Source organism: Panthera tigris, chromosome A2 (assembly GCF_018350195.1).
Source record: "Panthera tigris isolate Pti1 chromosome A2, P.tigris_Pti1_mat1.1, whole genome shotgun sequence".
In the NCBI taxonomy this organism is placed as follows: Eukaryota; Metazoa; Chordata; class Mammalia; order Carnivora; family Felidae; genus Panthera; species Panthera tigris.
The window spans coordinates 60,601,071-60,710,752 of NC_056661.1; the positions used below are offsets into that span (position 1 = coordinate 60,601,071).

A 109,682-nucleotide genomic window follows, 5' to 3' on the forward strand; every position below is an offset into this window, starting at 1 on the left:
TGTGAGCTCCAGCACCCCCCCGCCCCGCATTGGGCTCCATGCTGACAGGGAGGAGCCTGCTTGGGATTCTCTCTCTCTTTCCCCTTCTCTCTCTCTCTGCTCCTCTCCTACTTGTGTTCCCCCCCTCCTCTAAAATATAGAAAAATGAAAATAAACACTTGTGGCAAACGCTAGTTGCAATTTCACAGCATCTTAGGTCAGGGGGATATAATTTTCCTGATTACTAAGCAGTTATTAATCTACTTTGGATCCTGCATCCTTTTGAAAGTCTGTTGAACTCTTTCCCCAGAAAAAAAAGCACACACATAATTATCTGGAATTCAGTGATTAAATCTTTGGACAATGGAAAGACCCAACAAGGTTAAGAATCTTTGCTTAGTAGGAGCCACTAGGGATAACTTTCATTTCAGATTTCAGGAAGAGCTTGAATCAATTTTTAAGGGAAATGGTTGATATTCAAAAATTCTAAGCAAGGTTTCCAATGCCTGAACTTTGGACCCATGATGATCCTGACTGATATTCTTACTGTGCTGGAGAAGCTACTGGCTAGTTCCCCAGCTTTACGGGAAGAAAGTAAGAAGAGGTTTTAGTATTTCCAGGTGAACCAACCCCGTACAATTTGTGTTAATGATCCTGAAGAGATGAGTTTCTAGAGCCTGAAGGTTAGAGGTTCTGAGTTTCAGAAGGGAAAAGGTTTTCCTAAATTTATAATGATATATATTTTTTAATGTTTTTATTTATTTTTAAGAGAGAGAGAGCAAGTGGGGGAGGGGCAGAGAAAGAGGGAGACACAGAACTCGAAGCAGGCTCCAGGTTCCAAGCTGTCAGCACAGACCTCAACAGGGGGGGGCCTGAACTCATGAACCTTGAGACCATGACCTGAGCTGAAGTGGGACGTTTAACCGACTGAGCCCCCCAAGCGCCCCGGTTTTCCTAAATTTATTAGCAAGAGGTCAGGTTTTCAGCTTCCATCTGGTGCGTCCAGAGCCAGGCTCCCAGGACCCAGGCACAGCACTGAACATCAGGGGAGCAGCAGGCTGGGCGTCCTGGAAGTACAGAAAAGGGCTTTGGGAAAGCGGTCCGGTCCAGAGGGCGCCCCCTTGTGGAGTCTGGCAAAGGAGAACAGGGAACACACGGAGGACCAGGAGCTCCTGGTCACCACTGGGGGCCCAGTTCTTCCCCAAAGTCACAACTTATGGAGGGGAGGAAGCCCCAGGGCCTAAGCAGCAGACCCCCAGAGCTGGTGAGGGAGCGGGGCTGGGTTCCAGGGATCCTGAGGTGCCCCGGCCTCAGGGAGGGCCAAGCCGGCAAGGATCAGGCTGAAGCATCCATGGTGGAGGGGCTCAAGGTGACGTCGGGGAGGGAGCCTGGCCCACAGACAGGAATCGAGATGAAGGGCGGACCCCAGGGTCCGGCTTGGGTCAGCCTGGCAGCTGCAGGCATCCCGTCAGGTCAGCCCCTCTCCCCACCCACGTGTGTGGGGCGGGGCTTCACTGCTCTAGGCCTCCCTTCGTAGCCTAGAAAGTGGGACCTTGATGGCCACACCCAGCGTGGCTGTGAAGACTTTTATTTCTGTGCTCCTGGTAATAGCCTGAGGGCAGACCTCTGTGTAAAGACAGGGGACAGCAGGGCAGCTGTAGGACACTTCTCTCAGGTGTCCCCTCCCCCCCCCCCCCATTGCAGATGCTCTGTGTGCAACCTCCTTAGACACCATGATCCTCTTTGAGGAAACAGAGGAACCTGCCTGTCACTATCACATGCACGTTCATTCACTCCACTCTTTTAACAAACATTTATTAAGCGCCTACAGTGCACAGGGCCCTGTGCCAGGCCCTGGGGGTACAGAGTCGGGTCACACACAGCCCCATCCCCAAGGAGCTCACAGTCTGGGGCGGGGCAGACACGGCTGCAGGAGGTGGAGGGAGCCAGGGGGGACTCTCCATGGGGGTCAGTTGGGACCAGCAGGTCATGGAGGAAGGGCCTGCCTCCACTTCGTCAGGGAGGCGTCCAGCAACCCCCCCTCCTCACCCCCCCCATACCGGCTGGGCTGCAGGGGTACTACCCCCCACCCCAGGGACGAAGGAGAGGGAGCAGAGCACAGGGGCCTGGAAAGGAGCTGCACACAAACTCTTGCTGTGTGTCCACACCCTGCCCCAGGGCCCCTTGGCTCCCGAGAGCATCTCTGAGCAGGTCTGTGCGGTCACCTCCTTCTCAACACTGTTTAGGGAACCCCAGCCCCCTCCCCCCAGGCTCTTGCCCTTCTCCCTTCTCATGGGGTCAGGTGCCGGGCACAGCCCCCACAGGCACACCACCTTCAGAACAGGCCCCCTCCTAACACTCAGAGCCGCCTCACCAGCTCAATGAGCTGCTGGATGTTTTTGTTCTGGTTGGACAGGCCGTTCCTGATGTTTTCCAGCAGACACCTCTTTAACTCAAAAATGGCCTCGCTGTACCCCAAGCTCACTGCAGCCATGGGAGGCACCCCATGCCACAGGCCAGGGATGTGCCAAACATGCTGCTTCTCAGGGTCGCAAAAGGCCAGGTCGGCCAGCGTCCGGATGCCGTCGCCCTGCTTCTCCATCTGTGCGCTGGCTCTGCTCACATCGCCGGGGGGATCCAGGAGCGGCCTTCTGTCCCGAGGCCTGGGGCCGGGGGCACACGCATCCTGGAGGTTCTGGTACACAAACTGATAGTTGGGCACATGCCCCGTTTTCTCCAACCTCAGAAACGCATGCAGAACAGCTGGTGGTATGTCCCTCGTCTCGGCCAGGCTCACCACGGTGACGTTGCTCAGCCCCATGAGCAGAGTGGCCAGGGAGGCCTCCAGCTCGAACCTCTCCCCGGCTGCGGTCAGGGCCCCGCCTATCAAGCCCCCGGAGTCTATCACCAGGATGTGGTCGCAGCCCAGATCCTGGCTGAAGCTCTCAGCCACGGTGACCAGCTGCATGAAGGCCCCTCGAGGGCCACAGCCCCGCCCAGTGGCAAAGCGCAGCCCAAACATGGTGTTGAGAAGCGTGGACTTCCCAGTGCCCGGCACACCCAGTGCCGACAGGACCACCAGGCGCGACCTCCTCTCCAGGCGAACGTGCAGCTCCTTCAGGAGCCCCGTGACCCAGCGCAGGGGGGTACTCAGCGTGCTGCCGTCGATCAGCTCCAAGGGCAGCCCCTTCAACAGCAGCTCCAGGGCCAGGCCCGGGAAGTGGGCAAACCGCCTCTGGCAGGCCGGCAGCTTCCCCGCCTCCACCAGGCAGCTTTCTGCCTCGTAAAACTGTCCCATCTCCCGCAGGAAGTGCTCTACACCCAGGGGCTCGGGCCAGAGTAGCTCCCCGAAGTCCACCATGCCACAGTGCTTGGGTCTCAGGCTAAGAATGGTCTCAGGAGGCTGCCGCGGCCTTGGCTGGGCCACGCGGGCCAGTCCCCACTCCATCCACCTCAGGAAGTACTGCTTCTCAGCCAGTGAGGCACTGCTGATGCCTGCGATGAACTCCTGCAGCCCCCAGGCGGGGTCCTGGCGGTTCTGCTGTGCACGAAGTTCTAGCAGCCGGTGCCCCAGCTCTGCCCTGCCCTTGTCAGGAGGGTCCCCCGCCCTCTGGGCCTGGCACAGCTCCTTCTCCACCTGGGCTGCCTTCCGCCACGGGTCCCCCTGCAGCCACAGCTCGTCCCTGCGGTAGGCGTCACAGTCCTTGATCCTCCTGGTGATGCGCTCCATGCGCTGCTTTGCCCGCTGACACTCATCACAGTCCTCGTCCACCCTCAGTCCCAGCTTACGGGCCGCGTGCGCCATCTCCTCCACAGACAACCTCCTGCAGGGGGACCGGGCCACGTGCGCCACGATGGAGCGGACCCTGCGCACGAAGCCCGCGCTGTCGGTGCTGCTGACCTTCACCAGCACATGTGAGTGGTCCATCTTCAGCACCGGGATGAGCTTGTTCAGGAACCTGAGGTTTGTGTTCCGCTTCCCACGGTAGGGGCTCAGGATGAAATAGTACTTGGTGGCCGAGCCCCTCAGGGAGTAGAGCAGCTTGTAGTCCTTCCTGCTGATGTTGTCGGTCAGGATGAACACGGCGGACGAGATCTCGGTCAAGAGCTTGAACTGCAGCCAGTGAGACCCGATGTCGCCCCGCAGGTTCAGAAAGGCCACGGGCTCTGGGAACACGTCCAGGTCCTCCCTGCCGCTGGGGAGGAACCAGGAGACTTCCACCAGCCCATCTGCGATCTCCCGGGGGTTGGTGCCCACGCTCAGGTCTCGATGCCAGAAGCAGTCCCGTGGCCGGTGGCTGGGGCTGAGCACAGCGTTGAGCAGCTGTGACTTGGAGTTGCTGCTGACCTCCATGCGCACGAAGGCGAAGGTGGGAGCCCGGGATAGCACCGCGCTGTCCTCTCGGAGGCCGCCCACGCCCCGCGGGGGCTGCGCCCACCACGTCCGAACCACGGCCCTCAGGGCCCACAGCAGAAATGTGTGGTAGTGGTTCTCCGAGTCAGGCAAGACGAGAGGGAGTGCAAACTGGCACAGGGACATTTTCAGCACAATTTCCTGCTGCAGGAAACCATCTGAGGAGAGCAGAAGGGCACAGAGAAGGTCCAAGGGGTTCACAGGCGTGTCAGGCGTCGGCAGCTCTGAGAAGGAATAGATGTCCACGGAGATGTCATCAGCCGCGTCCCAGTAGATAATCTCCTCTTCCATCTGGCTCTCCTTCTCCATGGGCCTGGCGTCCAGGGGCACATCCAGCACCATGGTGGTGTTCCTGGCCTCAGCGTTGAGGGCCTGCAGCTTCCTGAGGAAATTCCAGGGCAGGTCTTTGGGGGCCTGAGGGGCCCAGTTTCTCATGCTGTCGCTGCTGATCTGCAGGGCATCCTGGAGGCTGAGCTTCTGGGCCTGGTAGGTCTCCAGCCCCAGCAGCGACAGCATCTCCTGCAGCCTGCTCCTCTCCGCTGTGGGGGGGTGGGGGGAGAAGACATCAGTGCTCACCCCACGCATCAGGGGCCCCGGTTACAGGTGGGATGGGGGACGGCCTCCCAAGGCCTGCCTGAGATCAAACTCACACCACCCCCAGACCCAAACACCGCCAGACACGTTGGACATTAGAGAGAAGACACCCAGGGGCCACATTTAAGAACTGGGAGAGTCCAGTCTACACGTCTGGTTTCTCCTGAAACCCATAACACCCAGCCACACTGGGGCCCCAATTGAACCGTGTAGAGTGCACAGCCATGCACCCACACATGGGACGCAGGACCCCTTCTCTGACCACACCCCACCCCTGCCAAGTGACCCCGTGGACTTTCCCCACACTCTGGGCCAGCAGTGGGGTCCCTGCACACTGTCACCAGGAATTTCCCACAGGCAACACAATCACTGAGTCACTCGGATTTTCCAGGTTACATTCTTTTCTTTTTACAAACAACTTGGAGAATTTTTAAAGGGAAAAGGAAATTATCACTAGATAGAGAGTCACAGAAATCATAGCTAGCAACCAGTTTTGTGACTCTGAAGCCAATAATGTGGTTTTAATGTTACGGGGGTAAAATATTTGGTAGAGATTACCAGAAGTCTGCACTTACTTGTCCAGATCCCCAAATACCACCCAACACAGTATGAACTCTTAGCAAGCACTACATTCAGCACAGTAACTCCTCGAAAGGTTTCACCCACTGCCCCTGTTCTTGGGCGTGGCATCTGGCCAATTTCCATACTGCATAGGATTAGTATGCTGTCATGGTCCAATAAACGAACAATTAAAAAATGCAAATCCTACTGAGCTGCAGGCTTTTTTCCACTCCTTTCTCAAAAGAGAAAGCCTATGAAGTTACCCACATGTTCATATAAACCCTGAGAGGAGGCACAGCCCTGGTCCGGGGCCCTCCTGGGTGACCAGCAGGACTCAGCCCTGGGACACAGGTGTCTCCTCCCCTGCAGGGGCCGCCTCTCTTCAGAACCTGCCCTGCATTGGGAGGGGGTGGGGGTGCAATGTGGCTGCAGTAACACAGGGCTGGTGAACTTGCTGCAGAAACAAAAGAGATGCATGGGGTCACACAGGAATAGAAAAGGTGCTGCTCAGGTCTCTTGAGTTTTGCCTGAATGAAACCAGGGACGTGGTTTTTCTTACCCAGACATGGAACAACGGTTTTTGTCTTTTAAGTAGCATGGTGGTGATGGGCAATGGGAAAAAGCCAGAACAAGAAACGTCACAGGCATCCATGCCTAGTGTGTGGCCCTTGGTGGGAGTGTCACAGAAACCACTGGAACAGCCAGAGGCCGCCCCCCCGGATCCCACTGCACTTTAGAACCACTGTTGGAGCAGGGGGTGCCTGGGGGGAGGGGGTCAGTCAGTTGAGGGTCTGACTTCGGCTTGGGTCATGATCTTGCGGTTCATGGGTTCGAGCCCCGCATCAGGCTCTGTGCTGACAGCTCGGAGCCTGGATCCTGCTTCGGATTCTGTGTCTCCCTCTCCCTCTGCCCCTCCCCTGCTCATGCTCTGACTCTGTCTCAAAAATAAATAAACATTAAAAAAAAAATTTAGAACCACTGTGGGGACTCGTCACAAGTAAGGTTCCTGCACTTGCAGCTTCCCCTGCCAAGATGCTAGTGTCCATCACTGTCCCGGTTAGTGGTGGCACTGAGGGCTAAGGGGCTAGCAGAGACTCTGACACAGGAGCTGTCCTCCCTCAACAGGACAGGGGTGAGAGCGGAGAAAACACGTACCTGTTGGGAAGTCACTGTCCTGAGCCTCATTTGTACCGTCTAAAAAAGCAAAGGAAAATGAGGTGTCAATCAAATCAGCACCTTAGACTGACACAAATTAATTTAGGCTAAACCCAGAACCTGCCTTCTTCTCACTAAGACAGCAAGTTCTCCCCAGTGTTCACAATGTAAAATCCCGGTGAGTTCTCAGTCTACCCACCCGCTCCCTTTCCCCAGACTGGTCCACCCCAAACCCTGCTGTCTCCTCCCGCACGAGACTCACAGTCATCTGCTTCCATTTCTCTCCATTCCAGATCTGGAAGAAAACACACACATGAGGACTTTCATCAGCAAGTTAGGACCTTTCTACCAAAAAGTCTCAGTGAGAATGTGGGGGCTCTTGTTTATTATTAGTGCTTTTAACTTCAGTTTTTCCTGTGTACATTTTTTTCCAGCCCCAAATATGACACAAAGTAGTAACAGCTACATATGAAACACTGATTTGCTCTAGAACATGTATCTTAAAGAATTTACTTCAAGTTTCCAAAAATAAAATATAAATAAGTTCATGAAACTTATAGATTAATCTTTGATGTTAGAAACTATTTAAAACATAAGTCAATGCAAATTCCTTGGCTCAATTTCAAGATGACCTCCTACAGACATCATTTTTATTCTATCATAGAGCTTTTGAAATCCCTGGAAATGAGGCACCTCTCCTGGGGAAGGGCCATGACTTCCACGTCCACAGTTATCTGCCCAAACTCTAGCATCAGGGTATGTCCATTGACACTAACACTTTACTACAGGGTGTATTTCAGTTAGTGCCATTCAGATGTACGAAGACCTCAAAACCCTACAGCCCTGACTGCAAACGTGGGACAGTGGGAGCAAGACTTCAGTGTGTACTTTTTTATTGTTCTGGCTTTTGATCCAAGTAAAAGTACCATCTAATCCAAAATTAAAATTATATTTTTTAAAGATTATGAATCAAGAAAAGATTCTGATATTTTCAGATTAACTCCTCTCATGATTTCCATATCAGGAGGCAGATAAACATGACCTTTCAAACAGTCTTCTTTGATGGCATTTCTGGAAACACATGTGAAGAGCAGGGAAGAGAAACAGGAAAGTGGTTGGAGAAATCACGAGAGCATGGAGGACAGATGAGTCACACACATCAAACCACTGTGTTGAGCCATCAAAAGATCAGTTTATTCAAAGTGGAGAAAAAACATCAGAAGGATTTTTTCCAAAGAATCCAAAATGCCCTCCAAGAAAATATGAGTTATAGGAGATGACGGGACAGAGAGGAGCCCGGGCCTGGCTCCAGGTAGCTCTGAGAGCAGTTGTGAGCAGGAATCACAGGGTAAACCTCAGACTCACAGAAGCCAGGACCTCCTTTTGGTAGGGATGGGACACAGCTCTGATGCGCACAGGGCAGATTACAGGTGGGTGACGTCAAGGAGGCACAAAGTGGCCAAAGGGTGAGCCTATCAAACTGCAGGAACCACCGTGGGGCAGGGGACCCTAGACGTCCGTAGGCCAAGATCGCTGGGAGCCCAGATAAGCACCAGTCAGCAGCAGACGTGGGGGCCGGCAAGGGCTTGCTCCTGGGGGGGCCAAGCTCTTCACTATAGTTCCTGCTGGACAGGCCCAGGCTCCGACCCCCGGGGGTGCCAGGCTGACAGGGACAGAGTGCTGGCCGGGTGCTCCCACTGAAATGATAGGTCAGTGGGGGGATTAGAACGACTCTCACCCACGAAACTGAATTACTTTTCCCCAGTTATTACGGCACCCAGTACTCACTCCACAGAGCTTTCACCGTGTTTTGGAGTGCTTGCTACTGGACAGTCTGTGGACATCGAAGACACCGCTTCACACCTTGGGGCTATTAGTGTATATGAAGGAGAATGAAGTTGAACTCCCACCTCACACCCTGTACAAAGATGAACTCTATAAGACCTAAATATAAGAGTGAAAAGGAGTAAATCTTTGTAACCTTGGATCTGCCAATGGATCCTTAGCTGTCATGCCCAAAGCACAGGCAACAACAGAAAAAAAAACAGACAGGACTGCATGAAGATAAAAATTTCATGTGCATCAAAGAGCACTGTGAACAAAGTGGAAAAACAACCTACAGAATAGGGGAAAACACGTGCAAATCATACGCGATTCGGGTCCAGTTTCTAGGATACATAAACGACTCTTGCAAATTCAAACAAAGAAGAAAAAACCCCATTCAAAGGATGGGGTGCCTGGGTGCCTCAGTTGGTTAAACGTCCGACTCTTGGGGCACCTGGGTGGCTCAGTTGGTTAAGCATCCGACTTCAGCTCAGGTCATGATCTCACAGTTTGTGAGTTCGAGCCCCATATCGGGCTCTGTGCTGACAGCTTGGAGCCTGGACCCTGCTTCAGATTCTGTGTCTCCCTCTCTCCCTGCCCCTCCCCCACTTGTGCTCTGTCTCTGTCTACCAAAAATAAATAAATGTAAAAAAATTAAAAAAAAAAAAGTTCGACTCTTGACTTTGGCTCAGGTCATGATCACATGGTTCGAGTTCGAGCCCCGCATGGCGCTCTGCACTGTCAGTGTGGAGCCTGCGTGGGATTCTCCCTCTCCCTCTCTGCCCCTCCCCTGCTCTCAAAATAATTTCTCCTTTCTTATTGTGTTAAAATATATATAACATGGGGCACCTGGGTGGCTCATCCGGTTGAGCGTCAGACTTCAGCTCAGGCCATGATCTCATGGTTCATGAGTTCAAGCCCCACATCCATCTCTCTGCTGTCAGCACAGGGCCTGCTTCAGATCCTCTGTTCCCCTCTCTCTGCCCCTCCCTAGCTCATGCTCTCCTTCTCAAAAATAATTTTAAAAACATTTTTAAAAAAATACACATAACAGGGGCACCTAGGTGGCTCAGTTGGTTAAGCATCTGATTTTGGCTCAGGTTGTGATCTCACGGTTCTTGGGTTTGAGCCCTGCATTGGGCTCTGTGCTGACAGCTCAGAGCTGGAGACTGCTTTGAATTGCGTGTCTTCCTCTCTCTCTGCCCCTACCTCCACTCATTCTTGCTCTCTCTCAAAAATAAACATTAAAAAAATACACATAACAGAAAATTTACTACCTTGCACATTTGTGGGTGTACAACTGAGTGGTGTTGAATCAGTTCATTCACTGTTGTGCAGCCATCTACCACCAGCACTGTGAATACGGAGTCCTAATCCTACTAGATAGTAACTCCCATTCTCCCCGACCCAGTCCCTGTAAACCAGTTCTGGGCTCTGCGACTCTGCGTGCCTCACATACACAGAATCACACAGCATTTGTCTTTTTGTGACTGGCTTATTTCATTTGGCATGATGTCCTCATGGTCCATCCATGCTAAAGCATATGGTGGGATTTTCTTCCTTTTTAAGGCTGAATCACATTCCATTGTGCAGATGGACCACATTTGGGAAATCTCTTCAGGAGGTGATGGACACTTGGGTCACCTTCATGTTTTAGCTGTCGTGATGACGCTATTGACACAGGTGTATAAAGATCTCCTGCAGACCTTGCTTTCGATTCTTTGGGCCCCGCCCAGAAATGGAACTGCTAGGCCATATGGCATTTCTATATTTATTTTTTTTGCAGAAGCTCCACCCAGTTTTCCCCAGCAGCCACACCATTCACACTCCCACGTCCATTTCTGATTTTAGTGATAGGAGTCTTTTCTCCTTTTTTCTTAGTCAATGTAGCTAAAAGTTTGTCAGTGTTGTTGCTCTTATCCAAGAATTCATTTCTGGTTTCATTAATTTTCTGCACCATTTTTCTAATCTCTGTTTTACTGATCCCTGCTACAATCTTTAGTATTTTCTTCCTCCTGCTAGCTGCGGGTTTCACTTGTTCTTCTTTTTCTAGTTCCTTAAGTTGTAAAATTATGTTGTTGATTTGAGGTATTTCTTATTTCTTTAAATTTTTTTAATGTTTATTTTTTTGAGCGAGCGAGCATGCATGCATGAGTTGGGGAGGGGCAGAGAGAGAGGAAGACACAGAATCCGAAGCAGGCTACAGGCTCCAAGCTGTTAGCACAGAACCCAACACAGGGCTCAAACCCTCGAACCACGAGATCATGACCTGAGCCAAAGTCAGACACTTAACTGACTGAACCACCCAGGCGCTCCAGATGTTTGTTTTCTTTTAAGTTTATTTATTTTGAGAGAGACAGAGACAGAGTGAGTGGCGGAGGGGCAGACAGAGGGAGACAGAATCCCAAGCACGCTCTGCACTGTCAGCACAGAGCTCGACATAAGGCTCAAACTCATGAGCCCTGAGATCAAGACCTGAGCTGAAACCAAGAGTTGGACACTTAACCGACTAAGCCACCCAGGAGCCCCACACGTTTCTTATTTTTAATGTAAGTTCTTATAGCTCTAAATTTTCCCTCTTAATGCTGTTTTTGCTGCATCCTACATGTTTGGGTGTTTTGTGTTTTTGCTTTCATTTGTCTCTAAGTATTTTCTAACTTTCTTGAGATTTCTACCTTGAAACCCTGGTTGAAAGTGTGTTTAGTGTCCACAATTTTTACAATTATTCAGTTTTAGGTTTTATTGGTTTCTAACTACATCCCATCGTGCTCACTTTATGATATCTATTTTGTAAAATCTCTGTAGACTTGACTTGTGAATGTACACTTTAGAAGAACATGTGTGTCATGTTGCTGGGTTAAGTGTTCTCTATGTTTGTTAGATGTGGACAGTTTACTGTGCTCTTTAAATCCTCTATTTCTTTTCTTGTCTTCTGTCTGGTTGTTCTATCTATTATTGTGAGTGGGGTATTAATGTTCCCAGCTCATACTGTAGAGCTATTTCTCCTTTCTATCAGTTCTTGTTTCAAATATTTTGATGGGCTGTCATTAGGTGTGTACATGTTTATAATTATTGTATCTTCTTGCTGTATTGAGTCTTCTATTAACATACAATGCCCTTGTTTGTCTCTTGCAACCTTTTTTATGTGGAATCTATTTTGTCTGATATTAGTATAGCCACTCCTACTATCCACTGGTTATTATCCGCATGGAATACCTTTCTTCATCCTGTCACTTTCAACTTCTTTTTATCTTTGGATCTCAAGTGAGTCTCCTGTAGACAGCATATAGTTGGGCCAATCTCTGTCTTTTCATTGGAGAGTTTAATGCCTTTATATTTAAAGTAACCACTGATAAGGAGGCACTTACTTCTGTCATTTTGCTCTTTGTTTTCTATATGACCTATATACGTCCAAAAACTTTGCCCCTTTACATTCTACCCCCACCTCTTTTGGTTGTTGATATCACAAAAGCACATCTTTATACACTGAATGTCCCAGAACATAAACTACTAATTCTTTCAAATGCATTAGTCTCATAAGTTATGCAGGAAATAAGATTTGGAGTTAAAAACCAAAGTTATAGTAATATTACTATTACATTTTTTTTAAATGTATTAGTCTTATATCATATAGAAAATAAGAAGTAAGCTACAAACCATTGTTAGAATTGTTACATTAGCTATTATAATTGCCCATGTATTTACCTTTATTTAGATCTTTACATCTCAATGCATCAATAATACAGTCACTGTTTAGTGTCCTTTCTTTTCACCTGTAAAATTCCCTGGCACATTTCCTGTAGGGCAGGTGTAAGGTCACCAACTCCCTCAGCTTCTCTTTACCTGGGAATATCTGTTTCTCCTTCACTTTTTTTAAAAGTAGGCTTCATGTCCAGCAAGAGCCCCATATGGGGCTTGAACTCATGACCTTGAGATTAAGACCTGAGCTGAGATCAAGAGTTAGAAGTTTAACTGAATGAGCCACCCAGGCATCCCTCTCCTTCACTTTTGAAGGACAGATTTGCTGGGTATAGGATTCTTAGCTCATAGTTTTTTTTGTTTGCTTAGCACTTTATTTTTATTTTTTTTAGCACTTTAAATATATATTCCCACTGTCTTCTGGCTTCCAAAGTTTCTGATAAGGAATCTAGAGATGATCTTGGAGGATCTTGTGTATGTGATGATCTGCCTCTCTGCTGCTGCCTTCAAGACTCACTCCTTCTCTTGTTGAAGTTTAATTGTAACGTGTCTCGGTGTGGGTCTCTTAAAATTCATCTTACCTGGACTTTGTTGAGTTTCTTGGATTTTATATGCAGGTCTTTTTAGGAAGTTCTCAGCCATTATTTCTTCAAATATTCTCTCTGCCCCTCTCTCTCTCTCCCCACTCCTTCTGGGAGGCCCACAATGAGTACCTACTGATGTTGTCCTATGGGCATCTTAGGTTCTGTATGCTTTTCTTCAATCTTTCTGTCTCTGGTCCTCAGCTTCCATAAGTTCCATTGTCCTATCTTTAAGTTCACGGATTCTTTCTTCCATCTGCCTCCATCTGCCTCTGAATTCCACAAGTGAAGTTTTCATTCTGGTTACTGTTCTTTTCAGCTCCAGAATTTCTTTTAGTTTCTTATTCTAGCTCTTTATTGATATTACTGTTTAGTTCACATATCATGTTCTTGACTTTTTCCACATTTTCCTTCAGATTTCTGAGCATCTTCAGGATCATTGTCTTAAAGTCTTCGCCTAATACATCTGCCCTCAATCTTTTCAGTGCCCGCTTTTGTTCAATTTGTTTTTCTTTGAATGGGTCATATTTCCCTGTTTATTTGTGTGCCTTGTGATTGCTTTATTGAACACTGGACATTTGAATCTAATAATGTGGTAACTCTGGAAATCAGATACCCCCACCTTCCCCAGGGTTTGCTGCTCTTTGTTATTATTTGTTGGGTTGTGTAGGTGAGCTCTGTGCTTAGGAGCAAACTGAGGTGTGAAATTTAGGCCCTCTGAAGTGTTTTCTGAAATCTTCTTTGGGAATGCCCACCCACTATCTAATTTCCCCACATATGCAATTGCTTTTGAATGTTCTAGTGTCTAATGTCTGGCTCCCAGAAGGGGAAAGGGCAAAAAATTAATGGGGAGGAAGGGTGCTGGTCTTGAAATCCCCTGGAAGTCACTTCAGCTGGAGGGGGAGGGGCTTGCAACAATAAGGAAGGGGCAGCAACACCAACGGCCACCCTGTGTCTGCACCTCTGTGATCAGAAGCAGTAAGCAGCAGAGCGGAGATCCCCAGTATTTGGGCAGGGTTCTTTCTGCCCACTCCAGCTGGTTCCCGCCAGCCGTGTGCAAGCTGCTGCAGGACTGTGTGCACAGCAGCCTGCATCTGTCTAGGAATGGGAGGCAGGGAGCTGCTATTGTGCTGAGAGATGTAGCTTTTACCAAACTAACTACAGATTTACTACCCAAGCCTCCCCCTGGAAGTGGCAAATCTCCACCTGACTCCAGAGTTACAAAGCAGTTAATGGCCAGATCCACCAGTACAAGTGCTGCACAGGTTGGGAGACAGATTCCTGGCGTTTCCTATTCTGCCACCTTCCCAGAATGAGAAGAGTTTAAAGAGTTTTCTTAAATTTCTTTTAAAGAATGAGCTAAAGGGGCACCCGGGTGACTCAGTCGGTTGAGCATCTGACTCTTGATTTCGGCTCGGGTCATGATCTTACAGTTTGTGAGTTCGAGCCCCGTATTGGGCTCTGTGCTGACAGGATGGAGCCCGCTTGGGATTCTCTCTCTCCCTCTCTCTCTGCGCCTCCCCTTTTCTCTTTTTCTCTCTTAAAATAAACATTTTTTACAAAAATAAATTTAAAAAATAAGGAATGAGCTATGAAGTAATTAACACCCTCAGATGGAAATGAGGTAAATAAACTCTGTAAGAGGATTATATATAAAACGAATCCATGCTTTTAAAAATCGGGAGTGTGAGTATCCCTGGAAGAGGCAGGGTGGGAGGGGACTACTGGGAAACTGACGTGTTTGGCTTCTTTGTCTGGATGCTGCTTAAGATAGGTCTGTTCATGTGTGTGAAAATTTCTCCAGTTACACACTGGGAATGTGGGCACTTCTTCGGGTGTACATCACACTTCAATACAACTTCCCTCTTAATCCTATAGGTTGAAGAGTTTGCTTTTAAGTCTTATTAATGAAACAGGCTGAAGAGGAAATCACATACCTCAAGAAGAAAATTTTTTAAAATAATTACTAGAGGCTTATTCATTGGAGAGATAATAAAGATGGGACGTAGGAAGGTAGCAGAGTGTCTCTGAGCGTTGGTTTCCTCAATGAAACAAAGGACCAATAATGACTAACCACCTGGCTCACAACAGGCATCCAGTGAGGGGATTCCCTCCCCCAATCACCCCATGCTGCCTCCTAGTCTCTCTAGAGCAACTCTCATTCTGACAGAAATCCCTGTGGTCAAGGAAATGTTCTAAGTCTGCATGTCCCACAAGCACCTGAAATATACCTGGTGTGACCAAGGTACACGTTGTGTGCCTAATGGCTACTGTACCGAACAGCACATTCTAGATCTTGAGAAGGTGTAAGGCTTTGGCCAATTTCTACTTGATCCCAACTTTGCTGTGAGGCTTGACCTGGCCTTTACTTCTCCCAGTGCCTACCTTCTAGAACAGAAGCTCCATGGATCGTGGGCCACTGCATTCACTACTATTTACTATATCCACAGTGCCTACTCCAGTGCCCGCACATGGTAAGTGCTCAACAAATATTTGTTTGGATGAATAAAATAAAACAGAATTTGATTAATCCAGACTTCTTTACATATTTTTGTGGGGTTATCTTTGCATACCACTCTGATATCCAATAGGACATATTTATTTCAAGAAGCACTGAATTAGCAATAGATCCAACATGGATTTCTAAGAGAAAAGGTGTCTGATGTGTGGCCACCATACCTCAAAGGTGAAGTCACGAGAGGCAGTCCCAGACCCAGCCCGTGTGAACCACAGCCAGGAAGACCACGGATCGGTCTGCTTGGGACAGTTCTGCTTTATCCCTGTTGTCCCAACACAACACTCAGAAGTGCCCAGGTCACAAAGTAGACAGTCCCCCAAAGCCAAGATTCAGGGTGGCAGGGACAACATGCTTGAATTGGACGATACGTTCCCGGAAAACTGTGGGATAATCACCTGTTGGAAACTGAACCCTACTTTGAATATATGAAGTTAAAAGGCCCTTGAATGGAATCTTTTCATAAAAGGAAAAACAAAAGCCTTAGGCTTATTTATTTCTGAGGCCTGTGCGCCCCTGCCCAGGACGCCACCAGAACCAGCTTCCAAGCGGGTGCCGGCCCCCGTTACCTGCAATGGCCACTGCGGTCCGTCTCTCAGATGCTTTTATTTCTGGGGCCACTTCTCCCAAATCTGAGCGTCTGAAACAATTCCAAAGGAAAACTGTAATGAAAATAATGAAGTAATACCACAACTTGATTCTACCTGTCCAGTTGGCTGCACGTCAGAACCTCTTGGGGGGACTTGAAAACTACAAATCCTGGCCGCGCCCCAGCTCACGGAAACCAGACCTGGGGGCTGGGCCCGGGCAGCACTGTTTCAAAGAGCTCCCTCGGTGATTCCAACGTGCAGCCACCACAGAGAAGCCCTGGCCGAGAAAAACCAGCCCTCTCTGCAACCGCAGGCCAGAGCACACATCGTCATTCAAAAAGACAGAAAAATATACATACCCTTTGACCAGTAATTCCACTTCTAGCCTAAGGAAATAATTAAGATTTAGTTACAAAGATGTTGATGTCAGCTTTACATATAATAGTGAAAAACTGGATGCCTTTTAAAATCAAAGTCTGATTACAGAGAAGTATGGTACAGTCTTATTCTGTACTCATTAGAAAATACTGTATGGATCGCACCTTGTGGACACAGAGACGTTGGACGATGTTACAGAATGACGTTAATGATATATTCATTAGCAGGAGGAAAAGTCAAGTTACAGAACAATATGTATAGTATGATGTTTCAATAAAATTGTATTTGTGTATTTCCCTACAGGTGTACATAAGGAGATCTAGAAGGATATTCATCAAGAGTAACAGTGTGGGCAGACAGGGGTGGTCCTGAATTATTTTAAGTAGGTTTGGTAAGTGCAGTCCATTTAAGAATGAACTATTTTAAATATATTATAAAATTGAGTAAATGTGCCGATTTTGTCAGGAGCCAGGGGTTCCACTGGTGAAGAAGGGACACACAAATATGGAAAGAAGAAGCTAGAACAAGAACTTCCAGGGGCACACGGGAACCAGTGAGGCCAGCGCAACGGCACGATTTCTACACGCGAGCGTGTGGGTACGCGTTTGCATCTATACGCATTCTCTCTCCTAGCTCCGTCCACCAAAAGGGCCAAAGATACTCTAGGGGGGCAGTGAGCACAACAACCCCCTTCCGTGCCATTCCACACTAAAAGACAACAGGTCTCCTTGGAGGGATGGCCGGGAAAGAACAAGAGAAGTCTGAGCATCTTCAGAAAACAAGGAAGTGCTCAAAAAAATGCTGGTAGGTCACAGAACATAGGTGCCAGCTTGAAGAGGCTCCCACGGCCAAGTCTGGGACAATCTGAGTGTGAGCATAATAAATACAGTAACTAATGAAAAACCATTGAAAAGCAGGACTGAATGAGTCCGTGTAGGTATACATAAACAAACTGGGGGAGGGAGGAGGGCTCTTGCTCACAACTATCCAATGAGTCAAGTGCTGCAGCTACAGTAGTATCATTCTGTGACCATCTCAATCTCAATGAAGACTGGTTCAGGCCAGGGGCACCTGGGGGGCTCAGTCGGTGAGCGTCCAACTTCGGCTCAGGTCATGATCTCAGGGTTTGTGAGTTTGAGACCCATTTCGGGCTCTGGGCTGACAGCTCAGAGCCTGCTTGGGATTCTCGCTCTCCCTTGCTCTCTGCCCCTCCCTTGAGTGCACACGTGCTATTTCTCTCGCGCGCTCTCTCTGTTTCTCTCAAAATGTCTCCCCACAGACTGCTTCTTAGGGGTCAGGGAGAAAAAAAAAAAACCTAGTAATTACAACGATGCACACTTGGGCAATACCTGACTGGGTGATCAAATCAGTGACAACATGACAGATGGCCACTGTGTGCCCCAGCCATCGCACCCTGAGAAAGAACACGTCACCAGGCAGTGTTCCGGCTAAGAATGAAAAGTCCTGGTCTAATTGCGGGGGCAAATCCAAAAGAGAAAGTCACCTGGAGGGGAGGACTATGTTATCCCAAAGTCACAAAGGACAAAACAAAGGTGGAGGAAACGTTCCAGATTCAGGGTGCTGGAGAGATGTGAAAACAAAATGCAGGACCTGACCCCACACTAGATCCTGAACTGGAGGGAGAGACTTTGGGGTCAACTGACAGAATTGAAATGTGGGCACTATGCGTGTTGAAAGCATGGATGTTGATGACTGAACCACAGCTGTAAGAGAGTATCTCTGCTCTCAGGAAACCCCAAAGGATCTGGTGAGAAAACAGGATGCTGCATGTAGCTGACTCTCTAGTGCGTAAGAAAGATTACGCATGAGTGTACTCGTGTGTGTACATAAACACACATGCAGCGAGAGCCAGAGCATGAGAAATGAAAATGGTAAGTGAGCTAAAATATTAAAAACAGAAAACTCTGGATAAAGGGCCTTTCACTTTTATCATTTATCTCTAGGTACAAGTTATTTTAATAAAAAATGTCAAAGTTTATTTTGTTCTATTTACATTCTTTAAGTGAAAGAAGCATGTATTGATTTAATAAAACCAAAAGAACTTAAAAATGATGCAATGAGAGGGGTCTGGGCCAGAATAAGATGTGCAGGTGCCCCAGGGAGACCAGACTGCTGTGTCTTCCAGGAGCATGCGGACACTCAACTCCATGTAAGGGACCCTCAGACCATCCAGCCCCCGCTAATTCCCCAGCAAACAAGTCACACCCGCAGTCCGGAAGGAGACTCCACGCCGGGTCTCTGGACGTCTCATCCTCTGCCTGCTGTGAGGAGAGTCCTGGAAACACAACTGTACAGCACAGACCGCTAAGCTCCGCCCCCGATGCTGATAAAAAAATGAGAGTTTTCATTGCTTTTGTAGTAAGAAAAAAAGTAACCTTAAAAATAGACAACAGGACGGGTATAAACTGGCTCCCAGAGTAGAAGCAGGCATGGCCTGGCCGCACACACACGTCTGAGGTCCAGGCTGGGAGAGGGGAGGACCAAAGGACAGGTGTTTACAGTCGGGGGCTCCTCCCACCCACACACGGGCTCCTGGGACAAGAGCTGAACCTCAACCCTTTCCTTCCAACACAAGAAAGCAGGCAACAAAAGTGATATTATCACAGGGATTCTGTCCTGTATTCCTGTCCACAAACTGCACATCTGTATTGTGAACGGAACACAGGGCCCAGCCTGGCAAGGGATCAGAAGCTTGGCTCCGCCTGGCACTTTTTACCTTTCGATCTACTTTCAACGCTTTCACAGCCTCAATTGTGTTCAAAGTCCTTTGCTGAAGCTGTCACCCCTGTGCAACTACATTTGGAGACGAGGTCTGTGCAGAGTGTGATTCTGTGATTTAAAAGAATTTATTTGGTTCATCTCCATTCCTGGCACACAGCTCCTAAAAACCCTTGGGATTTTCTTTGTGAGGTGTAAAGGTGCCTCTTATAATGTTAACGAGTGAGTTTGGGAAAGCACCTGAGGATGGGGGCAGGTGGCCTGGGGACCTAACCACGTGGTTACAGGATTGGAACTTTAAGTTCGGGGACAGGAGGGGCTGGAGGTTGGATCAATCACCAGTGGCCAATGAGTTCATCACTCATGCCTGTGTAATGAAGCCTCCAGAAAACCCAGAAAGGACGGGGTTGTGAGGGCCTCCAGGTTGGTGAGCACGAGATCTGAGAGGGCAGGGAGACTCCGTGCCCCTCCCCACACACCTGGCTGGTGCAGATCCTCCTCTGGCTATTCCCGAATCACTCCTTTTGTAACAAATGGGTAATTAGTAAGTAACACGTTTCCCTGAGTTCTGTGAGTCACTGCAGCAATTAACTGACCCCAAAGAGGGGTCATGGGAACCGGACTCACCCCTAGTCAGCCAGAAGCATAGGAGGCAGCCTGGATTCTCACTGCTGGCATCCTAGGCAGGAGGTGTTCATGGGAGCCCCGAGCTGTAGCCCATGTCACAAGCACAGCAGCGGCCCGGGCCTGCACCCCGTTAGAGCTGCACACTTCTCGGGCAGCGGTCTTCAATGCCCAGAATAAATGGTCGAAACCTGGTGAGCAGGGCTAATTCCTAGCAACAAACCCCACTCCTTCACCAGGTGGTGACAGTAAAGCAAGATGGCACAGAAAACCATCCCAAGCAGGATATGAGAGAAATACAGGTGCATTTGCTTACTGTAATGCAGCCAGCAGCCTACTATCAATTGCTTTGGATAATAAAGAATCTGCTCAATTTTTGCTGTTTTATGCTGACAACTTGTAAGACCCGCCAGTCGCCCTCCTGCCCCACACCTGGGCCAGCTGACAAGTAAGCCTAGGGACTTCTTCCTTGGCCCTGGAGGAGGGGTGGGGGGCCCTCCTCCCACTACCACCCCCGAAACAAAATAAACTTCGAAGCCAGTTGTTCTGCCTAGGAAGCCTCACTAAATTAGTAATAAACCTTTATAAACCAACCTGGTGTGTGTTTAGGGTTGAAATGTGTCCCCCCCAAGGGGCACCTGGGTGGCTCAGTTGGTTAAGCGACCGACTTCGGCTCAGGCCATGATCTCATGGTTGGTGAGTTCGAGCCCCATGTCGGGCTCTGTGCTGACAGCTTGGAGCCTGGAGCCTGCTTTGGATTCTATGTCTCCCTCTCTCTCTGCCCCTCCCCTGCTCACGCTCTGTTTCTGTCTCTCAATAATAAATAAACGTTAAAAAATTTTTTTTAATAAAAAAAAGAAATGTGTCCCCCAAAAAGGTATGTTCAAGCCCTAACCCCAGTACTGAGTGTGGTATTATTTAGAAATAGGGTCTTTGCAGATATAATTAGTTAAATTAAGACCAGATCATACTGGGTAGGGTGGGTCCTCTTATTAGGAAAGTGTGGTTGGTCCACAGTGAGGAAAACGTGGGCAGGGGAGGCAGAGACCGCAGTGCTGTGTCTACAATCCACAGATCACCAGCAGCCACCAGAAGCCAGGGGACAGGGAGGCACCAACCGGGCCCACACCCTCATCCCAGACTCCTGGTGTCTGGAATGGTGGCGGAATACGCTTCTCTCTTCTTTGTGGCCCCTGTGACAGCATCCCCAGCAGAGTTCATAGAGCACGAGTGTGGCTCCTGATGGCTGGATGCAGCGTTCTCCCCAGTGCGTCCCTTCTCTGCTACTTGCAAGGACACCAGTCATTGGAGGACGGCCCACCGAGCCCAGCATGACCTCATTTTAACTAATCACAGCTGCCAGGAGCCTATTTCCAAAAAATGGTCACATTCACAGGCATGAGGGGTTAGACCTCAACACACGTTTTGGAGGTGACACGATTCAACCTCTAACAACATGCAAGCCACAGGAGAGGCCATCCCAGCTCCACAGGGACCACCCACATTGAAGTGTTCAACTCTCATCATGTGCAGGGGCATGACTGGCTGAGAAAACAGAGGAGCTGGGTCTGTGGCAGCGCCTAGGGGCGGGGACGCAAGCAGATGCGGGATATCACAGCACACCCCCTCAGCAGCCCCCCTCCCGGGGCCATAATCATCGCACCCCCAAGCGGAGCAGGAACGGGGCTGCGTGCAATGAGGCTGTGTCCTGGGTTCACTGAGCGAGAGGAAGTGACTCTGAGCCCTCCGAGAGCTCACACAGGAGCCGTGTCACACCCCACAAGACACACAGGCTGACCTCTGAGCCAAGGCTGGCCGTCCCCGCCCCGCACAGCTCATCAGGGTGCTGTGAGGGTCCGGGGAGGTTTACATGTGGGAAGCAAGTTCATATAAGGCAGTGAATGTTCTCCTGGACTTACCCTCACATTTACTCCCTGCCAGGGACTTCCCTAGGAGTTTCGGATCATTCTGTGAAGGACACAGACATCCTTGCTCTCAGCTGGGGGAGATGGACAAGTAATAACTTTTAAGTAGAAGGCACACTGGAAGATGCCCTGAGGCCTGGGCTGGGGCTGCTGTGGGTAAAAGGGGGTGGGGACTCCCAGAGTGGGGGGAGGGGCACAGGAGAGCTCAGGCAGGGCAGGGGGGCCCCAGAGGAGGGGGGGCACAGGAGAGCTCAGGCAGGGCAGGAGGCCCAGGATGAGCAGGAGGGCAGGGTGAGCAAAAGGAGGCAGCAGGACAGGTGAGGCTGAGCTCTTCAGGCCACAGACAAGATCCACTTTTATTCCAGGGGAGGAGGGAGGGGGGAAGGGCTGAGTGTAGGTGGCACGCCTGTCCAGTGACAAAGGTCAAACCTGGGTGGTGGCAGCACCAGAGACACTGACACAGGGCTGGACTCAAAGTCTCTGTGAAGGGTTCAGCAGATGAGGCAGAACGTGTGAGACAGTGCAGGCAGCAGACAGCCGGACTGACAGCTGCCCGCATCTCAAGAGACCAGTGTAAAGAAACTATTTGTGCATCCCCAGCTTCCCAAATTCTCTCACTGGGGCGGCAGTTTTCCAGATCTACTTGCAAATAAAAGAATCAAAACCCACGGCCAACACCCTGTAGGCAAGCAGGTTAGAAACGTACATTTACAACGTCAACGAGAGGAGTGAAGAATCCACACAGCAAACAGGCAGTATCTGTATGAGAACTTTCAGATCCCAAAGACCATAAAAGACTTGAACAAATGAAGAGGTGTATCCTATTTGAGAAAGGAAGGCTTAACATGATTTTCTAAGTCAATGCTCCTTGAGTTAACCTGTCTGTGCATCTAGGCTGAAAAACAGATAAGCTGATTCTATGGAGAAATATTTGTACAATATCAGGAAAATTCTGAAAAAGAACAGCAATGAAAGAGACAAAACCTGCCGGAGAGTAGGACACAGGACCAGCCACCAGAAATGAAAGCTGCAGGCCCGGCTCATGAGCAGACAGGCCGCTGGGTGGCAGGAGGCCCAGGGGCAGGCCCCAAACCCACAGGGAATCTGGTCCCTGACCCTGGGAGCTCACAGTGTCTGGGGGCTAAAAACAACGTGGAAAAGGTAACGGCAAACCCTGGCCGCTCCCTTCACCAAAGTATCAACTAGACCTAAGATTTAAATTGGAAAAGGAGGGGCGCCTGGGTGGCGCAGTCGGTTAAGCGTCCGACTTCAGCCAGGTCACGATCTCGCGGTCCGTGAGTTCGAGCCCCGCGTCAGGCTCTGGGCTGATGGCTCGGAGCCTGGAGCCTGTTTCCGATTCTGTGTCTCCCTCTCTCTCTGCCCCTCCCCCGTTCATGCTCTGTCTCTCTCTGTCCCAAAAATAAATAAAAAACGTTGAAAAAAAAATTTAAAAAAAAAATAAATAAATAAATAAATTGGAAAAGGAAACAAAAAGTGCACTCAAAGGAAATATTAAAGACTTAAAAATCAGAGCCGGGAAGGCTTCATAAAGTCACAAGGCAAACGACAACAGAAGTCTTTGTAACACAAATGGCAAAAGGCTGGTTTTCTCCATGTACAAAAAGCTACAAATCCACAAGAAAAAGCCAAGACTTCAAAGAGAAAAGTGAGACAGGACATCTCCAAAATGCACATCAGGTTTAAAACAAAACAAGGAGGACCCAGAGCCCGGCTGTGCCCTGGAGTCGGGGGGTAAGGATGCCTCCTGGGTGGGACCTGGGCACCATGCCTGCATTTCCACAAAAGTCCTTTCACACCTTTTGAGATTTGTACCGTGTGTGCATTACTTGTTGTGAGATATAAGGCAGCTAATGGGGCGCCTGGGTGGCTCAGTCAGTTAAGCGTCCGACTCTTGATTTTGGCTCAGGTCGTGATCTCTCAATTCGTGGGATAGAGCCCTGTGTCAGGTTCTGCCAGTGTGGAGCCTGCCTGGGCTCTCTTTCTACCTCTCCCCTGCTCATGCTCTTTCTCAAAATAAAGAAATAAACTTTAAAAATTTTTTTAAAAAAGAACACTCACTGACTGGAAAGCCCCTGACACTCGTGGTCCTGGGTAGGATGCCCTTCCCTAAGCTGGACAGAGGCCGGCAGCACAGCCATCCTGCTCTATCAAGCGTGGCCCCCCACCACGGCTAGGTAAGCTTTGCTGAGCTGCTCTGCACAGCCAGGGACGCTTTGCCTACAACGGCCCCTCGTCGCTCTCCCTTCTTCTCCAGTCGGGGACACCCTGAGGGCTGGTGTGGCTCCTTGGGGAATGGGCAGGGGGAGGGGGTGGCAAAGTCTGCAGCCCGCTGGTAAGACCGCATCCCTTCCCCAGGAACGACAGCAGCCACTGAGCGGGCAAAGAGCTCCTCACAGACTTCTCCTGGAGCAGACACACACCTTGCCTGAGTTCCTCAGTGTCTCCACCCCACAGTGTGTTTGTGGGTCCTCTCCTCCCCCCTGGTGTGAAGAGCCCATCTGGACCAGGCCAGGCTCTGGCAGGAAAGCTGAACCCGTCCCAGAAGGCGAAGCCCCAGATCCCTTCCTTCCCCACAAAATGATGGTGTTAGGAGAGGATCTTCCTGGATAGGAATGATAAACAGTTAAAATAAAGTCTCAGATACTTTTAAATGTCTGGTGCATGATGGGGGGTCACCTACCCCAGCAGACTTGCTCACCTCCTGCTCTTCTGTTCGGGGACAGGCCTCACTGTGTTACATCTCACTTACGGGGTGTACATGGCTAGAACCCAATGTCAACAATGGGATCAAAGCCACTGGGACTATTTCTGAGGGAACACAAGCAGTCAGGTAGGAAGTTTCTATCTTTAAAGACCCAGTGAGTGAATATGCCATTAGCTTCCTAGTTCTTTTTTTTTTTTAACTTTTTTTTAATGATTTTATTATTTATTTTTGAGAGAGAGAGAGAGAGAGAGAGCATGAGCAGGGGAGGGGCAGAGAAAGAGGGAGACATGGAATCCAAAGCAGGCTCCAGCCTCTGAGCCAACGTGGGGCTCAACATCATGAACTGTGAGATCACGACCTGAGCTGAAGTCGGACACTTAATTGAGTCCCCCAGGCGCCCCAGCTTCCTAGTTCTTAACTCAGTAATTCCATCAGACAAGCAAAACTTTTAAAGTCTGATGTCATGTGTTGGGAGGTGCAGAGAGGGAAGGTGGTGTGGCCCCTTGTGAGGACACTTCAGTAGTTTCAGGCCCCCTGACCACAACACCCAGTTCTTTGAACCTACTCTAGAAAAACACTTGTGCATGTCCGGGGGAGATGTGATGTGTGGCATCATCTTACAGAGAAAACTGGAAACCTCCTTAACTATGTAACATGACCATGTCACATGATATGATATAAATGTCAAGATTTAGGTAGATCTGATCCTGGTTCTGACATGTTGGCTGAGGACAGCAAGCTGCAAAATAGCATGAGAGCATTTAAGTAAAAACAGAACAAATACATGCTCTGAAAAGTAAACTGTGTTATGTGTATTTTACCACAATAAAAAAAAAAATGGGGCGGGGGCGGACAGAGCAAAGAACAAACATAATGTGTAAATGCACAGGAAAATGTCAGAATAGTTGCCTAGTTAAGACACAGGGGCAGGGGGTGGGGGGCAGGGAACGACACTCCAGGTGTATCTGGAAGTCTGTCTCTCTGATAAGAACAGCCTAATTAAAAATACACAAGGGGCGCCTGGGTGGCTCAGTTGGTACAGGCCATGATCTCGCAGTCTGTGAGTTCGAGCCCCACGTCGGGCTCTGTGCTGACAGCTCGGAGCCCAGAGGCTTGCTTCAGATTCTGTGTCTCCCTCTCTCTCTTTCTGCCCCTCCCCCACTCACACTCTGTGTCTCTCTCTCTCTCTCTCAAAAAATAAATAAATATTAAAAAATTTAAAAAAAAAAAGATTCTTGGGGCGCCTGGGTGGCTCAGTCAGTTAAGCGTCCGACTTCGGCTCAGGTCATGATCTCGCAGTCTGTGAGTTCAAGCCCAACGTCGGGCTCTGTGCTGACAGCTCAGAGCCTAGAGCTTGCTTCAGATTCTGTGTCTCCCTCTCTCTCTGCCCCTCCCCCGCTCATGCTCTGTCTCTCTCTGTCAAAAATAAATAAGCATTAAAAAAAAATACACCAAAAATTTAAAAGTGGTAGTTTATGGAAATTTGGATCACATTTGATTTTGATTTTGTTTTATATTTTTGTTTAAATTATCTGCAATTAACAATCTAAAATGTAAATATATTTGCCCATGTAATCCAGGTTTGCTGTCCCTCCAAGTGAGTGTAGATGAGTGGCTATAAGGCTCCTGAGGTAAGAGCCCCTTCAAGATGGGCTGTGGACAACAAAGGCTACAGACCCTGGTCCCACCAACATACTCGCTGACTCCCGACACTGCACAGGAACCCTGAAAGTCCACCAATGAATCATGGACCCCAGGTTAAGAACTTCTGATTTAGACAACATTTAAAACCACAGAAATAGGGGTGCCTGGGTGGCTCAATCGGTTAAGCATCTGACTCTCCACAACAGCTCAGGTCATGATCTCACAGTTTGTGGGATCGAGCCCCGTGTTGGGCTCTGTGCTGACAGGGTGGAGCCTGCTTGGGATTCTCTGTCTCCCTCTCTCTCTGCCCCCCACCCCAGTCATGTTCTCTTTCTCTCTCAAAAATAAACTTAAAAAAAAAAAAAAAAAAAAAAAAACCACCACAGAAACGCCACAATCTGGCAGAGAACACATTGGGATTAGCAGAAATGGACTACAGACTCCCCGGCCCCCGGGAGTCCTGACGGCAAAGGCACAGGCAGAGCACAGAAGACTAGCCATGGGGCAGCAAGGAGTGAAGGCCGGCAGGATGGAGCTGACGGTAGCAGGGTGAGGAGCTCCGTGTGTTCCGGCCCCACCACGCTGCTGTCACATGGACTCCCCCTCAGTGAGCGGTGGGCAGCAAGCCCACAAACGAGGCCAGGCCCACAGTCTGGCCAGGCACCCTGGTCTCTGCATAGCTCTAAACTCATGGGGCTGGGGGTCACCTCAGATGTATCCTTCCCTGTGATGCCCGCTTTCTCACCATTTCCTTCTGCAAAATGCCCAGCCTATCAGTAAGGGTCTCTTCCTTCTCTCCCAGCTCTCTTGCAGAGATTCACTTAGGAGAGAAGATGGGATTCAGAGGTGCCTCCATGAACAGCCCAGGAGAAATCACAGATCCCTTCCCATCCCTGCCCTGATGCCCTGGACTAGTTTCCACAGTACCGAGTCCAGCAGGCTGGACATCTGCTGGTCAGCTGACTGAGACAGGCGAGAAAGTCCCAGGAAGTCAGGTCTTCCTGGCTGGACTCTGCCCTACCAGTGAAACCTGCAAAGTAGACACCCAGCGGTTATATCTGGAAGTATGGACTGTCCCCAAATGCGTACATGCCACAATGAGTGACAGTTCTCTCTACAAAATAAAATAAAGCAAAATTAAAGTTTTGTGACCTCAGCTCTGCAATGAGTACATGTCAGAAAACTACAGTTTAGTACTAACTGCAGACTCACGGGGACACCCACTATGGTACAATATCAAATCTAAACTAATGCCACCTGCTACGGGGACACCACTTAGGTAGGGCCTGCTGGCTCTGAGAGGGCTTACCAGGCCACCATAAACTCCACCTCTGACCCAGGTCTAAAAGGAGTGTGCTGGGACACCAAATGGGCCATCACATTTGGAAGACCAGACAGCAGCCGCACCACAGGCTCAGACATCACCCTGCCTCGCCTGCTCCCAACAAGAGGGGCCAGAACATGGTGGGACCTTGAACCCGCTGGAATCAGTCTGGCCTTCTGAGGGATGGGCCAGTGTTTATTCTACTTATGAACTCAGAGTCCTGGGCACTTTATGACCAGAGCTCCCCAGACCTAGAAAGCCTGCAGGTAGATGGAAAAGACCCACCACTTGGTTATCACAAACCCCCTGCTCCGTGGAGGCTGAGGACAGAGCCAGCCCCACCTGTAAGAGGCCTGACACCCACCGTCTCTACCCCACTGGAGCTGCTACCACAGCCACCAGGTCTAAGACCCTCTGAATGTAGACAGTAGTCAAAAAAAGAATTTTACCAACTAAAGCAATGACCTTGAGGCTAAATTTCCTCCTCTGTGAACTGAGGTATTGGATTAACTGTCATTCCCAGCTTTCATGACCACTTATATTATGGAAGCAAAAACTAATTACAGTTCATTGCTGAGGTTTTATTTCACAAGTAAGGAATTTTTTCAAAAATTACGAACTCTGTGTGTCACCATCTTTTCCTCAAGAAAGAACATTTTAGCACCCAGGCGGTGGAAAGCGGTGATGTCAGAACAGGGGCTGTCACCCTATCGGGGCCCGCGGCCCTGGCCTGACCCGAGTCCCGACCCGAAGCCCCAGCCGGCCGGGCAGAGGCCTCCCCTACCCCCGGGACCCCCCCCCCAACGGGGACCCTCGGGGACCCTCGGGCTGCGCCCCGCGGGGTGGGGGGAGGGCCCGGCATCCGCTCCCGGAGAGCAAGTGGAAAACAGCTGCGCAGGGCAGGGCGGGGGCGCCGGCCGACCGGGCTCCGGGCCCTCGGGGCCCAGCGGCTCCCGGAGTCCGGGCCGCGCCCCCGCCCTGCTCCCAGCCCCCCGCCCGGCCGCCCCCGGCCCGCGCCCCCGCGCCCGCCCCCCCCGCCGCCCGGCCGCGCCCGCCCAAGGTCTGCTGGAGGCCCGCGGGGCCCGACGGGCGGGGGTCCGGGCTGGGGGCTGCGGGCCAGGGGCAGTGAAGGCGGCCCGCGCCCGCACCTGCACCCGGACGCCCCCACCCCGCGGCCCGCAGCCCCCTCCCCAGCGCGGCCTGAGCGCCTCACTCACCCGGGCGACGCCATCAGCGCGGCGAGGTCTCGGCGCTGCCGCCGCCTCCGCTTCCTCCGCGCCGAGCGCCTCCGCCGGGGAGGGGCCTCGCGCCGGCCACGGCCGCCCGCCCGGGCCGCTCCGGACGGCAGGGGTGCGGGGAGGGGGCCCGGGCCGCTCGGGGACGGGTCCGGGGTGGTGGTGGGGCGCTCGGGAAGGGAGCCCAGGGCGCTCGGGGAGGGGGTCCCGGGCGATGGGGGGCGCTCGGGGAGCGGTCCCGGGGCGGCGGGGAGGGGGCCCGGGGTGGTGGTGGGGCGCTCGGGAGGGAGCCCAGGGCGGCGGGGAGGGGGCCCGGGGTGGTGGTGGGGAGGGAGCCCAGGGCGCTTGGGGAGGGGGTCCGGGGCGATGGGGGGCGCTCGGGGAGCGGTCCCGGGGCGGCGGGGGCGATCCGGGAGGAGGCGCGGGGCAGCAGAGGGAGGCGCTCGGGGAGGGGGCCCGGGACAGTGGATCGGGGCGCTTGGGAAGGAACGCAGGGGGTCGTTGGAAGGGCGCCTGGGAGCGGTGGGGTTCGCCGAGCTTTTGGAGGTGTTGGGAGAGAGCCCAGTATCGTCTCCCAGCGGCCTTGGGCGGGGGTGGGGGCGACACAGCACCGGCTTGGACCCGGAGCAGGGGGCGACCGCGGCGGCCCACCTGCCCGGGTGCCCGCGGGACAGGACTCTCGGACGGGTGCCTAGGTTGCCAAACCAACCGAACACCTGTCCCGGGGCCATGAAGCTGCAGCGGGACTGGGTGAAGTGGACACCTCCCTGCGATCTGAGTTTAGTTTCTGTAAGGAAAGCGTTTCTTTAGCCCAGGAGAGCAAGGCGTTGTTACTACTATTAAACAAGTGGTAACTTTGCTATTTCTTACTTGACTAAGTGCTGTCTTGCATGAGTTGCTGGCCTCTCTGAGCCAGTTATCCCGTGTAAAATGTGTATAAAAGTACACTGTTCATCTCTAAGGACCGTGGACACTTTTATTATTCTTTACGTTGTGTTATTAAGCGATAATGAGTCTGGGGTTCCCACAGTGCGTTTCACAGGCACCATCTGTGAGTGCTTGGGCCTCAGTTGCTGTTTCAGCAAAATGAGTTTTCAAAAATAAATGAGCTCTTGTAAGTGAAAACGCCTGACAAAAAGCTCTGGAAAATATAAACCACTGTTGATCACATTTCTGTGTTATATTAGGTATTATTGATAATCAATATTTTGTTTTTACTGCTAATAAGAATGAGAGATAGCAAAGCAATGACTGAAAACCTTGCCTCTGGAGCCAGAATATCTGGGTTGAAATCTGAGAGCCACCAATTACCAACTCTGGAAACATGGGCAAGATAGAATCTTCTCAGGGCCATAGTTTACTCATTTGAAAAATCGGGTAGAAATAGGTGCCTTTCTCTGAGGGTTGAATGAGTTAATATTTGTACAGTGACTAATACATTGGCTGGTGCATGGTCTCTTCCCCTTCCTGAAAATCCGTATACCGTTGTGAGGATCCGTGTTCCCTTCGGTAAAATGGAAGCTCACAGAATTGCTGCCCTAAGTTCAGAAGGTAATTAGTGCTCTGTAAAGGGAGTTAAGTAAATCCACAGGGGCTTCGAGACCCCAAATTGGAAGAAATCTCAGAGGACCGGGGTTAGGAAGAGTTTGGGAGCAAGCAACTGTTAAATGGCGTAGTTCAAGGCAGTAATGATTGCTACTAGAGTGAGGGAGGTCAGATAATTTTTTTAAATAAACTTAGTTAAATTTAAAATATATTTTTAAAAAATAAAAAAAAATAAAATATATTTTATGGGGCACCAGGGTGGCTCAGTCAGTTAAGCATCCAACTCTGGATTTTGGCCCAGGCCATGATCTCATGGTAGTGAGACAGAGCCCACATCTCATTGGGCTCTGTGCTGGGTATGGAGCTTGCTTAAGATTCTCTCTCTCCCTCTCTCTCTCTACCCCTCCCTCACCTCAAAAATAAATACATAAATACATAAATAATACTTTAAAGTAATAACTATATACAAGGTCTCTGATATATTATTCATCCTTAACATAAGTTTTAGTGTGTGTGCCATTTCACTGCCTGGTGGATGATTCTGTTCTAACCAGCCCATACTGTTGGACATAAATACTGCTGCAGTATTCATTATTATAAGGAATATGGACAATAAATATCCTCATAGCCAAAACTCCCCAACCATGATTATTTCATCCAGTAATCATCCATGATTATTTCCTTAAGCCAAGTTTCTAGGAGCTGTATTTCTAGGTCAGATGATATTAGTATTTTAAGTCTTTTCAGATAAATATATAATATACATATATACATACAAGCAAACACATACATATATACCAATACACATGTATATACACTCACAAATATATACACACATGAAAACACATATACGTGCCAATAACATGTATATATGCACTTACATATATACACATACATATATACATATGGACAACACATATACATACACTTACATGTTTAAACATTCCTATACACAAACCTACAGATTACTCTCCCAGCATAGTCACCAACACCGGTAATAGTGCCAGTTTCCCAAAACTCACTCTGTAAATTTCACAATTTCTTTTATTGCCAGTGTGATAGGTTAAAAAAACAGTATTTTGGCAAAATGGCTCACTAGGAAGTTCCCGGTTCTCATATCCCCACAGAAACGTGAAGAAAACCACCTGAAACTCTCTGAACTAATTATGTAGAGGCTCTGAACACCCAAGATTTACAGCAACCAAGCAAACACTCAAGCAAGAAAAGGCCATATTTAAAATTGCAGGAAAGTTCAGTGGCATTTTTAATTGCATTGTCTCACCCTTCCCCCACAGTAGCAGTGGCCTTGGCCTTCAACAGGTAGTATCCAGTTTCCCAGTCCCCACAGATTCATTGCCTTCAACAGGCCTTATTCGCAAACTACCTTAGAACAAACGGTAAAGGGAGTCCTTCCGACTGAAATGGCAGGGCACTATGGGCAAGAGACAACCCTAAAACCTGAAACTATAAAACTCTTGGAAGAAAACCTAGGGAAAAAGCTAAATACTGCACTCTGCAATGAATTCTTGGATAAAACACCAAAAGCACAGGCAACAATAGCAAAAAATAGACAAATGAGATTATATCAAACTGAAAAACAAATGCACAGCAAAGGAAACAATCAGCAAAACGAAAAGGCAACCTATGGAATGGAAGAAATTATTTGCAAACCACAAATCCCATATGAGGTTAATATTCAAAATATAGAAGAACTCCTACAACTCAATAATAATTTTTTAAAAACTGATTTAGGAGTGCCTGGGTGGCTCAGTCGGTTAATCTTCTGACTTTGGCTCAGGTCATGATCTCAGGGTTCATGGGTTCAAGCCCCGCATTGGGCTCTCTGCTGTCAGCACAGCGCTTGCTTCAGATCCTTTGTCCCCCCACCCTCAGAAATAAATGAATAAACTTAAGGAAGACTGATTTTAAAATGGGCAAAGGACCTCTAGACATTTCTCAAAAGAAGACGTACAAATGGCCAACAGGTATATAAAAGGTGTTCAACATAACCTCATCAGGGAAATGCAAATGAAAACCACAATAAGATATCACCTCACACCTGTTAGAATGGCCATTGTCAAAAAAACAAAACATGTGTTGGTAAGGATGTTGAGAAACAGGGTACCTTGTACACTGTTGGTGGGAATGCAAACTGGTGCAGCCACTGTGGAAAACAGTATAGAGGTTCCTCAAAAACCTAAACATAGAAATACCATATGATCCGGGGCACCCAGGTGGCTTAGTGGTTGGGCATCCAACTCTTGATTTTGGCTCAGGTGATGACTCCAGAGTTGTGGGATCAAGCCCCGTGTTAGGCTCTGCACTGAGCATGGAGTTGATTAGGATTCTCATTCTCTCTCTCTCTCTCTCTCTCTCTCTCTCTCTCTCTCTCTCTCCCTTCCCCACCCCTCTCCCCCAATCACAGGCTCTCTCTCTCAAATAAAAAGAAAAAAGAAAAGAAAAATTAAAAGAAAACAATACCATATGATCCAAAATCACACATCTGAGTATATATCCAAAAGTACTGAAGATCTCAAAGAGATATCTATACTCCAATATTCACTGCAGCATTATTCATAATAATCAAGATATGGAAACAACCTAATTGTCTATCAAGGAATCAATGGATAAAGAAAAATGTGGTGTATAAATACAATAGAATATCAGTGAGCCTTTAAAACATAGAAAATCCTGACATTTGCAATGACATGGATGTACCTGAAGAACATTACGCTAAGTGAAATAGACCAAAGGACAAATACTGCATGATCCCACTTTTAAGAGGAATCTAAAATAGTAAATTTAAAACCACAACATAGAATAGTGGTTGCCAGGGCTGGGAGGAGGGAAAAACGGAGAGGTGTTGGTTAGTCAAAGTTACGTAAAATGAGTAAGTTTTGGAGATCTAATGTACAATATAGGGTCTATATTAACACTCAATGGTATACTTAAAATATGCTAAGAAGGTAGATCTTCTGTTAAGTGCCATTAACCACATACACACAAGCATATATATATATATATATATATATATATATATATATATATACACATATATATATATATATATATATATATGTAAAATAAATAAATAAATAAACATAAATACTAACAATACATATAGGGAATGAGAGGAAAGCTTTTGGAGGTGATGGATAGGTTTATGGCCTTCATTGTGATGTTTTCACAGGGATATTATGATCTCCAAGCTTATCAAAGTGTATACATTATGTATGTACAGCTTTTTGAATTTCAGTCATACTCAATAAAGAGATTGAGAAAAGTCCATTGCACTTCTACTCACTAACAATGAGCAATATGAAAAAGAAATTAAGGAATCAATTCTATTTTCATTAGCATCAAAAAGAAAAAATCTTTAGAAATACATTTACTCAGGGGTGCCTGGGTGGCTAAGTCGGTTGAGTGTCTGACTTCGGCTCAGGTCATGATCCCACCGTTAGTGGGTTTGAGTCCCGCGTCGGGCTCTGTGCTGACAGCTCAGAGCCTGGAGTCTGCTTTGCGTTCTGTGTCTCTCTCTCTGTCCCTCCTCTACTCAAGCTCTCTGTCACTCTCTCAAAATAAATAAATAAACATTGAAAAAATTAAAAAAAAAAAAAAGAAATACATTTACTCAAAATGACAAAAAATGTGACACTGGAAACTACAAAACAATGTTGAAAATACTAATGCAGATATAAATAAGTGGAAAGATATCCCATGTTCACAGATTGGAAATCTTAATACTGTTAAGATGTCAATGTTACCCAAAGCAATTTACAGATTCAATGGAGTTCCAATCAAAATCTCAAAACATTTGTTTACAGAATAGAAGAAGTCATCCTAAAATTTATACAGACTCTCAAGAACACTGAATAACAAAAACACTCTTAAAAATGAAGAACAAAGTTGGAGGACTCATACATCCAAATTTCAAAACTAGCTATAAAACTTAGTAATCAAAATAGTGTAGTACATAAACACAGACATATAGGCCAATGGAATAGAAAAATGAGCCCAGAAATAAATTCTCACATACATGGTCCAACATATTTTTGACTCAAGTGCTAAGACCATTCAATGTGGAAAGGACAGTTTTTCAACAAGAATGAAGTTGGACCCACAGCTTACATCATACACAAAAATTACTCAAAATTGGTCAAAGACCCAAACATGCAAGTTAAAACAATAAAACTCTTGGAAAAACCATAGGAGAAAAGCTTCATGACACTGATTCTTTTGGATCTGACACCAAAAGCATAGGCAACAAAAGAAAAAACTTGATCAATTAGACTTCTTCAAAGTTTAAAAATTTTTGTGTATCAAAGGACATTACCAAAAGAGTGAAGACAACCCACAGAATGGGAGAAGATATTTGCAAATCATATATTTGATAATGGACTCATATCTAAAATACATAAGAAACCCTACAACTCAACCACAAAAAAAAAAAAAAAAAAAAAAAAAAAAAACCAAACAACCCAATTAGAAAATGGGCAAAGGGCTTGAATAGACATTTCTCCAAGGAAGATATACTCACAGCAAATGAGCACATGAAAATATGCTCAACATCATTAGTCATTAAAGAAATGCATTAAAGTATGTGTGATACCACTTCCCACATACTAAAATGACTACCACCAATCAAAAGAAAATATCAAGTGTCAATAGGATGTGGAGAAACTGGGACCCTAGTACAGTGTTGGTGGGAATGTAAGATGGTTTGATCACTGTAGAAAACAGTTTGGCAGTTGCTAAAAATGCGAAACACAGAAATACCATGTGATCCAACAATTATGCTTCTGGGGTATATGTCCCAAAGAAGTGAAAGCAGGAACTCAAACAGATACTTGTACACCAAGGTTCAAAGTAGCAGGTATTCACCATAGCGAGAAGGTGGAAACAACCCAAATGCCCATCAACATCTAAATGGATAAACAAAATATGGTATAAACATAAAATGGAGTATTATTCATTCACAAGAAATGGTGGAATTTTGATTCATACTACAACACGGATGAAACTTGAAAACACACTATGTGAAATAAGCCAGACACAAAAGGATATTGTGGGACTCCACTTATGTGAGGAACCCAGAGCAGGCAAACTAACAGACACAGAAAGTGAATTAGCAGTCACCAGGGTCCAGAGGTGGGAGAATGGGGAGTTACTGCTTAGTAGTTACAGAGTCTCTGTGGAATGATAGTTTTAGAAAAACTGATGTCGTGGTTGTACAACATTGGGAATGTAATGAATGCCACAGAACTGTACACTTAGAATTATTACAATGGTAAATTTTATGTTGTATATATTTTGCCAAAACAAAAAAAAATTGAAGAGAATCTATTTAGACATCTCAGAAATTTAAAAAGTATATTGTTGAAATAAAAGGTCTGAAAGAGTGGATTTTAATTATCAGAAAATGCAAGCTATATACCTAATCAGAGCTAATCCTAAAACCAGTTAAAAGCACTGAAAATTTATTTTAATATCAGAATTATCTAATGAGTTGGTAAGAAAGCTGGGCATTCTCTGGTCAGGTCCCAGAAGCAAAGAGGTGAGCCTAGAGAATGACAGCAGCTTCCTTCTGGGGACCTTCACCACACCAGAGAACCTGCATTCGAGATTTCACAGCTTCCAGCATTTGAGGAACAGAAACCAGCCCTCAGGACCCATCCAAGGTAGGGGCTGTAAAAGAGTAGCCTCTGTCTCTAAGGCTAGGATTCCAAAGGGTCGTACCCATTGAAAGAGAAATAACTGGCCTCCACCCCTGAGGAGAGTGTCTCCAATTTGGTTTGGAAGAGGATTCCCTCTGAGGATATGAAAACCATGAGTAGCCCTTTCATGGCTGTGCAGCCTGAACTCCTACCACCTGGGTAACCTGAAAATTAGAAGGAACTTTAGAGTGATCCTGGGTTGGGAGTGCTTCTAGAGCCTGGCAGATGCCAACACAAATCCCCTCTGAAAGAATCCACATTTATTCGGGGCATCAGAGAATTTATGAAATAAGATTCCAAGAAAAATCAAATTCCAAAGAAAAATTCCAAATAAAATTTTGGTAGTCAAAAATAACACAAACAGAAACACGGCACCATGAATGAGAAAACAAAAACAAAAAACAAAGTCAAACAGACCTTTAAGAATTTCAGATAAATGGAATTATTAGAAACAGACTTTACCATAACTATGTTTAACATTTTGAAATAGACAAAAGATAACCTTGAAATATATCCAAAAAGGATGAGATTTGAAAAACAATCAAAATTTAAATATAATAGAATTGAAATTACAAGTGTAACAGATGGGTTTAATAGCAAATTAGACACACTGAAATTAGTGAAATGGAAAATAGTACTGAAAAGGTTATCAGTAATGGAGAACCAGTCAAAGTGAAGGAAAAGATGAAAAAGGGCTAAGAAACACACAAGATAATGTCAGAAGGTCTAACATATGTATAATTATGGACCCAGACAGGAGAACAGAGAAAATGGAGAAGCAATATCTGAAAAGACAGTTACTAAGAATTTTCCAGAACTGATGAAAGATACTGCCTCACAGCTTCAAAGGGCTAGACAAATCTCAAGTGGGACAAATAAAAAGAAATCCACACCAGGTTCTATAAGAATGAAATGCGTAAGACAAGAGACTGTACTTTAGGTGAGAGGAAATTAGCAGATGGATCTGGGCTTCAAGAAGTAATAAAGAGCACAGAAAATAGTAATTAAAACAAACATTGGCCTTAAAAACAATACTAATGTATTGTGGGTTAAATTTTAAAATGTTTAAAGCAAGAGTTGGAGGCAAAGTAATGGTCTCTCACATACTGATCCCCATACCCTAGGAATATTTCGTGTCACATGGCAAAGGAAAATTAAGAGTGCAGATGGAATTAAGGATGGTCATCAACTGACTTTAATGTGGAGCACCTATCTGGATTGGGGGAAGGGACAATGCCATTACCAGGGTCCAGGAAGGTCGATGAGGAGATGCAAGGACTGCTTGGTCGGCTGTCGCTGGATCTGAAGAATGAGCAAGGGGTCACGAGACAAGATCGACAGGCACTGGGAAAGGAAAGGAAACAGAGTTCTCACCAGGGGCCTCTGGCAAGGAACACAGCCTTGTCAGCACCTCTAAGCTACAGAACTGTAAGATGATGAATTGGTGCTATACCAAGCCACTAAGCTGGTGATAATTTGTTACAGAGCAATAGAAAACTAATAGAGAGTTACAATACATGTCCACAATAGCTTCAGAGTTGGAAAATAGAGTTAAAGTATTTTAAGAGTCTTTATCGAGGGTGTAAGTGGTGTGAAACTAGCTGGAAGCAGCTTCTTACAAGTCACTTCTGCACCTCTCTTTCCAAGTGCACATTCACTGAAGGTAGCCTGAAATCAGATGGAAGTATTTACATAACAGAAATAGGCAAGTGTTACAAATTGAACTTTTATTTACTAAATGTGTTACTTTTTAAGAGAAAGAGCATTTGGAATTCTTGGAGTAACAATGAAAGTACTATACCCTAACTTGGCTTCCAAAGTATTTGGGGAGAGGGGTTAACAGTGGGAGAGGAGAAAAAAACACCAAATATATACAAAAGAGGATAAGAAGAAACATGAAACTGGTAGTTCAAGAAAAAGTACAAAACAAGAGGATAGTTATAAATTGAAACATATCAGTAATTACAATCATGTAAATATGCTAAATGTTCAAGTTAAAAGACAGTTTGTCATGCTGGTATTAAGGAGACACTTCTCAAGCATAAGTATACTGAGAGGTTGAAAGTCAAAGGATACAAAAGATATTTAGGTAAATTCTAACCAAAAGAAAGTTTCTATACCTACACTAATACCAGACAAAAGAGATTTCAAGGCAAAAATCACTACAAAGGATAAAGAGGAAAACTTCATAAAGATTAAATGTTATTTCACCTGGCAGATAAAGCAATTTTACATTTGCATGTGCCTCATAATATAACCTTAAATACATAAAACATAAACATTGATAAAATGACGAAGAGTATTTAAAGAAATTCAACTGAGTACATTTTAAAGGTCTTATTGTTTTACTCAGTGATTCGTGAATTGGGCAGCATCCCATGCAGCAGATGGAAAGAAACTCTGAAGAGCTGGACACAATGAAAGACTTTGACAGGCAGAAGGAGCAAGGACAAGGAAGTGGACTGGTTCTAGCAAGGTCACTGCCCTTTAGGGGATGGCAAGGGTGTAGCAGGCAGATGACTTCACTAGTGCTGACCAGGTGGTTCCTGATTGACGAGTCTAAGTCTCAATCTGGTGATGTGGAGTTTAGCACAAGTGACTCCATTTTGGGCCTGTTGTCTTGTTTTTAACAAAGGAAATAGACTAATCTAACATCATGATGGGAGATTTTAGCATCATTCAGAAACACACACACAATCAATTAAGCACATGGGATATACAAACATAAATCTGACTTAAGGGACATTTTTGATGTATGGAAAAGTCACAATGATTGTACAAAATTCCCCTATCCTCTACACCCACTATAGCCAAATGTTAACATCTTATATAACCACAGTTCAATTATCAAAAGTAAGAAATTAACATTATTGCAATGTCACCAAATAAACTACAGACCTCACTCAGATTTCACCAGCTATCCCACTAATGGTTTTTTTGGTCCCAGAATCCAATCCAGGGCTCCACTCCAATTTAGCTGTCATGTTTCCTTATTCTCTCCTAATTTGTGACAGATCCTGTCTTTCCTTGTCTTTTATGACCTTGACACTTTTGAAGAGTACAGGTCAGGTATTTTGAAGGTATTTGAAGGTCAGGTCCTTCATTTTGGGTTTGTTTGATGTTATCTCATAAGTAGACTAGGGTCGAGATGGCGGCGTAGGAGGACGCTGGCCTCACCGCACATCCTGCTGATCACTTAGATTCCACCTACACCTGCCTATATAACCCAGAAAACCGCCAGAGGATTAGCAGAACGGAGTCTCCAGAGCCAAGCGCAGACAAGAGGCCCACGGAAGAGGGTAGGAAGGGCGGCGAGGCGGTGCGCGCTCCACGGACTGGCGGGAGGGAGCCGGGGCGGAGGGGCGGCTCGCCGGCCAAGCAGAGCCCCCGAGTCTGGCTGGCAAAAGCGGAGGGGCCTGACGGACTGTGTTCCGACAGCAAGGGCGACTTAGCGTCTGGGAGGTCATAAGTTAACAGCTCTGCTCAGAAAGCGGGAAGGCTGGAGGACAAAGGGAGGGAGAGCTGCTGAGCCCCCAGACGACAGAGCTCAGTTTGGTGAGGAACAAAGGCGCTCGCCAGCGCCATCTCCCCCGCCCATCCCCCAGCCAAAATCCCAAAGGGAACCAGTTCCTGCCAGGGAACTTGCTCGCTCCAAGCAAAGACCCAACTCTGTGCTTCTGCGGAGCCAAACCTCCGGCAGCGGATCTGACTCCCTCCCGCTGCCACAGGGCCCCTCCTGAAGTGGATCACCTAAGGAGACACGAGCTAAGCCTGCCCCTCCTGCCCCCGTGCACCTCGCCTACCCACCCCAGCTAATACACCAGATCCCCAGCACCACAAGCCTGGCACTGTGCAAGTAGCCCAGACGGGCCACGCCACCCCACAGTGAATCCCACCCCTAGGAGAGGGGAAGAGAAGGCACACACCAGTCTGACTGTGGCCCCAGCGGTGGGCTGGGGGCAGACATCAGGTCGGACTGCGGCCCCGCCCACCAACTCCAGTTACACACCACAGCACAGGGGAAGTGCCCTGCAGGTCCTCACCACTCCAGGGACTATCCAAAATGACCAAACGGAAGAATTTCCCTCAGAAGAATCTCCAGGAAATAACAACAGCTAATGAACTGATCAAAAAGGATTTAAATAATATAACAGAAAGTGAATTTAGAATAATAGTCATAAAATTAATCACTGGGCTTGAAAACAGTATAGAGGACAGCAGAGAATCTCTTGCTACAGAGATCAAGGGACTAAGGAACAGTCACGAGGAGCTGAAAAGCGCTTTAAACGAAATGCAAAACAAAATGGAAATGACGACAGCTCGGATTGAAGAGGCAGAGGAGAGAATAGGTGAACTAGAAGATAAAGTTATGGAAAAAGAGGAAGCTGAGAGAAAGAGAGATAAAAAAATCCAGGAGTATGAGGGAAAAATTAGAGAACTAAGTGATACACTAAAAAGAAATAATATACGCATAATTGGTATCCCAGAGGAGGAAGAGAGAGGGAAAGGTGCTGAAGGGGTACTTGAAGAAATTATAGCTGAGAACTTCCCTGAACTGGGGAAGGAAAAAGGCATTGAAATCCAAGAGGCACAGAGAACTCCCTTCAGACGTAACTTGAATCGATCTTCTGCACGACATATCATAGTGAAACTGGCAAAATACAAGGATAAAGAGAAAATTCTGAAAGCAGCAAGGGATAAACGTGCCCTCACATATAAAGGGAGACCTATAAGACTCGTGACTGATCTCTCTTTTGAAACTTGGCAGGCCAGAAAGGATTGGCACGATATCTTCAGTGTGCTAAACAGAAAAAATATGCAGCCGAGAATCCTTTATCCAGCAAGTCTGTCATTTAGAATAGAAGGAGAGATAAAGGTCTTCCCAAACAAACAAAAACTGAAGGAATTTGTCACCACTAAACCAGCCCTACAAGAGATCCTAAGGGGGATCCTGTGAGACAAAGTACCAGAGACATCACTACAAGCATAAAACATACAGACATCACAATGACTCTAAACCTGTATCTTTCTATAATAAGTAGACTAGGGTCATAGATTTTGGAGAACTATACTACAGAAATGTTTTCCAAATTGTTCTGGTTGTGGCCAATGGGAACTTTTTCAGGTTGGCTTCTGTGTCTTTCTTTGTGCCCCCATCCTTTTCTCTTTTTACCTAGCACTTCCTTACTGTCTGCCACCAAAGAAACTCCAGAATTAGCTTGTATTCTCCTTGCCTCAGCCCTGGAACCAAGCACTTCTCCAAGTGGCCCTGGACCCTTGGACTCAAGAATTGTATTTAGAAACCAAGATCTGGGAGCTAGGTGTGCTCATCACTATCAGTGTGTCATTGTTTTTAGGCCCTCAGCTGACAGATCAGGAAAACCTGTGTATATATACCAAGTCATATCTACACATATCTATTGATCTACCTACAAATATATGAGTGTGTGTGTGTGTATGTATATGTGTGTGTGTGTGTGTGTATGTATGTGTGTGTGTTCAGCAGAAAATAAGAAATGTTGGCAAGAATGTGGAGAAACTGGGACCTTTGTGCATTGGTGGTGGCATTGTAAAATGGTGGTCATTGTGGAAAAAGTATGGTGGTCCTCAAAATGTTAAACATAAAGGGGCACCTGGGTGGTTCAGTCAGTTAGGCGTCTGACTTCGGTTCAGGTCATGATCTCACAGGTTGTGGGTTTGAATACCACATCAGGCTCTGTGCTGAAGCTCAGAGTCTAGAGCCTGCTTTGGATTCTGTGTCTCCCTCTCTCTCTGCCCCTCCCCTGCTCACATTCTGTCTCTCTCTCAAAAATAAACATTAAAAAAATTTTTTTCAAAGTTAAACATACAATTAACATTTGATCCAGCAATTTCTTTTCTGGGTATATAACTAAAATAATTGAAAAGATGGACTCCAACAGATATCTGTTCATCAGTGTTCATAAAAACATTATTCACAATAGCCAAAAGGTGGAAACAACCCAAATGACCACTGATGGATAAACAAAAGTGGTATATACATATGATAAAATATCGAAAAAAGGAATGTAATCCCTTGAAAAAAGGAATGTAATTCTGAAATATACTAAAATAAGGATGTTCCTTAAAGACATTATGCTAAGTGAAATAAGCCAAACAAAAAAAGTCTGGTATTAGTGTACAACTATGGTATGAGTCCACTTATATAAGGATACTTGAATACAAATACAGAAAGTAGAACAGAGGTTACCAGGGCTGTGGGGAGGAAGAATGGGGAGTTACTGTTTAATGGGTTCAGAGTTTCAGTTTAGGATGACAAAAAAAGTTCTGGAAATAGTTAACGATGTTGGTTGCATATCAGTGTGAATGTACTTAATCCCACTGAACTGTACACTTAAAAATGGTACCATGCTATTGGGGAAACCCAGTGTGGAAAGCAGATTGTGACAAATGAACCTAATTGTATTATAAATATATAGCATACCACATTTGGAAAGGGTGGGAATGAAGGAACTAAAACCTACATAACTTTGGAAAAGTGTTTTTTCACTGGATACTATAAGGCTAATGACAAAAAGAATGATACATAAACAGACTGGTTAGTAAATGTTTCATACATCCTGTAACCCACAGGATATGGGGTTAGCAATTCTGAAATTATGAGTATAACAAATATGAAAATATAGATAATGAGAGTATGTTTCCCAACATCAGGGAAAGAAGTTACAGATACACAAAGGAAGAATGCTACCCTGTGGTGCTAGATGAGATTCTGACGTACCAGTATGAACTCTATATGCAATTTTAAAATTGTTGGTAGGGTCACCTGGGTGACCTTGTCAGTTAAGCATCCAAATTCAGCTAAGGTCATGATCTCACAGCTCGTGGGTCAGAGCCCCACATCGGGCTCTGTGCTGACAGCTCAGAGCCTGAACCCTGCTTTGGATTCTGTGTCTCCCTCTATGTCCCTCCCCCGCTCATGCTGTGTCTCTGTCTCTCTCAAAAAAATTTTTTTAATTGTTAGCAAAATATAATAACATAAAGGTTCTCATTTTAAAATGTGTTCATTGTGGTATATAGTTTTATGAGTTCTGAAAAAAGATTAGAGTTGTATGTTCACCACAGTCCACTCAAAAATTTCCTTTGCAGTTTGTAGTCAGCCTCTTCTCCTAATCCCCAACCCATGGCAACCACTGATCTTTATACTATTCCTCTGGGTTGGCCCTTTCCAGTATGTCATATATATGGACTCATATAATTTATATCCCTTTGGGTCTGGCTTCTTTCATTCAGAATATTTATTTTTAGGTAGTGATAAAAAAATCATAAAGATGAAATGTTAACTTCACCAGGAAAATATAACAATTTCTAATTTGCATGTGACTAATAGCATTGTCTCAAAATATATAAAACAAACACTAATAATGAAAATAAATAACAATCAGTAAAAATACATCATCCTGCTACTTTGCTGAATTCATTTATTAGTTAACAGTTTGTAGCATCGTTAGGATGCTATCATCTGCCAACAGAGATCATTTTACTTTTTCCTGCCACTTTGGATGCCTTTTATTTCTTTTTCTTGCTTAATTGCTCTGGCTAGAACTTCTAGTACGATGTTGTAGAGAAGTAGTGAAAACATCCTTGCCGTATTACTGACCTTAAAGGAAAAGTTTTCAGTCTTTCCCCATTGAGTGTTACATCTGCTGTGTTTTTCATTTATGGCTTTTATTACATGGAAGTAGTTTCCTTCTATTCCTAATTTGTCGTGTTTATCATAAAAGGATGTTGAATTTGACAGATGATTTCTCTGCACCAAATGAGATGATCATGTGTTTTTCCCCTTCATTTTATTGATGTGGTGCATGATATTGATTGATTTGCATAATTTGAACCATCTTTGCATACCAGGGATAAATCCCACTTGGTCATAATGTAAAATCCTCTTAAAATGCTGCTGAATTATTCACTAGTATTTTGTTGACGATTTTTGCATCAATGTTCATAAGGGACATTAGTCTGTAGTTTTCTTTGCTTGCAGTCTTTGTCTGGCTTTGGCCAAGGAGTTATGCTAGCCTCATAGAATGAGCTACAAAATGTTCTCTTCAATATTTTGGAAATGTTTGAAAAGGCATTCTTCTTTAAATGTTTGGTAAAATTCACCAGTGAAGCTCTCAGGACCAGTGCTTTTCTTTGTTGGGAGATTTTTTAAATTGCTGATTCCATCTCCTTACAAATAATAGGTCTACTCAGACTATCTATTTCTTCATGACTTAGTCTTGGTAGGTTTTTGTTTCTAGAAATTTGTCCATTTCATCTAGATTATCCAATGTGTCAGCATAAGTTGTTCAAGGTACTTCCTTATAAACATTTTTTTTAGTTCTCTAGAATTAATAGTAATGTCCCCACTTTCACTTCTGATTTTAGTAATTGGAGACTTTTCTCTAAGTCATCTAGCTAAAGGTTTGTCAGTTTTTGTTGATCTTTTCAAAGAACCACCTTTTGGTCTCATTTGATTTTCTGTACCATTTTTTCTACTTTCTATTTCATTGTTCTCTGGTATAATCTTTATTCTTTCCTTTTGCTAGCTGTGGCTTCAGTGTATTCTTTTTCTAGTTCAAGTTGTAAAGTTTGGTTGTTGTTTTAGAACTTTCTTGTTTCTAATGTAGACATTTATACCAATGAATTTCCCCCTTAGCACCACTTCCAATGCATCTCATGAGTTCTGTTGTGTCTTTCTTTTCATTTGTCTCTAAGTATTTTCAAATTTCCCTTATGATTTCTTCTTTGATCTGTTGGTTGTTTACAATTGTGTTGTTTAGTGTCCAAAATTTTGTGTATTTTAGTTTTTTACTGACTTCTAACTTTACCCATTGTGGTCAGAGAAGACACTTTGTATTATAACTATCTTTTAAAATCTATTGAGTTAATTTGTGACCCTCCATATGGTCCATCCTGGAAAATCTCCCATGTACACTTGAGAAGAATGTGTATGCTGTTATGGGTAGGTAGAGTACCCTATATGTATAGAGTCTGCTAGAACTAGTTGATTTATTGTATTGCTTAAGTCCTTATTTCCTTAAGTTCTGTCTGGTTGTTCTACTACTTTGAGTGGGGTACTAAAGTCTCCAACTATTATTGCAAAACTATTTCTTCCTTCAATTTTGTCACTTTTTGGTTCATATATTTTTATGGTCTGCCATTAGGTGCATAAATGTTTATAATTACAATTCCTTCTTGCTGTTAAAACATTTGTTAACATACATCTTTGTCTCTCGTAAGCTTTTTTGACTTAAAGTCTATTTCATCTGAATTTTGTATAGTGTTTTGTGCTCTCTTTCGGTTACTTATTTGCCTGGAATATCTTTCTCCATCATTTCACTTTCAAGAAGTCTGTATCTTTCAATCTCAAGTGAGTCTCATGTAGACAGACATATGGTTGAATCATGTGTTCTCGTCCATTCTTGCAATCTGTGTTTTAATTGGAGAGTTTAATCCATTTACATTTTTTAAAACTATTTCTGAGAGAGAAAGAGAGTGTGAGCAGGAGAAGAACAGACAGAGAGGGAAACACAGAATCCAAAGCAGGCTCCAGGCTCTGAGCTGTCAGCACAGAGCCCAACACAGGGTTTGAACTCACAAACCATGAGATCATGACCTGAGCCAAAGTCGTATGCTTAACCGACTGAGCCACCCAGGTGCCTCTCCATTCACATTTTTAAAGGTTTGTTTATATTTATTTTAAGAGAGAGAGAGAGAGAGAGAACACAAGAAGGGAAGGGGCAGAGAGAGAGAGGGAGAGACTCCTAAGCAAGCTCCCCCTTGTCAGTGCAGAGCCCAACAGAGGGCTCGATCTCACAAACCATGAGATCATGACCTGAACAGACATCAAGAGTCAGATGTTTAAATGACTGAGTCACCCAGATACCCCAGAATCCATTTACATTTAAAGTAACTACTGGGATGCCTGGGTGCCTCAGTTGGTTAAGTGTCTGACTTCAGCTTAGGTCATGATCTCACGGTTCATGGGTTCATGCCCTGTATAGGGCTCTGTGCTGACAGCTAAGAGTCTGGAGCCTGCTTCAAATTTTGTGTCTCCCTCTCTCTCTCTGCTCCTCCTCCACTCATGCTCTGTCTCTCTCAAAAATAAATATTAAAAAAAAATAATTACTGATATGGAGGGACTTACTTCTATCATTGTGCTATTTGTTTTCTATATGCCCTATTGCTTTTTTGTCCCTCATTTCCCACAGCCCTGTCTTCTTTTGTATTTAGTTGATTTTTTGTAGCAAAATGTTTAAGCTCCTTCTTACTTTCCTTTTGTATATATTCTATAGCTAGTTTCTTTGTGGTTGCCATGGGGACTCACACTTAATATCCTAAAGCTGTCAAACTCTAATTTGAATTTATAGCACCTTAACTTCAATAATACACAAAAAAAAGCTGCTCCTTCACACTGTCCCTAAACTTTTTGGTTGTTGATGTCACAAAACCACATCTTTATACATTGTATGCTCCAAAACATAAGTTAGTATATTAAATGCATTAGTCTCCTAAATTATGTACAAAATAAGATTTGGAGTTACAAAGCAAAGTTACAGTAATAATTACATTAGCATTTTTTATTTAAATGCATTAGTATCATAAATTCCATAAAAAAGAAAAAGCACAGTTACAAGCTATTACAATAATCCTAGCTTTTATAACTGTTCATGTGTTTATTTTTACTGAGATCTTTATTTCTCCTCATGGCTTCAGGCTAATGTCCAGTGTCCTTTCATTTTGCAGGGTTCCCTTAAGCATTTCTTGCAGAGCAGGTCTAGTGGTCACAAACTCCCTCAGCTTTTATCAAGTAATGTCTTGATTTCTTCCTCACTTCTGAAGGACAGTTTTGCTGGATATAGAGTTGTCGGTTGAGAGATTCTTTTTCTTTGAGCACTTAGAATGCATCTGCCCACTGTCTTCTAGCTTCCGAAGTTTTTATAAAAAAAAAAAAAAAAGATTTGCAAATCTCTGAGGATCACTTGTATGAGACAATTGTCTTCTCTCGCTGCTTTCAAGATTTGCCCTTTTTCTTTGGCTTTTGAAAGTTTGATTATAATGTGGGGTGTGTTTTTTTTGCCATTTGGGTTTTTTAGTTCTCTTTTCAAATACTGTACAGAAGGCAAAAAATAAGTATGCCTTCTCATCCACCAGACAAGGTTAGTCCCCCCCTCCCCTAGGGGACTTTATCACTCCCCCTTCATACACACACACCCTGGTTCTACTCCAAAACCTTACCCATGCCTCCCATCCATTTATACCCTTACTGTCCCTGTCTTCCACAGTGATGAGGCCCCAGAAATAGGGTACAGGATGGGAGGAGATATAGCAGGGGAGCCCCTGAACTGTTGAATCTGGGTGGGTCAAGGAGCACCCTGCACCACCAGGTGGAGAATGGGGGTGTTCAGAGAGATCGGGGCATTGGAGGATAAAGGCACATCCAGTCTGATGGGGAAGGAGAGAGGCTTCCTCTCATCCTGGGAATAGGGTGGACAAGAGGGGGAGGTTACACATCCCTCCACAAGCTCCTGGAGGTTGAGGGAGGACCCAAGGAGTGGATCTTTTTGAGCTCATCTTACTTGAAGTTTGTTGAGCTTCTTGGATGTTTCTATTCATGTCCTTTTTCAAATTTGGGAAATTCTCAGTCATCATTTCATCAAATATTCTCTCTGCCCCTTTCTCACTCTTCTTCTTTGAGACTCCCACAATGCCTATGTTGGTGCTTTTGATGGTTTCCCATAGACATTCAGGCTGTGTTTGCTATTTTTCATCTTTTTCTGTTCCTGAGCCTCAATAATTTCCATTGTCCTACCTTAAAGTACTGATTTATGTTCTGCCAGCTCAAATCTGCCTTTGACTCCTTGTGATTTACTTTAGTTATTGTACCGTTCAGCTAAAGAATTTCATTTTAGTTTCTTTCTGGATTTTCCATCTCTTAATGAATACTTGCATTTTGTTCTCACATTGTTTTCTTGACTTTTAGTGTCTTTTTTTAATTTTTTAAAATGTTTATTTTTGAAAGAGACAGTGTATGAGTGGGGGAGGGGCAGAGAGAGATGGAAACACAGAATCTGAAGCAGGCTCCAGGCTCTGAGGTGTCAGCACAGAGCCCAACATGAGACTCAAACTCATGGAGTGCGAGATCATGATCTGAGCTGAAGTCAGACACTTAACCAACTGAACCACCCAGGCGCCCCATTGACTTTTAGTATCTTTACCACCAAGTCTTTGCCTAATATATCTCCCAATGTATTTTTCAGGGACAGATTCTGTTGTATTTTTTTCCTTTGAATGAGACATATTTTCCTGTCTCTTTGACTTGTGATATTTTGTTGAACACTAGACATTTCAATCTAATAATGTGATAACTCTGAAAATTAGATTCTTCCCCTTCCCTCAGGGTTTGCTGTTGTTACTTGTCTTTTTGATTGTTATAGCATTTCTGTGCTGAGAATCAGCCTGAGATGTAGATTTAACTCTTCTCATCTCTTTTCCTTGGACATGCATAATTACTTTCTAATTTTTCCTGTATATGCAGGAGTGTTTGAATACCTTAGCCTTTAACATCTGGTTCTGACTCCCCATCTCCCCCCGACACAGAAAAGAAAAAATTAAGGGACAAAAGGGGGGAAAGGGCACTGGCCCTTTAAATATATTGTAACACACTTGAGCCAGATGGGGGAGGTGCAATAGCAATGGCTCCCTGCCTCTCTGAACCTCTATGATCAGAAGCAGCAGCGATCAGAGGAAAGATCCCTGATATTCAGAGGACAGAGTCCTTCTTGCCTGCTTGGCTCCCACAAGCTGTGTGCAAGCTGATCCAGCAACACGGCTGTCTGTCAAGTGGCTGGGGGTTGGGATGTGTAGCTACTATCATGCTAAGAACAGAAATAAAGTAAAATGTACCATCCAAGCCTTTCCCTAAAAGTTGCAAGCCTTCAACAGACTCGAGTTCCAAAATAGTTATATCAGATGATGCTGCAAGTACAATTGTTGTCGAAGGAGGGAAACAGATTCCTGAGGCTTCTGACCCCATCTTCCTAGAATCCTTCTTATTTGTTTTTTTCTATTCCATGTGTTGTTCATCTCTGATCTCCATTACTTTCTTTCTGCTAGCTTTGGGTTTAATTTCTTCACCACTTCTGAAGGACAGTTTGGCAGACACGGTATTCTTGGCTGACATCTTTTTTTCCCTTTCACTACTTTGAATATGCTAGCCCACTGACTTCTGGCCTACAAAGTTTCAAATGAGGAATCTGGTGATAGTCTTATTGAAGATCCTTCTTATGTGATGATTTGCTTCTCTCTTGCTGATTTCAAGATTCTGTTTTAGTTGCCAACAATTTATGTGTCTCTGTGTGGGTCTCCTTGAATTCGTCTTATTTGAAGTTTAAGTTCTTGGATGTTTATATTCTTTCTTGGACGTTTATATGTCTTTCTTCAAATTTGGTAAATTTTCGGGCATTATTTCTCCAAGTAATCTCTCTGACCCTCTCTCTCTTCTGGGACTTCTACAATGCATGGTAAACCTCTAGGTGTCCCACAGGTCCCTTTGGCTTTGTTCATTTTTCTTCAATCTTTATTCTTTCCTTTCCTCAGACTTGATCATTTCAATTATCTTACCTTCTGGTTCACTGATTCTTTCTTCTGCCTGCTCAAATCTGCAGTTCTTCTCCTTAGCGCCAGAATTTCTTTGTGGTTTTACTAATATTTCCATTTTGCTCATACATCATTTTCTCGACTCTCTCCATTGTCCTCCTTTAGTTTTTCGAGCATCTTTAACACAGTTGTTTTAAAGTCTTTCTCTAGATTTGCCAGCTAGCCTTTCTCACTGGACATTTTCTACTGTAATTGTTTTTTTCTTTGAATGGGCCATACTTTCCTCTTTCCTTGTGTGTCTTGTGACTGTTTTTTCCCTGAAAACCTCATGCTTGAATCTAATAATGTATGAAGCCTGGAAATCAGATTCTTCCTTTTCTATCTCCCCAGGATTTTCTTTGGGGTTTTGGGGGGTTGTTTTTTGCTTTAGTTTTATTGTTGTAGGCTCTCTGTGCCTGAGATCAGCCTGAGGTCTTCTTAAGATCAGACTTAAGGTCTTCTCAGGTCTTTCTGAGCCTGAACTTTTCCCTAGGCATGCACAAAGACTTTCTAAATTCCCCTGTATGTGTGGTCACTTTTGCCATTTAAGGACCTCGTCCTTAAATGTCTGGCTCCCAAAATGAGGAAAAGAGATAAAGGTGGGGGGAAAGGTGCCACCTCTTTAAATCTCCTGGAAGTCACTTCCGCTGTAGGGCAAGGGGCTTGAAACAATGGGAGGGAACATGCAGCAATGGCTGCCCGCTCCTGTGTCTGTACTTCCATGATAAGAAGCAGCAAGCACAAAACAGATCCTGATATTTGAAGGACAGGGCCCATATTGCCCACCCTGGCTCACCTAGATGTAAGCTGCTCCTGGAACAAATGCATGACTGTCACTGAGTGGAAGATGGGTGGTGGGTATCCATTGGTGAAACTGACCAAAATTAACTGCACTCTCCCATTCAAGCCTTCTTCAGGAAGTTACAAGTCTTTGAATAAACTACAGAGTTCAAACATAATTAAGTCAAGCACATTCTGCCAGGACAATTGTCTAAGTAGGAAGACAGATTTCTGGTGCTTTCTACTCTGTCATCCTTTCCAAATCCCATAACTCTTTTTATACATTGAATTCCACTTATTAATGTTTCACTGAGGATTTCTGCATCTGTATTCCTGAGATATATTAACTTGTAGTTTTCCTTTTTTGGATGGTCTTTGTATGGTTTGGGCATAATACTGGCCTCATAAAATGTTAGAAAATCTCTCCTTTATTGTTTTCTGGAAAATAATGTGTAGAATTTGTTCTGTAGATGTTTGGTGGAATTCTTTACTGAAAATCTCTGATTCTTTTGTTGGATGTTTTTAAATTAAAAATTCAATTTAAGATTTACAGAACTATACAAATTATCTTTTATATTAGATGACTTTTGAGAAATTAGTCCATTTAAGTTGTCAAATCTATATATGTATAGTTCTATACCCTTATTATACTTTTGATGTCTGTAAGGCCTATAGTGCTAGCCCATTTCATTCCTGATATTGGTAATTCGTGTCATCCTTTTTTGTCTTATCAAAGGTTTGTCAATTTTTTCTAAGAACCATCTTTTATTTTCTCCACTGTTTTTCTCTTTTCAATTTGGTTTCTCCTCTTATTGTTTCCTTCCTTCTGCACCTCTACGTTTATCTTGCTCTTCTTTTTATAGGATAAATTGAAAGGTTAAATTATTTTCTTGAGACTTTCCCTCTTTTCTAATGTTAAGAATTCGGTGCTATAAAATTTCCTGTTAGCACTACGTTAGCTACATCCCACATATTTTGGTATGTTTTACTTTCATTTTCATTTAGTTCAATATGTTGTTTTTATTATCCTTTGAGACTTCTCCTTTAACCCATAGATTTAGCAAAATTGTTTAGTTTCCAACTGTTCCAAGATTTTCCTGTTACCTTTGTTACTGATTTCTAGTTTGATTCCATTGTGGCAAGAACACACACAGTAGGATTTCAATTGTTTTTAATACGGTGAAGCTTGTTTTATGACCCTATTGTGGTAAATGGCTTATCTTGGTAAACTGTCCATGAGAACTTGAAAAGAATGCCTATTCTGCTGTTGCTGTTGCTGGGGGGGGGGGGGGTTAACCCTGTTGATTGAGTTATTACATATCCTGGATGATTTTCTGGGTATTTTAATCAATTGTTGGAAGAGGGGTGTTGAGGTCTCCAATATAATCATGATTTGTTTATTTCTCCTCTCAGGTCTATTTTTGCTTTACATATTTTGTAGCTCTGTTGTTTAATGCATACAAATTTAGGATTGCCATGTCTTGATAGCCTGACCCTTTTCATCATATGAAAAACTCCTCTCTGTCCCTGTAATTTTCTTAGCTCTAGAGTCTACCTGATGTTAATACTACTGCCTTCTTTTGATTACAGTCTGTATTGCATACCTTCTTCCATCTTTTTAATTTCAACCTACCTATATCATTACTTTTGAACTGAGTTTTCTTATGGGGAGTATATATTTTTAACCACTCTGCCCCTTTCTTTTAATTGGTGTATCCTGACATTTACATTTAAGGCAATTATTGATATGCTAGGACTTCAGTGGGTTTTTTTTTTTTTCATTTTGTTTCGTTTCTTTCCTGTTCATTTGTCTGTTTTCTTTTTCCAGCTTACTTGTGCCTTTTGTTAGAATTCCATTTCATCAATACTGCTTTTGAACTTATCTCTTTGAACAGACCCTTAGCAGTTGCTCTAGGTTTTATGTTACACATACATAACTTTTCACAGCACTCTGGTGTCAACATTTTACCAGTTCAAGTGAAATGTAAAAACATTATAATCCTTTAAGTTCCTTTACCCTCTGTCATTTATAATACAGTTGTCCTAAAGACTCCCCCTGCAAGCTTTGAGATCCATATCAGACATTACCATTTTTGCTTCAACTATCAAATATATTTTATAAAACTCAACAAAAGAAAAATTCCATTGTATTAACTTACATATTTACTCATTCTATTGTTCTATATCCCTTCTTGATGTTTCAAGATTCCTTCATTTATCATTTCCTTTCCAACTCAAGAAACTCCTTTAGCCTTTTTTTTTTTTTTTTATAGATAGATTCCCCTGGTGACAAATCCTTACTTTTCTCTCATCAGAGAATGTCTTGATTTCCACTTTATTCCAGAAGGATATTTTCACTAGAGAGACAATTCTGAGTTACAGTTCTTTGTTTTTAGCACTTGCCAATGCCATGCCATTTCCTTCTGGCCTCTGGTTTGTGGTAAGAATTCCGCTGTAATTTCGATTGGTTTTCACATACTATTTCTTTTTTTCAAGATACTTTGTCTTTAATTTTCAGAATTTTGACTGGACATATTTTGGCATGGTCTTTCTTGGGGTGTATCCCATTGGGCTTAACTCAGTTTCTTGAATCTGTAAGTTTACGTCTTTTGCAAACTTTGGGAGTTTTTCAGCCATTATTTATCCAAATACTTTTTCAGCTCCAAATTCTTTCTCATCTTCCTTGGGGACTCAGATGCAATGAAATGTTAGATCATTTGTTATACTACCACAGGTCCTTGAGGCTCTATTTACTTTTTTTCCCAATCTTTTTTTTTCACTGTTGCTCCCTGTTGGATTAATTTCTATTGTTTTATCTTTAATTTCACTGATCCTTTCCTCTATCATCTCCACTCTGCTGTTGAGTTCATCTAGTGAGTTTATTATTTCCTTTATTGTATTTTTCAGTTCTAAAATTTCCATTTGCTTCCTCTTTATATTTTGTATTTCTTTGCTAAGACTTTCTGGTTTTTTGCTTCAAGCATTTTCCTAATTGTTCATCAAAGCATTTTTATGATGCCTTCTTGAAAATCTGAGGGGCACCTGGGTGGCTCAGTTGGTTAAACGTCCGACTTCAGCTCAGGTCATGATCTCATGGTTTGTGAGCTTGAGCCCCGTGTCAGGCTCTGTGCTGACAGCTCAGAGCCTGGAGTCTGCTTTGGGTTCTGTGGATTCTGTGTCTCCCCCTCTCTGTGCCCTTCCCATGCTCATGCTCTGTCTCTCTCAATAATAAATAAACATTAAAAAAAATTTTTTTTAATCTGTCAGATAATTCTCATCTCTGTGTCATTTCTGGTTTGGAATCTGATAACTGTCTTACCTTACTCATTGAGACAGTCTTGGTCTGATGAATGATTCTCAAATGTACCCTGGACATTTTGAGTATCGTGTTATGAGACTCTGGATCTTATTTAAATCTTTTTTTTTTTTCAGGCCTCCTGTGACATCACACAAACACAAGAATGAAGACCCCACCTTATTACAGCCACGTGAAGATGAAAGTCCACCACCCTGGCTGCAAAGGTGGTCAATTTTATGTGTCAACTTGACTAGGCTACAAAATGCCCAGGTAGCTGGTTAAAAATTATTTCTGAATTCATCTGTCAGGGTGTTCCCAGAAGAGATTAGTCTTTGAATTGGTAGACTGAATAAAGCAGATGGTCCTCTCCAATGTGGATGGTTATATCCAATCTGTTGAGGGCCTGAACAGAACAAAAAAGTGGAGGAAAGTTAAATTGGCTCTCTGCCTAAATGTTTGAACTAAGAAATCAATCTTCTGTACTTAGTGCTCCTGGTTCTCAGGCCTTCGGACACAGATGGAATCCACACCATCAGTTCTCCAGGTCTCAGACCTTCAAACTGCACCAACAGCTTCCCTGAGTGTCCGGTTTGGACAGAGCCAATCATGGGATTTCCATAATCCCATGAGCTAATATCTTATAATAAATCTATCTCCCTTTCCTCACCACCCCGCCCCCGTTTCTCTAGAGAACACTAATACAGAGGGTGAGGAATGCCTTGTAACTGTTCTCCATGTCTCCTTCACAGACACTGTGAGAGAGAAAAGGTCTCATCACTGGGTGGGCATGATAATCCCAGTTCCTCTGGGCCTTCTCTGACACCACCCCAGCAAGGGAGGAGGACTGCCCCTTTACAACATGGCTATCATCAAACTCTAGGCTGATAGGGATGGGGCGCCATTTTGTTCCACGGTGTTTGACTTTAGTAAAGCAGTCATTGCCTATAGGTTTTCTGTCTTGCTAAATTGCCCCTTTCCTGGTCCTTTGGTGAAAGAGAGGAGGCTACTTTTGGGGATTCCCCCCCTCACCGCTCCCATTGGTATTCCCTGGTTGCTGGCTTCTCCAGCACCCAATCCAGGATATATTAAGCAAAAAGAGAACTGTCATGTCATTTTCAGATCTTAAGATCCCTTCCCAAGTCTGCCATCTTCTCTCCACACTTCAGAGTTTGCTTATGTTTTGATAAAGCCCAATTTATTGATTTTTTTTCTTTTATAACTCATGCTTATGTTATAGTTAAAATATCTTTGTTGAACCCCAGGTCACAAAGATTTTTTCATGTTTTTTTCTAGAAGTTTTATAGTTCTAACTTAATTTAACAATTAGGTCTATGACTCATTTTTATTTACTTGTAGCATATAACATGAGGTAAAGTTGCGGTTATTTTTTTATATGGCTGTCTAATTGTTCCAAAGCCATTCTCCACTGAATTGCTTTGGCACCTGTCTTAGTCCATTGGGATTGCTGTAACAGAAAAACATAGACTGGGGGGCTTTTTATAAACAACAGAAATATATTTCTCACAGTTCTAGAAGCTGAGAATTCCAAAATCAAGGCACGAGCAGATTCAGTATCTGATAGGGTCCTCTTTCTAGTTTATAGATGGCTGTCTGCTGTGTCCTCACATGACAGAAGGGACTAGGGAACTCTCTAGGGTCTCTTTTTTACAAGGGTATTAATGCCATTCATGAGGGTTCTGCTCTCATGAGCTAATCATTTGGAAAGTGCCCCACCTTCTAATACAAGGTTAGGATTTAACATATGACATTTAGGGGGACACATTCAGTCTATAGCTGCACCTTTTTTAAAATCAATATGTGGGTTTATTTATGTACTCTTTCATTTTCATATTTCATTTTCCATTCTTTGTTTCAAGACAACTTGGCTATCTTTATGCCAACACACCTTTTCATTACATAACTTTATATCTTGTAATCATATAGCCTGAGTACTGCCCATTCTGAATCCTCAGCATATCCACATAAATGTCAGAATCCGTTTGTAAATTTCTACCAAAACAAAAAAGCCTGCTGGGATTTTGATTTGGATTGCACCGAATATATGAATTCAGGAAGAACTGATATCTTAACAACATTGACTCTTCCAATCCATGAACACTATGTCTTGCCATTACTTTGATCTTTAATTGCTCTGAGCAACGTTTGGTAGTTTTCAGTGTAAAGGTCTTCCAAATATTTTCTCAAGTTTATTCAGAAGCATTCCATATTTTTCATAGTACTGTATGTGGCATTAAAATGTTTTCTCAATTTCTGATTGTTAGCACATAGAAATACAATTGATGATCTTGCATCTGTAACAGCTAAAGTATTAATAGTTCCAGAAGCTTTCTGTCATCTCCCTCAGATTTTCTGTGTACACAAGCATGTCATCTGTGAATAAAAACATTTTTACTTCTTCCCTTGTCATTATTTCTTTTCCTTGCCTTATAATAACAGCTAGAAAATCCAGTATGCTAGATAGTAGTAAGGTTATGGGGTGATCTGGTGGGGTACTGGCCTCAGGGCCTTAGTATTTCACTAGGTGTGGCTGGAAGGCCTCCCTTAGTTCCTCGGCATAGGGGCCTGTCCATAGAGCAGCTCACAATATGGCAGCTGACCTCCATCAGAGCAAGGGAGTGACAGAGTAAGGAAGCAAGAGAGGTTGCCCAAGATGGAAGCCAGTCTTTTTCTTACCTTAATCTCAGAAATGACATCCCATCACATTTTCTATTAATTAGAAACATCACTAAATATAGCCCACACTCAAGGAGAGGAGATTACGTAAGGGCCTGAATACCAGGAAGTGGGACTTGCTGGGGGACATCTTAGAGGCTCCCTACAACAAGCTCTCAATGGCCATATCGAGGACAATCTTAGCAACATAATAGATAATGACACTAATCGATTAAAAACTATACAATAAATAGCCATGAGTCCGTGCATATCAACAAAGTAACTGAATAAATAAATAAAAATTGGGGAGAAAAGGGGTACCTGGCTGTCTCAGTCAGTGGAACACATGACTCTAGATCTCAGGGTCGTGAGTTCAAGCCCCACATTGGACGTAGAAATTACTTTAAAAAAAAAAAAGTGTTAAATAAATAAATAATAAAAATGGGGGAGAAAAGACAGCTCCTCCTTACAGTAGAATTCTAATTAATAAATGTAGGAAGAGAACTAGAAATAGGTAAACACCACAGTAATAATTGCTATAGACAATAACGTAACCTAAAGATAGTGAATGAAAGTGTGCTACATAAACTTTTACGTTTCTCAACAAGCTACTTGTTAATTTAAAAAGAAATTTAACTTTACAGTTAAAAGAGAAATCTGACAAATATGTACATAACAAAGTGATCAGACTTAATTAGTAATAAAACGTATCAATGTCATGTACCCTCTGATATGATGCATTGAGAAGAACACATCACTTCCGTAATAGTTTCGCCAAAAATGCAAAGTCTTAATCTCATCAAACAGAAAATCCAAACTGAAGGACACTCTACAAAATAACTTTCCCATACTCTTCAAAAATGACAAGGTCATCAAAGACAAAAAAAAAAAAAAAAAAAAGACTAGAATTTCTGCAGGAGGCTAAGAGCTAGGATAAACAAATACAACATGGCATCCGAAACCATGTCCTGGACCAGAAAACAGACAGTAATTGGACAAGTAATGAAATTTGAATGAAATCTGTAAATTAGCTAATAGTATTGTATAGACGTTAATCTTCTGGACTAGCCAACTTTATTAGTTATATAATATGCTATTATTTTATTCACCCAGAGGAAGCTGGATGGACATACAAGAACTGTGTATTGTGGTTCTTATTATACTTTCAACAGCTTCACAGACATATAATTTACACACATTCCCCCGTCCCTCAACCCTAGGCAATCACTAACCTACTTTCTGTCTCTAGAGAGCTGCCTATTCTGGACAGTTGACATAAGTGGCATCACACAGTATGTAGCCTCTTGTGAATGGCCTCTTTCATTTACCATGTTTCCAAGGTTCATCCATTGTCATGTCTTGAATTGTGACCCCTCCAAAAGATGTTGAAGTCCTAACCCCCAGTCCCTGTGAATGTGATTTATTTGAAAACTGGGTCTCTGCAGTTGTCAAGATATAAGGTCATTAGGCTGGGCCCTAAACGAATGGACTCCACATAAAAAGGAGAAATTTGGACACAGACGGAAATCCACACAGAAGGAAGACAATGTGAAGACACAGGGAGAACACCATCTACAGGCTAAGAATGCCTGAGGCTACCAGAAGCTAGATGAGAGGCAGGGTGGAGGTTCTCCCTCGCAGCCCTAAGAAGGAAACAACCCTGCCAATACCTGGATTTTAAACTTGTAGCCTCCAGGGGTGCCTGGGTGGCTCAGTCGGTTGAGTGTCTGACTTTGACACAGGTCATGATCTCATGGCTCGTGGGTTTAAGCCCTGTGTTGGGTTCTGTGCTGACAGCTCAGAGCCTGGAGAGGCTTTGGATTCTGTGTCTCCCTCTCTCTCTCTGTTTGCCCCTTCCCCACTCCCACTCCAACTCAAAAATAAACATTAAACTTCTAGCCTCCAAAACCATGAGACAATAAATTTCTGTTCAGCCACCCAGTGTGGAGTACTTTGTTACCGCAATCTAATATATCCACACTGTAGCATATATCAGTACTTCATGCCTTTCTATTGCCAAACATATTCCACTGAGTGGATATATCATATTTGGTTTATCCCTTCAACATTTGGGCTGTTTTGGCCTTTTGGCTAGTGTGAGTAGTGCTACTATAAACACTGACACACAAATTTCTATGTGGACACACTTTAATTCCTCTTGGGTATATACCTAAGAATGGAAATGCTAGGTCATATAATTCTATGTTTAACTCCTTAAGGAACTGCCAAACTGTTTCCAAAGCAGCAGCACCAGCTTATGTTCCCGCCATGGTGAGGGTTCCAACTTCTCCACACGCTCCCCAACATGCCATCGATCTGCATTTCTCTAATGACTCAGGATACTGAGTTTGTCTGCTCTACGTGCTTATTGGCCATTCCTTCATCTTTTTTGAGGAAATGTGTATTCAAATCCTTTACCCAGTTTTTAATTAGTTTGCCTTTTAAGTTTATTTATTTATTTTGAGAGAGAGAGCGTGCGCAAGGGAGGGGCAGAGAGAGGGAGAAAGAGGATCCCAAGCAGGCTCCACGCTGACAGTGCAGAGCACAACGTGGGACTGACAGTGCAGAGCACAATGTGGGGCTCGAACTCACAAACGCAACCATGATATCATAACCTGAGCCCAAATCAAGAGTCAGCCTGTTAACGAATGAGCACCGAGGTGCCCCTGGTTTGTCCTTTTTATTGAGTTGTGAGAGTTCTTATATATTCTGAATACCAGGCCCTTATCAAATATACGATCTGCAAGTATTTTCTCCCATTCTGTGCGTTGTCTTTTTGCTTCCTGATGGTGCTATTCACAACACAAAAGTTTTAAGTTTTTATAAAGTCCAATTTACCAATTTTATATCTTTTACTACATTCACAACACTTCTGTACATATAAAATTATATGGAAGATGGTGTACAAAATACACAATGATCAAAATAAAAAACTACATAGGAGCACATGGGTGGCTCAGTCGGTTAAGCAACAAACCTCGGCTCAGGTTATGATCTCACAGCTCATGAGTTCCATCCCTGAGTGGGAGTCTGTGCTGACAGCTCAGAGCCTGGTGCCTGCTTCAGATTCTGTGCCTCTCTCTCTCTCTGCCCCTCTGCTCATGCTCCGTCTCTCTCAAAAATAAATAATCATTTTTTAAAAAAAACAATAAAAAAATAAAAAATAAAAAACTACATATAAAAATTTATGTAAAACGTTTAAAATACTCTGCACTAAATTCCTAACAGGAGCTGCAAAAGAATTTTTTTTTATTTGCTATTCAACACAATTCTGTTTCTTTTCTTCTTTCCTGTTATACAACTGATGCAAATCCTCTATGGAAATTTCAGAATTAACATTAGCAAACGCACCATCCAGAGATAACCATCATTGTCACTGAGGTTTCTATTCGTACACAAATACATAAGTATTATGAAAACCTAGGGTCTGGACTTGAAGTGTGTGATGGAAGAGAGGGCTGCGCGCATCTCCGTGGCAGGTGCCTCCCACAGGGCGTCCGCGGGCGTCGGTACTTACAGGCCGCAGTCCAGAGCACTGCTGAGAACCACGGCCCGGGGGCGAGCCCAGCAGGCGAACAGAGAGCACGGCCACCCCGGCGAGCGCCCCTCTCGCCGCCGGCCGTCCCGGGTGTCAGGACCCCGGCGGACGGGTGGCCACAGGCCTCATAGCCTCTCCCCACCTCGCCAGGCGGCGAGGAGCGTCCCGCTCGGCAGTGCCGGCCCCACAATGCACCGCGGCGCGCACGCGCAGGCCGTCCAAAACGAAGAGCCTAGCACCCGCCAGGCCGTCAGGCGGGATCGCAGCCGCGCGGCCTTAAAAGGGCACCGAGCGGCGCGGGCATCACGTGGAGCTTGGGTCGCGTGGGGCGGTGCCTGAGGGGCGGCGGGGCGGGGCGGGGCGGGGCGGGGCCTGAGGAAGGGGCCTCTCGCCCGCGGCCCTTGCTGCGACCTTGCGGAACCTGCATCGCTGTCCTCAGGTCGCCTGGTGGCGAGTCCCCTGAGCAAGGAGGGCTTGCCCTTGTAGGGGTGTCTGGGGGGCTGGCCGAGGAGTCGAGATTGGAGCCGGATCCGTAGGATAAGTAGGGATTCTGCAGGTGGAGAAAAGGGACACAGACGCCCTCGGCCACCGGGAGCCCGCACGGCGTGGCTTGAAGCGGGAAGGGAGTGGCTTGGCGGGACTGGCCTTAGAGGCAGTGCTGGGATAACTTTTTTCTCCTGCAGGTAACTGGGAGTCCCTGTAGGCATTCAGTAGATTAGAATCTGGAACGTGTACAACAATAGAAAGAAAAAGTATTTCCGATTTCGCTACCTTACCATTTGTTGACAGTCTAGCACATCTGCTACCAGTCTTTACCATACTTTTTTAAAAAATAACTGTAGGGGCACTTGGGTGGCCCAGTCCATTAAGGGTCCGACTTCTGCTTGGGGCATGATCTCCGGTTAGTGGGTTCAAGCCCCGCACTGGCCTCTGTGTTCACAGCTCAGAGCCTGGAATTTGCTGCAGATTCTGTCTTCCTCTCTGCCTCTCCCCACTGATTTGTTCTCTCTCTCTCTCTCTCTCTCTTTCTCTCTCTCTCTGGCTCTCTCAAAAATAAGCTTTTTAAAAAATAAGTCATTGTAGCATATTTTGTATTCCACTTTTTCTCATAGCCTTTAAAGTGACCATTTTCCATGTTGTGAAATAGTATTCATGACCAATTTTAAAGGTTAACATTCCAGTAACTTATTTTACCATTACCTATAGTAATGGGTGGGTTACCTATAGTAACCCACCCCCGGGGGTGGGATAGGGCATGAGGTCACTTCCAGTGGGACCTCAGGCAAGGCACCAATCATTCCCAGCCTCTGTGTCCCACGTTTATATAGAAAGTTAAATGAGATGATACACTTTTAGCAAGTACTTGGCACACACCAAGCACTCAAAGTGACTTAACTGCCACTGATATTCTGAATTCTTCATAAACTAAATAATGCTTTGACAGGCATCTTGTGCACTGACCTTAGGTTTCATTGCTAGATATGTAATTACACAGTCTCTAAGGGTATGACTCATTTTTTGTAAATAGTTCTCCAAAAAGGAATGTTTTTGGCAAATTATTCTCTAAAAGGGGTCATCTGCCTTCCTAGGACTGACTTGGAGGCAGGTGAATGATATGCTGAGATCTGTGTGATAAAAAAACACTGGTGGTTGCATTGTGGGCTGGAGTAAGAGGGGCTTAGAGTGAAAGCCCCCCAAAGACTTGGCTCCAGTTACTGAGTAGGGAGCAGACACCAAGGCCAGGGCAGGGCTTGGATGGCATGGCAGAGATGGAGTGGACTGGACTTGAGGACGAGTGTGATGGAAGAGAGGGAGGCCCCAGATGGGCCCCTGGGTGGATGGTGTGTCCTTGCCTAAGTGTGAAGATAGAAATCTTGAGGGCAGGGAACAGGATGGGCGAGATGAGCAGTGTGATCTGACCCTACAGGTTGGAACTTGGAGGCTGATATGATCTGTAAGAGGGGAACCGGTAGGAACAAGTTTGGGGCATGAGGATGAGGTGGCAACCACAGACACAGGTGACTGAAGTCATAAGGTGAGGGAGAACTTCCTTGAAAGGAATCACTGAAAGAAGGAACCAGACCTGGCCTTATAGGGATGTGACCCGTACAGGGGTCACAGGGCCCTTATGATGAAGGGTCCTGCCCTTGGTTTAATGGTCTGCAGTCACCAGCTTGAAATTCTTAATAATTATTGAACAAGAGACCCTGCGTTTTCATTTCACATATTACGTAGCAAGTCATGGGAGAAACAACACAGCTGTGGGAAAGACTAACTTGAAAAGGGTGAATTTACCTCTCGTGAGGGACCAAACTGAACAGGAGCTCTTCAGGAAGAAGGGGAGTGGACACCAGCAGCACTATGAAGCCAGGGTCAAGAGAGGGGCCTCTACTGGCTGCCCCCTCACCTCCCAACCCACAGCCTTTGCCAACCAACGTCATCCCTTTTTTAGAAACTTCTAAATATTTGTAGATGATGTTTCACTTTATTGGAAAAATATTACTTCAGTTATTTTATGTGCAAACAAGAACGCCCATTTTAAAAATCTGAGTATGTGTCCATGTAATATTTCTAAATGTCTTTAATAGGGACAGTGATTTATGTGGCAGAATTAGGTTTATGTTTATAGGACAATTGATAGTTAATGACAATATTTTTTGCTTTCTAAAGCGATACATGTCCTTTAGAGAAAATTTAGAAAATTCCCCAAAATGCAGTTTTTTAAAAAGTCATCTATAGCCCCATGAGGTATCTGTGATTAACATTTTGATGGATTCCATTCGAGTCTCTTTGCCATGCACGTTTCTGATTGTTGTAGTCACATGGTACACCGAATTTTATATTCTGCCCATTCCTCTCTTTTTTCCTTAATGTCATGACCTTTTCTCCTGTTACTCTGTAGTATTTAGAAACTGTAATTTTCAATGACTGCATAATACTTGATTTATCTTTTCCAAAAAGTTTCGTTAACTTTTTTCTGATTGAATTGTTCTTTGGAGAACTTGCACAATCAGGGAAGTATAGATAACACCATATTTCATCTCTTCTACAGTGAGTGTTTTTTCACACTTTCACATCCCTGAAATTGCGATGCTTTTTAAAACTGCTGTCAGCCAGGCAGCAGTAGTGACTTAATTGTCACCATCTGTATGCGTGAGCTGGTCATGGCAGTGACTACTGAGGCAAATTCATGGTTGGTGTATTGAGTTTAATTGCTTTAAAAATGTCTTCAAAAAGATACTGTGATTTAGTACTAGAAAGAAAAGCTTTTGTAAACATAGGCACAGAAACAGACGAGTAGGGAATACATTTTGTGTTAGTGGAACAGATATTTGTTGTTGGAGGAAGGATTGCAATCACCTGTTTCTACGCCAACCAAATGCTCCACAGGCCCCAGAAAGAAAGGTATCACCAACCCTCAGGTCAGGGAGGCTGGGTCCTCTGTGTTTGCTGAGGTTTGCACAGAGAGGTTGTGTATCACAGGGCTTTGCAGAATGGGTCTCGATGGCATGGAAGGAAACTTGGGAAAGAATAATGAAGGACTCTGTAAAAATTTCCACATGGCATTGCCTGGAAGGCACAGAGGATGATTGACAGAACATCCATGACCCAGGGTGAGCTTTAGACTCAATGGATACAACCGATTTATTTATTTCCCTTCTTGTTCCTTTTTTTTTTCTTATTCTGCATACGCAAAGTGATACTTGATCTTAAAAATAATATTAACAACCTATGCCCAAGAGCTTAAAAGTTGTTCTTTCAAAAAATAATTTTAAAATAAAATTAAAAGTAGGGCGCCCAGGTAGCTCAATTGGTTAAGCTTCCAACTGTTGATTTCAGCTCAGGTCATGATCTCACGGTGGTGAGATCAAGCCCCATGCTGGGTATGGAGCCTGCTAAGATTCTCTCTCCCTCTGCCCCTACCCTGCTCACCCTAAAAAATATATATATATATATATATATATATATATATACACATATATATACATATATATGTACATATACATATGTATACATATGTATATGTACATATATATGTATATATATGTGTATATATATATATATATATATATAAAATTTTTTGAGAGAGAGAGAGAGACAGCACGAGCGGGAGAGCGGCAGAGAGAGGGGGAGAAACAGGATCTGAGGTAGGCTCCAGGTTGTGAACTGTCAGCACAGAGTCCGACGTGGGGCTCCAACTCATGACCTGCGAGATTGTGACCTCAGCCGAAGTCGGACGCTTAAGGGAGTCACCCAGGCGCCCCAAATTAAATTAAATTAAATGTCTCATGTATAAAGAGAGCGCTCAATCTTAATTGCCATGTGCCTTCTTTCTTAGTTATACACAAAATAAAATTCTATCTTAATTGGATGGCATCTTGGGTTCGATGAAACAGTAAAAGAATTGAGTGCGTCCAAATGTTTGCCCGACTATTTTTCCCGGGTGATACTCTTGTGCTTTTAGCCTTTCCCGGTTTCAGGACTCATGTTTATCATCTTTGTTATGTATAACAATCATTACTATACAGTCATAACCTGTGGAGTCCTTTACAATTAATCAAATGTTTTATTTACATATGTATTGAATAAGTAGTAAGTTCCCATGGTTCAAAACTCAAAAGGTACAAAAAGATCTGCAGAGAAAGCCTCACATCTGCTCCTGTCCCCAGCCTTCCGCTTCTCGCTGGGGCCACCAGTGCTACCGGTTTCTTCCTCTGGTACCAGATACCTTCTACACACTCCTCACCTTTGTTCACAGTGCGTCCTGTACGCGCTGTCTTCCCGGATTCCATGCTGGGGACACTTGTGCATGCTATACACACTACAAAACATATAACCATCCGAAAGTGCTGGCCACTTGGCCAGCCAGTGTTAGAATTACAACTTAACAGATAATTATACCGAGGCCCAAGGAGGTCACAGTGATCTTCCCAGTGGTAGAGCTGGGACTCAGACCTGGGTCTTCCAACCGCATTAGATAAGCACAGAAATGCGACACATGGGGACTAGTTTCTTTCAAATCACACCGTTCTTTGAAATGTCAGTTAGCATTCGAAACTCCTCAGTATTGGTTGGAGTCTATCAATGGAGACCACTCCTGGCCTTTCAGGAATGGTTAAGTCTTAGTATCCACTCTCCACAACGCCAAAGAGGGAGGTGCATTCTCTGGACAGGGAACAGCCCATGCTGTTCAGAAACCCCTGGAGTCAGGGGGAAACAGCCGGGACCGCCAGCTTTCCCTGCCCCCACGGCTCTCATGGTCTCCCCAGGACTTGCCCTAACAGACCTTCCATCAAGGAGCCAACCTGCCCCTGGGAGCACAAGTGAGCAGGAAAGAAACTGCCCTGTGAAAAGTGTCTGGGGCCACACTGCACTTCTGAGTGTGTCCACGGGTCCCCTTGCATGACCTTAGTTCCCCACGTTCACTGCTGCCGTGACAACTCTGCTTACTGAGCACAGGTACCCCGTTTAGACACGTTACTTATTACAACTGGCCAGTGGAATTCTGGTGGGTGTTTGAAAACCAGCCCTCTGGTGTGAGACGTGGCCCCAAGTTGTCATGCGTGCTGGCTTCCACGGTGCAAATAATCTCACCGTGGCCAACCATATTTGGTGGGGACTGGGAGAAGTACAGGATAGCTAGGGAGGTGGGGGGTCACTACAATGCTCAGCATGCTCAGACACGTTAGGTGGCATCAGGAGGGTCTTTGAGGATGAGCTGTTTCAGGCTGAATTCGGGTCAGGAAGAATGTCAGCCATGTACGTGCATGAGCCCTGCACCCTGGGTTTACCATACCCTGAGAATGACCCCCGTGTCCTTAGTCACCCCCAGAGCCCCAGGATGTGCCACACCCTTGTGGTGGGGAGGGCAGTAGGGGAGGTAGAGAGGTGGCACGCAGGAGCCCTGCCCTTAGGTTAGGACTCTCTGTAACCTTGGACAAGTTACTGGAATGTTCCAAGTTCCCTTTCCTTACGACTGAGCAGGGCTCCTGAGACTGAGCAGCTGAGGTGCATGGAGCGTGGTGTTCAGCAGAGCAGGGCAAAAAGGCCCTAGAGCGGTGAAGTCTGGCGCTGCTAGGCCAGTAGGTGGGCAGAGTGAACCCTTCCGTGACTACTGGGACGTCACACAGTACAACTCAGGTTGTTCACAGAGCCTGCTTGGGATTCTCTCTCTCTCTTTCTCTCTCTCAAAAGTAAATAAATAAACATTTAAAAATAAATACATAAAGTGTATTTATTTAACACTTACTATGAGATTTTTAGACATACCAAAAATTATTTTGTTCATTGCCTCCTTTGACTACAAATCTTAGTGTCATGGCACCAGATCTCCTTACAGTCATGAGGACAAATGCCCACATTTACCTGACCCCCAGGAGGCAGCCATGCCTGCTCCATGGCTGCCGACGGTGGCACTGACTCACGCCAGTGGCCGGGCTCCAAAGCTGTGCCCTGGAGTCCATGTGCCAGAAAGCCTGGAACCATCCCAAGTGATCTCTGTGCATCTCCCCCATCCCCATGCACCCACGCAGTAGAACAGGAGAGAGCGAGGGAGGAGGCCTGTGGCATTTTCATCTCCCATGGCAGACGGTTATATGGAGCCGCCAGGAACCCCCAGCCCAGCACTCACCTCCTCTGTGTGACCGTCTTTGCTCAAGGCGGTCTGTTCCCCTCACTCGTATCAGCCACAAGTGTTTGAGAAGTGGCAGCATCCCCTCTGCATCAGGTCTGCTCTCCGCTCTGCACTGGAAGGAGGTGAGCACCGTGGGTGAGGCTGTCACCCCTTCTGCCTTTTCATCACCATGAGCCACACAGGAGCCTCGGCCTCGCCTCTCACGAGAGAGGGTGGTGGGCAGAGAAGCAGTCAAGTTCTGTGATCAAAGGCCAGAACGGGGCTTTGCAGACCCGCGGAGTTGGGAAGGAAGCCTCCAGACCTTGGACCTGGAGATCAAGGTGACCACAGGGGGCTACTTTGCTCCAGCAGCTCCCAAGTTATAGCACAGTTTCACTGCTGAAGCACTCCAGTGAGATTACTGAGTTTAGCCACACCACCACTTCCTGAGCAAAGCAGGCAGCAGTCGGAGCCTGGTCGGAGTCGTTGTGGGGGTCCCCAGGGGGGGGTCCCTCTGTTACCACAAGGCTACCTTTTGGATTCCATGGCCCTATTTCCTGCCTCACCATGGTGAGAATTGTCTTTTAAATGTTTCTCTTTGTTATCCCTTTGTTCTCTGCTTAAGCCAAATGACAAATCTTAATAGAGGAGAAGAATGCCATTGTCACCATACCTCCTGGGAAGCTTCTCAGCATGGCTCTGCCACTTCAGACAGTGGCCACCTTGTACCTCGCAGTAAGTTCACATTTCAGAGACCAATCAGAAGCTCAGAGAGGGAGAATCTAGGTTCAGGTTGGTGTTGAGACCACGGGTGCCATGTTCAAGCACAACAGCTTAAGACCCAGGAAACTGGTGACCTTTCTGAGTCCAGTCAGTTTCCCGAGCCTGCTCTCTCTGCTGGAGAAATGGAGCAGAGAGAGTGAAGGCAACGCTCTCAGGTCCACAGTGTAAGTTATCATTCACCCTTTGCAAGCCTGAGTTGTGCTCTATACCTGCCAGGCTGCTTGGACAGGGGCCCACAGTCTCTCTGGCACGTCCCCTGGACTCTCTCCCCCTGGGGAACTTGTCTGCTTATCATGCCTTCCAGGGCTCCAGTCAGCCTCAAGAACAGGCTTCTTAGGCCAAAACCTTATTTTAAGACTCACCATGGTGCACTGTTGTCCAAATGCTATGTTTCCAAGGTGAGTCCCAGGCCAGCAACTGGGGAACAGATCCAAAAACCCACCTTTGGGGGGATGTGCTGTTCTTCCCTGTGGACCAGACAGATCAGGAAGCTGCATGATCTTAAGCAACCAATCTACCACGAATGGAAGTCTATTAACTCTGGCCAGAAGCGTCTGCGTTTAGGGGGTGGTGCCGAGATCCTGGCCCTTTGTCAAGCTCCAGGAAGACCCAGCAGTTCTAAGACTATGGCACAAGTCCAGATTTTCTGACAGGGGATTAAAACGCTGGGACACAAATGTCCAACAGGCCTAGCCGCTGACCCTGAGCACTACATCAACGCGTGGGACGCCACGCCACCTCACTTCAAGTGCTCAGGGTTGGGCAGATTTCTGCAATTAGAGAGCAAGTGTCTTTAAGGGCCAGAAAGGCAGTTGGGGAACTGCTCTGCAGAGCTCTCTGCTTGAGGTCTGTAGCGGGTACCCAGTGGGAGGTGGTGCTGAGAAAGAGCCTGGAGGTCACCATGGACTCTCACCCACCCACCCCCATCCTGTGCCTCTGTTCTTCCACTGGCCCTTCTCATTGTGCCACCTGCTTCCTCCCCAGCAGCGCTGGGTGAGTGTTGGACCTGGATTAGATGGTCCTCTGACAAATGGAGGATGTGACTGCCATTCCCCACAACAGCAGCCCAGAGCTGTGTGCTGGCTGCTGGTGAAGGAGGAAATACCTACTGTTCCCCCTGGCCAGTCCGCTGGCCTCATCAGCCCCCACTCTGGTTTTTCCCTGTTGACAGATTTTATTACTAACAAAACCAGACAGCTATGGAGAATCTGTAAAAATCCTCTATCAGACCAAATAGCAGCTTCTTGATTTCTTTAAAAAATGTCTCCTTCTGGGGCACCTGGATGGTTCAGTCGGTTAAGTATCTGACTCTTGGTTTCAGCTCAGGTCATGACCTCACGGTTTGTGAGATGGAGCCCCGTGTCGGGCTGTCTCTCTCTCTCAAAATAAATAGTAAACATTAAAATTTTGTTCAAAAAAAATCACCCGATCACACAAGATCACACTGCTCTCCATAAAGCCTGCCAGGGATTCCATTACACCTAGAATAAAGTGCCAAGCCCTTCCCTGACCCACAGGGTCCTCCGGGTCCCAGTTTCCACCCTCATGCTCCATCCTCAGCCCATCATTAGGCTGGATCCCGCCTCGCAGCTCCAACACATCTTGCTCCCTCTGCCTGGAGCACTTCTTCCCAGACTTGCCACAGCTGTGCTCCCCATCCCATATCCAGGCCTTTCCTGGCTTGTCAAGTGGAAATAGGCTCCCATACCCTAGAGCAGAAAAACAGAATCCTGGTGCCCCCAACTTTCCACACCAGGGAACACTCCTTAATAATCTTCTCTCGTGGAGCCCATGTCTTCCTGCTTTTCCGTTCAGTGTAGATGCACCTGGTTAGCACACTGAGCGGATCTACTTCCAGAACAAAGAGACCTGCCTCTTTTCAGGCTAGTAGGTTCTCTCCAAGTTGACCAAAATGTTGAAAAGTGCTCCCAGACCTCTTAAGGGTCCAAGGACCCTATGTGGGGCTTACCAGCTAGGTGAGTGAAGAAACTGGGAACTAGGACATGTTTAAATAGAGAATATTCCCAGAGAAAGAAGAAAAAAGATGCATTGGGGCCAAAAGAAAGAAGGCAGGATAGTCAGACTGAGGGCTGAACTTCCCTGAACATGGAGGGCGACAGCCTGGGATGGAGCAGAAAGTCACCTGAGGGGGTGTGACGGAAAAACAAGGGCAGTGGAGACGTTACTGAAGAAAAGAAGACTTAGAAATTGAGAGAGTTGGGAGACCCCCGAGGCCTCCCCGTTGCTAGAGCTCGGTTTTCTGATGCAAACACAGCAGTGAAGTCAAAGTGGAGAAATGGGGAAAGCTGCACCTTGCATCAGAGAAGACCCAGGAAAGACTGGGGGGGGGGGGGGGGGGGGAGGGGGGGGGAGGTTGCCTCTCTGCCCATGAGATGCCAGAACTTCTGCCTGTAAGGCAAGCAGCAATGACAGAATGTACGGAAGTAAAAGCGGACATAACCGATGAACAAGGTTTGTGTCCAAATAAAGTTCACGAGCCTTTATCTACACAATCAGACCCCAACACCTTAAGATTTCAGTAGCTGATTCGGCAGCAAGTCCTGACCCGAACTGCCACGAAGCTATTTAGTCTTTCGCTGGCCGGCTTGGGTGACGTTTCACAGAATGGGTGCGGAATAGGAGCGCGCTGGGATACTGCTCAGGACCCTGCGGAAGGGCTTCCCGAGCGCACAGGACACGCGTGGTGCTGCTGCTCCGAAACCTGAGAGGCTGCCATGCACCTGCGCAGGGCCGTGGGGTGGCCCCGGGGCCCGTCTGTGCAGGGAGGCCAGCGGGGTTCTCTCTGTACCCGGTCCTTAACCAACAAGAGGACAAAGTGCAGGCGAGGTGGAGGCGGCTCAGCAGCACCTCGAGTTTACTCGTGCACGCATCGATGCGTTCACGCTTCACCCATTCACAGACCGAGCCCACGGGAAAGGTGAGCCCAAGATTCTGAAAACAGGGCACTGACTGCAACAAGAGAGGAGAGAAATGCACGGTCCTCCGTGAGCGCAGCTATGGGGGCCCGGCATGGGCTCCTCCGCCACTCTGCCACACAAAGGACACGCCCTCTATCTTCTCTGCCAGCCACACCTTCTCCCGTCGGCCCCGCCCGCAGTGCTTCCGCTTCCGGCCTAGGGGCGGGGCTTCCTGTGGTGGGGGCGGGGCTTCCGGCCGCGAAGACGCTGCCGCTTCCAGGCCGCCGGAGTGGGCGGGGCCCGGAAGCGGCGGCGGCGGCGGTGGCGGCGGCGGCGGCGCGGGGACCGAAAGGGCCGGCCATGGCTGCGAACCTGAGCCGGAACGGGCCGGCGCTGCAAGACGCCTACGTGCGGGTGGTCACCGAGAAGTCCCCGACTGACTGGTGGGCGCCGGGAGGGAGCGGGCCGGGCGGGGGGCAGGAGGCCAGGGGCCACGGGTGCGCTGGGGCTCCCGGTTCAGCCACACCTGCGCCGCTCCCTGTGAGGTGCCGTCCGCACCGTCGTCACCCGCCGTCCCGCCAGCCCCGCCGTGCGTGGGGGGCCCGCGCCGCCCCAGCTCCCCCCCTCCGCCGGCCTCCATGTTGGCTTCGGCGCCGGGCTGCGGCGGACGGCCGTCCCCACACAAAGGGGATCTCCGCAGCCGTCGGAGGGAGCGTCTCCCCAGCTCTCACTGCAGGGACGAGGCCCTGGGCGGCCGGAAGCCCGTCTGGGAATGGGAGCCATCCCAGGAGGTCAGGCGTTCGGGTCCCCCGGGCTCTGTGAGTGTGGATTTCAGAACCTCCCTTTCTCCGAGAATAGTCCTTCCCGTGCTTGAGCCGCGCGGACACGAATGAAACTGCCGGCCACCAGTCTGGAAGGAGACCCCTCCTCATCCGTCCACCTCCTCGTGACAGCTTCCAGTGGGCCGTCAGTGTCCAGTACCCCTCATGCAGTTGCTGGGGTTTTACGGTACCGGCAGCCTTTGTCCGAGGGCTCTGGGGCAGCCTTGGGCGGCAGACCGGGAGTACCGCGCGGTCATTCCCCATCACTTTCCCCTTTGCCTGAACCGTTTTCGCTGACCAGTTTTGAGCACTTCCGGTACTAAGGAAATATGCTGAGTGTGATGAACTAAGGTGACCGGCTTTGGGGAGCCTTTGCTCCTGGCGGGGGCAGGGCCCCCTGGGACAGGCTGCAGCGACAGGCTGGTCTGTCTGCGCCGCCCCGGTGCTGCTTCCCCATCTCTGCTCTTCCTGGTGCCCAACACAGAGCGCTTTCCTACCGTGGGCTGTTGTGGCACGGGGAACATTCTAATCTTTCCTCCAGCCCTCAGCCTTGTCGGGGAGAGCTTGGGAACACAAGCTGCCTGGGTCAGCAGAGGCTCTCGGGCAGAGTTGACGTGGGCTCCCTGCCCGGGGCTCGTGCACACTTTTGCAGGGGAGCCAAGCAGCTCCTCTGTTTGCAGCACATCTAATTAGTGAGGAAGGGTGTCTGCTAACCGTGGGATTTCTCTGCCTTCGCGGCTTCATTATGCTTAGGAAGTTCACCCGCAAATCATGTACTTCTTTTTAAGCCTAAGAGTTTCTAGATGTCAGCCCCCACCCCACCTCTCTCCTACTCCCAGAGAGCCCTTAGCCCTCTGCTGTGACTCCAGACCCTGCTGACAGTATTGCCAAGTGTCCCCTTTGACATCTACATGAGGCCACCTGACTCTAGACCCCGGAACCATCTTTGCCCCTCTCCAGTCCTGCTCAGCTAGGGTCTTGCTATCTTGTGTGCTCTTAAGGACGTGCTATAGCCCTTGATGACTTACCTAAGGGACTCCTGGGCCTCCCTCTGGCTTCCTTCCAGGTCTCTCTTCATTCTCAGTTTACACCGGTTTGGGGATGATGTCCCACAGCCCAGTTGGCAGTTCAGGCCTCCTATGCTCCCAGCTTTTCCTTAGGCTTCTCAGAGCTGTCTGCCACCACCCTGCTCTGAAACTTCCCCTCCCCACCTCTCTGTCCCTGAGGAGGGTGCTAAGCCTCTTTCCCCTCACCATGTGACCAGCCAGCCTCTGCTCCCACTGCCACAGCCATTAAGTATCTCAACAGGTACATGTGGTAGACCCCACTCAGCTGAAAAAATACCTAGATTGTGTTACTTCTGTGCATAAACTTGAGCGGCTTCCTGTTTCATGTGAAATAAAGCCCAGACCCCTTACCTCGGCCAGCAGGCCCTGTGCAGCTAGCTCCTGAGCCCTCCTGCCACCCCTCCCCCTTACCATACTGGGGCCACACCTGTTTGCCACCGCTCTGGTCTTCTTTCTCTTCCTCAAACATGTGAGCTGGTTCCTCCTTAGAGCCCTTGCTCTTGCCGCTTCTCCTTTCTACCACCCTCATCATCCCTGGGGGTCTCCCCAGACTTCTCAGCATGGAGAGACCTTCCTCAACTCCCCAGTCCCTGATGCACTCACATTTTCTGTCTCTTGGGTGACTGTCTCCAGACACATGGTTTTTCTTGTCACCTTTCTCTTCACCAGGAGGAATAGGGCCTGTCTGTCCCTGGTGCAGGGCTACCATGTGTGCTCAGTGCTTGGGTGAGACTGGACTGGGAAGGGCACAGAGTGCTATGGAGGGTATCAGCAAGAAGAGGCAGGTCACGAAAGGTTTCACATGCAGAGTGGGTGGCATTGGGCTGGGACCCGAAGCTGGGTGGGGTAGGGGGCAGGCATGTCAGCTCCCAATCTTGGATCTTTTTCTTGCTTCCCCAGGTTGTTCTCCTAGATGGAGTCATGTTTGTTGACCTCTTGTACCCATATCACTGCCTGACAGTACATTCTTGACAGTGTGTTTCTTTCTTGTCTCCCATTAGAAGGTGACTTCCATGCTCATGGAAGGGCCTCTTTGGATGTATCCGAAGCTTTGTGCCCATCACCACAAGCAGCAGGTTCTCAGTACATGTGTCAGAAGGGATGGTTTGAGTTACAAGGTGCTCAGCACACCACAGTCCTTGTGCTGTGCACAGACCAGCATACCGCTTTTCCGTGGTGATTTGAAAAAAGGATGGAAGTCAGTTGAATGTGGGAATGAGCCTCTGATGGGAACATTCAAGAAGGTGGCTTGGGCTGGAGCCCAGGGTATAGGGGGGGTCAAGTTGGAGGGCAGGCAGCAGGCATGGAGCTTGGCTCTTACTAGCTGCTGGGTCACTTCTTGGGAGAGCTGCACTGAGCAGAAGTCTCTGCTCCCCGCAGTGTGTCCGGTGTCCCTGTCTTTTGCAGTCAGGGCTTGGTGGCTTCAAACATCCAAGCTTCTTCCAGGAAGAGGGCTGGCCAGGACTCCGGTCACCAGAATCTGGATGTCCCCCTCCTCCCACATCCTTTCCATTTGTCTGTGTGTTCCATTTAGTGTCTCTCTCCTAGGAGGGGTGTCCCCCACGCCAGCCAGACCTTCTGGGTCTGGGTTTCTTTCTTCTGACTTCCTCAGGCTGGGCAGCTCTGCCTGGTGCCTTAGCAAGGCCTTGGGGAAGCTGAGTGGAGGCTGATTTGCTTCCTTGTGGACTCTTTACCCCAAAGTCCCTGTCTGGCCAGCCACAGCAGAGCTGTGCTCAGAGCGGGGGAGATAGTGCACAAGACCAGATTTTGCCTCTGACTTGCTGTCTGCTGGGTCAGCATTCCTACCCCAGGTTCCACCAACCTGGAGCTGAGCTCCTGCAGAGTTGGTGTTGATGATTGAGCTCCGTGCGGACTGTGGAGAAGCCACCTGTTCCAGAACGTTCTCCTTGGGTAACCTTTGTTCTGGTCATGGGACTTTTTATGCCCCACATATAATAAAATCTGCTATATTTTCTCAACGCCTCTGGGGCTCGTTTATAAAAACAAATTTTTCCCACAGTTCTTGTGAATAATTAGTCTTACAGAAAAAGATAGGTGTGGTCTATGGTCACCTGTGGAGAGTTAAGGCTCCTCCGAAAAAAGAATTTGCTTGACTTCATGGTGAGTCATGGCCCATGTGGTTTCTGGGTTTTCCAGAAGAGTCCAAAGCCCAGAGAGATCTGCTCCAGAAACTCCAGGCTTTCAGAAGGCGGAGCAGATAAGCACAAGGTGTTGGGCGGCATTCCGAAATGCCTCATGTGCTTCTCCTTGGGGGGCTTTGGGTTAAGGAATATGCAGGTATCTTTTATCTTCTCAAATTCACAAACCTGATAGACAAGTGAGTATTTCACACATGAATGTGTGGACAGTTGCCATAAAACTTTCCAGTTTAGGGGCATCTCCAATGGCTTAGTTGGCAGAGTGTAAAACTCTTGATCTCTGGGTTGTGAATTCCACCCCCACATTGGGCATAGAGCTTCCTTAAAATCTAATCAGACGGTGCCTAGGTGGCTCAGTCAGTTAAACATCCGACTCTTGGTTTCAGCTCAGGTCATGATTTCACGGTTCATGGGTTTGAGCACCACGTCCAGCCCTGTGCTGACAGTGCAGAGCCTGGTTGGGATTCTCTCTCTTCCTCTCTCTCTGCCCCTCCACCCCACATCTCTCTCAATCTCAAAATAAATAAAAATTTTTAAAAAGTCAAACAAATTTTCCAGCATAGGGACGCTTGGCTGGCTTAGTCGGTAGAGTGTGTGACTCTTGATCTCTGGGTCATGAGTTCAAGTCCCACATTGGGCATAGAGCTTCCTTAAAATCAAGTCAGACAAACAAACTTTACAGCTTAGTTTCCCTCACAGTAGACATAGGCTCCCCTTCATAAGTTTGTCTCTCAGGATAAGTCCCTGTGGGTGAGAACTAAGAAGGCCATGGCTCTGGGCCAGCCTGGGGCCTGTGTTACCATCATGCTGAGCTCTGGTGGGTGTGGCAAGGGCAGATGGCACCCAGCGCACTGGCTACAGAGCTCACCTGTGTTTTGTTTCAGGGCTCTCTTTACCTATGAGGGTAACAGCAATGACATCCGTGTGGCTGGCACTGGAGGTGAGTATAACCAAGTGAGGGGGCGAGGAGGCTGGTGGGGGAGGAGGGTGGGAGGAGGGGAGAGAGTGGTAGCCATCAGGGTCCCCAGCCCACACCACAGTAGCATCACCGTTGGGGAGCTGGACACAGCTTTGTTACTCAGCAAATGTTCACCAGTGCATTCTCCACTTGCCATACAAGTGCTTCTGGTGACCTGTTCTAGAAAGCCCCTCCCTTGTGAGGGCTGCTCCCTGACCTTTAGAAGGACCGCTGCTGGCCATGCTGTCACGCGCACTGTGATGCCTCAGGTGGTGGAGAAGTGCAGGGTTCAGTAGCCTGCATTTCCTACCACCGCCCCCACTGGTACTCACAGGGCTCTGCTGTGCGCACTCCAAGTAGGGGCTCAGGGCTGTCCCAGGTCTCTGTGGCCCTATAGCTAAAGTACCCGACCCAGCTCCTCACTAGCTGATAAGGACCACAGCCTCAGTGTCAGGAGAATGGCTGAGGATGGCTCACTCCTGTGCCCTCATCACCCATCCCCTTACCTTCACTTGGAGGATCTAAGAACTGAGCCTGAGCGTGACTGCAGGACGTTCCCACCTGCTTGGGACCCTCTTGGTGGCCTGGGGGTCTGAGCAGACTCATGGGTAGGGCAGGTGACTCCCAGCAGGCCTATTCCAGGGCCCTCAGTAGGTCCAGGCAACAGTAAAATTGTTGCAGAGACCCTCCATTTGGAAGCCTGATGCCCAGTTTGTAACAAAAATGACGATTTTACTTACAGAATTACCCATGGGTTTTATAGGAATGGTTTTTAGACTGGCGTATGTTAAAACTCACCTGGGGTTCTCGGGGCACCTGGGTGGCTCAGTTGGTTGAGTGTCCAACTTCAGCTCAGGTCATGATCTCACAGCTCGTGGGTTTAAGCCCTGCATGAGCTCGCCACTGTCGGCGCAGAGCCTGCCCGGGATCTTCTGTCCCCCTCTAAGCTGCTTCCCTACTTCCACTCTCTCTCTCAAAAATAAATCTTTAAAAAAAAAAAAAAAAAAAAAAAAAATCACCTGGGGTCCTTGTCACAAATGCAGATCCTGGGTCCCACCCAGCTCCTGTGAGTTAGCTCAGTGAGGACAGGCACAGGAATCCAATTCTGATGTAGGCGACACTGAGAACCCCTGGTTTAGAGCCATTTTGGGTTTGGTCTCCTGGCGGACAGTGTGCCAGGGCGGGCAGCAGGTGTGGGGCCCCTCACTTCCCTGTGACCTGCTGCAGAGGGAGGCCTGGAGGAGATGGTGGAGGAACTCAACAGCGGGAAGGTGATGTACGGCTTCTGCAGGGTGAAAGACCCCAACTCCGGCCTGCCCAAATTTGTCCTCATCAACTGGGTATGTGGAACTGGCGGGCTTTCGGTTCTCATCCAGGTGCGACCCGGAAGAACTCCCTTTCCTTCTCCTCCTCTGCTATTCATGATTGGAGCAGAGAAGGATTTGACTTCAGGGCAGCTTGGAGGTGGTGAAGGAACACACTAGTAGATTAAGTCATTGTGGCCCAAAGGATAATGGGGGCCTGGCTAGCGTAGAATTCCCAGTGCCTCCCCCCCAAGCCCAGGATTATTCCTACAAAATGGAGTACAAACAATAGCAGGACCCCCTTGCCTGTGTCCCCTTCAGAGTAGTCATCCTGAGGGAGCAGGGGGCCTGGAGAAGGCTCTGAGAACACAGGACTGGTGGGTGGGACTAGAAAATTCTGAGCCAACCCCCTGCCCATGGAAGCTGGTGGTCATCCTGCCACAAGAACCTCCTTGATTTGGAGGTATGGGCCTTGCCTTATCCTCTGCTTTAGGGTCCCAGCTCTGTCTTTGCTGGGACACACAGGGATGCTGCTGAGCCCTCAGGGAGGGATTGGTGAGTCATGCTGGGTGTGTTGTGTTGCAGACAGGCGAGGGTGTGAACGACGTACGGAAGGGAGCATGCGCCAACCACGTCAGCACTATGGCCAGCTTTCTGAAGGTGAGGGCTGCTCCCTGAGGGCCTCACAGAGTTTGCCAGGCCCCCAGGCTCCTGGGTGTGCATGAGCAGGAGTTGCAGCCAGAGCTGGAAGTGTGTCCCACGCCCCAGTACTCTGTCTGGACTTGAGGGTGTGACCCGAGGCTGCCGTGCTCTTGCTCAGCAGGTGTGTGGGAGGCCACACTGCCTGGCTTTAGTGGGGAGGAAGGGTGAATGACTGTCCTTTCTGAGCTCAGGAGGAACAGGCTGGAGCTGGTCCTGGGGCAGGGCAGGGCCTTGGGTTCCCCTAGTTTGTCAGTGTGGTCAGGATCTGGAGGAGAACAGTTGTGTATGCCCAACCGCCTCAGCACGCACATTCCCTTTGATGGCTCCTCTCCAGCCTGTCCCCGCACGTATTTATGTCCATCCTTGAAGCGGAACCTCCTTCAGTGCCAGAAGCATTTGTTGTTTGCTTGTCAGGTAACTTTTTGCATTTCTTGGTTACCGGCAAAGAGACTCAGGACTTTGATTTCTGGTTCTGCCAGTGCTTCTCCAGATATGCCTCGCTTTCTTTTCTAGGAGCTGAAAGAAAGAGAGGATCCCAAGCTTATTAGGTGTTTACTAACAGTGAGTGAGGTCATGGATCTGACTTCTCAAGAAGTCGGTGGCTTGCTTTTTGTAGAAAATGAGTTTCCAGATTCTTTTTAAAGTTTGTTTTTGCTCATGAGAAAGGAGCTCTTTAACACCTGGGCCTGCAGCAGAGAGCATGCCGCACACATAACAAGCCGTAGGCAGTGCCGCAGAGGGCAAAGACCTCGTGCCCGCACTGGACAAGTACAAGTTTGCCTCAAGGTGGTTTGTGGGACATGAGCAGAGTGTGCCTAGGTGCCCAGCAGGGTCCCCTGTCCTTGAGCCTGGGTGGCAGTTGTCTGAGCTGTGCAGACTGCGGTGTGCGTCCTGTCCTCTCCTGGAGCTGCACCTCCTGACTGCTCTCCTGCTGCAGGGGGCCCATGTGACCATCAATGCTAGGGCCGAGGAGGACGTGGAGCCTGAGTGCATCATGCAGAAGGTGGCCAGAGCCTCCGGTGCCAACTATGCCTTCCACAGGGAGAGCGGCCGTTTCCAGGACACGGGCCCCCAGGCCCCCGTGGTGAGTGCTGCCTGGGCGGGCAGCAGGGCAGGGGCAGGTCAGGAGTGTGCAGTTACCCTGTCCCACCTGGCTGCACCCGCCCTGGGTGGTTTATCCCTCACAGGGCTGGGCTCCTGGCTACCTGGCTTCCAGCCCCGGAGCCAGATGAAGGTGCAGATGGCCGACAGAAGTGGGAGCTGCCCCCCCTGGTGGGGCAGGTGCTAGTGGGCATGAGGAGCAGCCCTCCACCCTGTCTGATCCCACCAGCTGTTTGGAGCCTCTCTGCAGGGACACCCTCGAGGCCACAGCACCGGTGTGTCCTGCACAGCCCTGGGTGGGGGGCACTGTGGAGGAATGTAAGGCAGTGGATGGGCAGACACCTGCTGGCCTGTAGTCCTAATGCCAGGTGGGGGGGATCCAGTCCCCTGATGCACAGCCGGAGTCTGTGGAGATTCTCGGGCACCACCCAGTGCAGTCAGCTATCTGTGTCTGGTGGACCAGCCTCCTAGAAATGGCCAGAGGCCGGTCTCAGAACCTCCTTGGCCTCCATCCACAGGGGTCTGGTGCAGCCAGAGACCTCCTCAGTGTTGCCTGGAGTTGAGAGCTTCCTTGCCTGGTGGTTTCCTAGGGCCATTGGGCTGTCTTGGTTCTGGTCTCCTTGAGAGGGCCAGGGCCGCCGCCCCTGCCCTGCCAGGCACCATCCTGAAGGTTGTTGCTCATGTTCTGTGGGAGGTCCAGTGGGGAACCCTCTGTCCTCTGCAGGGCTCCGTGTACCAGAAGACCAATGCCATGTCTGAGATCAAAAAGGTTGGCAAAGACAGCTTCTGGGCCAAAGCAGAGGTGAGTGCCCTTCGCAGAGATTAAGTGTGCCTTCCTCTCTGTCCCTTGGTTTTTCTCACAGTGAACCCCTGGGACACATGTTCCTGTTCGCGCCCGTTCATAGGCTGTCAGACTGGGCTGAGGGAGTTAAGTGACAGGGCCCGAGGGCACTCACCTGCACCCCTGCACGCAGGCCACAGGCCCCCGACGCCCCAGGCGGCACTCGCAAGAACGCCAGGGTGGACTCGGATAGGGGGCAGGTCCCCCTGCGGCACGGGGGCTGAGTGGGCCACGGGCACTGTTCTCCCCGCAGAAGGAGGAGGAGAACCGCAAGCGAGAGGAGAAGCGGCGGGCAGAGGAGGAGCGGCAGCAGCTGGAGCAGGAGCGCCGGGAACGGGAGCTGCGTGAGGCCGCCCGCAGGGAACAGCGCTATCGGGAGGAGCAGGGCAGCGAGGCTGCGCCCCAGAGGTGAGGGCCCAGAGGGCGGGCAGAGGGAGGGTCCTAAGCAGGCAGCCGGGCTGCAGCTCCTCCCTGTGCCCCTCCCAGCAGGACATGTGAGCAGCCAGAAGTGGTTTTGGGGAGCAGACAGGAGCAGGTGAGACTTGTCTGTCCAGTGATGCGGGGGTCTCCGGGAGGGTCCCGTGGCCGGCTGGGCAGAGTGGAGCCTGGAGCGCGTGTGGGTGTGTCTCGGTGGTGGTGGAAATGAGCTCAAAAGGCAGAAGTTGTTGTCCAAGACGAGGCCTGGGAGCCCCTCCCAAAGCACCTGGGCCCACGCTCACTGCCAGGTGCTCGCACCCTTCCCCCCTCCCCCCACCCCCCAGGACCCTGGCAGTCCACAGCCAGCACATCCACGGGACATTTTCAGACAGAAGGAGAGGGCCCTGTCTACCACATCCATCTCCAGCCCCCAGCCAGGTAAGCCTACCCTCTGGGCCTAGCCCTGAGGTAGAGGCCGGCCGAGGGGTCCTGGGGTCCCAGTACAGGGTTCCCTGAGGTGACAGATGTGTCAAAGTATGACAGACACACATGAGCAGGGAGAGCCCGTGCTCATGAGAGTGGCTTCTGAGAGGGGAGCCTGGGCCTCAGGGGTCCCTTCCCTGCCCTCAGCCTCGTCCCGCAGAGACCTGGAAGGGCAGGGCCACGTGTGGCTTCAGAGGGGAGACCCTCCAGCCTGGCCCTGTAAACTTGTAGTGCAGCTCGCACATTGGCTCAGAGCTGGCCCCAGGAGCCTCTGTCACCTGCTCTCTGGCCCCCAGGGAAACAGGACTGCTCTGTGCGTGTGCATGTGTGTGTGCGCACCGTGGTGTTTCTGTAGCTGCTCTATGTCCCCATTCACTCTGTGTGACAGCCACTGTTCCAGGACAGGTCCACCAGCACAGGGCCCAGAAACGGTGGAGACTGCCTGTTCTTCCCATTTGTCAGCTCTCATGCGTGTGCCTTTGGTCTGCAGGCAAACTGCGGAGCCCCTTCCTGCAGAAGCAGCTTACCCAGCCAGAGACCCACCTCAGCAGAGAGCCCGCCCAGGCCACCTCAGGGCCCAGGCCAGGCAAGGCGCTTAGCCACCCCGTGGGAGGCTGGGCATGTGGGCACGGTAGGGACAAGGAGGTGTCCTCCGCTCCCTGGGCTCAGAGCGGGCTGCGCCCTCCTGTGCAGGTCTCTGTGAGGAGCCGGCGCCCAGCACGCCGCCGTGCCCGGTGCAGGTAGAAGAGGAGGAAGCTGTGTACGAGGAGCCCCCAGAGCAGGAGACCCTCTATGAGGAGCCCCCGATGGTGGGTCCCTTGAGTGGGGCGGGGCGTGGCTGTGAGAGGGCCTAGAAACACCCTCCTCAGCCATACCACTCGTGGGATGCCTAACTTTGTGATGGTTCACTACGTGCGGATTATCTTGTTTCGTCTCGGAGCAGCCCTGTGTGAGGAATTGTCTGGCACACTTTGCCGTGTGGGAGGCCCTGCGTTGGGGAGCATCGTTGGGGTGGTGGGGTGGTGGGGCGGCGGCAGCCCCCGTCCTCTGTGTGCGAGCCGGTAACTAGGACCCCAGGTTCCTCTTCTCTCCATCCGCGGGCAGGTGCAGCAGCAAGATGCCGGCTCTGAGCACGTGGACCACTACCCAGGGCTGAGTGGGAAGGGGCTCTGTGCCCGGGCCCTGTACGACTACCAGGCAGGTAATGTGCTCAGACCACAGGGCCCCACGTCAGGAGACAGGCTTTGGGGACTCCCTTGGGGGGCCAGAAGGGTGAGGATGGGGTGGATGCCCCACACAGCCCGGGCCTTCACGTGCCCTCTGGGCAGCTGCCCAACGTCTGTTGGTGTGAATCCTTGCTGCCAGCGCCGCGCTGAGCCTGAAGGTGTGACCAGAGGGCTGGGTACACCCTGGATGCTGGGCCCCTGGCGAGTCTGGGTGGAGGCCTTGGGAGGCGTGCTGCCGTGTGGTGTCGGGACAGGTGAGGGCCTGGCTGCCAGGCCCCCAGCTCCAGTGCGGCCTCCGGCTCACCCTCTGGCTCACCTTCCCACAGCCGACGACACAGAGATCTCCTTCGACCCCGAAAATCTCATCACGGGCATCGAGGTGATTGACGAGGGCTGGTGGCGCGGCTACGGGCCTGATGGCCACTTTGGCATGTTTCCCGCCAACTACGTGGAGCTCATTGAGTGAGGACCCCCCACCGCTGGCCGCTCCGAGGCTGTCCTTCCCTTCCCCACCCACGCGTGCTTTCCTTCTTACCGGGGGACGTGGCGTGTGTGGCTCGAGAGCCGCTCAGCAGTCCTCCAAGAATGGGACCCCCAGAGAAGATGAGCCCTCAGGCTCCTGCAGACACCTCAATGCAGCTGATTCCCAACACCTGCTTCTGGCAGCTCCTGGCCCGCCCCCGCCCCACCAGCCTTGCCTTTGACCCCCACGGAGGACACTGAGCCAAGCCCTGCCCATGGCCAGCCCCTCAGTGACCTCTGCCTGAGGAGAGTGGCACTGCTGAGCCGGGGGGTCTGAGCAGGGGCATTTCCTTATCTCCTCTTCCTCTTGGCTCTGAAGAGTGGTGGTTACAGCTGTTAGTGACCCTCGGGAACAGTGAACTTAAGAGTTTATGACCAAAGTCTCGGGTCGTGACAGTTTGGGCAGCGTCAGATCACCCTTCCGGACCCTGCCCTGTGTCCCCAGTTCTGTCCCTCTGCCGGGGCTGAGCACACCCCCCCCCCCCCCGCCCCCGAGTGTATGAAGGAAGGGATGGGAGCGTCCTTCTGTGTACCACACCCCCCACAATGGCCCCAGCCTGTGCCTGCTGTCCCGCCCCAGGTGCCCCAGGCCTGTCTGCTTTCAGAGAATTGCCCCATGCAGGCCCCAGTTGTGACCCGCCCTGCTGTGGCCTGAATGCCCCCGTGTGGAAACAGACCCCTTCCTGGGTGTCTGTGGGACGCGTGTGCAGGTGTGTGTGTGTGCACGTGCACCCTCAGACCTCAGGCCAGACAGCCACCTGGGAGAGGCATAAACATGAAGCTGTGACCACAGTCAGCCTCTTGGATTTCAGTTCTCTGGGAGGGGCTGAGGGCCTCCCTCCCTACCCTGGGGACCCTCTGCCCATGCAGGGCCAAGCCTGTGTGCACGTGTGCACGGAATGAGGTGCCTGGCACCCCCCGAATGTCACAGATTACAGTTCCTCATGCTCTGGCAGGTGCTGGGTGGAAGCAGCTTGGGGCACAGGCCAAACTAAGGGGATCGCTGTCCCATCTCGTCTGTCTCAGGCTGAGCTTCAGGCAGGCCTTACCACATCCCAATTTCTCCACCATGAAGCCAGCAGGGCCCAACCAGCTTCGGAGGCTCCATGAGTCAGGGTCACACGGCTCTGAGGCCAGCTGTGGGCTTGTCCTAAGACACTGGGATGCCTTGGAGGTGGGGCTTGGTCCCTGGGGCTGCAGGGACAGCAGAGGACACCCCGTCTGCAGGAAGGTGGCTATGAAGTGATGCTGTCCTGGCTGCAGTCCCTGCTCATCCTGGGCACAGCTTGTTCACCCCAGGCACCCAGATCCTAAAGCAAAGTCACCAAGTGGCTGTTTTGCTTTTTAGGGTCACCATAGGGGGCTTGTTAGAAGTTACCTGATAGCCCAGATTGGGGAGCAGACTCCTGCCCCTGGCTCCTGGGGCCCTTGCACCTAAACGGGGGTGGGCAGGGCAGGTGGCAGGGGCCTGGCCGAGGCCAAGTGCCCTGGGGCAGGGCTTGTGGAACCCCCAGCTGAAGGCCTTAGGAGCCAGGCGTCCGGAGCCACACTGGACTCAGGTGGTGGGAGGAGGTGCCTTTATTGCCAAAAGCCCACCCCTCACTTGGCCTTGCCCTGGGCAGCCACAGCCTCCATGGCTTTCCGCACAGTTTCCTCATCACCCAGGAACCGCATGGGCTTGGTGGGCTTCAGTGCCTGGTCCAGCTCGTACACGATGGGGATCCCCGTGGGCAGGTTCAGCTCCATGATGGCCTGGTCTGACATCCCTGGACCGGGGGAACAGGGTCCTTATTCCCTGCTGGCCTGTGCCAGGCAGCTGCCTGCTCTCACATTCAGCTGGCCCCATGACCTTTATGGGCCACAGAGCTGGGTCAGCCAGGCGTCAACCCTCATGCCCCCACAGTAAGCCACAGAAAAGGGCTTGGGGAAGGTCAAGCCAGAAGGCAGGGACGGAGTGCCCTACAGAGTAGCTGTGGTGAGCCGGGACCTTGCACCCCCAGCCTGGAGTTGCTGTTGACCTGGGACAGTGCCATTGGGCTCCTCCAGCCAGATCGATGGATGTTTGGCTTCTAGGACATTCTAAATTCTACATGTCAGGAGCAGGGGTGCTCCTGACACATGTGCTTGGAGAGACAGTGAGAAGGGCCTCCCATGGCCAAGGTGGAGGAAGGCCCTGCTGGGTGGAAAGGGCAAGGGTTCCCAAGGAAACCTGACCCTGCCTGCCTCCACAGCCCCTGGCCTGGAATAGCAGCTCGACCTTTGCGATTCCTGACACCCCGCCCCCTCAGTGTGACTGAAGAAAATGTTCTCCAGGCAATGGGAAGCTGAGGCCTCCATCCTGCCCTCCCAGATGGGGCCCTTGAAAGGGAGGGGACAGGAGGGTCTTCCCACCACGTGAGGACTCAGCATCCTGGGGAGGGGGGGCTGGGGCTGGCCAGGCCTCAGGGGCCTCTCTCTGCTCTGGCCAGCTGCCCACCTGACCCCCAAAGCAGGAGGTTTGGAACCCCACACCCTGCCTGCCTTCTTCCCCTTTCCACAATCCCCACGAGCGTGAAGTCCATTTGAATGCTAATTTAAACTCTCCTGAGGATCTGTGCAACTGTCTAAGGTAGTATCAGGGGGGCTCGGTGGAGACACATGCGTGCAGGGGTGGGGGAACCCAGCTATGTGCCAGGCGGCTAGGACTGCTGCACACCCTGCACCCTTCTTTTGACTGGTTTTACCTTTGCCTGGCATGGGTGTGAGCTGGGGCTCTGCCCTGGGCTTCATGTCCAACTGCAGGCAGTACTGGGAGGAGCCCCAAGAGCCCCCCGCCAAACCCCAGAGAGGGTGGTTGAGACCCAACAAGTGAAGTGACTTGACCAGGGTCACAATAAATGTGCAGCCAGACGGCCCTGCCTTTGCCCAGCTGGGTGTCCTTGGGCATGGCCTTGTCTCTAGCCCAGGCTTGTGTCTAGCTAGGAAGCCAGCCCCGCCCCAGGCCTGTGACCCCTGTGCAGGGCTTGGGCCTGGGTCAGTGGTGGCAGATGTTTTCACCCACAGTCTTCAGAAGGAAACTCACTGTACACAAGCAAGTGAAACATTTTACAAAGTGGGTTTTTTGTAAGTGGTTTCTCAACCTCAGTTCAACTCAGTTTGAAACCCCCACCCTGCAGGCTCCTGTCTGCACAGCTGCCTCCATCATGCAGGGGGTACTTGGCTAACGTGAGAAGTTGGGGCCCGAATGGTTCAAAGGTACGTAACCACCCCACCTCCATGCACATCCCACAAGGTAGTCCTCACCTTCCAGATGTTTGACGATGCCCCGCAGGCTGTTCCCGTGGGCGGCGATGAGCACTCTCTTGCCAGCCTTGATCTGGGGGGCGATCTCCTCGTTCCAGAAGGGGAGGGCCCGGGCGATGGTGTCCTTCAGGCTCTCACACGTGGGCAGCTCCCCGGGCTTCAGGCCTGCATACCGCCGCTCCTGGGGGCATCCACACTGCTGTTTTGTCCCCAGAAAGCCAGACCCCAGACCCCAGCTGCCATCCCCGGGGGCCCCTGCCCTAGACCTGCCCCTGGTGCTGCAAGCAGCCCACCTTGCTGATGGAGCTGTAGTAGGGGTGCTTCTCGTCCATGGGGGGCGGCGGGATGTCGAAGGAGCGCCTCCAGATCTTCACCTGCTCCTCGCCGTGCTTGGCGGCTGTCTCTGCCTTGTTGAGGCCCGTGAGGCCCCCGTAGTGCCTCTCGTTGAGGCGCCAGGTGCGCACCACGGGCAGCCACATCTGGTCTGTGCCGTCCAGGATGGTCCAGAGGGTGCGGATGGCTCGCTTCAGCACCGACGTGTAGCAGATGTCAAACTCCATCTTGGCGTCCCTGATGGCCTCGGCACCCTTCTTGGCCTCCTGGGCCCCCTTCTCACTCAGCTCTGCATCGAACCAGCCACAGAAGCGGTTCTCCTGGTTCCAGGTGCTCTCACCGTGCCGAACCATCACGAGGCGGTGGGTGGACATGGCGGTGGTGTTGGGGAGCGTGGCAGGCTCCGGACAGGGACAGCCGCCTCCCAGGTGCACCCAGTTTTATAACAGTCTGTCCCCAGCCCCCACCCTGGCCAACTGCCAGTCAGCATTCCAGGCCTGACGGGCAGCGGCAGGTGGCCAGTAGCAAAGCCTGGGGGGAGGGCAGGCACAGAGCCGGACTTAAAATAGCCCTACCAACCCTGGCCCCTGGGCTGGGTGGGGCTGTTGAGCAGGACCCAGCATGCAGGGCACAAGTCAGGGCCCTTGACAAGCCTGAGGAGGGGGAAGAGGGCTGGCAGGAGTAGAGGGGGTCCCCAGAGCAAGACTTCTCTGTCCCAATGGGGCCGACACTCAGGCCGAGGCACAGTGAATCCCCACCTGCTTTCTCCTGTTCCTTGTTAACACAAGTGGGGACATGCCTGCATCTCAGTGAGAAACCCATGTAAAGGGGAGCCAGGAGCTGTGTGCACACATGCGCCTGAGTGTGTACACACGTGTGTGGGCACATGTGCATGCCTGCTGTGCGTTGCATGTACACACATGTGCTCGTATCTGGTGCTTGTTGCGTGTACGTGTATGTGCGTGTAAAGTGCCAGAAATCCCTTCCCCTAGTGGCTCAACTCTGCTCACCCGGAAGTGGGGGCCACATACAGTCTTTCCTTAGGGGTGCTGGACCCCCTCCTCAGGTCCTGCTGCTCTGACAGGCCCTGCCCTCAGAGGAAGGCCTGCAGGAGCCTGTGGCTGATGGCTGGACTGGGAGGGGCTGTGACATAATCTCCACAAGTCCCCTCAAGGGAGGGGGGAGAGGTAGTGAAAGGTCAGGTCGCTGTGGGCAGAGCCAGGGAACCGGTGGGGACCGAAGCCCTGGGGAGAGAGGTCTGGCCCTGCAGGGAGAGCAGCAGGGAGCAGTGTGGGCAACAGGCTGAGGCCAAGCAGGCAGAGCTGTTTCCAAGACAACCCCAGGGGAGGGGAGGCCAGAAGGAAGAAGAGGGTGCCTTTGTTTCCTCTTGGGCCCCTCTGTCAAGCTCTGGTGCACACCTGCCACCCCTCCTACCCGCTGCCATCACCAAAGCCAGGCTTACCCCTCCCCACTGAAACCACCTTTAAGGAGAAAGAAATCCAAGAGTCATGCTCCCCAGGGATCCCAGAACCAGAGACACTGGTTGCCGGGTTCACGCCCAGCTAAGCAAGAGCGCCCAGAAATGGGCTGAGGTTGGTGCTGGGGGGTCTGCCCGAGACTTCTGCATTCTGATTTCGGGAGACGAAGGCCACTGGGGCGGGGGCTGCACCGTCATGAGGGAGGCTGTCCAGGGTCCCCTTCCTCCCCCCAACTGCTGCAGTGACCACACCCTCACCCTATCATGCTTCTGAAAATGGAAAAGGGTGAGCGGGAGGCCAGCAGAGGGTCAGCTACTACACTGAGACTTGGCCCTGACATGCTTCCCTCCAGCCCTGCTGTCCACTCAAGGGAGAGCCTCCCAGCTCTGGGTTCCTAACATGGAGGCCGCACACCCACCCCACCGATGACCTCCCCCTCCTGACGGTGCCACACACAGGCTCTGCCACTCCAGCTCTACCCCCCTTAAAGCCACCTCTCCTATGCATGGTCTACTCTTTGTCCCCTTGACCACTGACCAGGCCCTGGGATGCCCCAGCAGGGCCCAGGCAGAACGGTGCAAGCAGCTGTTCTAGTTTGTCCTAGTCTAGGAATGAGTAAAAAGGGCATAGGGAGAGATGGGGGGGCCAGGGGAGGGAGGGGATAGAGGAGGGGTAGAGACAGCCCCTTGCAGGTGCAGCAGGAGGCAAAGGGCTCAGCCATGACCCAGTTCTGGGGGACAGTGTTCCAGGCAGAGGGGCCAGCAAGGAACCGGTCCCCACCAGAGAGCACACAGGTGTGTGACAGGGGGGTATGAGGGGTTGGGTCCTGCGTCCTGACACGGGCCACTGGAGAGTTTGAAGCATGGTCGTATTTTAACGTCACTGCAGCGGTAAGAAGAAGCTGTTTAGAGACAGCCCAGCGGGGGCCCTGGTAGAGGAGCCGGCCTGACCTGGGCGCAGATGGGCGCTGAGAGGCTGTGGGACTGGGCAGGCGCTGGGTCTCGCTGCCCCTCCCCCCCCCCACCCCCCACCCCCGCCTGGCCCCCCCCGAGGGAGGAGCACAGAGAGGGGCGGGGCTTGTGCCCTGATGAGCTCGGACCAGAGGGTCCAGGCCTCTGTGCGCCGGTGCCGGCCCGATTCGGACCCACTCCACAAGCACAAGTCCATCCGTCTGCGGTGCCCGGGCGGCTCAAGCGCTGGGGGTGCTGCAGGGGGCAAGCGAGGCACGGCCCGAGGGGCCTGCAGCTCAGTGAGCGGACACTGGAGGCATCACGTCTGGCCTGGCGGTTGGGTGGTGACGAGGCCTCAGACAAGGGAGCGAGGCGGCTGCTGTCTCCACAGGGTGGCCCTGGGGAGGTGGAGGGAGCATCCTGAGCACAGCTGTGAGTCCTCGGCAGACAGACGCAGAGAGCAAACTTGGGGGCGGGCCGGGGGTAGAAGGAGCAGGCAGGTGATGCAAGGAGTTGGGATGGGAAGTTCCACGAAACAGCAGTGACTTCACCAGTTTCATTTCCAGGATTGCCCAGCTGGCAGTGCGCCCCAGTATGCAAGGAAAGCGCTCCGGAGAATCCCTCTGGTCTGAGTAGCTGAAATGAAGCCCCTGAGGGTCAGGGGTGGGGCGATCCCTCCCTTGTCCCCTTCCTCCCCACCCCAGCTCCTGAGTAATAATGTGCAGGTGGTATATTTATGGCAGCGCCCCTCCAGGCAGGCTGCCCTCCAACCAGAGGCGTGTGCGCAGCTACTCGGCCCTGTGCAGCAGGGTGGGGAAACTGAGGCCCCAGGGAGCTGTGAAGTGGCAGGGCAGGCTTGCAGAGGAAGGAGATCAGGTGAGTGGTCCAGTGTAGTTCCCGGCTGTCTGATGAGTGCACCTGTGGGGTCTGACTGCAGACACGCACCACCACAGGTCCTACGCCAACCACTGTCTGCACAGACGCAGCTCCGACCCGACTAGTAACACTGCACACAGCCAATGGATGCAAGAAGACAGGGGCAGAAGGCAGGTAGTCTAACACCTGCCAGAGCAATACACTCAGCGTTCTCCCTGTGATTTAAATAAGACCCAGACTCTCGTGGTACTGTTCAAAATATCTAGGACACCTTTGCACATGGTTGTCCAGTTTTCCCAACACCATTTATTGCAGAGAAAATACTGCCCGCATGGTATATTCTTGGTCCTTCATCATAAACGAGTTGGCCATGATGTGTGGGTTTATCTCTGGGTTCTCTATTCTGTTCCATTGGTCTATGTGTCTGTTTTTATGCCAATAATAGTGTTTTTGATTACTTATGGCTCTGTAGTATAGTTTGAAATCAGGGAGCATGATGCCTCCAGCTTTGTTCTTTTTTCTCAGGATTGCTTTGCTATCCATGGTCTTTTGTGATTCTATATAAATTTTAGAACTATTTTTTCTATTTTGAGAAAAATGCCTTTGGAACTTTGATAGGGGCTTCATTGAATCTGTAGGTTGCCTTTTTAAAAAATGTTTATTGGGGCACCTTGGGTGGCTCAGTTAGTTAAGCATCCAGCTTTGGCTCAGGTCATGAACTCGCAGTTTATGGGTTTGAGCCCTGTGTTGGATTCTGTGCTGACAGCTCAGAGCCTGGAGCCTCCTCCAGATTCTGTGTCTCCCTCTCTCTCTGCCCCTCCTCTGCTTATGCTGTCTCTGTCTCTGTCTCTGTCTCTCTCTCTCTCTCTCTCTCTCTCTCTCTCTCTGTGTGTGTCTCAAAAATAAGAGCACCCTCGAGCAAATGGGGGAGAGGCAGGGAGAGAGAATCCCAAGCAGGCTCAACACAGGGCTTGATCTCATGACATGTTATCAAGAGTCAGATGCTTAACCAACTGAACCACCCAGGAGCTCCTGTAGATTGCTTTAGATGATGTGGATATTTTAACAATATTAATTCTTCCAGCCCATGAGCATGGAATATCCTTCCATTTGTGTGTCTTCAATTTCTTTCATCAGTATCTTTTAGTGTACAGATCTCTCACTTCCTCGGTTAGATTTACTCCTAGGTCGTTTATTATTTTTTGATGCAATTACACATGGGATTGTTAATTTCTCTGATAGTTGATTGTTAGTGCATAGAAATACAACTGATCTCTGTGTATTGATTTTGCCTCCTGCAACTTTACTGAATCCATTTATTAGTTCTAACAGTTTGGAGGGGTTTTTTGTCATCCCTTTAATGTTTTCCATATATAAGATCATATCATCTCCAAATAGAGGAAGTTTTACTTCTTCTTTTACCAATTGGATGCCTTTCATTTCTTTTTCTTGCCTGATTGCTGTGGCTATGACCTCTAGTACTACATTGAACAAAAGTGGTGAGAGTGGGTATTCTTGTCTTATTCCTGATCTTAACAGGAAAAGCTTTTCTCTGTTAGGAGTAATTAGCTGTGAGCTTATCATATATGGCCTTCACTGTACTGAGATATGTTCCCTCTATATGCATTTTGTTGAGGGTTTTTTAAATCCTAAATCAATGTTAAGTTTTGTCAAATCCTTTTCCTTCATTTATTGAGATGATCATAATTTTTGTCCTTCATTGTATTCATGTGGTGGATCACACTGGCTAATTTGTGGGTGCTGAGTTATCCTTGCATCCCTGGGTTAACTCCCACTTGACTCTGGTGTATGACCCTTTTAATGCATTGTTAAATTCAGTTTGCTAATATTTTGTTGAGGATTTTCACATCCATGTCATCAAGGATAGTTAAGTGTAATTTTTCTTTCCTTAGAGTGTCTTTGTCTGGCTTTAGCATCAGGGTAAAGCTGACCTTATAAAATAAGTTTGAAATTGTTCCTTCCTGTTGTAGTTTTTGGGATAGTTGGAGAAGAATTGGTGTTAATTTTTCTTTAACTGTTTGGTAGAAGCACCAGGACGGTCTGGTCCTGAAATCCTTGTTAGGAGGTTTTTGATTACCAATCTGTTTATTAGTAATTGGTTTGTCCAGATTTTCTGTTTCTTCATGACTCAGTCTTGGTAGGTTGTATGTTTCTAAGAATTTACTCATTTCTTCTAGCTGACCCAGTTTGCTGGTGTTAGTCATCCTTTGTGATCCTTTGTATTTGCATGGTATTAGTTGTAACGTCATTTCTTTCATTTATAATTTTGAGTCCTCTTTTTTTTATTAGTAAAAGTAGCTAATTTGTCTATTTTATCTTTTTTTTAAAAAATCTCTTAGTTTTGTTGATCTTTTCTATTATCTCTTTAGACTCTATTTCTACTCTGATCTTTTTATTCCTGTCCTTCTACTAATTTGGGGCTTTTTTTCTAGTTCCTTGAGGTGTAAAGATAGATCGTTTATTTGAGCTTTTTCTTAATGTAGGCGTTTACTGCTATAAGCTTCCCTCTTAAAACTGCTTTTACAGGGGTGCCTGGGTGGCTCAGTTGGTTGAGCATCCAACTTCGGCTCAGGTCATGATCCCATAGTCCCTGAGTTCAAGCCCCGTGTCGGGCTCTGTGCTGACAGCTCAGAGCCTGGAGCCTGTTTCAGATTCTGTGTCTCCCTCTCTCTCTGACCCTCCTCTGTTCATGTTCTGTCTCTCCCTGTCTCAAAAATAAATAAATGTTTAAAAAAAATTTTTTTTAAACTGCTTTTACTGCATCTGATAAGTTTTGGTATGTTGTATTTCCATTTTATTTGTTTCAAGATATATTTTGTCTTTTTCTTTTTTGACCACTGATTGTTTAGAAGTGTGTTGTTTAATCTCTACATGTTGTGAACTTTCCAAGTTTCTTCTTGTAATTGATTTCTAGTTTCGTATCATTATGATCAGAAAAGATGTTTGATAGGACTTCAATCTTCTTGAATTTATTAAGGCCTGTTTTGTGGATATTCTGTATCCTGGAGAATGTCCCATGTGTATTCTGCTGCTGGATGAACTATTGTGTAGATGTCTGTCAGGTCTATCTGGTCTAATGCATAGTTAAGTCTTCTTATTTTCTGTCCATTACTGAAAACGGAGTCTTGAAGTTTGCTGTTACTGTATTCCTGTCTATTTCTCTCATCAGGTCTGTTACTGTTTGCTTTATATATTTAGGTGCTCCTATGTTGGGTACAACAATAATTTTAAATTTTTATTTTATCCTCTTGTTGGATTGACCCCTTTATCATTATATTATGACCTTCTTTGTCTCTTCTTACTGTCTTTGGTCTAAAGTCTATTTTGTCTAATATACCCCTGTTTTCGTTTGCATGAAATATCTTTTTCCATCTCTTCACTTTCAGTCTGCTTCCTTAAAACTTAAAGGCAGCTTATAGTTGGTCTTTTTTATAATCCATTCAGCTGCTCTATATCTTTTCATTGGAGAATTTAGTCCATTTACATTTAATTACTTATATTGGGGTGCCTGGGTGGCTCAGTCAGTTGGGCGTCCAGCTTCGGCACAGGTCATGATCTCACAGTCTGTGAGTTCAAACCCTGCATTGGGCTCTGTGCTTACACCTGGGAGCCTGGAGCCTGCTTCAGATTCTGTCTCCCTCTCTCTCTGCCCCTCCTCCGTTCACACTCTGTCTCTCTCAAAAATAAATGTTAAAAATTTTTGTTAAATAATTACTTATAGATACAGTCTTACTATGGCTATTTTGTTCATTGTTTCTGGTTGGTTTGTAATTCCTTCATTCCTTTCTTCCTCTTTCACTCTGTGATTTGATAATTTGCTGCAGTGATATGCTTAGATTAATCTTTTGTGTATCTACTAGAGAGTTTGACTTTGTGGTTACCATGAGGGTTACATAGTTTTAACAGTCTATTTTAGGTTGATAATACCTTAGCTTTGAACACATACTAAAGTTCTGTATTTTTACCCCCCCCCCCATTTTGGTTTTGATATCACAATTTACATCTCCTTACATGTTATATCCATTGACAAATTACTATAAATACCTTTGTCTTTTAACCTTTAAGTGAATTATAGATTGGTAAGTGATTTACTCATCACCATTACAATATCAGAGTATTCTGAACTTAACTAGGTATTAACCTTTACCAGTGATAATTATACTTCCATATGCTTTCCTGTTACTAATTAACATCTTCTGTTTCAGCTTGAAGTCCCTTTAATATTTCTTGTAAGGTTGATCTAATGGTGATGAACTCCTTCAAGCTTTTCTGGAAAATTCTTGATCTCTCCTTCAATTCTGAAGGATGATTTTGCTAGGTATGGTATTCTTGACCAGAAGGGCTTTTTTTGGGTTGTTTTGTTTCTTTCAGCACTTTGAAAATACCATGACATTCCCTTATGGCCTGAAAAGTTTCTGCTGAGAAATCTGATGGTCTTATGGGAGGTGGGGGTTCCCTTCTATGTAACCAGTTGTTTTTCTCTTACTGCTTTTAATATTCTCTCATTGTCTTTAAATTGTGACAGCTTAATTAAAATGTGTCTTGGTGTGGGTTTCCTTGAATTCATCTTATTGGGAACTCTCTGGGCTTCCTGGATCGGGATAGTTAGTTCTTTCCCAGGTTAGTGAAGTTTTCAGCCATGATTTCTCCAATAAGCCTTCTTTCTCTCTCCTCCTTCTGGGACCCCATAATGTACATTTTGGCCTATTTGAGTAGTGTCCCATAAGCCCCTTAAGCTATCTTCTTTTTCACTTCTTTCTTTTAGCTCCTCTAATTGGATGAATCCCATTGTACTGTCTTCAAGTAAGCTTTTTGTTTTTTTCTTGAGTGAGAGAGTGCACAAGCTGAGGAGGGGACAGAGGGAGAGAGAGAATCCTAAGCAGTCTCCACACTCAGTGCAGAACCCGACATGGGGTTCAATCACACAACCCTGAGCTGAAATCAAGAGTCAGATGCTCAACTGATTGAACCACCCAGGCACGCCCAAGTCAGCTTTTTTTTTTTTTAATTTAAATTCTAGATAGTTAACATACAATGCAATATTGGTTTCAGGAGTAGAATCCAGTGATTCATCTGAGTCAGCTTTATATAGTCTGTTGCCGAACCCCTCTGTTGAATCTCAGTTCCATTACTGTATTCTTCAGCTCTGTGGTTTGTTGGGTATTTTCTTATAATTTTCATGTCTTTGTTGAAATTCTCATTTGTCCATGCATTATTCTCCTGAGCTCAGTGGGCATCTTTATGACCATTATTTTGAACTTTTTATCAGCTAAGTCACTAATCTCCATATCATGAAGGTCTATTTCTGGAGTTTTATCTTGTTCTTTGGTTCGGAACATATTCCTCTGTTCCTTTTCCTTGACTCTGTGTTGATTTCTGTGTATTAGACAAAACAGCCACCTCTCCAAGGTTTGATGGGGGGGGGGGGTCTCATGAAGGGGATGGACCTTATCCTTCAGCCCAGCCCAAGCTCTCGATTCTCTCAAACTTTCGTGATTGCCCGAGCACCTTCTTTGTTCATAATCGTTCCAGTGGTTGAAAGTGTGCCAAGGCCTGTCAGTGTCCCAGAGGGGAGGCTCAGCCGTAGATGTGTGCTAAATTAGAAGCCTGACCCCCAGGCTGCAGCTTTCGTAGACAAACAGGCCTCTTTTGTGGAAGGCCTGGGAGATAGGATTTCGGTCTGCATACTCTGTGCTGAACCCTGGAAGGATAGCTGGTTAAGAATGGTTTCTTTGAACAGGTCTGTGGGGCCCTGCAAATGCAAACCCCACCGGCCACCAGAACCAGGTGATCAAGGGGTATGTCCTCTGGATGCACCAGGTATGTGCATGAGCTCCTTCCAGGGAGACACTGGTGACCCATCTTGATGTGGATATTCTCAGTTTGTCCAGTAGGTAGGAATTGTTCAGCTAGTTTCTGGATTTCTTTTTAGAGGAAATTGCTTCTGTGTTGCAGATTTGGTGTATCCAGAGAAGAAAGTGAGTTCAGGAGCGTTCTATATCACTATTTTAGACCTGAACTTGGGGCCTGATCAGCGTGGGCCTGGGAAATGCCAAGGATATCATAGTCAAGGGCCTAGAAGTTGTAAGGTGCTACCATCACGTGTATCTGGCAGCAAACCTCGGTTCTGACTTCAGGGAAGGATATCTTAGCAATGATTTTTTGGATGTCAAATCAAAATGTAACAAAAGCAAAAATAAGTAAGTGGGACATCACACTGAAATTCTTCTGCACAGCAAAGGAAGCAACCAACAAAATGGAAAGGCAACCAACCTATGGAATGGGAGGAAATATTTGCAAATCCTGTATCTGACAAGGGGTTAATATAGAAGTTATATAAAGAACTCATATATTCAATGGCAAAAGCCAAACAATTTGATTAAAAAATGGACAGAGGCACCTGGGCGCCGAAGTGTCCGACTTCGGCTCAGGTCATGATTTCACGGTCCAGGAGTTTGAGCCCCGCGTTGGGCTCTGTGCTGACAGCTCAGAGCCTGGAGCCTGCTTTGGATTCTGTGTCTCCCTCTCTCTCTCTGCCCCTCCCCCACTCACACTCTGTCTCTCTCAAAAAATGAATAAACGTTAAAAAAAAATTTTAATAAAAAATGGACAGAAGAACCAAATAGACATTTTCCCAGAGAAGACACACAAATGGCCAACAGACACATGGAAAGATGCTCTAACTCACCAATCATCAGGGAAATGCAAATCAAAACAAGGAGGTATCATCTCACACTTGTTAGAATGGCTATTATCGAAAAGACAAAAGATAAGGGTTCCCTGCTGGCTCAGACAGTAGAGCATGCAACTCTTTTTTTTTTTTTTTTTTTTAACGTTTTATTTATTATTTAAGAGACAGAGCATGAGCATGGGAGAGGAGACACAGAACCCAAAGCAGGCTCCAGGCTCTGAACTGTTAGCACAGAGCCCAACGCGGGGCTCAAAACCACAAACCACAAGATCATGACCTGAACCAAAGTTGGACACTTAACCGACTGAGCCACCCAGGCGCCCCAAGTGTGCAACTCTTGATCTCAGGGTTGTGAGTTCAAGCCCCACACTGGGCACGGAGCTTACTTAAAATGAAAATTAGGGGTGCCTAGGTGGTTCAGTTGTGTCCGACCTTTTTTTTTTTTGAGAGAGAGACAGAGTGGGAGAGGAGCAGAGAGAGGGAGAATTTTTGAGACAGACAGAGTGGGAGAGGAGCACAGAGAGGGAAGGAGAGAATCCTAAGCAGGCTTGGCACCTTCAGCACAGAGCCCGATGCAGGGCTCAAACTCACAAACCATGAGATCATGACCTGAGCCGAAACTGAGTTGGATGCTTAACCAACTGAGCCACCCAGGCGCCCCTGTCCGACTCTTGATTTTGGCTGAGGTCATGATCCCTGGGTTGTGAGTTTGAGCCCTGGGTCAGGCTCTGTGCTGACAGCACAGAGGAAGGGAAGGCAGGGAAGCCTGTCCTACTGCCCACAGGAGGAGGGTCCTTGTCCTGGCACCAGCCCAGCCCGTGAGAAACCACCACCCCGAACTCCGAATTTCCATCAGACTTTCATACATGACAGCCCTTCCCAAAGGGAAGGCTGTTCCTCCTGTTCCTCCTCCTGTTCCCATCTTTTGGTTTTATCAGGTTACTTGTCCTAGGTTACTGTCCCTCAGTCATTCCCAAGTAAACAAACCTGTTTTGCTGGCACAATAACTGGCTGTTTTATTTCCAGGGCTCGCAAGGTGGAGGGGAATGGGTGTACACAGGGACACCAAAAAGAATCAATTTGTCTGCATGTTATTTAAAAAAATATTTTTTAACGCAGCGAGTGGTCAGGAAAGTCCTCAACTGACAGAGACCTGAGTCAGGAGAGGACTTCTAGTGGAAGGTCCTGTGGCAAAGGCACAGGCCTGGGGATTTGAGGAGCAGAGAACACTGCATGGCCAAGGCCCCTCCAGGAAAGGCTGAGACCTGCCCTGGCCTCGCGGGTGTCTGGGGCAGTTCACATGGGCACCGGGGCAGGAAGGCACCTGGCTCAAAGCAGTGGGAGAGTAGACGAGGCCAGTGGTCAGGGGTGGCCAGGGCTCTGGGGGCCACTGTGAGGCTCTGGAATCGCTGAGCACGAGTGTGCGCCTGGAGCAACGAGGGGTGCGACAGGACCTGCTGACAAAGGCCTTCTGAGAACAGACCTTAGAAGAGCAGAGGCAGAGACAGGAAGCCTGGCTGGAAGGTGGTGGACGGGCCCTGGAAATTCTCCCCCTGCCCCCAGCTCCTACCTCTGGGCCCTGTCCTCCCCAGTGGCTGGCCACACAGCAGGTGGACAACCCCCCCACCCCCACCACACAAAGCACTTGCCATCCGCCACCTCAAGTTCCACAACCAGCCCACAGAGAAGGTGCCTTCAGGTCCTCACTGACCCAGGGTCACACAGCCCTGCCCCCGACCAACACCCAGTAGAATGGGCCTCTGCACAGAATCAGCACCACGCCCCCTGGGCAGCCAGCAGCACAAAAAAAACAGAGCTTGGTTTGTTACGTGTGCTCATTTCATTATATCCGGGCCTGGGTGTGGGGTGAGGACTTGGGGCCACAGTGCATCTTTGCCCTGGAGACCTCCAGCGGCCGAGGTCATCCACAGGGCCTGCCTCTCCAGAGAGCAGACTGGGCCAGCGGCTGGGTCAGGCATTTCTCTGCTCTGGGGTAAGGTACTCCAGGCCCAGGTGTCTGAAGATGTCTTCCTCCGAAGCCGCATGGAAATGTTTCTTCTGCAACAGGAGCCGGAGCCTTAGTGCCAGTGGGGGTGGGGAGGGGGGCGGGGCCAGGGGCGGGGCCAGGCCGTTCCCTCCCAGCAACACACCTGCTGGGGGTCAAACAGCCCATGGCTGTTCAGCCACAGCCCTCTCTCCTTCCGGCTGAAGCGGCGCAGCTCCCGCTGGAAATGCTGCAGAAAGCGAGGCTGTATGGGGGCCCCTGACGGGAGGCCCCGCCCAGCCCCAGTAGCAAGCCCCCTACCTTCGAGCCGGTCCAGCCCAGCAGGGCGTAGGGGAACTGGCTGGCAGGGACCACCACCAGGTCCACCCGCACGGCCCTCCGGGCGCCCCCCACAGCAGCCCCTGGGGGTGAAGGCAGGCAGAAGATACAGAAGGTCCTCTCAAAGCCGTCCATGGCGTGGTTCTGCCGGGGCGGGCAGGCGGCATCTGCACAGTGGCCGTGGTGGTGCTGGTGGTACAGGACAAGGCCCTGGGGGAGGAGCAGGTGTGGCGGGGGTTCGCGGTGCCGGGGCGGGGGGGGGGGGGGGGGGGGGAGGGGGCCCGGGTCCCGGCAGAGCCCCCAGGGTAGGCAGCAGGCAGCTCCTCACCTGACTCTGCAGGCTGTGCATCACTCTGGACAGCAGCCCTGCCTCCCGGCCCTCCTGGGGGTGGGTGAGGAGGAAATCCACGTCGTGGCCCTGCAACTTGCCCCTGAGGGGGCCTGCTCTGAGTTCGGGCCAACACAGGATATGTGGGCCTCCTGTTGTCCCCGGTCCCACTAGTGCGGGAAGGCCCACCTCTGTGGCCCCCTCCTCAGGCGCCTTCACTGGGGTGGGAGGGGCAGGTCAGACCCCCTTACCTCCGAAAGCCGCCGGCCAGCGTGATGGTGGCCCCGGGAAGGATGTGCCCCACGGCTGCCTCCACCACCCGCTGCAGGGCCTCCACTTGGGGTCGCTGGAGCGGCACACTCAGGTCCTGGTAGTGCCGGAGTCCTGTGGGCAGTGCGGCTCTCCTGACCTTCTCAACCCCACTGTCTTGCTCTCCACTGTCCCCTCCTCCCTTTTAAATAGTAAACTTTTATTCAGAGGAAACTGCAGATTCACATGTAGTTGGAAGAAATGACAGAAGCCCCTGAGCCCCCTGCCCAGTTCTCCCCAATGGGAGCGTCTTGCAGAACTTTCTCCATCCCATCAGGAGGCTGATGTAAGTGCACTCACGACGCAGTCTACCTCTTTGAATGCCTTGGTTTTCCCATCCATAAAATGGCCCAGAAAGCGATAAACACGTGAAGAAGGTGGCTCTGCCACTCAGGAACCCCTCACTGTAGTCCTATCTCCCCGCACCCCCCCCCATGGGAGTGTCACTGGCCTTTCTACACAATGAGAAATCTAAGTGGGGAGTAACAGCATGTGGCCGGGCTAAGTGCTGCTGGCGGTTCCATCTCTCCGGCACCATGGGGAGAGGGGACTGAGTGCAGTCAATGATGATATCACTTAATGTTCCACTGGACACGTGACTCCATGGGTCTCACCTCCTGTGGACCGACCAGGCAACCCTCCCACGACCCCCAGCCCGAGGGAAGATGTTCAAAGAAGTGGTGGGTGCTGGGCTGCGGAACAATTCGAATGGGGCCCCCACCCCAGGCCACATGGAGAGGACAGAGACACTGATTAACACCTACTCCCCACTGGCCTCACAAAGAGGAGCTCACAGAGCCCCATGATTTGTGGAGAATGTCACCAAGGCTCAGAGAAGTTAAGTCTCAGGGCCATGGTCACCTACCTAGTAAGCTGCAGAGACAGGACTCAAACCCAAGCCTGACAAACTCTCAAGTTCATGTTCATTCCACCACATGGTGCCACCTCCCATGCAAGCCCTATACTGAGCCTCTCCTGCCACACAAGTCCCCATGCCATCACCTAGTGGGCCAGGGCCCCATGCTAGCAAGGTGTGCACAGGGCACAGACACAGCCTCCCTTTCCTGGAATCAGAAGTAAGGGGTCTGCAATCCCCATCAAAATAACACCAGCATTCTTCACACAGCTAGAACAAACATTCCTAAAATTTGTATGTAACCAGAAAGACCCTGAATAGCCAAAGTAATTTTGAAAAAGAAAACCAAAGCTGGAGGCATCACAATCTCGGACTCGGAGCTGTATTACAAAGCTGTAGTCATTAAGACAGTATGGTACTGCCACAAAAACAGACACTCAGATCAATGGAACAGAATAGAGAACCCAGAAATGGACATTCTCTATGGTCAACTCATCTTCAATGAAGCAGGAAAGAATACCCAATGGAAAAACAGTCTCTTCAGCAAAAGGTGTTGGGAAGACGGGACAGCAACATGCAGAAGAATGAAGCTGTACCACTTTGTTACATCATACACAAAAATAAACTCAAAATGGGTGAATAAATGTGAGAAAGGAAACCATTAAATTCCTACAGGAGAAAACAGGCAGCAACCTCTTTAACCTCGGCTGCAGCAACTTCTTATTCAACACGTCTCCGGAGGCAAGGGAAACAAAAGCAAAAATGAACTATTGGGACCTCATCAAGATAAAAGCCTTCTGCACAGCGAAGGAAACAGTCAGCAAAACTAAAAGGCAATCAGTTGAATATGAGAAGATATTTGCAAATGACATATCAGATAAAGGATTAGGATCCAAAAATCTATAAAGAACTTATCAAATTCAACACCCAAAAAACAAATAATCCAGTGAAGAAATGGCCAAAAGACATGAATAGACACTTTTCCAAAGAAGACATCCAGATGGCCAACAGACACATGAAAAGATGCTCAACATCACTCATCATCAAGGAAATACAAATCAAAACCACAATGAGATACCACCTCACACCTGTCAGAATGGCTAACATTAACAACTCAGGCAACAACAGATGTTGGTGAAGATGCAGAGAAAGAGGATTTCTTTTGCACTGTTGGTGGGAATGCAAACTGGTGCAGCCACTCTGGAAAACAGTTTGGAGGTTCCTCAAATAATTAAAAATAGAACTACTCTACAACCCAGCAAGTGCACTACTGGGAATTTATTCAAAGGATACAAAAATGCTGTTTTGAAGGGACACACGCACCCCAATGTTTATAGCAGCACTTTTATTTGTTTTTTGTTTTTTTGTTTTGTTTTTTTGTTTTGTTTTTATTTTTGGGACAGAGAGAGACAGAGCATGAACGGGGGAGGGGCAGAGAGAGAGGGAGACACAGAATCGGAAACAGGCTCCAGGCTCCGAGCCATCAGCCCAGAGCCTGACGCAGGGCTCGAACTCACAGACCGCGAGATCGTGACCTGGCTGAAGTCGGACGCTTAACCGACTGCGCCACCCAGGCGCCCCTATAGCAGCACTTTTAATAGCCAAAGTATGGAAAGAGCCTGAATGTCCAACAATGGATGAACGGATAAAGAAGATGTGATTTATATATACGATGGAGTATTACTCAGCTATCAAAAAGAATGAGATCTTACCATTTACAACAACATGGATGGAACTAGAGTGTATTTTGCTAAGTGAAATAAGTCAGAAAAAGACAAATATCACAATTTCACTCATAGGTTGAATTTGAGAAACACAACAGATGAACATAGGAGAAGGGAAGGGAAAGTAAGATAAAAACAGAGAAGGAGACAAATAGTAAGAGACTTTTAAATACAGAGAACAAACTGAGAGTTGCTGGAGGGGAGGTGGTAGATGGGCTAGAAGGGGATGGTCATTAAGGAGAGGGTGCCTATAGGGAAGAGCACTGGGTGTTATAAGTAAGTGATTAATCACTACATTCTATTCCTGAAATCATTATTACACTATATATTAACTAACTTGGATTTAAATTAAAAAAAAAAAAAAAAAAAAAAAAGGAGAAGCAGTAAGAAGTAGTAAGGGGCCTGGTCCAGATCTGAGTTCCACTAGGAGGCCTCAGTGTCACAGCAGCTACTGTGACCATCACTGTTCACTGCAAAAGGGCTGCAGTGGATCCAGACTCCACTGGGTGGAGACCCAGGGAGGCCACCAGAGAGGCCTGCCTGCCACCATGGCCCTTTGCACTGACCCCATTCCCTGCCATCCAGGCAGTCATCCGCACATGCCCTGTGTCCATGCTGAGGGTGCCATGGTGTGGGAGCCCAGGGTCCTGTCCTTTCTCACAGGGCTCACCTGCTTTCTGCTGCTGGGTCAGCCTCTGGGGCTGCTCTTGGAGGCTGTCGAGGGTCCGCAGCCCTTCTCGGTACCACCGGTCAGCAGTCTTTACCCCAACCCCGAAGATCCCGGTGAAAAGCTGTTTGGGGCATGAGCGCAGCATGGTCAGGAGCAGAGCCCTTTCAGAAGATGCAGACAGCAGCAGCAGTCTGTGAAGGGGGTGCTGTCCCAGGCCAGCACCGCCACAGCGTCTCACTAGGGGCCTCACTGAGCCCCACCCCGTGGCCTGGCAGGTGCCGTCCCTACTCACAGTTCTCAAGTGTGAGCAAGCTGCCCGAGGCCACATAGTGACAGTACAGACAGGATCCAATCCCCGAGCCCAGCTATGCAGCCCAGCCTCACGGTGCACAGCACAAAGAGACCCCGTGTGTACCTCCCCCAGAGGGCCTCGGTCTCCCTAGTACCCGCAGCTCCAGCCTGTGATTCCAGCATCCCACACAGACAGCTCACAGCTCCCATCCAGTGGCCGCTCCCACCTAAGAGCTATCGGAGCCTCCCCTCGTTCTGCTCCTCAGCAAACACCAAAACAACAGGCAGTTAACAACCAGAGGGTCGTTGTAGCAGGAGCTGGAGGAAATGCAAGCCTGGGGCTGGAAGACAGACATGGGAGCCCACCTCCTGCCGGGGACTGCCTGCCACATGGGGCTCCCACACAGGGCGGCCCGGACCCCAGCCCCAGCCCATCACCTCTTTCCTCCCCAACCACAGCTTGTCAGTCAGAGGTGGGCACCTGCCCTGTGCCAGCCAATCCCCTCCCTGGGGATTTCTGGAACTGAAACAGAAGGTCCGGCCTGGGCAGTGGTGGAGGCTGTAACCCATGGAAAGGGAACCTTCTGAGGCCAGGTCTCAACCAGCAGAGCAGCCAGCGTGCAGAATAGGGGAAGTACCCGGCAGCAAGTGGATCCTTAGGCCCTGCTTCCTGCAGGACGGCTGCAGCCCTGCCCTTCTTGGGCTATGCTGCCCACTCTTCCCTTGATCCCCTGAACCAAGAGCACCAGCTGGGTCCTGCCAGAAAAAAATGCTCAGAACAACCTAACCTATTGCTTTATGACTACAAACTTCTAATCGTTAACCCACCTCTCTGCTGGCCTGGGTGACCTCTGGGTGCCCAGGGAGAGGTGAGGGCCCTGCCTTCCATCAGTGCTCATCCACTAACTCCCATGTGGCCCATACACTCCCGTCCTCTGCCTACCTGGGGCCTTCCGTGTGTCACATGTGGCTCTGGTCCCTCTCTGAAGCCCCCACTGCCCCTCACAACATTCTGGGCCACCTCCCGGAGCATCGTGACCCACTCCCCCAACAGGTTGCTGATGCGACAGGTGTCAGCAGGTCAGATGGGAACAGCGGAAGATGCACTGTGGACACGAGGAGACCGTGCAAGGGTGAGTGGCCCTGCGACACCCAGGAGGTGGTTACATTTTGTCCAGTTTGCTCTGTTTAAGATGCCAGAGCATACAACATGCTTGAGAACACCCCACGGATGGTCCAATCAGAGCAGATGGTACTGAGTGATCTAGAAAATTCCCTGTGCTAAAAACAAGCTTCTCCAGGCCCCACTCTGTTTGGCTGCCTCGTGCGTATCAGGTGTCAACTTAGCTGCCACTTCCTCAGTGAGACCTTCTCTGACCCCTGGGTGCCCCTGCTGGCCTCCCGTCCGTGGCTGGAGCTGTGCTGTCACCTGAGGGAGGGCCACGGGCTCCATGTGCCCACCAGGGTCTGCCCCACACGTACCTTCATGGTCTGGTACCTCTCTGAGCATCGGATTCTCTCCACCTCCTCACATACTCCCCGTGCCAGCACTTCCTGGGGAACAAAGCAGAACAGTCAGCCTGACTGGAGACAAGAGCTGGGGCCCAGGCAGCAGGCGGAACCCCAACACTCCACAGGGCAGTTTCATCCAGTCAGGATGCAGGGGGACTTGGAGGAGAGACTGTGCCCAGGAAGCCACCAAATCTCCTGGCCTCAAAGCCCCTCGGCCCAGGGACAGGCCAGCTCTCAAATGAGTTACAAGTCCCAGGACAGGGAAACCATCACTTTTCTCTCTCTTTTTTTTTAAAGTTTATTTACTTATTTTGAGAGACAGTGTGAGCAGGAGAGGGTCAGAGAGAGAGGGTCCCAAACAGGCTCTGCACTGTCCACAGGGCTCAAACCCACAAACCATGAGGTCATGACCTGAGCTGAAACCAAGAGTCAGACGCTCAACCAACTTAGCCACCCAGGCGCCCCAAACACTGCTTTTCAAAACACAGGCGGTGCATTCAATGAGACTTCCTTTAAAAGTTTAACTGAATTCAAAAGTCTTTTTGTCACAATATATTCTCTCAGTGATAAGTGTACAAAAAGACATTTTAACATTTTGGGTCCTTACTTTGTTGTTGTTGTTTTAAATTTTTTTTAATGTTTATTTTTGAGAGAGAGAGGGAGAAAACACGTTAGCAGGGGAGGGGCAGAGAGAGAGGGAGACACAGAATTTGAAGCAGGCTCCAGGCTCTGGGCTGTCAGCACAGAGTTCGTTGAGCCCACGAACCATGAGATCATGACCTGAGCCAAAGTCGGACACTTAACCAACTGAGCCCCCCAGGTGCCCCAAATACTTTGTGTTTTAAGAAGTGGTACTTATAGTCATGGGTTCTCTTCTACCGTCCTGGACAGCTGGGCCAATGCCAACAGTGCCAGCTACCAGTCCTGTCCGGTCCCTCTCAGCCACATCGTGTGGCCCCAATTTACAGATGAGGAATCTGAGCAGAGGGTGACCTGCCTCAGCCTGGAAATCTCCATGGCTGGACTTAACCACCAACTGTCTGCACTCCCTCCTCTCCTCAACCACCCTGCTAAGGGTGGTGAACACCTACCTGGATGACCCTGCAGGAATGTTCTCCAAAGTGGGGCAGCCCCTGCAGCTGGCTCACGGCTGTGACCCGGCTCGGAAGGGCCTTGAGCACCGAGGCTGCTCTGTAGAAGGAGAGGAAGCGGCCTTCACTGCCCTCAAAGCCAGCCGCCTCCGCCAGCATCTCCAGAGGCTCCTGCGAGGAGGGGGCCTGGGTGAGGGGAAGGGTACCCCACCCCACCCTCCCTTCCACCATCCGTCCCCAGGCTGGGGCAGGGTAGAGTGGCAGTGCTCACAGGAACAGGCCTGGGCCCATCCCAGGGAGGCTGGGAGCCCGGGGCTCACCGTGAGGCTGCTGTTGTGGTGTGTGAGGGGTGTGGGGCGCTGGCAGGCATACTGTGGCATCCATACTGAGCCTGGCAGCCCTTTCCCGGGCACGGCCACCTGAAGATGGGCAATACAGAGGCCACTTGGAGGCTGCGGGGCTTGCGGGGCCGGCTCCCAGGACAGAAGGCGTAGAGCAGCCCTGCCCTGCAGAGCAGGCCGAGGAGGGCTCCTCAGGCCAGAGTAGCAGCTCCCGCGGAGGACGGAGGACATTTCCTGTCGTTGCACATGCAGCCTGTGCTCCACTTCCCCAGCCCTCTCTGTCACGTGGCTCAGAGTGCTGGTCACTCCACCTCATAGACAGGGACGTGGGGCTCGAACATGGAGAGCCTGGCTCTGAGTCCATCCCCTCACCCCAGCTCTGCTCACCAGGAAGCACCAAGGCAGACAGAAGCCACAGACACACAGCACCTGAGGACGGCATCCCGCTGTCTCACGAGGAGGTACCATCTCACTACTTGAGCAAGAAAGGCCTGAATATGCTAAAAACAGGTGTATCCCAAGAGCTTATGCCAGGTGACAGCAGAAGCCAGGATGGCCTGGCCTCCCAGGGTCCCCGGTGGCCTGCGCTGAGCCCTCCTGCCCATTTCGTCTAACGGCAGCCGGTGATGACACTTCACCTGACCCGCCGGGCGAGGCCTGCCCCTGTGGCCCTCCCCCCAGCTCACCTCCAGGCAGTGCCGGGGCTCCACAGGCACGGGCTCCCCAGCTGCCATGCTTTCCGTGAACCAGCTTATGTCCAGCAGCACTGGGCTGGTGCGGCCCTGCGGAGAGCCTGCCACCGCCCTGTGCTCCTTCCAGGTGCTGGCCTCCTCCGCTGAGGTCTGTTCCATCACCACATGTGTCACCTCAGAGCTGGGCAGAGAGAGGGGAGGGGGTGATGCCCAGAGGTCCTTCCTGCTTCGCTCTACACCTCCTGGCCTTTGCCCCTCTCCCCTCTGCCTGGTGCGCACCCACTCATTCCTCAAATGTCACGTCCTCAGAGAACCTCTTCTGGCACGTGAACCCCTCTGGCGCTCCAGGACCCCACAGAGCCGTGCCTGTCTGCTCCACCTGTGACTGTAAGCCCAGTCCAGGGTCGTGTCCACTCGTCTGTCTGCCTCTCCTCTGACCCCTGAGAAAGTTCTTCTCTAGTGGGCAGGACCAGTGGGTCTCCATCTAAGTGCTTGGGACCCAGACTGCTGGGGTTTGAACCCCAGCTCTGCCACATACATGCTGCATGCCCCTGAGCACATCCCTTTTCCCTGCCCTGATTTCCTCCTCTTTAAAGAAGATAACAACATATCCACTGGGTAGGGTTGTTACAAAGATTAGACAAGCTAATAAGCAAAAGGTCTTAGCATCCAGTACATTAAACACGCCTCCAGAGTGGGTCTAACCACTGAAAATGGTTAATTCACTTAAAAAAAAAAAAAAGCTGCAGGAGGACTGGATCTTTCCACTTCAAACCTATGGGAACCGCAGTTCTTTAATCTCAGCCTGTCATTATCGCTGCTCTTGGACCTCCCTCAAGTCACTTTCTCAGCCCCGAGGAGTGACGTCACTTTGGCTAAGGGGGCAAGATGAACTCACGTAGAGCAGAAGGCTGTTAGCCACTGATACCCTTAACCCCACGCACCCCTATGGCTCTTTACAAGGCCTCTCTCTGGTAGACGTTCTCTTCTTGTCCTACAGAACACTCCTGGCCCTAACTACAGCACCCTTTCATAGAAGAGGATATTGAGAGAAAAGCCACGTGAGCATGAAGTTCCAGGGTTAACTTGGAATCCAAAAACCTCAGGTGCCCCTCTGCCCTGGGGGGTCAGCTGCCAGGTGAGTCGTTTTAGATCTCAATATCCTCAGCTGTAAAGAAACACCTTTTGTGAAAGTGGTCACGTGCAAAGTTCTGAGCACTAGCAATTTGTGCTTAGGCCCTCACACCACGCAGCAGTGTCCTCTGGGCGCGACAGTATGGCAATACCCACACAGGCGACACTGTCCGCTGTAAGCGCCACACCCTCCCCGCGCTCCTCCTGCGACGCCCCCCACTAAGGCGCCCCGGGCAGGTGCCATCCCCCAGGCATCCCAAAGCAGGAGCCTCCAGAAGCTGGGCCCCCGAGGAATACCCGGGTCAGCGTCCCCGAAGGCGCCCCGGGCAGGAGCCCTCGGGCAGGTGCTGCTCTGGGCCACAAGCTCGTCCACGACCGCGCACCTGTAGGCATCCAGGACCCGGAAGCCCTTGGAGAGGGCCAGGCGCGTGAGGAAGGCCCGGCGGCTGCGACCCATGCGCGGCTCGGCCAGGTAGATGGCAATGCCGGGGAAGCGCGCCGTGGAGGGGACAGGACCGCCAGGGGACCCGACCCACGCTCGCCGCCGCTTCGGAAGCATCCTGGCTCTGGCCGCGGGCGGGCGCCGGAAAGAAGGCACGCGGAAGTCGTAAGGAAGGCGGCGGAGGCTGGCTGGAAGGGGAAGCGGCACCTGGCGGTCTCGTGCGAGCCGGTCCAGCCGCAGGCAACTTAGGCCCCTAGAAGCGCTGTGTAGGCCCCCAGGCTCCCAACGAGCTCCGCGCGACGCCCCTCCTCCATGCCATTAGCACCAGAGGACACGCCTTTTACTTAAATGACTCGAGGAGCGCCTAGAGCCGCCCGGGGACGACCCGGAAGAGCGCCGGCGTTGAGGCGGGGCCGAGAAGCGCGGAGGGGGCGGGGCTAGGGGCGGGGCCGGGGAGAGGGAAGGCCAGGGCTGGGTGGGGCGGGGCTGGAGAGCTCGGAGGCGGGGCGTGGGGCGGGTCCAGTGATGTGGGGGCGGGGCTATAAAGGGCAGAAACTGGCTTGGGGCGGAGCCATGGAATGTGGAAGCGGAGCTAGGGGCGGGACCCGCGGGGGTCGACGGGGGTGGGCGGAGCCGGCGACCGCAGTGGGCAGGGCCAGGCGGGGGTCCTCCTGCACCTGGCGACGCGGAGCCGGGTGGAAGGTGAGGGTGGAGGGCTTCAAACCCGGGAAGGTTTTCCAGTCCAGCGGCGTTGGTACCACTGACCGGCCATTCGGAAAAATAGAAGTTGGCTCCCTCCGTCCTTAACACCGAAATGCAATCCAGATGGATCAAACATCCAAACCTAAAAAAGAAACCAGAAAAACGTCTTGAAAAGTCCACGAATGTTTTCATAGTGTGTCACGATAAACCTGGAGACACGGAAGAAAAAGAGTGATAAGCTTGACCACATTCGCATTTTAAATGTGTTAAAAATTATAATCAAAAGGCAAACCCCGGGGAAAATATTTGCGATGTATTTTGAAATTGTCTAATTCCTGTAATTGTGAAACTATCCACAGATAAATAAGAAAAAGACAGTGATCTAATGGAAAAATCGGCAGGAACACTGGGAGGAATGCCACAGAAGAAACACTACTCAGTAAACTCCCACCGGATTGCCTGACCTGGGCACTTGTCAGATGTGAGGGGACTGGCACTTTGTAGAAAGGACTTCTTGGAAGCCTATTTGGCAACCATATCCAACAAAATGAAAACAAAAATCACACCCAGCAATGCCTTTTCCAACATAGGGATTCTTTTGATTGTCTAGATCAGGCTGGGACAGCTGACATCCTGACAGTAGGGAGCTGCTCCTCTCTTATTTTCAGGTGCCACATGTTGGAATCTTTTTGTTGAAGCAGGTTTAGCCTATGCTCAGACTAACAGGTGGGACAGACCAGGTGTAACCTGTTCCTGCCCCTCTCCTTGATCTCCTCTCCCTGGGGCCTCCTGTCAAGGGCATTAGGCACAGGGCTGAGAGAGGCCTCTTCTGCCTCAACCTGCCCTCCTGGGCCACAGGATGCTCACTCCTCAGCCAGGAGGCCTGGGCTTTGGCCCCTCTCTCATTTCCCTGTGCCCGTTTCTCTGGCCAGCAGGGAAGGAGTAGCTCCCAGGACCTGTGTAAGGGGTCAGAGCCTCGTTCCCCACATGCGGGCCCTGCCTCTCCTCAGGGAGCAGCCATATCTCCCCTAGAACGATTTCCTTTCCTCTTGTGTCCTGTGTCTCTAACTTCTAATGACCCATCACACCTGAATGCTTAAAACACGGGGCAACTTGCAAAACGGAGGAACATGGCCTTCCCACACCCAGGGAGGATCAGGGAGGGGAACCCTCTGTGCCCACTGAGTGGAGGTTGGGCACCAGTGGGCGAGGCCACAACACTGCTGGGTGGGGTGCTCCTCTCCGCAACACTGTGGACCATCAGGTCGCCATCTGGCCGGCTGGGAAATGGAAGCTTCAGCCCTCTACTTCCAATAAACGTGCCTTGGGGTTGCCAGACCCCTAAGTCCCTAGCCTCAGGGACTTTCCCCATGCTGAGACCACCCCTCAAAAAGTCAGGCTGGACAGATGACCTCTTGCCTGGGCCCTTGCAGCTGCCCTGGGGACCGATGCTCCCACCCGCTCTATACTGCGGCTGTCTCATGCTGTGATGTGGATTAGTTTTGCCCAGATATGTGAGCTTGCATTTTTCTAAGATGAATCTCATCTAGCTATTTCCGGTTTCCACCTCCAGCTCAGAGAGGTCCCTGGGAGGATCTTCCAAACCTCCCTGTGGACCTTTTCAAAAGTTCACCTTGGTGCTATTTGCACCTGTCCTTGGCCTCTGGGGCCAGGACTCTGCCCTGGCTCAGGGGGCCACCCCTCCTTCGGGTTCCTGTGTTTTGGGGGCTGCCTGCCAGCAGCATTCCAGAGAGCATGTGGTCAGGCTGCTGACACTCCAGCCGCTAGTGCTAGCCAGGGGCCTTCCTTCGCTCCCTCCACACCACCGTGGGCTTGGGGTACCTCGTGTGGCAGTCAGCTCAGGCTGACACAATGGAACACCACACTGGAGGCTTGAATAACAGCAACTTACTCCTCACAGTCTGGAGACCCGAAGTCTAAGTCAAAGTGCAGGCAGGTAGACTCCGTCCTGAGGCATCCTCTCTTGGCTCATGTGGCCTCTTCGTGT

At 48.7% G+C, this 109,682-nt stretch overlaps 4 protein-coding genes across 14 annotated transcripts; 1 reads left to right on the top strand and 3 right to left on the bottom strand.

Moving 5' to 3' along the window:
• Nucleotides 1-1,778: 1,778 nt before the first annotated feature.
• On the bottom strand, nt 1,779-53,767 carry LOC102959717 (up-regulator of cell proliferation). 4 transcript variants are annotated; one of them, XM_042962680.1, is made up of 7 exons: nt 53,679-53,767; nt 37,009-37,109; nt 16,272-16,298; nt 15,892-15,962; nt 6,966-6,998; nt 6,704-6,742; nt 1,779-4,932 (listed from the first exon to the last, which is right to left on the bottom strand). In XM_042962680.1, exons 5-7 carry the CDS (start codon nt 6,979-6,981, stop codon nt 2,339-2,341), a joined length of 2,649 nt encoding a protein of 882 aa, XP_042818614.1. In that variant the 5' UTR covers nt 6,982-6,998; nt 15,892-15,962; nt 16,272-16,298; nt 37,009-37,109; nt 53,679-53,767; the 3' UTR covers nt 1,779-2,338. The 4 variants fall into 4 exon arrangements, with proteins under 4 accessions (XP_042818614.1, XP_042818599.1, XP_007073553.3 ...); XM_042962665.1 differs by lacking the exons at nt 37,009-37,109; nt 53,679-53,767 and adding an exon at nt 28,489-28,569; XM_007073491.3 differs by lacking the exons at nt 37,009-37,109; nt 53,679-53,767 and adding an exon at nt 18,517-19,546.
• Nucleotides 53,768-70,303: 16,536 nt separating this feature from the next.
• DBNL (drebrin like) lies at nt 70,304-82,420 on the top strand. Of its 5 annotated transcripts, none has more exons than XM_042962704.1 (14): nt 70,393-70,470; nt 70,886-71,035; nt 74,959-75,014; nt 76,260-76,372; nt 76,922-76,996; nt 77,976-78,122; nt 78,864-78,941; nt 79,234-79,388; nt 79,467-79,515; nt 79,742-79,835; nt 80,371-80,466; nt 80,574-80,689; nt 80,985-81,081; nt 81,433-82,420. In XM_042962704.1, the coding sequence occupies exons 2-14, from the start codon at nt 70,917-70,919 to the stop codon at nt 81,570-81,572; spliced, it is 1,335 nt and encodes a 444-aa protein (XP_042818638.1). In that variant the 5' UTR covers nt 70,393-70,470; nt 70,886-70,916; the 3' UTR covers nt 81,573-82,420. The 5 variants fall into 5 exon arrangements, with proteins under 5 accessions (XP_042818649.1, XP_042818653.1, XP_042818638.1 ...); XM_042962710.1 differs by having other exon boundaries at nt 79,470-79,515; XM_042962715.1 differs by lacking the exon at nt 70,886-71,035 and having other exon boundaries at nt 70,304-70,470.
• Nucleotides 82,421-83,190: 770 nt separating this feature from the next.
• On the bottom strand, nt 83,191-85,724 carry PGAM2 (phosphoglycerate mutase 2). Its single transcript, XM_007073489.2, has 3 exons — nt 85,204-85,724; nt 84,911-85,091; nt 83,191-83,394 (listed from the first exon to the last, which is right to left on the bottom strand). Exons 1-3 carry the CDS (start codon nt 85,615-85,617, stop codon nt 83,228-83,230), a joined length of 762 nt encoding a protein of 253 aa, XP_007073551.1. The 5' UTR covers nt 85,618-85,724; the 3' UTR covers nt 83,191-83,227.
• A 10,237-nt stretch (nt 85,725-95,961) lies between these two features.
• On the bottom strand, nt 95,962-107,278 carry POLM (DNA polymerase mu). 4 transcript variants are annotated; one of them, XM_042962752.1, is made up of 11 exons: nt 106,914-107,278; nt 105,391-105,577; nt 104,684-104,782; nt 104,364-104,534; nt 103,243-103,314; nt 101,470-101,590; nt 98,162-98,294; nt 97,911-98,028; nt 97,565-97,792; nt 97,410-97,493; nt 95,962-97,317 (listed from the first exon to the last, which is right to left on the bottom strand). In XM_042962752.1, the coding sequence occupies exons 1-11, from the start codon at nt 107,087-107,089 to the stop codon at nt 97,231-97,233; spliced, it is 1,476 nt and encodes a 491-aa protein (XP_042818686.1). In that variant the 5' UTR covers nt 107,090-107,278; the 3' UTR covers nt 95,962-97,230. The 4 variants fall into 4 exon arrangements, with proteins under 4 accessions (XP_042818686.1, XP_042818670.1, XP_042818675.1 ...); XM_042962736.1 differs by having other exon boundaries at nt 97,911-98,013; nt 106,914-107,171; XM_042962741.1 differs by lacking the exon at nt 104,684-104,782 and having other exon boundaries at nt 106,914-107,171.
• Between the last annotated feature and the right edge of the window lie 2,404 nt (nt 107,279-109,682).

What these genes read in the sequence shown, in the direction of transcription:
- POLM (XM_042962752.1), bottom strand. Translation starts at nt 107,089, where the DNA reads ATGCTTCCGAAGCGGCGGCGAGCGTGGGTCGGGTCCCCTGGCGGTCCT. An exon ending in GACCCAGCAGCAGAAAGCAG is followed by an intron (nt 98,295 to 101,469) that starts GTGAGCCCTGTG and finishes CACTGCCCACAG; the next exon opens with GACTCCGGCACTACCAGGAC. An exon ending in TGGGCTGGACCGGCTCGAAG is followed by an intron (nt 97,494 to 97,564) that starts GTAGGGGGCTTG and finishes CGCTTTCTGCAG; the next exon opens with CATTTCCAGCGGGAGCTGCG.
- DBNL (XM_042962704.1), top strand. Translation starts at nt 70,917, where the DNA reads ATGAAACTGCCGGCCACCAGTCTGGAAGGAGACCCCTCCTCATCCGTC. An exon ending in GCAGTTGCTGGGGTTTTACG is followed by an intron (nt 71,036 to 74,958) that starts GTACCGGCAGCC and finishes GTTTTGTTTCAG; the next exon opens with GGCTCTCTTTACCTATGAGG. An exon ending in TCTATGAGGAGCCCCCGATG is followed by an intron (nt 80,690 to 80,984) that starts GTGGGTCCCTTG and finishes ATCCGCGGGCAG; the next exon opens with GTGCAGCAGCAAGATGCCGG.
- PGAM2 (XM_007073489.2), bottom strand. Translation starts at nt 85,617, where the DNA reads ATGTCCACCCACCGCCTCGTGATGGTTCGGCACGGTGAGAGCACCTGG. An exon ending in ACTACAGCTCCATCAGCAAG is followed by an intron (nt 85,092 to 85,203) that starts GTGGGCTGCTTG and finishes GGATGCCCCCAG; the next exon opens with GAGCGGCGGTATGCAGGCCT. An exon ending in CATCGTCAAACATCTGGAAG is followed by an intron (nt 83,395 to 84,910) that starts GTGAGGACTACC and finishes CCCCCGGTCCAG; the next exon opens with GGATGTCAGACCAGGCCATC.
- LOC102959717 (XM_007073491.3), bottom strand. Translation starts at nt 18,659, where the DNA reads ATGAAAACTCTCATTTTTTTATCAGCATCGGGGGCGGAGCTTAGCGGT. An exon ending in GACCGCAGTGGCCATTGCAG is followed by an intron (nt 6,999 to 15,891) that starts GTAACGGGGGCC and finishes GTTTTCTTCCAG; the next exon opens with ATCTGGAATGGAGAGAAATG. An exon ending in GGACAGTGACTTCCCAACAG is followed by an intron (nt 4,933 to 6,703) that starts GTACGTGTTTTC and finishes ACCCCCCCACAG; the next exon opens with CGGAGAGGAGCAGGCTGCAG.